Consider the following 103,257-nt stretch of genomic DNA (forward strand, 5'->3'; position numbering starts at 1 on the left):
AGACGCAAAAACGAAACTTAAGAACGGGAAGCATATAAATAGTGCACATAGAACATATCTACTGCTTCTTACACTTGCTTTCAATAAGAATGACAGATCTACAACACACTTTTCTATGTGAATTTGGTCAGGTCACCCAAAAAGTTACATAGTGCAGCTTTAATAGGCCAATATTTTTACACCTCAAATAGTGTCAAGGCTCTACACTAGCAAGCCCGTGTCTGTGATACTTATTGGATTACGTTACACACTTACACACTGTAACACTTAACTACGTGTTGTTATAACAGTGTAATTATTGTTTTACAGTAAGTACAGTGTTACAAGAATATTGTACATTTTTACACTGTATTGTTACACTGTATTTACAGCAGTAAAAAAATGAATAGACTTTACAGGTTTCCTATCCTGTGCCACCATTACTCTGTCACATTTAGTGATGTGACTGATCGGTAACACCTCTGTTGTCAAAGCACTGTCAGAGTAGAACAACCTCTATGGAACAGAGCCAAACAGCCTGCTAGCTGTAAGCACAGAGAAACACACTCACACACCTTTTCACTCAGTGATATGACAGAGATATAGGTGCAGGGCGTGCCGGGCCCGTGCCGTGCATAAATCGGAAATACCAGAACACATACACAAACAAAAGTGTCCCCAAACTACATTGTGGTGCTGGGGAATGCCCCTCTCAGTGGTCCATTACCCCCAAATATAACATCTCCAACAGCAATTTCTACTGAGATATTTTAGCGTATGACAAGGTTGCAGCTGGGATTGGTCAACTGCCCATTTTGACCTCTATTGTGAAAGTCATCAGGGAAGGATGAGGGATGATAAGGCGGTTACAGTCAGACATGGAATTCCTGGGTGATTATAGACTCCCCTAACAGACTCTCTGTCTTACAGCACACAGGGAGAAAACCCTCTCTGGGAAGTCCTCCAGCTGGAAAGGACTCTCAACACAGATGGGAGCCTGCCATGACCCATATGGAGAGGTTATACCACAAGCCCTGCGGCTGCAAGACAAAACTGTAGCCAGCCAGGTGAGATACACAAACACACCCGATCACACACACTTGCAACCTCTCTTCTTCTCTACATCTGTCTTTCACAAACATATGGAGACACTCACACATAGTCAGAGAGTCTTGGTTGAGAGTGAGTTTGCATCCAGTGGCTATATCAGTGTGAGAACATCAACATGATTTGGTGGTGCTGGTGAAGAAATGAACTCATCCACCCACCATGTGTACATCATCAACCATTGTATTCACTGCTGAATCCGGCTATTGACTGGGATGGTTACAGCAGAACACAAGTTTTAGAGGGTCGGTGCCAAAAGAGTCAGGTGTCTGGTGGGCCCTAACAAGCTCTTTTCAATTACCCCTATAGAGTGACGTCACTGGCTGTAACGAACCACTCCAAACGAGCTCTGCTACATTCACACCCCCTATCTAGCGCTTGTTAATTTATTCAAGGCCAGGAGCAGAATGTCAGTGTGCTACTACCCCCCTTCTCCTCAGTCCCCCGCGGAGAGAAACTGTGTCATAATGCCGGACTCCTTTTCTCATTCAAATCCCGCTTATTGTCTCTGTAAGCGACCGGCTCCGCTCTGAGCACACAGAACAACCGAGGCACTATACAGCGGCTGTAGAAAATGAGTCCACCGACACAGGGCTTTGGACGCTGGAGAGGCAGGCTGAGAGAAAGAGAGGCCTGTAGCCCTGACAGTAGTGGTATAAAGGGTGGTAACAGGGATGTCTGCTCTCATTTCCATCATGTAAACATGATTCACAGTCTTATTTGCAAAGCATCAAGTGTAAACACACAAACAAACAAACAAGTAGCACCTAGACACACTCCTGTCAGGATAACAAGGTGCATTGTCAGGAAAACAGTAGTCCATCACACTAAACTGTAAACATGTTGTTATTCTACAAAGAGTGTTATCTGCTATTATAAAGTTGATAATAACAGATCATATCAAGTAGTAATGGCAAAGATTTTTTATGGTAGAAGTTGACATTTCTATATATTCCTTTGATATTTCAAAATCGACTTGATTGACACTCAACATGACCCATGGAAAATGTAGGCTACTTAAAAAATTACATAAATCAGAAATTAGATATCTAACAGTGTGTCAACATTAATTCATGGATTTGTTGCATTGAGATCACAACTTTTTTTCATGTAAATCTACTCTAGATTGGCTATTACAGATCGATTACAATGCTGAAAAAACTCAATATAACATTTATGTCTTAACGTGCTGTCATATTAATTAGATAATTTACTGTTTCTTTGAAATTATTTTCAAGTTTCATACTCTTGAAAGACAACAAGACTGGTCTCTCCCTAAATGTTGCTAATGACATACAAAAAACACTTTACCCGGTCCATTGACCGGTGGCTTGCGGACTATTTGTCTTGAGCGGAGTGTAACCCCTTACTGCAAGTGGAAAGAGGAGGAAAGGAGGGCGGAGTGATACCAAGTTGTTTCCCAGCGCAGACTTCAAGCTGAGAAGAAAAAAAGTTTTTCAAAAGTTCCAGGAGGAGACGCACAGCAGCCGTGTCCGAGCTGCCAATGCTAATCCGGGATAGGACCTATACCATTTATACACCGTTTTTATTTTTAGTTGATTAATGAACTTTTTGAAGATCCCAGACACTGCCTCTTGGAACTTTTATCTCTCGGTGAACTCAAAGGATGTATTACTGCTAAGTTAACACTTCAAAGAGAAGAGTTGGGACACATTTCCACCGAGATGGGGGGGAATTATAAAGTTTGGATATTTTTACCAATTTTATTCTTGGTCCATAATTGCGAAGGTAAGGACAATTAATTTATTTGACAGTCACATAAATTACAATGAATGTGTATGTGAGCTGTATTCTAAATTTGACTAGCAGACAAGTCTGGACATATTCTAGCTTTTTGCGGTTTTTTTCCCTTCACAAATTGTTAACGTTACATTTTGTCACCTGTGCGCTGCGCAATTTAAATGGCTTCAGATTGAAGCACATGCCAGACAACATGCTAGCTGATCTCTAGTCTAGGCTACAAAGATTTGTTTTAAGCATTTCATTTACAAAAGCATGGTTGGTTGTTAGTGCGGTTCAAAATTAGATTTCTAACAGGTTAATATAACACCTAAGAAGGCTATTATAACGGGTTAATAACTGGATAACAAGCCTACAGTAATAGGCTACCAACTTTGTAATTGCATAATGTTCTTTGTAGACTGGTAGTGAACAAGGAGGATTCTATCCTGGAATATGTTCCCACTAAAGTTATTCTAACTTCTAGCAGTGTTTGAGTGACAAAGCCCAATGTATTCAATGGAAGGAAGTTGGGAGGTGTTTTGCGGAGGTTGATATCAATGTTGCATCTTCTAGTTTGTGGTGAGATTTTTGTTTACAGATTGCATCCGATAACAGCAAAGAATCCGCTTGTCTCTGCGGGACTGGAATGCGTCTCTGTGGGTAACTTTGCGAGGCTGATCGCCACGGTGAGAACATAATGACAAGCGGTGGTGTGGAGCGCGGCTGGCAGCGCTGACCAAGCCCGCAACAACGGAACGCGGAATGGAACAATTGAAAGAAAGTTACTTCGGGCATTCGTCCACAAGTTGTAGGCTAGAAGCACGGTTTACTCACATAAAAACGGAATTCCATATGTATGTCTTGTAGGAGATAAGTATTTTCCCTATTTCATTGAAGTCTTATTATCCTCGTTCGTGGGGGTAACGTTATAGGGTGAGATTTGTTTGTGAGTGAAGGGGGGTGATGAGGCAAATTTACCCCTCCTGAACAAAGAGCTTTTAACAATTGAACTGTGTTGATGTGGGGGATGGGATGAGTGCTAGAATATAATTGAACATGATTTAAAAAAGGTAATCTGTCTATGTTGTGTAATAAGCTACCACATATGGCTCACAAACCTTTTGGATGGATGTTTGATAGGGTTGTGAGTTCCAGATCTGTTTGTGCGCGAAAATCCGTTGAACTAGGCCTACTGTTGAGAAAGTCACCGATAGGTCTATTTTGTTGACATCCAGTAAAATAAAAGTTTATGGTTGCAACATTTGATTGGTTGTATACAGGGAAGCTCATAGTTGAACTCTGAATTAATTAATTATCTTGCAATAACCCTGAACATGAATCAACTTGAGTCGGCTACATTACACTGTAATTAAACAAATGATGGAAACCATTCATTGGCTTATAGGCTTTGCCTACCCTCAACGAAACGGGTTGGCAGATATTCTTATAGTTATCCCATATAGTCAATAATTACCATATCAAACCTATTATTACTAAAACGATTTTGAATCTATGAAAAAGAAATGGAATCTTATCTCGTTTCTCTGTCTACACGGATCTCAGCATGCATCTGCATTCAGTCGCAGATAAAGCTATCAGCTCTTGCCAAGAAAGTCAACGTAACGTTCCCATGTAAGCGGGTGTGTCCATAAAGTGTCATTTTAACGAGTGGGAAAATGGAACTGTCTAGCCAAGAGCAACATGTTTGAAATCCAGCACATGGCTTACCGGTATGTTGGAATGATTGATTCTGAACAGCAGAAAAGTGTAATTTGATCATATATATATATTTTTTAAATGCCCACTTCTCCGCCCACAAATTATATAGGATGCTCTATCAAATGTCTGGATTAAATGAATATTTCAAAACTGCCCTGAGAAAAGGGCCTGATCACCATGGGCAGGACTCCCTTCATCTCTCCTTCCTCTCCACAGGATTCCGCTGCGTGGATAAATACAGACCTTGTGACAATGGAGGAACGTGCATAGACTCACCCTCGCGATGCATGTAAGTGCAACATCATGTTTTATGGATCACACATGTACGAATTCACTGCAGGCCTGCATTGTTCCAAATGGTCACATGATGAGGAGGAACTCTGAAAACAGGCCAGGCCCAGGCCCATGAGTAGACTATCACGATTAGTTGAGGAGTTATGGTGTAGAAACGGTTCAAGAAGCCATAGTTTAGTCATTTGTATCAGTATGCAGAACTGGTGTTATTTAGAGTTGGTTAGTAAATCATTGCATCGCAAACTACTGGAGCTGCACTGCGCTCACAATGGGCTGGAACTCAGCCAAGTGCTGGGTGGTTATCGCTACGTTGTGGACAATTGCACGTGTTTACGGTGAACATTTGACACGTTTAGTTAAATGTTTCAATCTGCAATCGAACCACTACTTGGGGTGTAATGTGTATAATGAACAATGCGTGGATACACACGAGACAGGTTGAATGGAGTGTTCCAGCCTGGACGTGTTTGGCTTGTGACACACCGTTCACTTGCAGTTACACCTGTTGAAGATGAAGAGCTTTGTGAAACATAAATCACAGTATTAAACTGGTTATAGCATGACTAAGCTGTTCCTTATATGCAATTCGATGGATTGTTTCGTAACCAGCAGAATTCCTTTTGAGAGTTTCCCACGGTTTCTATATCGGTGAAGCAACATGATTGTTATCATGAGAGAGCCAGGGGCTGCTGTTTTTACTTTCCCGCCTGATTTGGACATTTTCTGTGTGAGCTCTCACAGTCATTCACAGTGATTAGGGGTGTTTGTTTTTCCAGTAGGCGAGGGGGTACGTGGGAAACAGTAGTTAGGATAAATACAGTGTGATGATGGCGCGGGGCCGTTAGGGTTTTTACCATTGGGAAAACCAAAGCCTATAATACATTAGGGTTTGAAGTTGGACCAGAGCTGAGAATTGGATGGAACAATAATGCTGGTTCCTTTGGTTTTTACTTTTGTCTGATGAGATTGGCTGACAGGCAGCTTCCCTCCACTACAGTCGTTTTTAGGACTTGGTTGGTGACAAGACCCTCACCTTCATGCTACAGTTGGGCTAAAGGCTATTTGACGTCATCAAGCATCATTCCAATTCTCAGTAGAGTTTCTCAACCAGGCTGTATAGTAGCTCCCTATGTAGACTAGGGATGGACCAGTGATTCCACTAGACTAGTCTATACTATAGTTGCTGCTTGATTGGAACTTTCTACACTGCCACCTCATTTCATTACTTACATCCTAGTTCTGACCTGTCTGAGAACATGGCCATTGTAAAAGATCAGTCACAGACACCGCATAAAGGTATACAAGTGGCAGGCAGCGTCTGTGTAAACGCATGTGCCGCCAGTAACCACAAGCGACAATAAAGTTCTCAAATCATTACCTAAGGCAGGGAAAGCGCTGGGTAAATGTATAATTGTGTTAATAGCTCCTCAAACTGTTCTTTGTGAGATGAGCTCTCTTCTGTTTTCAAACTGGTTAGACTTTCTGGAGCAAAAGACTTCTCAGTGTCTTCACATAACTCTGCTACCAACTAGCCTATGTTTCTACCTTCTACTGGTCATTACTGTATTAATGTACATAGTTAAACCCTTGAACTTCGACCAAGCATATTCATTCATCTCCCAACTTTAATGGCGTCCATTAATGTGTAATCACCCCTCTGGGTCAGTGTCAACAGCGATGCATAGAAGAGATTTCCACTAGAAAATCTAAATGCCATACCACACAAAATGGTAACACGCCCACAGCAGGGCCATGACCAGGACAGGCAGCGTAGCCTCAGCCCGGCCAACGGGAGAGCAGATCGGAGTGGTCAAACCAGACCTAGTCCTAGACAGAGGCGACTGGAGGACCCACCTCACCCCAGCCCCATCCCCTGGGATCCCAGTGTAACTGGAGATCCACAACAGCAGAAAAGAGCCTTTCTTCTCCCAGATACCTGACTGTAACCGTGCACCATCAGGAGAGCTGAGAGCTTGGGAGAGGGTGAGAACAGGAAAGGGCACAGGAGAGTGAGGGAGGAATGGAGAGAGAGAAATAGCAGATAGAGATAAAAGTGGTAGCTTTAGGAAGAAATTGTAGAGAGCTGGTGAGACACGTGAGATTTTACCTGAAAATCATCGAGGGTAAACTAGCCATTAGCGCTCTGTTTGAAATCAACCTGTGGATTTCCCTACCTGATGTTTCAGAGCAGACGCTGTTGATCAGGTCCTTCTCTGAAGTTGTGCAACGTGGCTATTATTTTCCTCTGTTCTCAGGTGACAATAATATTCTTTATTTTCTTATTGTCATTGTTACTGTCCCAGATACCAATGTATCCTCTGTCTGGTTGGCAAACATAAAGACATGATACTAAACTCTACTTTAAGCATACCAGAACCATGAAGCTTTGCTCCCTCCCTGTTAGCCCTGTCTGCCTGGCCCCCTCATGGTTCACTGCTGTCTGTCTGGCCCCCTCATGGTTCACTGCTGTGTCCCTGTCTGTCTGGCCCCCTCATGGTTCACTGCTGTGTCCCTGTCTGTCTGGCCCCCTCATGGTTCACTGCTGTGGCCCTGTCTGTCTGGCCCCCTCATGGTTCACTGCTGTGGCCCTGTCTGTCTGGCCCCCTCATGGTTCACTGCTGTGTCCCTGTCTGTCTGGCCCCCTCATGGTTCACTGCTGTGTCCCTGTCTGTCTGGCCCCCTCATGGTTCACTGCTGTGGCCCTGTCTGCCTGGCCCCCTCATGGTTCACTGCTGTGGCCCTGTCTGTCTTGCCCCCTCATGGTTCACTGCTGTGGCCCTGTCTGTCTTGCCCCCTCATGGTTCACTGCTGTGGCCCTGTCTGTCTGGCCCCCTCATGGTTCACTGCTGTGGCCCTGTCTGTCTTGCCCCCTCATGGTTCACTGCTGTGGCCCTGTCTGTCTTGCCCCCTCATGGTTCACTGCTGTGGCCCTGTCTGCCTGGCCCCCTCATCAGGGGCGAAAATCTGATATCAACTTTGGAGGGGACAATTACATTACATTTTCTCAAGAGTAATTCCTGAGGGGGACACCAAAAGTAGTGCTGTAACACATAGCCTACATTTTAATATGGTAAATGTATATTGAGGAACCAAAGAAATAAGGTGTTTGCCGTACTCCTAACTACCGGTACCCAAAACTACACAACTAATCACAACAGCAATACCATTGCCTTTAACAAATCTTAGTTCAGTCAGCAGTTTAAGTTGAGAGTGGGGGTATCCATGGCATTTTCCAATTATGTTCCTATTTTACAAGTCATAAAAATTGAGAACCTTTCATAATGTTGCCAAAGACTCAACAAACTTACCTGAGACTCCCTGTCTCTGCCAGTCTGTCCCTGCATATCTGTCCCCAACTCTGCTGTCTGTGTGCCATCTGTTGCCTGCTCTGCCTAATGACATCATTGTGAAACATTTCCATTAGAATTTCATTTCTTTCTTATGAACATTTTATCAACTAGTCTTTGAGATATTAGGCTACTAGGGTTTTTACTTTGCGTTTTGGTGTACTGAAAAATACTCTGATGTCCGTCTTTTATTTTTCTGCCATTTTTCTACCTGGCTGGCTGGCTGGCTACACACACAGTGTGTAGGTTATTTACAGTAGGAGATGGGCTTCTATCATCTTATCTTTTATCATTCTATTTGGGCTTCGATCTAAAAGGTAGCTAGCAAATGTGAAACGGATTAAAATGACAAGAGTTGACAGCTGTATGAGTTCACCATTTACACAACATATGCTGCAACCTTTTGTAATTTTAATAGTTTGTTTCATATTGGCTGGCTTCCAACAATAGCTGAATTTGAAAAGCTAGCGAGCATCAATTCCGTTTCAGTGGTGTTTGCTATAATCTTTGCTACCCGGGTTAAATAAAGGTGAAATAAAATAAATAAATTGCGACAATTTAGCTTTTGTAACGAGACCATTAAATATATTTAAGACAATGGTAGAAGAGAGTGTAGTTCTGTTCAGTTTGGACTTCAGTTTATCGCTAACCTTATCACAGGGACTTTGAAGCACTAATTTACATCATCTGCATGCTGATCTTGGAATAAATTGACGATAGCAAAGATTCCATCTTTGACGAGGCCACATAAATGGAATAGGTACTAGCTAGCTTAATAGTTAATATTTGCGCGCTAGCTCTGCATATTCAGCTAGTGTGTGTGCGCGATTGACTGGATTAACCTCACGTCAGTTACGTTCATTGAGTGCCTTTCAGACAGTAGATACGACCCCTCTGTTACCTTGCCAACTAAGGAACTGGCAGTGGATCAAACCATTGTGAGGCAAAGGGTGGGGGGGTCGCAATCTTTTGAAACTTAAAAACGCGCTATTAAGTGTCTATAATCAGCACAATTGCTTTCATTGCCTATTATTAATATTATTTAAATTACATAGTTATGTTTCAGTGATATATTGGGGGGGACAAGTCATATTTTCCCCAGGATGGGGGGGTCGTGTCCCCCCCGTCCCCCCCGGGATTTCCGCCCCTGCCCCTCATGGTTCACTTCTGTGTCCCTGTCTAAGGTGAACGAGCAGGGTCTCAGACATGTGTAGTGGATAGCAGATTACAGGAGCAATCCTTCTGGAACCTGTTCCACCGTCTCACTGAGCCAGCATGACGGGTCACTTCTGATAGGTGCAGGGGCTGGCTGGTCTGGCCTGGGAGGGACTACTATGCTGATGCACCTGTAACACACACTACAGCGATCCAAGTGATTTGTTCTTCTCTGAATCATGATAACAGTATATTGGATCTAGTGCTTTGGCTTCAGGGCATGATACTCCCTGTTGTGTCATATTATGAGTCTTAGCTATTCTTTTCTCTTCTCTTGATGCACCTGCTAACATCAACATCCTGGTTGGTTGGGGAAAGTACAAAACATACACAAATCATTGGACAGAACGTTGTTGTCCTCTCTGTCCCTCATTCTCTCTCTGAATCCCATAATTGAACACAAGGCCAAGGGAGCACAAAGCCCAGAGACAGACAGACAGACAGACGGACGGACGTGTGGTGCACTTGATGGTGAAGAGGTTGAGTATCACAGAGAGTGGCCCTCTAGGTGAGCAGTCAGTTGAAGGGCCACGGGCCCCCTCTGCTCCGCCCTGCCCTGCCCCTGTATGTCTGTGTGTAGATGGAATGTGCAACGAGGGGCCGCTGGAGTGCTGGAGATAATTAGGCAGATTGAGAGGGTGTCATTCAGGGGGGGGTGTAGGGGACAGCTGGTGGATGTTGTGATGGTAATCCAGTGAAGTCAGATCTTTGACAAAGGGGGAGAAGCGGAGGGCCAGGTGCTGCCATTGAGCGGCCTGCTGGCCGCATGCTGGGAGAGACGGGCTCGTGCGTGGAGGAATGGAGCCGGCCGGCCGACCAGCCCACAGGCCTCCTCTTCTCTGAACATGCTCCCTTTCTCTCTCACTGCCATTGGGGATGAACGCTCTTTGTCTCTGTGTTTTTCCCCAGCTCCTCCGACGGTTTATCTATCCTCTGTGTGTTGTGTCTCTCAAAGCCCACAGTGGACCCCACCACAGATTGCACAATGGCTTCAGATCCTCTGTCAGGGATGGATGGATCTGAAAGATATGTTCTTCTCTCTCTCTCTCTCATCGCTCTCTCTCTCTCTCTCTCTCTCTCTTGCTGTCTGTCTGTGAGGCCAGGCGGATGGAGGGATGGAAACAGTGGCTCTGTGTGTTATTAATAGCTGTGATGTGACCTCAGTAGCAGAGTGAGGTCTATAAATTCTAAGTGTTGTGTTATAATGACCTCCATGGAAGCTCCCGGCCTCTTAGGACATGATGAACGAGGGACAGTTTTTCAGTTGATAGGGAACAGCCACTTCAGCCTGTGTGTGTGTGTGTGTGTGTGGTGTGTGTGTGTGGTGTGTGTGTGTGTGTGTGTGTGTGTGTGTGTGGTGTGTGTGTGGTGTGTGTGTGTGTGTGTGTGTGAGAGTCTCTGTGTAGTAAGGTCTCTGTGTCCTAGGAGCTCTGTGTAGTAGAGTCTCTGTGTCCTAGGGTCTCTGTGTAGTAGGGTCTCTGTGTAGTAGAGTTTCTGTGTAGTAGGGTCTCTGTGTAGTAGGGTCTCTGTGTAGTAGGGTCTCTGTGTTGTAGGGTCTCTGTGTATAGGGTCTCTGTGTAGTAGGGTCTCTGTGTTGTAGGGTCTCTGTGTAGTAGGGTCTCTGTGTAGTAGGGTCTCTGTGTAGTAGGGTCTCTGTGTGTAGGGTCTCTGTGTAGTAGGTCTCTGTGTAGTAGGGTCTCTGTGTAGTAGGGGTCTCTGTGTTGTAGGGTCTCTGTGTAGTAGGGTCTCTGTGTAGTAGGGTCTCTGTGTGTAGGGTCTCTGTGTAGTAGGGTCTCTGTGTAGTAGGGTCTCTGTGTAGTAGGGTCTCTGTGTAGTAGGGTCTCTGTGTAGTAGGGTCTCTGTGTAGTAGGGTCTCTGTGTAGTAGGGTCTCTGTGTTGTAGGGTCTCTGTGTAGTAGGGTCTCTGTGTAGTAGGGTCTCTGTGTTGTAGGGTCTCTGTGTAGTAGGGTCTCTGTGTAGTAGGGTCTCTGTGTTGTAGGGTCTCTGTGTAGTAGGGTCTCTGTGTAGTAGGGTCTCTGTGTTGTAGGGTCTCTGTGTAGTAGGGTCTCTGTGTTGTAGGGTCTCTGTGTAGTAGAGTCTCTGTGTAGTAGGGTCTCTGTGTAGTAGGGTCTCTGTGTTGTAGGGTCTCTGTGTAGTAGGGTCTCTGTGTAGTAGGGTCTCTGTGTTGTAGGGTCTCTGTGTAGTAGGGTCTCTGTGTAGTAGGGTCTCTGTGTAGTAGGGTCTCTGTGTTGTAGGGTCTCTGTGTAGTAGGGTCTCTGTGTAGTAGGGTCTCTGTGTAGTAGGGTCTCTGTGTAGTAGGGTCTCTGTGTAGTAGGGTTTTATGTGTTAATGTTTGCTTTATTTTCCATGAGGAAAGAAAGACCTGAGCAGAATTCTGAGTTTCCTCATGAAAATGCATCAGGTTCTGTTGAATGTGATTATTGTCATTTGGATCCAAACCAGATAGACCAGATAGACCATTTGATTATGATTTGGATGGGTAACTGGCGGTCACTCAAATAGCCCTGGTCAGCAAAAATTTTTTAGATTGTAAGTTAGTCTTGCGGCCAGCTATCTAAACGTGTAGTAATCACGGTCGAATTACCGACCAGGCCCCAATTGATTTTGTTAGTCAATCTCAGTCAGATATCCCCCCCCCCCCCATGACAGTTCAGCTTTTTGTGACTCCCACCCCCATTAAAGTTGCCCATCCCTGAGATGTAATCCTGTACAGTACCCCTGAATAGAGCCAATTCACCTTGAAAGAGAGATTTACACACACTCCCCACTCACTGGGCACAGATGTCATTTCAACAACAATTCTGATGTACATTTGGTTGAGTTGTCAACTAACATGAATTCAACATGAAATCAACACAAAATGATACCATGTCATTGGATTTAGGTACAAAAAAAATCATGAATTCACTTACGTTGATGACTTTATGCAAATCCAATCAGTTTTCCACGTTGATTAAACGTCATCACACTGATTTTGTTTTTTTGCAATGACGTGGAAACAATGTTGATTCAAAAACGGTGACAGGCGTAGCGATGCAGGCGGACAACACAGTTAGTTAGTACTGTTGGCTTTGCCCGGAGCACCTTGGGGATAGTAGTGTTTTCTCTGGCGTCGTCACGCTGGATTAGAGAGGAATGCCTAGTAAGATCCCTCCTTTCCTCTCCCCCTCTGCTGCTCCTCTCAGTGCATTGTCCTGCTCACCTCCAGCCCGTTCACCCCTCACCTCCAGCCCGTTCACCCCTCACCTCCAGCCCGTTCACCCCTCACCTCCAGCCCGTTCACCCCTCACCTCCAGCCCGTTCACCCCTCACCTCCAGCCCGTTCACCCCTCACCTCCAGCCCGTTCACCCCTCACCTCCAGCCCGTTCACCCCTCACCTCCAGCCCGTTCACCCCTCACCTCCAGCCCGTTCACCCCTCACCTCCAGCCCGTTCACCCCTCACCTCCAGCCCGTTCACCCCTCACCTCCAGCCCGTTCATCCTGCAGGCTTCTCAGGAATGCTTCAAACACCCTGACCACAGGCTCTCGTTTAAAACGGCATGTTTGGAATGACTGGTGGGATAGATAGACAATTAGGTTCTCTCACGCCAACATGCAGCGGGAGGGAACCACAGATCTCTCGTGTCTGGTTGACAGGCAGATTGAGCCATCTCCAATCCGTCATGTCAGGAGACCACTGACTCCATGGGTGAATCTCAATTGTCTTTCTTGATTCCTTGCATCCTCTTCCCTCACCTCCTCAAAACGCATCCATGAGTGAGGATCCATGGAATCAAGTAAACACAATTGAGATTCACTCCCAAGGAGTCAGTGGTCTCTTCCCGACTTGAAGGAACCTGTGGATTCAGCTTGTTGGACCTGTAGATAGGATTTGAGGTGGTTGCATATCTAAGGGAAGATGAAGTGTATTTATCTGAGACAGTGGTGGTTGGGTCTGAGCAGAGAGAGGAGGTCGCGGGTAGAAGGGGGTTTGCCCCCACTGCTCCTGGTTCATGGGGGCTGGAGGAGAACTGGGGGGCTGTGGTTCCCAGGCCCTATCAGAGGAAGTGGTGCCTTCTGACCCGCTGTCATACGCACATCCTGTCTGTGCAGCTTAAAGCAGCTTCCTCACTGCTCTCTGCCCTCCTCCTTGATCCCTCCATCCACACTGACCACAGTACCACCAACAGCGTCCCCTACGCAATCATGTTACTGCCACAACTCATCATCAGGGATTGTGGTACAACTTGCCTGCTTGTTTTTCTCATGTGAACTCTTCATGTTTTATATTTGGAATCTCTACTAAGAACAAACACTGACTCACACGCACACAGCACTCAGACACAGAGACACAGAGACAGAGACACACAGACACAGAGACAGACACAGAGACACATACACTCAACTGAGCTAGATAATCATTGTCAGACTGTCCATTATTGTGTGGCCCAAAGAGGAAGAAAATATGCAATGAAGTCCTTTATTATTAACTACATTATGCTTCAGTCCCTATATGTCTAAATCTCATGCTTAGATAGGGATAGTCCTTCCTCTGTCTCATCCCCTGCTTGTTTCTCTTTCTGCTGGGAGACTACGGCTTCTAAAGAGACATGTCATTGGAATAACTGAGGTTGAGCCCAGCCGATCGAGACTCCTCCCCATGTTCCCCTCCCTCTCCTCTCAGACCCAGACTAGCTGAGGAGAGGAAGGAATGGGTTCTTCCCTCAGATGACCAGAAGAAAGGCAAGCACATTTTTCCACAACACAGAAATGTGTTAATGTAGGCAGCGAGCAGCAGGGTGCATTATAGCTGCAATATCGAACTTTTTGGACGATCTGGGCGATCAGTTATAGATCTGTCGTTCTCATTGAAAGCAAGTCAAAGAAGCAGTAGATCTGTTCTATGTGTGCTCTTTCTATGCTTCCCACTCTTAAATTTAGTTTTACTTTCGATTTTGCACACCAGCTTCAAACAGCTGAAAATACAATAGTTTTGGTTATAGAAAAGACATTTCACAGAGGTTTAGATGGTACAATGATTCTCTACACTATACCTGCTTGTTTGGTCACATAAACTGAAATGTTGGCGAACTATTCGAATTTTAACAAGCAGGAAATGGTGGAGCGATTTCTGCATAGTGCACCTTTAAAGTAGATAGAAACCAGACATGGTTACAGAAAGATACAAGTCAAATCCCACGTTGTCGAGTGTTTGTTTTGGTGTTTATAAGATGTTAGAGGAGATAGAAGTGAGGACCTCATCCTTCATCTTAAACTTCTCCAGCGGTTTGTTGGTGAGAGTGCTTGAGATAATGGACATTCTTTGGCCCTTTTCCTAGTATTCTCCCCCAGGTTTCTTATCACTGTGGAAGATAGTCCCTGTCTTGTAAACATACCTCCAATGACTCTGATTATCACACAGCCTTTCTCCTGTAAAACGGTCCGCTCTGTGCTGGTCTGTTTGCTTTGGACTCCACATTCTAATCCATCAGCCTGTCTTCATAAAAGCTTTTGTTTGAATATATTGGAATCCATTCATTGCTCTCTCCCAAAGTCATTGTGAAATAAATGTTCACTGAGCAGTAGAATAGCCAACTATGATAAATGAACTTGGTCTTTGGATTGGAACAAATGCTGTCTCATCATCATTAGTCACATTTAGGCCTGGCTATACATTATTCCTGAATGAACTTGGAACCATCGCAGTGAGAAACAGGCCAGATATTGGAAGGGAAGTTCTGTCGTTTGATGACGGGGAATCATTTGTTGAGAAACTCTGTGAGGAAGTAGCCTTTTATGCTGGAAAAAGTCCCTGTTATTTTCTCAGGCTCTGCAGCAGTCTGGTTCAGTTTAGGTGGGGGGGTGGGGTTCTGTGGTGGAGCACACTGAAGAATGCTTTGGAAGACCTCAACCCTGGGATACATGTGATGTGGTTATGGACGTCTGCTTTGCTATTGAAACTATTTCAGGGAGGTTTTTTTTCCAGAAGAAAGGGTGTTGACATTTGAGGTATTTCTTAAGATATCAACTTTAGTGTTGCATTGTCTCCTAAAGAATCAGTGTCTTCGTTTCAGTTTAATGTGAGGTAAATGTGTGTGTTTACTGCATTACAGAGCCCTTATTTACACAATTGCAGCCATGTGTCACGCCAAGGTACAAAATTGCACCATGTCCATGCAGTCTTCTGACCAGAGAAACTAGGACTTACAAAGAGCATTGAGCCGAGCAAAGCCACAGGAGTTTGAAATTCACTGATATGTGTTCTTGTCCCCTCGAGGGTTAAGAGGGTTTAGTGACAGCTTTTTTCTGCTCAGATTCATATTTGCTTTTCTCTAAGAGGAGGTTAATTGTCTTAATGTTCACATGGTTAATATTCATGCCATCGGGGCGCTCCTCAAACCTCCCTCTGCTCATTTCAATACCTCCATTGTCTGTCGCCAAGCACCATTGTTCAATAAAACGTTGGACTTTAAACGGGGAAACTCTCGTACACACATCCTTTTATAGTTGATCATGGTCATTCTGTTTGATCATGTCACTAACTGAACTCTAAGTTACCTAAGAGATCATTGAATAGTTTGCTGACAACAAAATGAAGACACTCATTCAGAGGCTGTAGTGTAGTTAGTATGTGTTAATTATTCCATATCTGGCCATGTCTTATGACTTTAAATTCTTATTTCTTCTTATTTCATGTGGTGGCCCTGCTGTATGCTCTCCAGAACTTTACAAACTGTCTTCACAGAACCCTATGTCTCTCCCAAATGCCCCCCTCACCTCTCACCCTCTCCCCAACCATGGGTTACTGTTGCCAGGCTACAGCTGAGATCTGTTGGTCCGTGTAAACTCAGGCCTGAAAGACTGTCTGTTTGGGTCACTGCCCCTCCTCCCTCCACTCCGCTCCAACCCCCCCCCCCCTCACACAATGGAGTTCTGACTACTTTAGCTCTTTTATTTGGCCCACATAACTCTCCCCTACCCCCAACCTCTTGGCTCCTCTCTGAGAAAGAGGAGAGCAGGGAGAGAGAGAGGAGAGCAGGGAGAGAGAGAGGAGAGCAGGGAGAGAGAGAGGAGCAGGGAGAGAGAGAGGAGAGCAGGGAGAGAGAGAGGAGAGCAGGGAGAGAGGAGAGCAGAGAGGAGAGAGGATGAGAGAGAGGAGAGCAGGGAGAGAGAGAGAGGAGAGCAGGGAGAGAGAGAGGAGAGCAGGGAGAGAGAGAGGAGAGCAGGAGAGAGGAGAGCAGGGAGAGAGAGAGAGGAGAGCAGGGAGAGAGAGAGAGGAGAGCAGGGAGAGAGAGAGAGGAGAGCAGGGAGAGGAGAGCAGGGAGAGAGAGAGGAGAGCAGGGAGAGAGAGAGGAGAGCAGGGAGAGGAGAGCAGGGAGAGAGAGAGGAGAGCAGGGAGAGAGAGAGAGGAGAGCAGGAGAGAGGAGAGCAGGGAGAGAGAGAGGAGAGCAGGGAGAGAGAGAGGAGAGCAGGGAGAGAGAGAGGAGGGGGGTGTTGGGGGAGGAGGATCTCTTCTTGTTGGCAGTGTGGTGTCAGTATGGACTCTCACAAATAAATAAGAAATGGAGCTGCTGGTTCCTGGTGGTGGTGATGGTAGTGGTGGTGTTGGTGGTGGTGGTGGTGGGGGTGGTGGTGATGGTGGTGGTGGTGATGGTAGTGGTGGTAGTGGTGGTGGTGGTGGTGGTGGTAGTGGTGGTAGTGGTGGTGGTGATGGTAGTGGTGGTAGTGGTGGTGATGGTAGTGGTGGTGATGGTGGTGATGGTAGTGGTGATGGTAGTGGTGGTGGTGGTGGTAGTGGTGGTGGTAGTGGTGGTGGTGGTGGTGGTGGTGGTGATGGTGATGGTGGTGGTGGTGGTGGTAGTGGTGGTAGTGGTGGTGATGGTAGTAGTGGTGGTGGTGGTAGTGGTGGTGGTGATGGTGGTGGTGATGGTGGTGGTGGTGGGGATGGTGGTGGTAGTGGTGGTGGTGATGATGGTGGTGGTGGGGATGGTGGTGATGGTGGTGGTGGTGATGGTGGTGGTGATGGTGGTGGTGGTGATGGTGGTGATGGTGGTGGGAGTTTGGCTGACGGGGGCTGTGCTTTGCTGTGGGCAGAACACTGCCTCAGAGGGACTTTTGTTGGAGGTTACCAAATTCCCATACCTTCATAAATTCCTCCCAAAGCAAGCTCGCAAACAAGGGAAGGAAAAGACTTTCATGACAGTTCTCAGAAGTGTAGAGGTTGGAGATTCCTTCCTTCCTGCTGAAGGGGATGACAAGATGGTGGCCCTGCTGTGCTTTCTATCCTGTTATTGTTATTGTCCCTCTTCTTGTATGGGCTTTTGGTTGGTTCACAATACCTGTGGAATAGGTCGCTGTCTGAGTGGGGATCAGGCCATTCATCCATACTTGTTGCTCTGTAGTCCGTGACCGTAGTGTGTCGAACCGTGTCACAGATTACTGCGTGACGTCCACAGGTGAGTTGGCCTACGACCCCTGTGTCAGGCTGGGTGATGTATTGTGTCTGAGAGGGTGGGCTCTGGTTACCTTGCACAATGACACACAGAGCAGAAAAAGTGTCTCTGGGTTACTGTCACTCACACGGGCTGAACGGAGGTGTCCTGATTCACACACATAAATCACGTCTCCTTTATCTGGAGAGGAACACACGCTCAGCCTGAACACAGTCTGCTTTTCAACATGTAAAACATAGGAGTTACGGGTCTTTGCGGTAGGTCTGTCTGGGTCCCTTCATGTTGTTCAGAAGTCTCCCCCATAAAGTGTAGAACGTCGGAGGAGCTCAATCTCATTGTCACCTGTTTTGTAATTTCCCAGTGGATCCCGGCCCTGTGATGGGCTCAACATACTGCCTCCCTCCTCTTCCAGACACTATAGTGGTTGTAAGTTCCTGCCTGTGTTTGGGTGTGTTCTGTGGTGTTTCTTTGCATGTGTGCGCACATTATACCATGTGAATATTTGCATTGTTTTTGTTGTCGTTGGTGCCCTTTTGGTTGAAGGTGTAAAAAGTAACTCCATTGCATGTGCGTGTTTGTGAGGTAATGTTGTGTGTGTGTGTGTTGGTGTCCGTGCCTCGTCCACCAGCCAGGCAGAATAGCTCCATTGTTCTAGCAAGAGTAAAGTAAAGCCCTGGCAGCCTGAGTCTCTCTGACAGATGTGGACAGATGCATGGTGCTGGCTGGGGCTGAGTGGGGCTGCAGCTGGCGTTGACCCTCAGGTCTGTTGTGACGTGAGGAGATTACCCTGGCTTTTCTGGCCCCGGCCCCGGGCCCCGCTGCACCCCACAGACCTCCCCCTCGACTGGCTCTGGCGCACTCTCTTCCTCAAAGGTCAGGAGTCAGCCCTCGGTAAATCCCCCCCCCCCCCCCACACACCTGTTCTCCCCACATCCTACCACTTAACACTCCCTGGCTCTGGTCGAAGGTCCAACAGCTACTGCTCTGCTAGGCTACACTACAGCAGTCTCAGTGGACAAGGACTTTCACAACAGTGGTGGAATCCAGATGGCTGTAAAAGTCTGAACTGAACTCCCAGATTCTGATAAGGCTGCAGGACCAAACAGCGTCCTCCACAGCCACGAGACTGACAGAACCCTGGTCTAGTTATGTGTTCCCGGAGTAGCATGTTGACAATGGCCAAGGCCCTAGACAAAAGAATGTGTGTTTTGGCTGCTGGACTCTGTGTTTTTAAAGGAAAGCAAACAATCTCTCCACTGCATTCCCTCCTGCTCTACCGCTGCTCTACCACACACACACACACACACACACACACACACACCTAATTTATTCTCACAATCCAGTCATACTCTTTTAGCCTTGCTTCCTCTCAGTCAGTATTATCCACACATTATGCAGCTCTGTCCACAGTCGTCGGTTGAGAATCTCCTCTCTCCCTTAAACTTTTAACTGCCGTATCAACAGAATAGAAGTCAAAAAGATTTGAGTGTGACTGCCCTGGTCTCATTCACTGTGCCTCAGACAAACACACACACACACACACACACACACACACACACACACAGTCTAACATCCGCTAGTTTCTAGAAGTAGCTGTAAGTTATTCCCTGTCTGTCTGTCTGTCCAGGAGAGTTGTGAAGGCCTTTAGAACAGAACAACAGGCCGTAAAAGATGGCTGTTCTGCGGTTCTTTCTTCGGCGTTTTAAATGGCCACAGCACAGAATGGCCTCAGAAGAGTTTGAGTGTCAGTCTGTTGTTAGTTTTAAAACCTCCAAGCGGTTCCCCTTCCCCTCCTCAGTCCATCCAGACCTCTCTTTGTGGCGACGCAGCGCTGTCCGCGTTTCATTTTCTTCCTGGGTGACACCCTAGATTCCAGACATAGTTCATTTGCTTCTAAATAAACTCAGCCAAGCCATGACAAATAGCAAAGGGGACGAAGGCTTGGGAGGGAGGGGGTGGGGGGGAGGCGGGTGATTGGTTGGGTGTCAGGGCTTGCTCGTTCGTCTGTGAGGTTGCCAGGGCAACAGGGATATGGGATTCAGAGAGAGTGTTTTCAGAGCAGGGGACGAGGGATTACAGGAAATATGACATGACATTCTCTCTGGACCAGACCCCCCTCTATACCCCACCCATACCCTCCCAAAGACATTCTCTCTGGACCAGACCCCCTCTATACCCCACCCATACCCTCCCAAAGACATTCTCTCTGGACCAGACCCTCCTCTATACCCCACCATACCCTCCCAAGACATTCTCTCTGGACCAGACCCCTCTATACCCCACCCATACCCTCCCAAAGACATTCTCTCTGGACCAGACCCTCCTCTATACCCCACCCATACCCTCCCAAAGACATTCTCTCTGGACCAGAACCCCCTCTATACCCCCCATACCCTCCCAAAGACATTCTCTCTGGACCACCCCCTCTATACCCCACCCATACCCTCCCAAAGACATTCTCTCTGGACCAGACCCCCCTCTATACCCCACCCATACCCTCCCCAAAGACATGCGCTCTGGACGCAGACCCCCTCTATACCCCACCCATACCCTCCCAAGACATTCTCTCTGGACCAGACCCCCTCTATAACCCCACCCATACCCTCCCAAGACATTCTCTCTGGACCAGACCCCTCTATACCCCACCCATACCACCATCCCAAAGACATTCTCTCTGGACCAGACCCTCCTCTATACCCCACCCATACCCTCCCAAAGACATTCTCTCTGGACCAGACCCCTCTATACCCCACCCATACCCTCCCAAAGACATTCTCTCTGGACCAGACCCCCTCTATACCCCACCCATACCCTCCCAAAGACATTCTCTCTGGACCAGACCCCCTCTATACCCCACCCATACCCTCCCAAAGACATTCTCTCTGGACCAGACCCCCTCTATACCCCACCCATACCCTCCCAAAGACATTCTCTCTGGACCAGACCCCTCTATACCCCACCCATACCCTCCCAAAGACATTCTCTCTGGACCAGACCCCTCTATACCCCACCCATACCCTCCCAAAGACATTCTCTCTGGACCAGACCCTCTATACCCCACCCATACCCTCCCAAAGACATTCTCTCTGGACCAGACCCCCTCTATACCCCACCCATACCCTCCCAAAGACATTCTCTCTGGACCAGACCCCTCTATACCCCACCCATACCCTCCCAAAGACATTCTCTTTGGACCAGACCCCCTCTATACCCCACCCATACCCTCCCAAAGACATTCTCTCTGGACCAGACCCCTCTATACCCCACCCATACCCTCCCAAAGACATTCTCTCTGGACCAGACCCCTCTATACCCCACCCATACCCTCCCAAAGACATTCTCTCTGGACCAGACCCCTCTATACCCCACCCATACCCTCCCAAAGACATTCTCTCTGGACCAGACCCCTCTATACCCCACCCATACCCTCCCAAAGACATTCTCTCTGGACCAGACCCCCTCTATACCCCACCCATACCCTCCCAAAGACATTCTCTCTGGACCAGACCCCCCTATAACCCCACCCATACCCTCCCAAAGACATTCTCTCTGGACCCAGACCCCCCTCTATACCCCACCCATACCCTCCCAAAGACATTCTCTCTGGACCAGACCCCCTCTATACCCCACCCATACCCTCCCAAAGACATTCTCTCTGGACCAGACCCCCCCTATAACCCCCCCCAAACCCTCCCAAAAGACATTCTCTCTGGACCAGACCCCCCTCTATACCCCACCCATACCCCCCCAAAAGACATTCTCTCTGGACCAGACCCCCTCTATACCCCACCCATACCCTCCCAAAGACATTCTCTCTGGACCAGACCCCTCTATACCCCACCCATACCCTCCCAAAGACATTCTCTCTGGACCAGACCCCCTCTATACCCCACCCATACCCTTCCAAAGACATTCTCTCTGGACCAGACCCCCCTCTATACCCCACCCATACCCTCCCAAAGACATTCTCTCTGGACCAGACCCCCTCTATACCCCACCCATACCCTCCCAAAGACATTCTCTCTGGACCAGACCCCTCTATACCCCACCCATACCCTCCCAAAGACATTCTCTCTGGACCAGACCCCCTCTATACCCCACCCATACCCTCCCAAAGACATTCTCTCTGGACCAGACCCCCTCTATACCCCACCCATACCCTCCCAAAGACATTCTCTCTGGACCAGACCCCCTCATCACCCATACCCTCCCAAAGACATTCTCTCTGGACCAGACCCCCTCTATACCCCACCCATACCCTCCCAAAGACATTCTCTCTGGACCAGACCCCTCTATACACCCACCCATACCCTCCCAAAGACATTCTCTCTGGACCAGACCCCTCTATACCCCACCCATACCCTTCCAAAGACATTCTCTCTGGACCAGACCCCCCTCTATACCCCACCCATACCCTCCCAAAGACATTCTCTGGACCAGACCCCCTCTATACCCCACCCATACCCTTCCCAAAGGACATTCTCTCTGGACCAGACCCCCTCTATACCCCACCCATACCCTCCCAAAGACATTCTCTCTGGACCCAGACCCCCTCTATACCCCACCCCTACCCTCCCAAAGACATTCTCTCTGGACCAGACCCCCTCTATACCCCACCCATACCCTCTCAAAGACATTCTCTCTGGACCAGACCCCCCTCTATACCCCACCCATACCCTCCCAAAGACATTCTCTCTGGACCAGACCCCCTCTATACCCCACCCATACCCTCCCAAAGACATTCTCTCTGGACCAGACCTCCCTCTATACCCCACCCATACCCTCCCAAAGACATTCTCTCTGGACCAGACCCCCTCTATACCCCACCCATACCCTCCCAAAGACATTCTCTCTGGACCAGACCCCCCTCTATACCCCACCCATACCCTCCCAAAGACATTCTCTCTGGACCAGACCCCCTCTATACCCCACCCATACCCTCCCAAAGACATTCTCTCTGGACCAGACCCCCTCTATACCCCACCCATACCCTCCCAAAGACATTCTCTTTGGACCAGACCCCTCTATACCCCACCCATACCCTCCCAAAGACATTCTCTTTGGACCAGACCCCCTCTATACCCCACCCATACCCTCCCAAAGACATTCTCTCTGGACCAGACCCCCTCTATACCCCACCCATACCCTCCCAAAGACATTCTCTCTGGACCAGACCCCCCTCTATACCCCACCCATACCCTCCAAAGACATTCTCTCTGGACCAGACCCCCTCTATACCCCACCCATACCCTCCCAAAGACATTCTCTCTGGACCAGACCCCCTCTATACCCCACCCATACCCTCCCAAAGACATTCTCTCTGGACCAGACCCCCTCTATACCCCACCCATACCCTCCCAAAGACATTCTCTCTGGACCAGACCCCCTCTATACCCCACCCATACCCTCCCAAAGACATTCTCTCTGGACCAGACCCCCCTCTATACCCCACCCATACCCTCTCAAAGACATTCTCTTTGGACCAGACCCCCTCTATACCCCACCCATACCCTCCCAAAGACATTCTCTCTGGACCAGACCCCTCTATACCCCACCCATACCCTCCCAAAGACATTCTCTCTGGACCAGACCCCCTCTATACCCCACCCATACCCTCTCAAAGACATTCTCTCTGGACCAGACCCCCTCTATACCCCACCCATACCCTCTCAAAGACATTCTCTCTGGACCAGACCCCTCTATACCCCACCCATACCCTCCCAAAGACATTCTCTCCCCCACCCCCCGCCTTCCCTTCCCACAACCACCCACATCCCCCGGCCAGCTCCGCCCCCTCCTTTCCACAGCCTGACTGACATTATCATTACAATCAGACTGGTGACCTTTGACATCTGACCTCCCAGCGTGTGAGTGGGTTCATAGGGAAAGCCAGGCCTATGCTGCAGGAGCTTTGGGACACGGAGGAGTAGCCGTGGAAACTAAGTGAGCCAGCGGGACCTCTCCCCCCCTCCCCTCTTTCTCTCTCTCTCTCTCTCTCTCTCTCTCTCCTCTCTCTCTCTCTCTCTCTCTCTCTCTCTCTCTCTCTCTCTCCATATTGCTGCTCTAGCTCTTCCATGTAGAGGAGCATAACTCTCCCAGGCCCCAACACTGTCCCAACTGCCAAGAACCATTAGGTTCTTACTGTAATGGCAGTTTTGTTCAAAATGACCGGTTGTCTATTCAATCAGAGCGGCGTTCCTGAATAATATTGTAATTCTTCTCAGCATGTCATTGAAAGTGTAGAGGGGAAACAAATGGGACTTTCCTGGGTTTCTCTGGATTTTAGGTCTGGTGTGTGTGTGTGTCTCTACGGCTGCACATTCATGTGGGTGTGCCTGCCTCTCCATGCTGAGCCCTGTGGCTTCTCGGTCTCGCCATTGTCATGGCAGGTAGAAAGAAAGGCCACAGAACACTGAGCAGTCTTGTTTTTAGGAAGCGGAGCAGAGCAGCCAGTGGAACACAGTGTATTAGAGAGACAGAGAGCAGGCTGGCTCAGTATTCAGCACACAGGGCCTGGTAACCCACAAGAAGAGTGGCCCCTACGGGTCAGGAACAGCACCTCCTCTCCCTGCACTAGCCTCAGGCCCCCCAGTCAGAGAGCAGAGTCAGAAAAGCAGATTGAGGGAGGAGAGAGAGAGTAGGTCACAAAAGATGCACAAAAAGTAACAGAGATGATCTACCCCCTCCTGCAAACTAGAAGAGGAAAAGCCATTGTTGTTTTCTGCCAAGGGGTTATTTACAGTGAAAGAGGAGAGCGGCCCCGAGGGAGGGCCAGGGCCCAGCCATCACTGCCCTGTCATCAGCTTCAAACGACCTGTTTGAAGTGGGAGCCAATTCCCGTCCCTATCCCTTGGCCGGACCGGGGCTCCCTGTCCCTGGGTGGATGTAGGGTTATCTACCTATCACACTGGCCTCCCTCTCAAACAGACCCCAATAGGTGCTGCTTCGCCGAGCTCTCCCTCCCCTGGGGCCCCTGGAGTGGGCCACAGGAAACCTGTTGTTTACCTCACACTACCTGCACACTTTTAGTTCAGGCTTTAGTCGTCCATCAAGATGGTGTGATGCGTTACTGGAAAACAACAACTAGGAAGAGGTCCAGGAAGCAGAGACATTTATTTCTCACCTAGTCTTTACAATCGTTCCAAAGCAGCTCTCAGAGTCAGTGAAATGTTGTTTTAGTGGAATCCTGGTTCCTAATGTCTGCATCTCTCATAGGTCAGCTATGTCACAGGTGGTCTAAGCTGCTTGTTTTAACGTACGAGGGGAAAAGTGAGAGCTGAAGAGCGGAAAAGGAGTAATGGTGGAAGTAACTGGTAAGTGATGCTTTCCAGCTGGGAACCACAGAGGGAGAGGGAAATGGAGAGAGTGATGCTTTCCAGCTGGGAACAAGAGAGGGAGAGGGAAATGGAGAGAGTGATGCTTTCCAGCTGGGAACAACAGAGGGAGAGGGAAATGGAGAGAGTGATGCTTTCCAGCTGGGAACCACAGAGGGAGAGGGAAATGGAGAGAGTGATGCTTTCCAGCTGGGAACCACAGAGGGAGAGGGAAATGGAGAGAGTGATGCTTTCCAGCTGGGAACAACAGAGGGAGAGGGAAATGGAGAGAGTGATGCTTTCCAGCTGGGAACAACTGAGGGAGAGGGAAATGGAGAGGGTGATGCTTTCCAGCTGGGAACAACAGAGGGAGAGGGAAATGGAGAGAGTGATGCTTTCCAGCTGGGAACCACAGAGGGAGAGGGAAATGGAGAGAGTGATGCTTTCCAGCTGGGAACCACAGAGGGAGAGGGAAATGGAGAGAGTGATGCTTTCCAGCTGGGAACAACTGAGGGAGAGGGAAATGGAGAGGGTGATGCTTTCCAGCTGGGAACAACAGAGGGAGAGGGAAATGGAGAGAGTGATGCTTTCCAGCTGGGAACAACAGAGGGAGAGGGAAATGGAGAGAGTGATGCTTTCCAGCTGGGAACAACAGAGGGAGAGGGAAATGGAGAGAGTGATGCTTTCCAGCTGGGAACAACAGAGGGAGAGGGAAATGGAGAGAGTGATGCTTTCCAGCTGGGAACAAGAGAGGGAGAGGGAAATGGAGAGAGTGATGCTTTCCAGCTGGGAACAACAGAGGGAGAGGGAAATGGAGAGAGTGATGCTTTCCAGCTGGGAACCACAGAGGGAGAGGGAAATGGAGAGAGTGATGCTTTCCAGCTGGGAACAACAGAGGGAGAGGGAAATGGAGAGAGTGATGCTTTCCAGCTGGGAACAACAGAGGGAGAGGGAAATGGAGAGAGTGATGCTTTCCAGCTGGGAACAACAGAGGGAGAGGGAAATGGAGAGAGTGATGCTTTCCAGCTGGGAACCACAGAGGGAGAGGGAAATGGAGAGAGTGATGCTTTCCAGCTGGGAACAACAGAGGGAGAGGGAAATGGAGAGAGTGATGCTTTCCAGCTGGGAACCACAGAGGGAGAGGGAAATGGAGAGAGTGATGCTTTCCAGCTGGGAACCACAGAGGGAGAGGGAAATGGAGAGAGTGATGCTTTCCAGCTGGGAACAAGAGAGGGAGAGAGAAATGGAGAGAGTGAAGCTTTCCAGCTGGGAACAACTGAGGGAGAGGGAAATGGAGAGGGTGATGCTTTCCAGCTGGGAACAACAGAGGGAGAGGAAAATGGAGAGAGTGATGCTTTCCAGCTGGGAACAACAGAGGGAGAGGGAAATTGAGAAGAGTGCATGTCTTGTATTTTACAGACAAGAGAGAAAGACAATGACTGATGGTTTACATCTGTTTCCGAATTAGAAATAGTGTGTGTAATGTGTGTGTGTGTGTGTGTGTGTGTGTGTAATGTGTGTGTGTGTGTGTGTAATGTGTGTGTGCGTGTGTGTGTGTGTGTGTGTGTGTGTAATGTGTGTGTGCGTGCGTGTGTGTGTGTGTCTGTGTGTGTGTGTGTGTGTGTGTGTGTGTGTGTGTGTGTAATGTGTAATGTGTGTGTGTGTGTGTGTGTGTGCGTGTGCGTGTGCGTGTGTGTGTGTGTGTGTAATGTGTGTGTGTGCGTGTGCGTGTGTGTAATGTGTGTGTGTGTGTGTGTGTGTGTGTAATGTGTGTGTGTGTGTGTGTAATGTGTGTGTGTGTGTGTGTGTGTGTGTGTGTGTGTGTGTGTGTGTGTGTGTGTGTGTGTGTGTGTGTGTGTGTGTGTGTGTGTGTGCTTGCAGTATAAATATTCTGACTGAATGGAACCCACCCAGTCCAGGGCCAAGGGGACTGACTCCTTCCAGGGTCTGAGGCAGAGTCAGGGGCGTCTGCCAAGGTGTCTGTCAGGGGGTGGAGCAGGAGCATGATGGGAGCTGGGAACGGGGTTGCCTGCCTGGCTTTTGGCTGGAAAATCACACTGATGTAGTTGTAGTTAGTTTCACATCTCTCCCAACTGCCTCAGCTCTGAGGCCTGCTGCTCTGCTGCCAGTCTGTCTGTCAGTCTAACCTAGGGTCTAACGTGCTGTGTTCCGTATTTCTGTCCAGATGTCGGCCGGGGTACATCGGGCCTCTGTGCCAAAGCCTGGACCCCTGCCACCGGTCGCCATGCCTCAACGGAGCCGCCTGCAAGAGCCAGGTGGCCAACGGAATGCCACAGTTCACCTGTGTGTGCCAGAGAGGGTTCAGAGGTACGTCTGTCTGTCTGTCTGTCTGTCCGTGTGGATCAGTGTTTACTGAGAGAGGGGTGTGGGAAAGAGCTGATCTGTGCACATTTATGTACAGTATGCAAGTACATTTATGAGAGGCAGTTGAAGGCTCATGCATGCTTATAACAAGTTATAAAGCATATATTAGGTTTAGGTGTTAACTAAAATGTTCATAATGAGACATTGCATCCCTTATCTATCTACAGGTCAAGACTGCTCCCTCATAGACGCCTGTGCCACCAGCCCCTGTGCCAATGGCGCCCGCTGTGCCAGTTGGAATAACCACTATAACTGTTCCTGCCCGCCCGGGTTCCAGGGGAAAAACTGCCGCAACGATATCGACGAGTGCCGCAAGTCTGGCGTCTGTCTCAACGCAGGCCTCTGCATGAACACCCATGGTTCCTTCCGCTGCCAGTGCCCACCTGGGTACAGCGGGCGCACCTGCGAGGTGTCCTCCCTGCCCTGCGCCCCCTCCCAGTGCATCAACGGGGGCACCTGCCGCCCGACCGGAGATCACACCTACGACTGTGCTTGCCTGCCAGGTAAACTGATTGGCTCATAAACTGGCCCACACACACACACACACACACACACACACACACACACACACACACACACAGCCTCAACACAGACCCCAGAGCCCCTCCAGTCACTATAAACCCCAGGTCTTTCTCAGGGGTCCCCAGGCAGGCTCTCTGACGTAGCTGCTAGTGCTGTCTGGTGGGATGTGGATCTACTCCCCTGTCTTTCCCAGTTTCCCATGCCTCTCTCTCTCTCTCTCTCTCTCTCTCTCTCTCTCTCTCCCTCTGGCTGCTATTAATAGCTTGTTGACGGGATGGGGGGACAAACGAGGGTTGGGAGAGGAGAGTGGGCCGCTGCTCTACTCCAAACTGCTCCCTTCAGGAGGAATTTACTTCATGGCCCTTCTGGCTTCCCTCCTGGGAGCTGACAGGAAATGTCTCTGGGCCGGAGAGGAAGTCATTGAAACTGTGAGAGATTATAAAACAAGCAAACATGGCAGGGAGTAGTGGACCTCTGTAGCACAACGCTGTGTGTCAGCCCGGTGGTGTCAGGGCTCTCGCTGGTGCTCTGCTGCTGCCTACTGTGGGAAACACCACGCCATGAGAACATGTAAACACTTTTACTGCCCCTCTCTGCCCTTCACCTCCACGGCTGTGGGAAGCACAGGGGAATGTTTAGGAAGACCATATGAATGGAAGTGGGGGGCATTGGATGTGTTAGTGAACACTTAACTCTAATGGGAGTGCCTGTTATCCCTGAGACCTAGCTTCTTGGCTCACCTCTCCCTCTCTCTCTCTCTCTCTCTCTCTCTCTCTCTCTCTCTCTCTCTTTCTCTCTTTCTCTCTTTCCCCCTTCTCCGCTCTCTCTCTCTTTCTCTGTCAGGGTTCGAGGGACACAACTGTGAGACGAACGTGGACGACTGCCCAGGGCATAGGTGTATGAATGGGGGCCTGTGTGTGGATGGAGTCAACACCTATAATTGCCAGTGCCCACCTGAGTGGACAGGTCAGTACTGTGCAGAGGATGTCAATGAGTGCCTTATGCAGCCCAACGCCTGCCATAACGGAGGCACCTGCTTCAACACCATCGGGGGGCACACCTGCGTGTGCGTCAACGGCTGGACGGGAGACGACTGCAGCGAGAACATCGACGACTGTGCCACCGCCGTGTGCTTCAACGGCGCCACCTGCCACGACCGCGTGGCTTCCTTCTTCTGCGAATGCCCCGTGGGGAAAACCGGTGAGTCCGCTGGTCCGCTGTTTCTCTGTGTCCTAGTTAGGGTTGTGAACTTTCCCCAAATTACCTGGTTTTCCTGAAATCCCGGTCTGGAAAACCATGGAAGTTTCCAGAATTTTGCAGTCCTAGTCCCATGTTAGTTAGGGTCTTGTTTGTTTACTCACAGGAGGACAGTGTTCCTGACATGGCTCTGTTTGTCCCTGTGTCCCCTCCCTCAGGTCTGCTGTGTCACCTGGACGACGCATGCGTCAGCAACCCGTGTAACGAGGGCGCCGTGTGTGACACCAACCCCCTGAACGGGCGCGCCATCTGCACCTGTCCCGCCGGCTTCGTGGGCGGAGCCTGCAACCAGGACATGGACGAGTGTTCCATTGGTAAGATGGCATATTATTTAGCACCGCCCTCTGCTTTGTGTTGGTCCTATCTCACCTGGCCCCGCCCTATATGTACTGTGTGTGAGCGGGTGCACTGACCCCTGTTCCCTCTGCCTGCAGGTGCCAACCCCTGTGAACACTTTGGGAAGTGTGTGAACACGGAGGGGTCCTTCCAGTGCCAGTGTGGTCGAGGCTACGCCGGCCCCCGCTGTGAGATCGACATCAACGAGTGTCTGTCCATGCCCTGCCAGAACGATGCCACCTGTCTGGACCGCATCGGAGAGTTCACCTGCATCTGCATGCCAGGTAGGACCCCACCTCGACCACCTGGAGACACCTCACAGCACAGAACTACAGCCAGGGAACTACAGCTACTGAACTACAGCCAGGGAACTACAGAGAAATACAGCTAGGGAACTACAGCTACTGAACTACAGCCAGGGAACTACAGAGAAATACAGCTAGGGAACTACAGCTACTGAACTACAGCCAGAGAACTACAGAGAAGTACAGCTAGGGACCTACAGGGAACTACAGGGAACTACAGCTAGGGAACTACAGGGAATTACAGCTACTGAACTACAGCCAGGGAACTACAGAGAAATACAGCTAGGGAACTACAGGGAATTACAGCTACTGAACTACAGCCAGGGAACTACAGGGAACTACAGCTAGGGAACTACAGGGAATTACAGCTTCTGAACTACAGCCAGAGAACTACAGAGAAATACACCTAGGGAACTACAGGGAACTACAGCTACTGAACTACAGCCAGAGAACTACAGAGAAGTACAGCTAGGGAACTACAGGGAACTACAGCCAGAGAAATACAGCTAGGGAACTACAGGGAATTACAGCTACTGAACTACAGCCAGAGAACTACAGAGAAATACAGCTAGGGAACTACAGGGAACTACAGGGAATTACAGCTACTGAACTACAGCCAGGGAACTACAGGGAACTACAGCTATGACACTACAGCCATGGAACTACAGCCAAGGAACTACAGCCAGGGAATTACAGCCAGGGAACTACAGCCAGGGAACTACAGCCAGGGAACTACAGCTATGGAACTTCAGCCAGGGAATTACAGCCAAGGAACTACAGCCAGGGAACTACAGCTATGACACTACAGCCATGGAACTACAGCCAAGGAACTACAGCCAGGGAATTACAGCCAGGGAACTACAGCCAGGGAACTACAGCCAGGGAACTACAGCTATGGAACTTCAGCCAGGGAACTACAGCCAAGGAACTACAGCCAGGGAACTACAGCTATGACACTACAGCCAGGGAACTACAGCCAAGGAACTACAGCCAGGGAACTACAGCTATGGAACTACAGCCAGGGAACTACAGCCAAGGAACTACAGCCAGGGAATTACAGCCAGGGAACTACAGCCAGGGAACTACAGCCAAGGAACTACAGCCAGGGAACTACAGCTATGGAACTTCAGCCAGGGAACTACAGCCCAGTCCGGTCTCATCTCATCTCTCACTGCTCTCCCATCCCTCTTGTTTACAATAGACCCTCTGAGCCCCAGACACTCTGGAGATGATGGATTTACACTTGACTTTCCCAGAGTAGCAGTAGCCACAGCTCTAACCCTCCACCAACCCTCAGCACTAGATCTTATTATGTAACACGTTCTCACAGCTGCTGCTGGTGGTGGTGGGCTAGATAACCTTGCCACCCACCGGTGGTCCCAGTAAGACAGCCAGCCAGTGTGTTAGTTAGAACGGTACAGAGTCAAGGCTCCCGACCCTCCTTCACAAACACATTGAAACTCTCACGCACGGCACCGTCCTCAGTCCATGCATCCTGGCTGGGGGTTTGGTTTGGGGGACTATGCAAATTAGGGATGGGAGTCGTGGTCTATAGGGCTGGATGGTGAGAGAGAGAGGGAGAGAGAGGGAGAGAGAGAAGCGAGGCGAGGGGGAGGAGTGTGCTGTGAATAATAATGAGCGGTGGTGTGGTGGGAATGGAGCAGAACAATAGGGCCCCTCTGTGCTCCACTTTGCACCCCTCATACACACAGAGAGAAGAGAAGGGAGAGAGGCTTTTTCCCAGAGCTTCTACCCTCCCCCTTCCCCTCCACCTCCCCGTTCATTTTCCACAGACAGCCCCCTTCCTCTCTCTCCACCCTCCTCATCATCGGCTAGCCTGCTGGAGCGCCATGTGGAGTGGGCCGATTCTTCCTGATTCCACGCCGCCTCTGTCTCTTCTGAGCCAGTCCACACTCAGCGTCAGCTCAATCTCAATGGAGGGGACACTGCAACACTCTATAGCACGATTCCACTGCATATAGGACAGTTGTTAAGGGGAAAGATGACCCGGGGACTGGGAGGGGGAACCACGGTGGGGTTTGGTGATCCAGGTCACAGCCTTAGCCCAGGCAGCACTTCAATTAGGTGTATTTGTGATGGTTTCCCATCCAGGGAGTAAAAGCTAACGTTCCCCCTGTGGTTTGGGACTTTGCCATGAGCAGTGTTGATTGAAAACCTTCTGTGGCCCCCCGAGACTGAGACTGTGAGAACTCTTTCCACTGCTAGAACTCCTCTAGATAGACAGGGAAACAATATAGTCATGTCTCCTGGAAATAGAAGGCCCACATGAATCGTTTTTCACTTCCAATTTTTGTATTTTATGAATAACTATGATCTTTGATATTTGTTTTAATAATGTATATGCAGGGGGGTGTTCTTTAATAATGACGTTGAGTGTCCTGTTTGAAAATCCAATAAATATGTTAATATATATATATGCGTATTTACTTTCCAGGCTACATGGGGACCTATTGTGAGGTGGATGTGGATGAGTGTGAGAGCAACCCTTGTGTGAACGACGGAATCTGCCGCGACATGGTCAACGGCTTCACATGCACCTGCCAGCCAGGTAAGACCCGATTCACGTCTCAGCCTCTCTGAGCTGTTGAGATACAGCAAAGAGCCTCTCCAGCCTGTCATGAAGGAAAATAGCTGACCTGTGCCGGTGTCGGTCGGCGTGAGATGTAGAGTTAAATGTCCCTGTGAATCAGTGCTCCTCTTGCTCGTTTTCTCTGAGTTTAGAGCAACCGAGCCCAGTCATAAAAGCCATGCAGGCCCCAGAGGCAGCCTGCCTATCCTTTCCACTGAACAAAGACACTATTGTGACCCCCCCCACAACCCCTCCCCCTTCCTCTCCCCATCTATGGTGGAATGTGGAAGGGACAGCAGTCCTACTAATGAGATTCTTATTCAGGTTGGCAATTTACATCTGGGGCAGACATCCCCCCTCACCCCCCATCTAGCTATTGAGCCTGTGTAGCTGATGCAAGCAGGGAGGGGGGGGGGGTCCCTGAGAGAGAAAACAATCCCACTGTCTCTCCCCCTCTAACCTCTTGCCCCAAGCAGCAACACAGACACACAGAGACACAGACCAGGTCCATCCTCCTCACACTGTTAATCACCACTAGGTATTCCTGAACCTCCTGCACCAAGCAGCAACACAGACACACAGAGACACAGACCAGGTCCATCCTCCTCACACTGTTAATCACCACTAGGTATTCCTGAACCTCCTGCACCAAGCAGCAACACAGACACACAGAGACACAGACCAGGTCCATCCTCCTCACACTGTTAATCACCACTAGGTATTCCTGAACCTCCTGCACCAAGCAGCAACACAGACACACAGAGACACAGACCAGGTCCATCCTCCTCACACTGTTAATCACCACTAGGTATTCCTGAACCTCCTGCACCAAGCAGCAACACAGACACACAGAGACACAGACCAGGTCCATCCTCCTCACACTGTTAATCACCACTAGGTATTCCTGAACCTCCTGCACCAAGCAGCAACACAGACACACAGAGACACAGACCAGGTCCATCCTCCTCACACTGTTAATCACCACTAGGTATTCCTGAACCTCCTGCACCAAGCAGCAACACAGACACACAGAGACACAGACCAGGTCCATCCTCCTCACACTGTTAATCACCACTAGGTATTCCTGAACCTCCTGCACCAAGCAGCAACACAGACACACAGAGACACAGACCAGGTCCATCCTCCTCACACTGTTAATCACCACTAGGTATTCCTGAACCGACCGCACCAATTGACTCCTCCAAGGGCCTCTTCCCCATTGATTTCTATTGCTTTGCCAGCCGAACCTTTTCTCAGACATGGAATGCAAGTTCATTTAAAGCCTACTTTGGTGCTGCCATCTCAACAAATTGAGAACGAGCTGTTTCAGACACTGTAGAAGAACGTGTACAATATGAAATGACCAAGGCATCAGCCATACTCACTATTCTGGTTTGACATTTACGTCAATGTCGGGGCAAGAAATCCATTTAAATGGTAAGCATGTGGGAGATAAAATCTTGCTCGGTTAAGCGATTGGTAGACGTGTTGGAAGTTGGAGCCATGATTTGACATTAGCAGACATTCCAGAACACAACATAGCCCTTTAGAGTCCAGACATTCCAGAACACAACATAGCCCTTTAGAGTCCAGACATTCCAGAACACAACATAGCCCTTTAGAGTCCAGACATTCTCAAATTCACCAGACATCCCAGAATGCATGATAGTCCAGACGTAACAGAACACTGCAGATTGTAGACATTGCAGAACCTAACCCTCTCCAGAACCATGTTTAGGTCCTATACTGTGGATCACAGTAGACATTTCAAGTCCATGGATCACCCTGTCCAGACACTTCAGAACCTTACCATCCCACTGTACAGACGTCCCCCACCTAGCCTAACCTGGAGACCTCTGGCTGACCTCTGGCTGACCTCACCGTGGACCCGTCTACTGGAGCTTTTCTCTGACCCCTCACCTCTGTATTTGCCTGTCCCAGGGTTTACTGGCACCATGTGTCAGATCGACATTGATGAGTGCGCCAGCACGCCCTGCCAGAACGGAGCCAAGTGTTACGACCGGCCCAATGGATACGAGTGCCGCTGTGCTGAAGGTAAGGAGCAATAATAATGTACATTTCTTTATGTCCATGTGTGTGTTCTGTGTTTGTGTGTGTCAGTGTGTACAGTGAGGGAAAAAAGTATTTGATCCCTTGCTGATTTTGTACGTTTTCCCACAGACAAAGAATCTTGTCCCTGACATCCTTGGAGAGCTCTTTGGTCTTGGCCATGGTGGAGAGTTTGGAATCTGATTGATTGATTGCTTCTGTGGACAGGTGTCTTTTATACAGGTAACAAGATGAGATTAGGAGCACTCCCTTTAAGAGTGTGCTCCTAATCTCAGCTCGTTACCTGTATAAAAGACACCTGGGAGCCAGAAATCTTTCTGATTGAGAGGGGGTCAAATACTTATTTCCCTCATTAAAATGCAAATCAATTTATAACATTTTTGACATGCGTTTTTCTGGATTTTTTTGTTGTTATTCTGTCTCTCACTGTTCAAATAAACCTACCATTAAAATTATAGACTGATCATTTCTTTGTCAGTGGGAAAACGTACAAAATCAGCAGGGGATCAAATACTTTTCCCCCCTCACTGTACATGCATGAGTGGTCCTAGACTGACAGTCAGCCCCTACAGCAGGCAAGTCTGTCCCCTCACCTCTATAGGGGTTATAGATGGTGATGGTCTCAGTGAGAGTGAGTCTGTCCCCTCACCTCTATAGGGGTTATAGATGGTGATGGTCTCAGTGAGAGTGAGTATGTCCCCTCACCTCTATAGGGGTTATAGATGGTGATGGTCTCAGTGAGAGTGAGTCTGTCCCCTCACCTCTATAGGGGTTATAGATGGTGATGGTCTCAGTGAGAGTGAGTATGTCCCCTCACCTCTATAGGGGTTATTGATGGTGATGGGGTTGAGACTGGGCTGGGGTTGAGACTGGGCTGGAGTTGAGACTGGGCTGGTGTTGAGACTGGGCTGGGGTTGAGACTGGACTTGGATTGAGACTGGGCTGGGGTTGAGACTGGGCCGGGGTTGAGACTGGGCTGGGGTTGAGACTGGGCTGGGGTTGAGACTGGACTTGGATTGAGACTGGACTTGGATTGAGACTGGGCTGGGGTTGAGACTGGGCTGGGGTTGAGACTGGGCTGGAGTCGAGTCTGGGCTGGTGTTGAGACTGGGCTGGGGTTGAGACTGGGCTGGGGTTGAGACTGGGCTGGGGTTGAGACTGGGCTGGAGTCGAGTCTGGGCTGGTGTTGAGACTGGGCTGGGGTTGAGACTGGGCTGGGGTTGAGACTGGGCTGGAGTTGAGACTGGGCTGGTGTTGAGACTGGGCTGGGGTTGAGACTGGGCTGGTGTTGAGACTGGGCTGGGGTTGAGACTGGGCTGAGGCCCCTAATCCCCCTCTTCTCCCCAGCCGGTCCCTCGGACCCCAGGATCACACACAGAGTCTCCCAGGGCCAGCAGCTGCTGGGGGGCCGGGGGGTTAGGGCTGGTCATCCCCCCGACATCTGTTCCTCTGTACCCCACAAAACATACCCCCACGCACCCCAACACGCTGCACTGGCCTTCTGGTATATCTTAGCTCACTCAAGGTCATTCCCATTCATATTAACATCTATGTGTAAGACTGTGAACAGCTCAGCTACAGTGTTTTTAGCTGTTTCTTGAGAAGGTGTGTTTGTGTTAGTAGGTCTAGTGTGTGTGTGTGTTTGTCGGAGGCTGTGTGTATGTGTGTGTGTTTGTCGGAGGTTGTGTGTATGTGTGTGTGTTTGTCGGAGGTTGTGTGTATGTGTGTGTGTTTGTCGGAGGCTGTGTGTATGTGTGTGTGTTTGTCGGAGGTTGTGTGTATGTGTGTGTGTTTGTCGGAGGTTGTGTGTATGTGTGTGTGTTTATCGGAGGTTGTGTGTATGTGTGTGTATGGGGGAGCCTGTTGCATTGTTTAGCGGGGACCAGCTGCTTGGTATTCCCTGTGTCCCCCCCTCCTCTGTTGTTGAGTGAAGTGGCCCTGTTAGACGTGGCGCGGCCCATTGTCCCCGGTGGGAACAAAGCCAGGCCTGTGAGCCTTGTCAAGGGCCCTACTCCTTCTACACCGTAAGGCCCTGTCCCCTGGCCCACAGCACCACGAGGCCTACCTAGCACCCGGCACAGCAGCGCTCAACTCTCTCTGCACCACCACCCGCCTCTGCTCTGCACTCTAACCAACCAACTAACACTGCTCAGTCTCACACACACACACACCACCGTCGGCATGGAAACCACGGGGCCCAGAACTCCAAACTGTAGAAGCTTTCATAGAGAGAGAAAGAGTGGGAAATAGGGGGAGGAAATAGAAAGGGATAAAGAGGGAAGTGGAGATGGAGAGAAGTGAATGGGAGAGGGGAAATGGTAGGAGGGGTTTGGATGAGGAGAGGTGGCTGGGTGGCAGGCAGATTTAAAGACAAATAACTGTCTAAAAGATGAAGAGTGAGACGTAAAGAAACCCCAAGAGGCCTGTTGTAATTCCTGTTGTCTCTTCCCCAAGGGTACGAGGGCACACTGTGTTGTAATTCCTGTTGTCTCTTCCCCAAGGGTACGAGGGCACACTGTGCGAGAGCAACACCAACAACTGCCAGCCCGACCCCTGCCACCACGGCACCTGCCTGGACGGCATCGCCAGCTACACGTGTAACTGCGAGGCGGGCTACACGGGCTACCGCTGCGAGAACCAGCTGAACGAGTGCCACAGTAACCCCTGCCAGAATGGGGGCAAGTGTGTGGACCTGGTCAACAAGTACATCTGCCAGTGTCAGCACGGCACCTCAGGTGAGAGAGCAGTACCAACAGAGATTCAGAACACTAAATATCTTCTACTTTATTCTGGTTATGGACACAGAATATCTGCTGGGGTCTGTGTCTTAGTACTGCTGTTTGATTGGTGTTCTCTCTCTTGTACACGCAGGTACCAACTGTGAGATTAATTTTGATGACTGTGCCAGCAAACCATGTGACTATGGCATCTGCAAGGACGGCATCAACCGCTACGACTGCGTGTGCAAACCAGGCTTCACCGGCCCGCTGTGCAACGTGGAGATGGACGAGTGCTCGTCCGGACCCTGCAGGAACGGGGGGACGTGTGTGGACGAGGAGAACGGCTTCCACTGCCAGTGTCCCGAGGGCTTCCAGCCTCCCTACTGTTACTCCCAGGTGGACGAGTGTGGCAGCAACCCCTGTGTGCACGGCGCCTGCAGAGACGACATCAACGGCTACCGCTGTGATTGTGAGCCCGGCTGGGTGGGGAAGAACTGTGACCTAGACCGTAATGACTGTCTGCCCAGCCCCTGTCAGAACGCTGGCACCTGCATTGATCAGCTGAACGGATTCACCTGCAAGTGTCGCCAGGGCTTCAGAGGTCGGCCTGCTGTCCTACCCCAAACCTTATCTCTATCCCTAACCCTATCTCTATCCCTAACCCTATCTCTATCCCCAACCCTTATCTCTATCCCTAACCCTATCTCTATCCCAAACCCTATCTCTATCCCCAACCCTATCTCTATCCCTAACCCTATCTCTATCCCTAACCCTATCCCAAACCCTATCTCTATCCCAAACCCTATCTCTATCCCCAAACCTTATCTCTATCCCTAACCCTATCTCTATCCCTAACCATATCTCTATCCCAAACCCTATCTCTATCCCCAACCCTATCTCTATCCCTAACTCTATCTCTATCCCTAACCCTATCTCTATCCCCAACCCTATCTCTATCCCTAACCCTATCTCTATCCCTAACTCTATCTCTATCCCTAACCCTATCTCTATCCCTAACCCTATCTCTATCCCTAACCCTATCTCTATCCCCAACCCTATCTCTATCCCAAACCCTATCTCTATCCCAAACCCTATCTCTATCCCTAACCCTATCTCTATCCCTAACCCTATCTCTATCCCTAACTCTATCCCTAACCCTATCTCTATCCCAAACCCTATCTCTATCCCTAACCCTATCTCTATCCCAAACCCTATCTCTATCCCTAACCTTGTCTCTATACCTAACCCCAACTTTATCCCTAACCCTGTCTCTATACCTAACCCCAACTTTATCCCTAACCCCATCTCTATCCCTAACCCTATCTCTATCCCAAACCCTATCTCTATCCCTAACCTTGTCTCTATACCTAACCCCAACTTTATCCCGAACCCTGACTCTACCCCAAACCCTATCTCTATCCCTAACCCTGACTCTACCCCAAACCCTATCTCTACCCCTAACCCTGACTCTATACCTAACCCTATCTCTATCCCTAACCCTGACTCTATACCTAACCCTATCTCTATCCCTAACCCTGACTCTATACCTAACCCTATCTCTATCCCTAACCCTGACTCTATACCTAACCCTATCTCTATCCCTAACCATGACTCTAGACACACAGAGGCACTACAAACATACACCAGGCACCCGTTATGTATACACTCTCACAGTATAAAAACACATGGTAGATAAACACCAATCACGGTTTGAAGATAAACTTGGAGATGCATGTATGCACCAAAACATTTGAACATCTACAGACCGTGTAAACATCTGTACGTTGTTCTCATGCCAACTCAGGCCTTGTTTGGTTTGGTTTCCAGATCATCCATAAAGGGTCTCATCTAATACACTGGCTCATAACGCCCCCTAGTGTATATCTAAAAGAACTGCAGAGAGTGAGACAGTTTACTAGTTTACTTTGTAAGGTTTATCCCCATGTTAAATGAACCTACTCAATGACTCTACTCTGTATCGTAATCTAACACATCTCCCTTGTGTCGCTCTGTCCTGCGTTGCCTAGGTAACCTGTGCCAGGTAAACATCAACGAGTGTTCGTCAAGTCCGTGTCTGAACCAGGGCACGTGTGTGGACGGCGTGGCCAGTTTCACCTGTCTGTGTGAGCTGCCCTACAGCGGGCCCACCTGTGCCGACGTGCTCACCCCCTGCTCCCCCAACCCCTGTGCCAACCATGCCCTGTGCACCAACACACCTGACTACCTGGGCTACCAGTGCAACTGCCAGCAAGGATGGCAAGGTCAGCTGTGCAACATTGACGTGAACGAGTGCATCGCCAACCCGTGTAAGAACCGTGGTACCTGCACCAACACGCTGGGAGGGTTCGTGTGCTCCTGCCGCGGCGGCTTCACCGGGCCCAACTGTGAGACGGACATCAACGACTGTGCCCCTAGTGAGTGACCAATGAGAGACGAGCAATATTATATTACTGTACTTCATTATCCATAGGACCACAGTCTCTGCTGCTGGTGTACAATACTGGTCTCCAATTCTGCTTCTACTTCCTCCAACTCCAGTTTATCACATTATCCATAGAACTATAGTACTGTATAGACATCATATCATCCTCCTCTCCCTCCCTCTATCCCTAACCCCTCTCTCTCTCTCCGTCTTCCTGCAGACCCGTGTCTGAGTGGGGGTTCCTGTACGGACGGTGTGAACTCGTTCCGCTGCAGCTGTCTGCCAGGCTTCACGGGGCCTCGCTGTGCAGTGGAGGTGAACGAGTGTCAGAGCGCCCCCTGTAAGAATGGAGGCACCTGCACAGACTACGTCAACAGCTACACCTGCACCTGCAGACCTGGCTTCACTGGCATTAACTGTGAGACCAACATCCCAGACTGCACTGAAAGGTGAGTCTCATAGTCCGCTGTGTTTGTGTGCGTGCACGTGTGCCCTTTGTGACCTTTGAAACAGTGCGTGTTCTGATGTGTGCAGAATGGATCAGCAGTGATGATTTAACTATCTTTTACCCTACACCCACAGCTCATGCTTCAACGGAGGTACCTGTACAGACAAGATCAACGGCTACTCCTGTACCTGTCGCTCAGGCTTCACAGGCTCCCACTGCCAGTATGAGGTGAATGAGTGTGACTCCCAGCCCTGCCTCAACGGAGGGGTCTGCCAGGATGCTCTGGAGTCCTTCCGCTGCTCCTGCCCCAAGGGATACACAGGCAACCGCTGCCAGGTACACACACACAGCATATACTATACTATTATATACTATTATATTCTATACAATCTTTTCTATTCTATACTGTTCTATACTATTCTATACTATTTTATACTATTCTGTTCTATACTATTCTATACTATTATATTCTATACTATTTTTGCTATACAATACTATTTTATTATATACTATTCTTTTCTATAGTATTATATTCTACATGATACTATTATATTCTATACTATTCTATACTATTCTTTTCTATACTATTCTTTTCTATACTATACTATTATATTCTATACTTTTCTATTCTATACTATTCTTTTCTATACTATACTATTCTATACTATACTATTTTTTGCTATACACTACTATTCTATTCTATACTATTATTTTCTATACTATACTATTATATTCTATACTTTTCTATTCTATACTATTCTTTTCTATTCTATACTATACTATTATATTCTATACTATACAATTTTTTGCTATACACTACTATTCTATACTATTCTATTCTATACTAATCCAGAAAGCATTAATACAAACACATGTTCAGATACTGTGGTGTTAAGCTGGTTCTCTTCTCTGTCTCTCCAGATGTCAGTGGACTGGTGCAGACGCTCGTCTCCCTGTCAGAACGGAGGGCGCTGTCGTCAGAAGAATGCCTCCTTCTCCTGTGAGTGTCTGGGAGGCTGGTCTGGACGCTACTGTGACATCCCTGGGGTTTCCTGTGAGGTTGCCGCACTCAAGAGAGGTACGGACGCATGCTCTGTTCTTGTTGTGTGTGTGTGTGTGTGTGTGTGTGTGTGTGTGTGTGTGTGTGTGTGTGTGTGTGTGTGTGTGTGTGTGTGTGTGTGTGTGTGTGTGTGTGTGTGTGTGTGTTTACTGTAAGTGTTTAGCGCAGCAGGGGTAAAACTCATTTTGCCCCAGGGGGCCGCATTCGGTCTTCAACGAGGTCCCGAGGGTCGCACACAAACATCTTTATATTTCCTCTCCATCAAAGTTAGCAAAGAATTGTCCTCGATCCATAGTTGTGGGATTTTCCGATGCTCCCTGACTGTCTAGCTTCATTTTGGTGATTATTAGCGAGCTGGAAACTGTATGAATGTAGGTCCATTATCATTACTACACTGTTTCCATTTGGTTTTAGTCTTTTGAAAGTATATTGAGTTCGTACATATATATTTTGTTTTACTCAAACCACCCACAGGCCCTATGTTTGACACCCCTGGTTTAGTGCATGTATGCAGTATGTGTTTGTATTTATGCCGTGGTATAACCGTCCCCGGCCTCTTGTCTGCTCCCAGGCCTCCAGACAGATGAGCTGTGTCATCACGGAGGTCACTGTGTCAACACAGGCAACACCCACTACTGTAAGTGTCCCACAGACTACACAGACAGCTACTGTGAGAGCCAGGTGGACCACTGTGAGGACAAACACTGTCGCAACGGCGCCACCTGCAGGGGCTACGTGGGAGGATACCAGTGTGACGTGAGTCGGATTAGTCAAGTCAGAATTCTGTATAAACTGCAGTTTGTCTAATAACTCTGAAGTGAATGTCTTAATGTTGCTGTAATATGGTTCTAGATATGATGTTAATGGTATGTGTCTATGGCCCTACAGTGTATGCCGGGCTACACCGGAGAGAACTGTGAGATGGAGGTCAACGAGTGCCAGTCTCACCCGTGTCAGAACGGTGGCACCTGCATTGACCTGGTGGGACACTACATCTGCTCCTGCCCACCTGGCACATTGGGTATGTCCTCCTCATGTCCTCTTCTGTCCTCACCCATGTCCTCGTTTGTACTCACAACATGTCCTCTTCCATACTCACAACATGTCCTCTTCCATATCCACATGTCCTCTTCCATATCCACATGTCCTCTTCCATACTCACAACGTGTCCTCTTCCATACCCACATGTCTTCTTCCGTACTCACAACATGTCCTCTTCCATACTCACAACATGTCCTCTTCCATACTCACAACATGTCCTCTTCCATACTCACAACATGTCCTCTTCCATATCCACATGTCCTCTTCCATACTCACAACGTGTCCTCTTCCATACTCACATGTCTTCTTCCGTACTCACAACATGTCCTCTTCCATACTCACAACATGTCCTCTTCCATACTCACAACATGTCCTCTTCCATACTCACAACATGTCCTCTTCCATAATCACCACATGTCCTCTTCCATACTCACCACATGTCCTCTTCCATACTCACCACATGTCCTCTTCCATACTCACATGTCCTCTTCCATACTCACAACATGTCCTCTTCCATACTCACAACATGTCCTCTTCCATGCTCACAACATGTCCTATTCCATGCTCACAACATGTCCTCTTCCATGCTCACAACATGTCCTCTTCCATGCTCACAACATGTCCTCTTCCATGCTCACAACATGTCCTCTTCCATGCTCACGTCCACTTCCATACTCACAACATGTCCTCTTCCATGCTCGCATGTCCTCTTCCATACTCACATGTCCTCTTCCATACTCACAACGTGTCCTCTTCCATACTCACAACGTGTCCTCTTCCATACTCACATGTCCTCTTCCATACTCACAACATGTCCTCTTCCATACTCACAACATGTCCTCTTCTATACTCACAACGTGTCCTCTTCCATACTCACAACATGTCCTCTTCCATACTCACAACATGTCCTCTTCTATACTCACAACGTGTCCTCTTCCATACTCACAACATGTCCTCTTCCATACTCACAACATGTCCTCTTCCATGCTCACAACGTGTCCTCTTCCATACTCACAACATGTCCTCTTCCATGCTCACAACGTGTCCTCTTCCATACTCACAACGTGTCCTCTTCCATACTCACAACATGTCCTCTTCCATACTCACAACGTGTCCTCTTCCATACTCACAACATGTCCTCTTCCATACTCACAACATGTCCTCTTCCATACTCACAACGTGTCCTCTTCCATACTCACAACATGTCCTCTTCCATACTCACAACGTGTCCTCTTCCATACTGACAACATGTCCTCTTCCATACTCACAACGTGTCCTCTTCCATACTCACAACATGTCCTCTTCTATACTCACAACGTGTCCTCTTCCATACTCACAACGTGTCCTCTTCCATACTCACAACATGTCCTCTTCCATACTCACAACTTGTCCTCTTCCATGCTCACCACATGTCCTCTTCCATACTCACAACGTGTCCTCTTCCATACTCACAACATGTCCTCTTCCATACTCACAACGTGTCCTCTTCCATACTCACAACATGTCCTCTTCCATACTCACAACGTGTCCTCTTCCATACTCACACCATGTCCTCTTCCATACTCACAACGTGTCCTCTTCCATACTCACAACGTGTCCTCTTCCATACTCACAACGTGTCCTCTTCCATACTCACAACGTGTCCTCTTCCATACTCACAACGTGTCCTCTTCCATACTCACAACATGTCCTCTTCCATACTCACAACATGTCCTCTTCCATACTCACAACATGTCCTCTTCCATATCCACATGTCCTCTTCCATATCCACATGTCCTCTTCCATACTCACAACGTGTCCTCTTCCATACTCACATGTCTTCTTCCGTACTCACAACATGTCCTCTTCCAAACTCACAACATGTCCTCTTCCATACTCACAACATGTCCTCTTCCATACTCACAACATGTCCTCTTCCATGCTCACAACATGTCCTCTTCCATACTCACCACATGTCCTCTTCCATACTCACCACATGTCCTCTTCCATACTCACATGTCCTCTTCCATACTCACAACATGTCCTCTTCCATACTCACCACATGTCCTCTTCCATACTCACCACATGTCCTCTTCCATACTCACATGTCCTCTTCCATACTCACAACATGTCCTCTTCCATACTCACAACATGTCCTCTTCCATGCTCACAACATGTCCTATTCCATGCTCACAACATGTCCTCTTCCATGCTCACAACATGTCCTCTTCCATGCTCACAACATGTCCTCTTCCATGCTCACAACATGTCCTCTTCCATACTCACCACATGTCCTCTTCCATACTCACCACATGTCCTCTTCCATACTCACATGTCCTCTTCCATACTCACAACATGTCCTCTTCCATACTCACAACATGTCCTCTTCCATGCTCACAACATGTCCTATTCCATGCTCACAACATGTCCTCTTCCATGCTCACAACATGTCCTCTTCCATGCTCACAACATGTCCTCTTCCATGCTCACAACATGTCCTCTTCCATGCTCACGTCCACTTCCATACTCACAACATGTCCTCTTCCATGCTCGCATGTCCTCTTCCATACTCACATGTCCTCTTCCATACTCACAACATGTCCTCTTCCATACTCACAACGTGTCCTCTTCCATACTCACATGTCCTCTTCCATACTCACAACATGTCCTCTTCCATACTCACCACATGTCCTCTTCCATACTCACATGTCCTCTTCCATACTCACAACATGTCCTCTTCCATACTCACAACATGTCCTCTTCCATACTCACCACATGTCCTCTTCCATACTCACATGTCCTCTTCCATACTCACAACATGTCCTCTTCCATACTCACAACGTTTCCTCTTCCATACTCACAACATGTCCTCTTCCATGCTCACAACATGTCCTCTTCCATACTCACAACATGTCCTCTTCCATGCTCACAACATGTCCTCTTCCATGCTCACAACATGTCCTCTTCCATACTCACAACGTGTCCTCTTCCATACTCACTAGTCCTCTTCCATACTCACAACATGTCCTCTTCCATACTCACCACATGTCCTCTTCCATACTCACATGTCCTCTTCCATACTCACAACATGTCCTCTTCCATACTCACAACATGTCCTCTTCCATACTCACCACATGTCCTCTTCCATACTCACATGTCCTCTTCCATACTCACAACATGTCCTCTTCCATACTCACAACGTGTCCTCTTCCATACTCACAACATGTCCTCTTCCATGCTCACAACATGTCCTCTTCCATACTCACAACATGTCCTCTTCCATGCTCACAACATGTCCTCTTCCATGCTCACAACATGTCCTCTTCCATGCTCACAACATGTCCTCTTCCATACTCACAACATGTCCTCTTCCATACTCACAACATGTCCTCTTCCATGCTCACAACATGTCCTCTTCCATACTCACAACATGTCCTCTTCCATACTCACATGTCCTCTTCCATACTCACAACATGTCCTCTTCCATACTCACAACGTGTCCTCTTCCATACTCACAACATGTCCTCTTCCATACTCACAACGTGTCCTCTTCCATACTGACAACATGTCCTCTTCCATACTCACAACGTGTCCTCTTCCATACTCACAACATGTCCTCTTCTATACTCACAACGTGTCCTCTTCCATACTCACAACGTGTCCTCTTCCATACTCACAACGTGTCCTCTTCCATACTCACAACGTGTCCTCTTCCATACTCACAACGTGTCCTCTTCCATACTCACAACATGTCCTCTTCCATACTCACAACGTGTCCTCTTCCATACTAACACCATGTCCTCTTCCATACTCACAACGTGTCCTCTTCCATACTCACAACGTGTCCTCTTCCATACTCACAACGTGTCCTCTTCCATGCTCACAACGTGTCCTCTTCCATACTCACAACATGTCCTCTTCCATACTCACATGTCCTCTTCCATACTCACAACATGTCCTCTTCCATACTCACAACGTGTCCTCTTCCATACTCACAACATGTCCTCTTCCATACTCACAACGTGTCCTCTTCCATACTGACAACATTTCCTCTTCCATACTCACAACGTGTCCTCTTCCATACTCACAACATGTCCTCTTCTATACTCACAACGTGTCCTCTTCCATACTCACAACGTGTCCTCTTCCATACTCACAACGTGTCCTCTTCCATACTCACAACTTGTCCTCTTCCATGCTCACCACATGTCCTCTTCCATACTCACAACGTGTCCTCTTCCATACTCACAACATGTCCTCTTCCATACTCACAACGTGTCCTCTTCCATACTCACAACATGTCCTCTTCCATACTCACAACGTGTCCTCTTCCATACTAACACCATGTCCTCTTCCATACTCACAACGTGTCCTCTTCCATACTCACAACATGTCCTCTTCCATACTCACAACGTGTCCTCTTCCATGCTCACAACGTGTCCTCTTCCATACTCACAACATGTCCTCTTCTATACTCACAACGTGTCCTCTTCCATACTCACAACATGTCCTCTTCCATACTCACAACATGTCCTCTTCCATACTCACAACGTGTCCTCTTCCATACTCACAACATGTCCTCTTCCATGCTCACAACGTGTCCTCTTCCATACTCACAACGTGTCCTCTTCCATACTCACAACATGTCCTCTTCCATACGCACAACGTGTCCTCTTCCATACTCACAACATGTCCTCTTCCATACTCACAACATGTCCTCTTCCATACTCACAACGTGTCCTCTTCCATACTCACAACATGTCCTCTTCCATACTCACAACGTGTCCTCTTCCATACTGACAACATGTCCTCTTCCATACTCACAACGTGTCCTCTTCCATACTCACAACATGTCCTCTTCTATACTCACAACGTGTCCTCTTCCATACTCACAACGTGTCCTCTTCCATACTCACAACGTGTCCTCTTCCATACTCACAACTTGTCCTCTTCCATACTCACCACATGTCCTCTTCCATACTCACAACGTGTCCTCTTCCATACTCACAACATGTCCTCTTCCATACTCACAACGTGTCCTCTTCCATACTCACAACATGTCCTCTTCCATACTCACAACGTGTCCTCTTCCATACTCACACCGTGTCCTCTTCCATACTCACAACGTGTCCTCTTCCATACTCACAACGTGTCCTCTTCCATACTCACAACGTGTCCTCTTCCATACTCACAACATGTCCTCTTCCATACTCACAACGTGTCCTCTTCCATACTGACAACATGTCCTCTTCCATACTCACAACGTGTCCTCTTCCATACTCACAACATGTCCTCTTCTATACTCACAACGTGTCCTCTTCCATACTCACAACGTGTCCTCTTCCATACTCACAACGTGTCCTCTTCCATACTCACAACTTGTCCTCTTCCATACTCACCACATGTCCTCTTCCATACTCACAACGTGTCCTCTTCCATACTCACAACATGTCCTCTTCCATACTCACAACGTGTCCTCTTCCATACTCACAACATGTCCTCTTCCATACTCACAACGTGTCCTCTTCCATACTCACACCGTGTCCTCTTCCATACTCACAACGTGTCCTCTTCCATACTCACAACGTGTCCTCTTCCATACTCACAGCGTGTCCTCTTCCATACTCACAACGTGTCCTCTTCCATACTCACAACGTGTCCTCTTCCATACTCACAACATGTCCTCTTCCATACTCACAACATGTCCTCTTCCATACTCACAACATGTCCTCTTCCATACTCACAACGTGTCCTCTTCCATGCTCACAACATGTCCTCTTCCATACTCACAACATGTCCTCTTCCATACTCACAACATGTCCTCTTCCATACTCACAACATGTACTGTTATTTCTTTGTGAAGTGAATAAAGAGGAGAGTCTTATAGTGAGTATAGTTACATGCACACAATAATACGAGTATTGTGGATAGATTAACATATTACTTAGTTTAAAACATTTACATGCTTTGCAAGAAGAACGATTTCCCTAATAATCCTGTTTACATGGACACATTTGAAATCAGGCTGCCTGATAGAACTTTGATGAATGCAGAAAATGCCCAATCAAAATAAACTGTCTACCACAGCGGCCATGTTATTTTTGGGGTGCCTATTTGATAGACTTCCCATTCTGAGTTTGGACATGTAAAGTTTGTATGTGAAAGCTACTTCTGAGATTCATACTTTCAGTTTTTCCGAACTCACTTCACTTGCTCATAAGGGAGACTGCTAGTACTGCCTGGTACCTGTACAGATCAAATACACTGCTGGTGCTGCCTGGTACCTGTACAGATCAAATACACTGCTGGTGCTGCCTGGTACCTGTACAGATCAAATACACTGCTGGTGCTGCCTGGTACCTGTACAGATCAAATACACTGCTGGTGCTGCCTGGTACCTGTACAGATCAAATACACTGCTGGTGCTGCCTGGTACCTGTACAGATCAAATACACTGCTGGTGCTGCCTGGTACCTGTACAGATCAAATACACTGCTGGTGCTGCCTGGTACCTGTACAGATCAAATACACTGCTGGTGCTGCCTGGTACCTGTACAGATCAAATACACTGCTGGTGCTGCCTGGTACATGTACAGATCAAATACACTGCTGGTGCTGCCTGGTACATGTACAGATCAAATACACTGCTGGTGCTGCCTGGTACATGTACAGATCAAATACACTGCTGGTGCTGCCTGGTACATGTTCAGATCAAATACACTGCTGGTGCTGCCTGGTACATGTACAGATCAAATACACTGCTGGTGCTGCCTGGTACATGTTCAGATCAAATACACTGCTGGTGCTGCCTGGTACATGTACAGATAAAATACACTGCTGGTGCTGCCTGGTACATGTACAGATCAAATACACTGCTGGTGCTGCCTGGTACATGTACAGATCAAATACACTGCTGGTGCTGCCTGGTACCTGTACAGATCAAATACACTGCTGGTGCTGCCTGGTACCTGTACAGATCAAATACACTGCTGGTGCTGCCTGGTACATGTACAGATCAAATACACTGCTGGTGCTGCCTGGTACATGTACAGATCAAATGCACTGCTGGTGCTGCCTGGTACATGTACAGATCAAATACACTGCTGGTGCTGCCTGGTACATGTACAGATCAAATACACTGCTGGAAGTCAGATTAAGCCGTTGACATGTCCTAATAATTAGAAAAGATTGCTCAGAAATCGGCGTATGCTAACTACCATTAGAACCTTACGCTGATTAAGATAAGCAGAGTAAGGTGTTTACATGACTAATGCCATGCTCTGCCTTCTGCCATAATCAGTTTGATATTTCATGACATGTGCATGTAAACGTACTCAATATTGATAGCTGTCCATCTCTCCTACAGGTGTTCTGTGTGAGATCAACGAGGATGACTGTGCTCTTCCTCTGAGGCTGCGCGGGAGTCCTCCTAAGTGTCTGAACAATGGTACCTGTGTGGACAGGGTGGGGGGCTACCGCTGCAACTGTCCCCCTGGCTTCACTGGAGAGAGGTGTGAGGGGGACATCAACGAGTGTCACTCCAACCCCTGCAGCCTCGCCAACAGTCTGGACTGCATCCAGCTCCCCAACGACTACCAGTGTGTCTGCAAGCCCAGCTTCACAGGTAAGGAGGGTGCGCGTGTGTGTATAGTCGTATTGTTGTGTAATAAATGTGTGTGTTTGTATCTGTTTGCGCCACTCTAACGTGTGTGTGTGTGTGTGTTATCGTGTGCAGGTCGGCGGTGCCAGAGCAGGTTCAGTGTGTGCGAGTCTCAGCCCTGTCAGAACGGAGGGGCCTGTTCTGTCTCCAGCAGCTCAGCCCTTGGATACGTCTGTACCTGTCATCTGGTAAGTATCAACATGTCACTGTCGCACACCTTTACCCAGTGTCTCGTCCTCCTGTGGAAACAGCTGGTATTACTACAACCATCTCTATCTCCCTGAACTTCCCTGCTCACATAGCATAACCTAGAACCATATGTCAAAGAGCCCTGGATTTATTACAACGCTAACATCCTGTAGTTGACCACATCTGTTTGTTACCCACACTGACGTAGTAAGTGATTGTTCTCCCTCCTCAGGGCTATGCTGGGAACAACTGTGAGAGGAGCATGTCATGTCGGGAGTTATCTTGCTATAATGGAGGTAGTTGTGCTCTGACCACGCGGGGCGCCCGCTGTACCTGCCTGACAGGCTACGCCGGGCCCCAGTGCCAGCACCGTAGTAACGAGGGCTGCTCCTCCCAGCCGTGCCGCAACGGAGGCCTCTGCACCGAGGAGACCAGCTTCCCCTTCTTCCTCTGCCAGTGTGCCCAAGGCTGGACGGGCAAGCGCTGCGAGCAGGGCAGCACCAGGCTGGTAGAGACCCTTCTGCCGCCCGCCTGCCCCCTGGCCGACTGCCATGGCAAGGCCAACGACGGTGTCTGCGACAAGGAGTGCAACACATTCCCCTGCCGCTGGGACGGGGGCGACTGCTCGCTGGCGGTGAACCCGTGGGCGCGCTGCACCGACCCGCTCTGCTGGCGTGTCTTCAACAACAGCCAGTGTGACGAGTCGTGCAACAACGCCGACTGCCTCTACGACAACTTTGACTGCAAGAACAAGGAGAAAATCTGCAAGTAAGTACTCCACCGCCAGCATTCTGTTCTGAACTCTCATTCTTTCACCTTACCCTCTATATGAAACCCTCTAAGCTGATCTCTGTAACTCTCTCGGTCTCCACCAGTCCCATCTACGAGGCGTACTGCATCGACCACTACGCTGACGGCCGCTGTGACCAAGGCTGTAACTCAGAGGAGTGTGGCTGGGACGGTCTGGACTGTGCAGGGAAGGTTCCAAAGAACCTGGCTGACGGGGTGCTGGTCCTGGTGGTCCTGCTTCCCCCGGACGAACTCGTGAATACGGCCCCTGCCTTCCTGCAGAAGCTCAGCGCCATCCTGAGAACCACCCTGCGCTTCCGCCTGGACCACAACGGAGAGCCCATGATCCGACCCTACACCCGCCGAGAGGCGCGCCTCAAACGAGAGCTGCAGCCCCACCAGGAGGTCATTGGGTCCATAGTGTACCTGGAGATAGACAACCGTCTGTGTTCCCAGCGGTCTGACGACTGTTTCCCGTCGGCAGACAGCGCAGCAGACTACCTGGGAGCCCTGTCAGCCGTGGAGATGCTCCGCTTCCCCTACCCCATCAAGGAAGTCCGCGGTGAGCAGAAACCCTCTGACACTATACCAGGATACAGCATCTAAACATAACATTACAAACATTTATATATATGTCATTTCTCCATCGAATACTGTAACCACAGCTTGTATACTAAAGTCCTTGTTATATCATGTAGGTGAGAAGATCCAAGACCCTGTGGACATGCCAGAGTGGGGCAAGCTGATGCTGGTGGGCGTGGCAGCCCTGTTCCTATTGGTCATCCTGGTGGTGGGCGTGCTGATTGGCCGCAGGAAGAGAGAACACAGCACCCTGTGGTTCCCCGAGGGCTTCTTCCCCAAGAAGGAACCCAGCAGCAACAAGAACCGCAGGGAACCCTTAGGCCAGGACGCACTGGGCATGAAGTGAGTAGTCACTCTGTTGTCTCCTCAGTACACTTCCAGATCAATGTATCTGCTCCACTATGGTATTGTGACTGTGTGTTACCTGTCTCTCTGCAGATACATGCCCAAGACGGTGGAGGAGTCTCTGCTTGGCGACCACAGTGACTCGTGGATCGACACAGACTGCCCCGAGGCCAAGAGACTGAAGGTTGAGGAGCCCAGCCTCCTGTCAGAAAGTGAAGACACTGTAGACTGTAGACAGTGGACCCAGCACCACCTAGCGGCTGCAGACATCCGCATGCCCCCCTCCATGGCCCTCACCCCGCCCCAGGGAGAGTTCGACCAGGACTGCATGGACGTCAACGTCCGAGGACCTGGTCAGTATTGAAATGAATCACATGGGAGCGTTGTTGTGTCATGTGCAGTGTTGTATGTGTCTGGACTGGAATCCTTAAGGCTGTAGTATATCCTTAAAAACCGCTCCTCCTGATTCATATTCCCAGTGTTTATGGTTAGTTGCTACGTTTGATCTCTTTGATCTGTTCCTGTCCGTTGTGTTTTGATTGACACATTGACTGACCCTTCGCCTCTCCCGACCTTCTCCCCTCCAGACGGTTTCACCCCTCTGATGCTGGCGTCGTTCTGCGGAGGCGGTCTGGAGCCCGAGCTCCCCGAGGAGGAGGAGTCAGAGGAGTGTTCCGCCAACATCATCTCTGACCTCATCTACCAGGGCGCCACATTGGCCGCCCAGACGGACCGCACCGGAGAGACCGCCCTTCACCTGGCTGCCCGCTACGCCCGCGCTGACGCCGCCAAGCGGCTGTTGGACGCTGGGGCCGACGCCAACGCGCAGGACAACACAGGGCGCACGCCGCTACACGCCGCCGTGGCCGCCGACGCCCAGGGGGTCTTCCAGGTAAACAGTTATATCTTCATACTTACTCAATGTATTCCTCTGTCTTTCTATACGCAGTATTACACATGTAAGACTTGACTTTGCTACTTCTTACGGTTGCCCACTTGCTGAGTAGACTGCTGGGTCATCTGCCAGACTGACCTGTTATTTCTCCCTGTCTGACCTGGTTAGATTCTGATCCGAACCCGGGCTACAGACCTGGACTCTCGTATGTACGATGGCTCCACCGCCCTGATCCTGGCTGCCCGCCTGGCCGTAGAGGGCATGGTGGAGGAACTCATCACCTGCCACGCAGACATCAACGCTGTCGACGAACTGGGTACGTGATTGGCTAAACTAGTGTGTGAGTGTGTGTGTTGAAGAGAGAGTTGATGCAGTTGAATGGTGATGCTGTGTTTCGTGGTAAGAGGCAGGATGAGTAAGAACAGGGTGTGTTCCTCCCATCCCAGGTAAATCTGCTCTGCACTGGGCAGCTGCTGTCAACAACGTGGAGGCCACCATGGCCCTGCTGAAGAACGGAGCCAACAAAGACATGCAGGACCTCAAGGTACACACAGCTCTCCACCTATATCTACAACTGTCATCCACCCACAGTCATACAGTCATATATAGAGAGATATTGAGGAGCCAAAATGTCTAACTATCCCTCTCTCTGTATATTAGGAGGAGACGCCACTCTTCCTGGCGGCGCGTGAGGGTAGTTGTGAGGCGGTCAAGATCCTCCTGGCCCACTTCGCCAACAGGGAGATAACCGACCATATGGACCGTCTGCCTCGGGACATCGCCCAGGAGAGAATGCACCATGACATCGTTCAGCTGCTGGATGAGTACAACACAGTGAGGAGCCCCCAGGGCCACGGTGGGGCCCCACACCACCTGGCCGGGGGACACACCCTGTCCCCCCTCATGTGCCCCCCCAGCGCCTTCATGCCCGGCCTGAAGAACACCCCCCAGGGGAAGAAGAGTCGCCGCCCCGGGGCCAAGGGTTCAGGTCTGGGAGGGCAGCATGCCCAGAACCTCAAGGATTCAGCTAAGGCCCGCAACAAGAAGCTGACCCTGGACATGCAGAGCGCCCTGCTGGAGAGCTCTGTCACCCTGTCCCCCGTCGACTCCCTGGACTCCCCCCGCGGAGGGGCCAACAACGCCGGCTACATCACCAACCCCTGCTCCCCGGTCGCCATGCCCTCCTCGGGGCTCTTCCACTCCTCCATGTCGGTGCCCAGCACTCCCATGGTGCACAGCAGCATGATGGACGGCTCTGGCCCCTTCGCTGTGTCTCTGGCCCAGCTCAACGACCTGGGAGATGGAGGCATGTCCATGCAGGGCCGCGTGTCCATGGCCAGCAAGGTCAACCAGGGCCCCCACGGCTACGTGCTCAACGCCGGCCAGCTGGGGCTTAACATGGGCCTGGTGAGCCCTGTCAGCGTGCCCTTCGACTGGCACAGCCGCATGCCCTCCTCCTCCCAGTGCGGGGGACAGGTGGTGAACCTGGTCCACAGCAGCCAGGCGGGCATGCACCCTCAGAGCCCCATGCAGCAGAACAGCCTCATGATGCAGCAGCACCAGCAGCACCAGCAGCACCTGTACCGCAGCGCCCAGCAGGCCATGCTGCAGCCCACGCCTGTCATCGCCAGCACGCCCATCTCCCACAGCCCCGTCAAGCTGCCCTCCATCGCAGAGCAGCAGCAGCAGCTTCACAACCACTCCATGGCCAGCCAGCAGAGCCTCCGCATGGGCACCTCCTCCCCACCCACACCCCAGACAACACAGCCCCCTCCAGCCTTCTTCCAGCAGCAGCAGCAGCCTCCTCAGCCCCAGCCAGCTCCTCAGCCCACCTCTCCACAGGCCTCCCAGGCCCCTCCTCCCCAGGCCAGTGGCAGCACTGCAGGCTTGGAGGACTACCCCACCCCGCCCTCCCAGCACAGCTACTCCGCCCTGGATGCCACCCCCAAGCATTACCTCCGCCTGTCCAGCGAGCATCCCTACCTGACCCCCTCCCCAGAGTCGCCCGAGCCCTGGTCCAGCCCTTCCCCCCACTGTGTGTCTGATTGGTCAGACTCCACCCCCAGCCCGGCGGTGGCCGGTCCTGCCCAAACCCAGATTTCCCATGTCCAGGAGTCCAACGGCAAGATGCAGGTGTTTGCATGAACCCCCAAGGCACCTGGTTAACACCTGGTTAACACCTGGTTAACACCTGGTTAACAGAGACCTGCCTGGGGGAGAGGAGAGAGGAGACGACTGGCTGTAAAGGCCTGTGTGTCTGGAGTTTATGCGTCAGCCTGGATCCAGGTTTTCCATTGGATTTGGATTGACTGTGTTTTATCACGAGGACCGTCTGCTAGTGTTGTTTGCAGAGAAAGAGTAAAGGGAAATGTGTGTTGTCTGGATATAAAAGAACAGACAATTTAATGAAGTAAGACTTATTCTGTCACAGATGGACTTGTTTTTTTATTATTATAAAAAGTATATGAAGAAATGAAGTCTTTCATTTCAAAGACTTAGGGATGCTCTCCTGAAAAACTAACAAACTTTTAAAAAAGTAGATAAAAGAAAGAAAAAAGCAACAATGTTGAAGGGAATTCCTTTATTTTTATTTATTGTTTTTTTGTGTTTCTCAGAGCTGCCTTTTCAGGTGTTTTCTCAGCCTCTTTCTGTCCTGTCCTCTCACAGTGTTTCACACTCACCTGTTACATGGAACATGTCTTGGGCTCACCTGAGGCCAGTGGTGTTACAAGGAAGATGACTAGTGATTCAGTCACTCTCCACCCACCACCACCACCACCAGTGTCTAACACTCTGTAGGCAGATCAACATGGGCTTCAGACAGGAAGAGGAAGAGGTCTCGCCTCTCTTGACTGATGTTATTTATTTAGGCCAACAGGTAAAACGATACGATTGGCTTGGGAACAAATATGTACTCTTTTAAGTTGGCTGTCATTAGTGATATTATGTTCTGATTTGATGAACTAGGAAAAAAAGAACTGATTTACATTCCGTAGAAGTATTATGTGTAAGAATGTAGAATGATGGGCGTCTCTGAAGCACTTGACGGGACCGAGCGTTGGGAGGGAGGGTGATCGTGAGGTGGGGTTCTGACACGGCAACGAGGCACTCTGCTTATCCACACACAGAGCCAGGAAGGCTCTAAGCATTCATTACAGTACTTCATTGGCCAGTGTTCAGTCAGACAGACAACTCAACAAAAACATTGATGTGTTAAAGTTTCAACGTCACATTGACTTAAGCCACGTTCTCCCCCAGGCCGTCTGCGTGTCAGCCCCAGGCACGGCTCGAGTCATCCTAGTCATTAGTCTCATTGGTCCTGGTATAAAGGGTTTGCGCCCCCAGTCTGCCATCACTACTTCAGTCATGCAGCTTGTTTTCACTCATTCTGAACATTCATTCAGATGAAGGCATTATTATGCCAATTCTAAATCAGCCTGTCACTGCCCTTTAGTTTTGGTTTTTACTCAGTTATGTGTGTTTTTTTATATACTGTATATGTGTTGACACCATGGTTACCTTTTGGAACATCTCCTCGGTGTACTAAGCTATGTTTATCAGCTGCTATTCTTTTACCACTAACCTGCAAACATTCCTGCATGTTGCCTGGCAGTGTGATAGAATGTTTTTGACTGCTTCTATTCTATTCTTTGACCCCTGGTCCTGTTTTTGTGTAGCCTGAGTCCCACATCTATTTGTGCTCTCTTTCCGACTCCGTTGCTGTCATTGTTGTGCGTGCAAGACCGCACACCTAGATCTGGGACTCAGGCTAGCTGTCGCGTTGGCCAATAGAAGCACATTCTCTTGCGGTTCCATTGGTAATTGAGGTGTTGGTATGTTCTCCTGCGGTTCAGTTACGGATAAGTCTGTGGACTGATTCCAACTCTGGTGCGCTCCAGTCGTGGTCAGTCAGTCGTCAGTCAGTCGGCCAGTGTGAGGGCGTGGCTGGTGAGTTGGGACTGTTAGTGCTCTGTCTCTCCTCAGGGAGGTGCTGTTCTACAGCATGAAGAGCGTCGTTAGCAGCTCGCACCCCACTAGCCACAGAGAGGACATTTACATAGGACTTGTTAGAAGACGTGGAAGGAGAGAACACTACTATGTAGTGCTGCACCCCCCTACTGTAGCCCTTTACTATGGAGGTCACTCCCCAGAGATCCAACTAGCCCTCACAACCAGACCACTGCTGCTCCCTGGACAGGATACTTACTACTGGGAGAGCCAATCAGATCCTCCCCTGTTCGATTTCATTACTGGTCCAAGCCTGTTGACTATAACCAGCTACTACAGTACAGTCAGACCTGGGAGGTTTCTGGGTTGAACTGATACTAGGTTCAGATTCCACTTCAGGGTTCATTTAGTGAAGTGTTTATTTGTTGTCCTTTGATTTCCTTTCCTGGCGACATTACTATGCTCTGTCTGTACATTTCAGATATCCCAACTTCTGTCTGTAAATAATGCTTGTCCTGGGTAGATCTACTTGTTTATGATGCATCTTGTGTTTCTAAAAATGATTATGTACTAAAAAGGACAAAAAGAAAATGTACTTCCTTTTAGGATTATTGTGAAAATTGAGGATGTGACTGATATTTTATTGGTCTTGTATTATTAGAAGTCATAGATATTTTCTATCATTATTATTAATTCCTATACTTGTTTAAAAGTAGTTTAAAAATCATTGTACATAAAAAAACGTTCCACAGTGTTTCTTTCTACAGACAAAAGTTGTAAAATAAGTCACTTCTAATAAAAACTGTAGGGAACTACATTTCTGTGTATCTTTTTGCATTCATCATATTTTCACACATTTATATTTGACTTATAATAATGTACTAATTATTATGTATTGCATGTGAATAGAGCAAATAGTTTCAAATGTAGAATATGATGTTGATTGCCGTTTTAGTGGATGGTTAAAGGCATCGTTACAGCCTTCCTGACACCTAGAGGTACTGTCTCCCTGGGTTTAGAAAAGCCTTAGCATTTCTGGGTCAGTGGTATTGACAGTACTTCTTGAGCATGTTGTTACAGCGCTGAGAGTTGTGAGTTCGTGCCCATGTCGGGTGGAATTTCCACTCTGTCACATTTGTAGTGGATTTCCACTCTGTCACAATTGTAGTGGATTTCCACTCTGTCACAATTACACAAAAGTAAATGGGTCTACAAGGAGGGACAGGCACGTTCTTTAAATGGTATAAAACTGAACTTCCAAAGACCTTGCTATTCATCATTTTCCTCCATTTCAACGTTAGTCTCGGAGCAAGGAAGGATCACAACTTTGGACAACTTCCCTAAGGTAATTCTATCCTATCAGAGAAATAATGAAGGTGAGATTGGTTACCTTGAATAGGGGGTGGGGATTACTATTCTATAATAATGTCTAAGTTAAAGTTGACATTTATTGCAGGCTTTGGATGTGCTCATTCTACTACTCCCAGTGGCAGTCAATACTCTACCATATGATATCATGCCAGTGGATTGTGTTGATGTGTACAGAAGGAGCTTTGGACACAGTGGAGTGTTCACCATCTACCCTGCAGGAACAACCTCCCCCATCCAGGTCTACTGTGACATGGGCTGTGAGGACCAACCTGGGGGGGGGAATGGACAGTGTGTACAGTGACTAGACCTTTTGTTTATAGTCTTTTGAGCTTCAAAGTTTGTTTCACGACCACTACCTCAGGGCTCAATCCATGTTGTTGTTTGCACAATTAGCATTTGAAGTAGAGAATGTTATCAACCCGGAGAGATGGATAAAAATTCCCCTTGTGTGGAACATCTTAAAATGCCCCTCTATTCCAGGTGATCCAGAAGAGAAAGGATGGGACAGTGAACTTTTACCGTGGATGGGACCAATACAGGAGTGGATTTGGGCAGCCATCTGGAGAGTACTGGTTAGGTAAGAGCATGACGCACTGGACACATTTGAAATGTCTATGCTGAGATACGAAATGTATTAAATGTCTGTTCATGTGTATTATTACTATCTTTAGTACTCACCTCGTGTTATGTTCTCCACCAGCACCTTGTGCTCTCCCTCAGGCCTAGAAAACATCCATCCCCTCACTCAGGAAGAAGTATGAGTTGAGAGTGGACCTGGAGGACTTTGAAGGGGCTAAAGTCCACGTCCAGTACTCCTCCTCTGTCGACTCTGAGCATGAAGAATACAAGCTGCATTTAAGTGGCTTCAAAGATGGAGGTGCCGGTGAGTCTAAAGAACACTTCAATTTCTCCTCCTTTCCCGTGAAATAACAGTATTACAAATCTGAAAGGACTACTTGGTCGATACAGTATGAAGAAAGTTATACTGTAAATGGACATGTGGAACAATCCCTTCTGCATTTCAGGAACATCTATGGATGAACACAATGGGTTCTCCACCTTCGACAAAGACCAGGACACTCACGTTTCAAACTGTGCTAAATCCTATCTAGGAGGATGGTGGTATGGAGAATGCCAGTGTCAATCCCAACGGGGTATATCTGTGGGGCGACTCAATCTATGGTATTGGTATCAACTGGGTGTATTGGAAAGGTTATAAATACTCTTTAAAAGCCATTGAAATGAAGATAAGGCCTGTGTAATAAGTGCAGAACCTCTCATACTTTGCATTCAAATATTACCTATCAAATTATGAAAATATTTTGAAAGCCACTGAAGTTTAAAGCTAATAAAAAACAATTAAAACGTTTTGCCTCGTTTTATTGAAGTGTTGCCAGTCTTACCATAAACCTTCAATACACTGTTAAAATACAGTAGTAACACTAATATCCTCTAAAAGCTGAAGGAACAGAAGGAGTCCAGATTGGTCTGAGACACACTGAGCCCTTAGTCCGTATGGCTAGGTTACTGGGTTTGATTAGAGGCCCACAAACATCAGTCCTTAACTTGTTAAAGTCTCATCTTTGTTGAGCACAGTCATTGATAGTTTAAGGAGTGGTTATGAATGTTCATAAGGAAGGGTTCTGGTCTGAGGTGTGGGTCTTTTACTAAGGATCTATCAGGAAGGTCTCAACAGTACTCTTTTGTTGTGTCTATACACCAACATGACTAGCAGAGAATAGAAGGGGGCTTGTCCACTGCAGACTGGAGAGTCACTCAATGACTCACGCCTTCTGCTCTCTCTATCCTCCTATCTCTCCTCACCAGGTTATTCACTCTGTCTCTCCAACCTTCTGCTCTCTCTATCCTCCTATCTCTCCTCACCAGGTTATTAACTCTGTCTCTCCAACCTTCTGCTCTCTCTATCCTCCTATCTCTCCTCACCAGGTTATTCACTCTGTCTCTCCAACCTTCTGCTCTCTCTATCCTCCTATCTCTCCTCACCAGGTTATTCACTCTGTCTCTCCAACCTTCTGCTCTCTCTATCCTCCTATCTCTCCTCACTAGGATATTAACTCTGTCTCTCCAACCTTCTGCTCTCTCTATCCTCCTATCTCTCCTCACCAGGTTATTCACTCTGTCTCTCCAACCTTCTGCTCTCTCTATCCTCCTATCTCTCCTCACCAGGTTATTCACTCTGTCTCTCCAACCTTCTGCTCTCTCTATCCTCCTATCTCTCCTCACCAGGTTATTCACTCTGTCTCTCCAACCTTCTGCTCTCTCTATCCTCCTATCTCTCCTCACCAGGTTATTCACTCTGTCTCTCCAACCTTCTGCTCTCTCTATCCTCCTATCTCTCCTCACTAGGATATTCACTGTCTCTCCAACCTTCATCTCTCTCTATCCACCTATCTCTCCTCACTAGGTTATTCACTCTGTCTCTCCAACCTTCTGCTCTCTCTATCCTCCTATCTCTCCTCACTAGGTTATTCACTCTGTCTCTCCAACCTTCTGCTCTCTCTATCCTCCTATCTCTCCTCACCAGGTTATTCACTCTGTCTCTCCAACCTTCTGCTCTCTCTATCCTCCTATCTCTCCTCACTAGGTTATTCACTCTGTCTCTCCAACCTTCATCTCTCTCTATCCACCTATCTCTCCTCACTAGGTTATTCACTCTGTCTCTCCAACCTTCTGCTCTCTCTATCCTCCTATCTCTCCTCACTAGGTTATTCACTCTGTCTCTCCAACCTTCTGCTCTCTCTATCCTCCTATCTCTCCTCACCAGGTTATTCACTCTGTCTCTCCAACCTTCTGCTCTCTCTATCCTCCTATCTCTCCTCACCAGGTTATTCACTCTGTCTCTCCAACCTTCTGCTCTCTCTATCCTCCTATCTCTCCTCACTAGGTTATTCACTCTGTCTCTCCAACCTTCTGCTCAATTGGAGCTCTTGCCCGTCCTCTTCTGCAACATGCGCAGCAGCCCCAGACTGGCAGTGAATAGACTGTCGTGCTTGAATAGCAGCTTATAAAAGGTGTCCAGGGGTAGACGACCGGTAGGGTCTGCGTGCTTCAGGGCAGTCATGGGCATGTACACCCGGTTGGTCTGGTGGCGAAACGGAGGCTCCTTCGCTGTGATCAGTTGAAGTGTTTGCTGCAAGAGAGTAGAGTAGAGCGATTAGTATATTCTGTTTCCCATTTAGCCACCAAAGGATGACATGTTGAGACTGCATACCAGATAATACTAGGATAGTAGTCACAAAATATAAGATAGTGACATAAGAGTGTTACCTCTGCTATTTCCTCGGGTGTCTGTGCGAGAGAGTTGAACACCTTCCTAGAGTAGGGCAGGTAGATCTCACGGAAGATCCTAGCAGTCTCCTCGTCTGCCCCCGCGAGGTCCATCTTCTCAGCGTCGTCGTACACCTTCCTCTCAAACTCTGTCCCCACCGGACCAGGCTCCACTAGAGTCATCCTCAGAGTGGAAGGACAGATGGACAGAGCAGGGAGAGGGACAGATGGACAGAGCAGGAGGAAGGACAGATGGACAGAGCAGGGAGAGGGACAGATGGACAGAGCAGGAGGAAGGACAGATGGACAGAGCAGGGAGAAGGACAGATGGACAGAGCAGGGAGAAGGACAGATGTACAGAGCAGGGAGAAGGACAGAGCAGGAGAGGGACAGATGGACAGAGCAGGGAGAAGGACAGATGGACAGAGCAGGGAGAGGGACAGATGGACAGAGCAGGGAGAGGGACAGATGGACAGAGCAGGGAGAAGGACAGAGCAGGGAGAAGGACAGAGCAGGGAGAAGGACAGAGCAGGGAGAAGGACAGAGCAGGGAGAGGGACAGATGGACAGAGCAGGGAGAGGGATAGATGGACAGAGCAGGGAGAGGGACAGATGGACAGAGCAGGGAGAAGGACAGAAGGACAGAGCAGGGAGAGGGACAGATGGACAGAGCAGGGAGAGGGATAGATGGACAGAGCAGGGAGAGGGACAGATGGACAGAGCAGGGAGAAGGACAGATGGACAGAGCAGGGAGAAGGACAGATGGACAGAGCAGGGAGAGGGACAGATGGACAGAGCAGGGAGAAAGACAGATGGACAGAGCAGGGAGAAGGACAGATGGACAGAGCAGGGAGAAGGACAGATGGACAGAGCAGGGAGAAGGACAGAGCAGGGAGAGGGACAGATGGACATAGCAGGGAGAGGGACAGATGGACAGAGCAGGGAGAAGGACAGATGGACAGAGCAGGGAGAAGGACAGAGCAGGGAGAGGGACAGATGGACATAGCAGGGAGAGGGACAGATGGACAGAGCAGGGAGAGATAAAGGACCACTGTTTTAACTGAGGGAATCTTCCTGCTTACACATGCATGTGCGATCAGCTATTCCCTATCTCAGGCTAATCATCTACATCAAAACATAACTTGCGGGTTCACTGTTGTGGCATTAGGGCAAAGTCATATTATTGCAGAGTGTTGGTTTAGCTACTGCTGCATGACTCATGTGAAGGGATGTGGATGGATCTCCTTTAATGTAGACTCACTTCACACTGAACTTCATGGCTTGTACTGCTAGACTCTCACAGAACCCCTCCACAGCAAACTTTGAAGCAGAGTAGACATCATTGAAGAGTAGCCCTACCAATACAAATACAATCCATTCATTCATTTTAATGTAAGATTCTATAGGGATACGTTTAGGAAGTAAACACCTTATTTATTTCTGAAGCTGCATTTATGTAGTGACTACTCACCCTGAATGCCCATGATGCTGCTCATCACCACAATATGTCCGCTTCGACGTCGCTTCATATCAGGCAGGACCTCCTTCACCAGCCGCACCAAGCCAAAGAAGTTGGTGTCGAAGAGCCCCTGCATGTCAGACACACTATGGCACTCCAACGGCCCAATCATGCCTACACCTGCATTACTCACTGAGGGTGACAGATAACACCATGTCACACCCTGTTCCCTCATTATGGATGACAACATGTTATCACTGATGGTGTACTGTGTACACTACAAGTCAGTTTATATTGGCGTGTGCTTTTTATTGTCACGTGCACTAGTACCGTGAAATGCCAACAATGCAGTAATCAATATCAGAAGTACTATAACATTTAAAAAAGTCAAGTAGAACAAAAATGTACAAGAAATAGAAATAAGAAGAACACAAGAAAGTAAGTAGACTGTATACAGGGTCAGTTCCAGGGTCAGTTCCAGGGTCAGTAGACTGTATACAGGGTCAGTTCCAGGGTCAGTAGACTGTATACAGGGTCAGTTCCAGGGTCAGTAGACTGTATACAGGGTCAGTTCCAGGGTCAGTAGACTGTATACAGGGTCAGTTCCAGGGTCAGTAGGCTGTATACAGGGTCAGTTCCAGGGTCAGTAGGCTGTATACAGGGTCAGTTCCAGGGTCAGTAGGGTGTATACAGGGTCAGTTCCAGGGTCAGTAGGCTGTATACAGGGTCAGTTCCAGGGTCAGTAGGCTGTATACAGGGTCAGTTCCAGGATCAGTAGACTGTATACAGGGTCAGTTCCAGGGTCAGTAGGCTGTATACAGGGTCAGTTCCAGGGTCAGTAGGCTGTATACAGGGTCAGTTCCAGGGTCAGTAGGCTGTATACAGGGTCAGTTCCAGGGTCAGTAGACTGTATACAGGGTCAGTTCCAGGGTCAGTAGGCTGTATACAGGGTCAGTTCCAGGGTCAGTAGGCTGTATACAGGGTCAGTTCCAGGGTCAGTAGACTGTATACAGGGTCAGTTCCAGGGTCAGTAGACTGTATACAGGGTCAGTTCCAGGGTCAGTAGGCTGTATACAGGGTCAGTTCCAGGGTCAGTAGACTGTATACAGGGTCAGTTCCAGGGTCAGTAGGCTGTATACAGGGTCAGTTCCAGGGTCAGTAGACTGTATACAGGGTCAGTTCCAGGGTCAGTAGGCTGTATACAGGGTCAGTTCCAGGGTCAGTAGACTGTATACAGGGTCAGTTCCAGGGTCAGTAGACTGTATACAGGGTCAGTTCCAGGGTCAGTAGACTGTATACAGGGTCAGTTCCAGGGTCAGTAGGCTGTATACAGGGTCAGTTCCAGGGTCAGTAGACTGTATACAGGGTCAGTTCCAGGGTCAGTAGACTGTATACAGGGTCAGTTCCAGGGTCAGTAGGCTGTATACAGGGTCAGTTCCAGGGATCAGTAGGCTGTATACAGGGTCAGTTCCAGGGATCAGTAGGACTGTATACAGGGTCAGTTCCAGGGTCAGTAGACTGTATACAGGGTCAGTTCCAGGGTCAGTAGGCTGTATACAGGGTCAGTTCCAGGGTCAGTAGGCTGTATACAGGGTCAGTTCCAGGGTCAGTAGGCTGTATACAGGGTCAGTTCCAGGGTCAGTTCCAGGGTCAGTAGGCTGTATACAGGGTCAGTTCCAGGGTCAGTAGGCTGTATACAGGGTCAGTTCCAGGGTCAGTAGGCTGTATACAGGGTCAGTTCCAGGGTCAGTAGGCTGTATACAGGGTCAGTTCCAGGGTCAGTAGGACTGTATACAGGGTCAGTTCCAGGGTCAGTAGGCTGTATACAGGGTCAGTTCCAGGGTCAGTAGGCTGTATACATGGGTCAGTTCCAGGGTCAGTAGGCTGTATACTGGGTCAGTTCCAGGGTCAGTAGGCTGTATACAGGGTCAGTTCCAGGGTCAGTAGGCTGTATACAGGGTCAGTTCCAGGGTCAGTAGGCTGTATACAGGGTCAGTTCCAGGGTCAGTAGGCTGTATACAGGGTCAGTTCCAGGGTCAGTAGGCTGTATACAGGGTCAGTTCCAGGGTCAGTAGGCTGTATACAGGGTCAGTTCCAGGGTCAGTAGGCTGTATACAGGGTCAGTTCCAGGGTCAGTAGGCTGTATACAGGGTCAGTTCCAGGGTCAGTAGACTGTATACAGGGTCAGTTCCAGGGTCAGTAGACTGTATACAGGGTCAGTTCCAGGGTCAGTAGGCTGTATACAGGGTCAGTTCCAGGGTCAGTAGGCTGTATACAGGGTCAGTTCCAGGGTCAGTAGGCTGTATACAGGGTCAGTTCCAGGGTCAGTAGACTGTATACAGGGTCAGTTCCAGGGTCAGTAGGCTGTATACAGGGTCAGTTCCAGGGTCAGTAGGCTGTATACAGGGTCAGTTCCAGGGTCAGTAGGCTGTATACAGGGTCAGTTCCAGGGTCAATAGGCTGTATACAGGGTCAGTTCCAGGGTCAGTTCCAGGGTCAGTAGACTGTATACAGGGTCAGTTCCAGGGTCAGTAGGCTGTATACAGGGTCAGTTCCAGGGTCAGTAGGCTGTATACAGGGTCAGTTCCAGGGTCAGTAGACTGTATACAGGGTCAGTTCCAGGGTCAGTAGGCTGTATACAGGGTCAGTTCCAGGGTCAGTAGGCTGTATACAGGGTCAGTTCCAGGATCAGTAGGCTGTATACAGGGTCAGTTCCAGGGTCAGTAGGCTGTATACAGGGTCAGTTCCAGGGTCAGTAGGCTGTATACAGGGTCAGTTCCAGGGTCAGTAGGCTGTATACAGGGTCAGTTCCAGGGTCAGTAGGCTGTATACAGGGTCAGTTCCAGGGTCAGTAGACTGTATACAGGGTCAGTTCCAGGATCAGTAGACTGTATACAGGGTCTGTTCCAGGGTCAGTAGGCTGTATACAGGGTCAGTTCCAGGGTCAGTAGGCTGTATACAGGGTCAGTTCCAGGGTCAGTAGGCTGTATACAGGGTCAGTTCCAGGGTCAGTAGACTGTATACAGGGTCAGTTCCAGGATCAGTAGACTGTATACAGGGTCAGTTCCAGGGTCAGTAGGCTGTATACAGGGTCAGTTCCAGGGTCAGTAGACTGTATACAGGGTCAGTTCAGGGTCAGTAGGCTGTATACAGGGTCAGTTCCAGGGTCAGTAGGCTAGGTCAGTTCCAGGGTCAGTAGACTGTATACAGGGTCAGTTCCAGGGTCAGTAGGCTGTATACAGGGTCAGTTCCAGGGTCAGTAGGCTGTATACAGGGTCAGTTCCAGGGTCAGTAGGCTGTATACAGGGTCAGTTCCAGGGTCAGTAGGCTGTATACAGGGTCAGTTCCAGGGTCAGTAGGCTGTATACAGGGTCAGTTCCAGGGTCAGTAGGCTGTATACAGGGTCAGTTCCAGGGTCAGTAGGCTGTATACAGGGTCAGTTCCAGGGTCAGTAGGCTGTATACAGGTCAGTTCCAGGGTCAGTAGACTGTATACAGGGTCAGTTCCAGGGTCAGTAGGCTGTATACAGGGTCAGTTCCAGGGTCAGTAGGCTGTATACAGGGTCAGTTCCAGGGTCAGTAGGCTGTATACAGGGTCAGTTCCAGGGTCAGTAGGCTGTATACAGGGTCAGTTCCAGGGTCAGTAGACTGTATACAGGGTCAGTTCCAGGGTCAGTAGACTGTATACTGGGTCAGTTCCAGGGTCAGTAGACTGTATACAGGGTCAGTTCCAGGGTCAGTAGGCTGTATACAGGGTCAGTTCCAGGGTCAGTAGGCTGTATACAGGGTCAGTTCCAGGGTCAGTAGACTGTATACAGGGTCAGTTCCAGGGTCAGTAGGCTGTATACAGGGTCAGTTCCAGGGTCAGTAGACTGTATACAGGGTCAGTTCCAGGGTCAGTAGACTGTATACAGGGTCAGTTCCAGGGTCAGTAGACTGTACACAGGGTCAGTTCCAGGGTCAGTAGGCTGTATACAGGGTCAGTTCCAGGGTCAGTAGACTGTATACAGGGTCAGTTCCAGGGTCAGTAGGCTGTATACAGGGTCAGTTCCTGGGTCAGTAGGCTGTATACAGGGTCAGTTCCAGGGTCAGTAGGCTCTATACAGGGTCAGTTCCAGGGTCAGTAGACTGTACACAGGGTCAGTTCCAGGGTCAGTAGGCTGTATACAGCGTCAGTTCCAGGGTCAGTAGACTGTATACAGCGTCAGTTCCAGGGTCAGTAGACTGTATACAGGGTCAGTTCCAGGGTCAGTAAGCTGTATACAGGGTCAGTTCCAGGGTCAGTAGACTGTATACAGGGTCAGTTCCAGGGTCAGTAGACTGTATACAGGGTCAGTTCCAGGGTCAGTAGACTGTATACAGGGTCAGTTCCAGGGTCAGTAGACTGTATACAGGGTCAGTTCCAGGGTCAGTAGACTGTATACAGGGTCAGTTCCAGGGTCAGTTCCAGGGTCAGTAGACTGTATACAGGGTCAGTTCCAGGGTCAGTAGGCTGTATACAGGGTCAGTTCCAGGGTCAGTAGACTGTATACAGGGTCAGTTCCAGGGTCAGTTCCAGGGTCAGTAGACTGTATACAGGGTCAGTTCCAGGGTCAGTAGGCTGTATACAGGGTCAGTTCCAGGATCAGTAGGCTGTATACAGGGTCAGTTCCAGGGTCAGTAGGCTGTATACAGGGTCAGTTCCAGGGTCAGTAGGCTGTATACAGGGTCAGTTCCAGGGTCAGTAGGCTGTATACAGGGTCAGTTCCAGGGTCAGTAGGCTGTATACAGGGTCAGTTCCAGGGTCAGTAGACTGTATACAGGGTCAGTTCCAGGATCAGTAGACTGTATACAGGGTCAGTTCCAGGGTCAGTAGGCTGTATACAGGGTCAGTTCCAGGGTCAGTAGGCTGTATACAGGGTCAGTTCCAGGGTCAGTAGGCTGTATACAGGGTCAGTTCCAGGGTCAGTAGACTGTATACAGGGTCAGTTCCAGGGTCAGTAGGCTGTATACAGGGTCAGTTCCAGGGTCAGTAGGCTGTATACAGGGTCAGTTCCAGGGTCAGTAGGCTGTATACAGGGTCAGTTCCAGGGTCAGTAGACTGTATACAGGGTCAGTTCCAGGGTCAGTAGACTGTATACTGGGTCAGTTCCAGGGTCAGTAGACTGTATACAGGGTCAGTTCCAGGGTCAGTAGGCTGTATACAGGGTCAGTTCCAGGGTCAGTAGGCTGTATACAGGGTCAGTTCCAGGGTCAGTAGACTGTATACAGGGTCAGTTCCAGGGTCAGTAGGCTGTATACAGGGTCAGTTCCAGGGTCAGTAGACTGTATACAGGGTCAGTTCCAGGGTCAGTAGACTGTATACAGGGTCAGTTCCAGGGTCAGTAGGCTGTATACAGGGTCAGTTCCAGGGTCAGTAGGCTGTATACAGGGTCAGTTCCAGGGTCAGTAGACTGTATACAGGGTCAGTTCCAGGGTCAGTAGGCTGTATACAGGGTCAGTTCCTGGGTCAGTAGGCTGTATACAGGGTCAGTTCCAGGGTCAGTAGGCTCTATACAGGGTCAGTTCCAGGGTCAGTAGACTGTACACAGGGTCAGTTCCAGGGTCAGTAGGCTGTATACAGCGTCAGTTCCAGGGTCAGTAGACTGTATACAGCGTCAGTTCCAGGGTCAGTAGACTGTATACAGGGTCAGTTCCAGGGTCAGTAAGCTGTATACAGGGTCAGTTCCAGGGTCAGTAGACTGTATACAGGGTCAGTTCCAGGGTCAGTAGACTGTATACAGGGTCAGTTCCAGGGTCAGTAGACTGTATACAGGGTCAGTTCCAGGGTCAGTAGACTGTATACAGGGTCAGTTCCAGGGTCAGTAGACTGTATACAGGGTCAGTTCCAGGGTCAGTTCCAGGGTCAGTAGACTGTATACAGGGTCAGTTCCAGGGTCAGTAGGCTGTATACAGGGTCAGTTCCAGGGTCAGTAGGCTGTATACAGGGTCAGTTCCAGGGTCAGTAGGCTGTATACAGGGTCAGATCCAGGGTCAGTAGGGTGTATACAGGGTCAGTTCCAGGGTCAGTAGACTGTATACAGGGTCAGTTCCAGGGTCAGTAGGCTGTATACAGGGTCAGTTCCAGGGTCAGTAGGCTGTACACAGGGTCAGTTCCAGGGTCAGTAGGCTGTATACAGGGTCAGTTCCAGGGTCAGTAGGCTGTATACAGGGTCAGTTCCAGGGTCAGTAGACTGTATACAGGGTCAGTTCCAGGGTCAGTAGGCTGTATACAGGGTCAGTTCCAGGGTCAGTAGGCTGTATACTGGGTCAGTTCCAGGGTCAGTAGGCTGTATACAGGGTCAGTTCCAGGGTCAGTAGGCTGTATACAGGGTCAGTTCCAGGGTCAGTAGACTGTATACAGGGTCAGTTCCAGGGTCAGTAGGCTGTATACAGGGTCAGTTCCAGGGTCAGTAGGCTGTATACAGGGTCAGTTCCAGGGTCAGTAGGCTGTATACAGGGTCAGTTCCAGGGTCAGTAGGCTGTATACAGGGTCAGTTCCAGGGTCAGTAGGCTGTATACAGGGTCAGTTCCAGGGTCAGTAGGCTGTATACAGGGTCAGTTCCAGGGTCAGTAGACTGTATACAGGGTCAGTTCCAGGGTCAGTAGACTGTATACAGGGTCAGTTCCAGGGTCAGTAGGCTGTATACAGGGTCAGTTCCAGGGTCAGTAGGCTGTATACAGGGTCAGTTCCAGGGTCAGTAGGCTGTATACAGGGTCAGTTCCAGGGTCAGTAGACTGTATACAGGGTCAGTTCCAGGGTCAGTAGGCTGTATACAGGGTCAGTTCCAGGGTCAGTAGGCTGTATACAGGGTCAGTTCCAGGGTCAGTAGGCTGTATACAGGGTCAGTTCCAGGGTCAATAGGCTGTATACAGGGTCAGTTCCAGGGTCAGTTCCAGGGTCAGTAGACTGTATACAGGGTCAGTTCCAGGGTCAGTAGGCTGTATACAGGGTCAGTTCCAGGGTCAGTAGGCTGTATACAGGGTCAGTTCCAGGGTCAGTAGACTGTATACAGGGTCAGTTCCAGGGTCAGTAGGCTGTATACAGGGTCAGTTCCAGGGTCAGTAGGCTGTATACAGGGTCAGTTCCAGGATCAGTAGGCTGTATACAGGGTCAGTTCCAGGGTCAGTAGGCTGTATACAGGGTCAGTTCCAGGGTCAGTAGGCTGTATACAGGGTCAGTTCCAGGGTCAGTAGGCTGTATACAGGGTCAGTTCCAGGGTCAGTAGGCTGTATACAGGGTCAGTTCCAGGGTCAGTAGACTGTATACAGGGTCAGTTCCAGGATCAGTAGACTGTATACAGGGTCTGTTCCAGGGTCAGTAGGCTGTATACAGGGTCAGTTCCAGGGTCAGTAGGCTGTATACAGGGTCAGTTCCAGGGTCAGTAGACTGTATACAGGGTCAGTTCCAGGATCAGTAGACTGTATACAGGGTCAGTTCCAGGGTCAGTAGGCTGTATACAGGGTCAGTTCCAGGGTCAGTAGACTGTATACAGGGTCAGTTCCAGGGTCAGTAGGCTGTATACAGGGTCAGTTCCAGGGTCAGTAGGCTGTATACAGGGTCAGTTCCAGGGTCAGTAGACTGTATACAGGGTCAGTTCCAGGGTCAGTAGGCTGTATACAGGGTCAGTTCCAGGGTCAGTAGGCTGTATACAGGGTCAGTTCCAGGGTCAGTAGGCTGTATACAGGGTCAGTTCCAGGGTCAGTAGGCTGTATACAGGGTCAGTTCCAGGGTCAGTAGGCTGTATACAGGGTCAGTTCCAGGGTCAGTAGGCTGTATACAGGGTCAGTTCCAGGGTCAGTAGACTGTATACAGGGTCAGTTCCAGGATCAGTAGACTGTATACAGGGTCAGTTCCAGGGTCAGTAGGCTGTATACAGGGTCAGTTCCAGGGTCAGTAGACTGTATACAGGGTCAGTTCCAGGGTCAGTAGGCTGTATACAGGGTCAGTTCCAGGGTCAGTAGGCTGTATACAGGGTCAGTTCCAGGGTCAGTAGACTGTATACAGGGTCAGTTCCAGGGTCAGTAGGCTGTATACAGGGTCAGTTCCAGGGTCAGTAGGCTGTATACAGGGTCAGTTCCAGGGTCAGTAGGCTGTATACAGGGTCAGTTCCAGGGTCAGTAGGCTGTATACAGGGTCAGTTCCAGGGTCAGTAGGCTGTATACAGGGTCAGTTCCAGGGTCAGTAGGCTGTATACAGGGTCAGTTCCAGGGTCAGTAGGCTGTATACAGGGTCAGTTCCAGGGTCAGTAGACTGTATACAGGGTCAGTTCCAGGGTCAGTAGGCTGTATACAGGGTCAGTTCCAGGGTCAGTAGGCTGTATACAGGGTCAGTTCCAGGGTCAGTAGGCTGTATACAGGGTCAGTTCCAGGGTCAGTAGGCTGTATACAGGGTCAGTTCCAGGGTCAGTAGACTGTATACAGGGTCAGTTCCAGGGTCAGTAGACTGTATACTGGGTCAGTTCCAGGGTCAGTAGACTGTATACAGGGTCAGTTCCAGGGTCAGTAGGCTGTATACAGGGTCAGTTCCAGGGTCAGTAGGCTGTATACAGGGTCAGTTCCAGGGTCAGTAGACTGTATACAGGGTCAGTTCCAGGGTCAGTAGGCTGTATACAGGGTCAGTTCCAGGGTCAGTAGACTGTATACAGGGTCAGTTCCAGGGTCAGTAGACTGTATACAGGGTCAGTTCCAGGGTCAGTAGACTGTACACAGGGTCAGTTCCAGGGTCAGTAGGCTGTATACAGGGTCAGTTCCAGGGTCAGTAGACTGTACACAGGGTCAGTTCCAGGGTCAGTAGGCTGTATACAGGGTCAGTTCCTGGGTCAGTAGGCTGTATACAGGGTCAGTTCCAGGGTCAGTAGGCTCTATACAGGGTCAGTTCCAGGGTCAGTAGACTGTACACAGGGTCAGTTCCAGGGTCAGTAGGCTGTATACAGCGTCAGTTCCAGGGTCAGTAGACTGTATACAGCGTCAGTTCCAGGGTCAGTAGACTGTATACAGGGTCAGTTCCAGGGTCAGTAAGCTGTATACAGGGTCAGTTCCAGGGTCAGTAGACTGTATACAGGGTCAGTTCCAGGGTCAGTAGACTGTATACAGGGTCAGTTCCAGGGTCAGTAGACTGTATACAGGGTCAGTTCCAGGGTCAGTAGACTGTATACAGGGTCAGTTCCAGGGTCAGTAGACTGTATACAGGGTCAGTTCCAGGGTCAGTTCCAGGGTCAGTAGACTGTATACAGGGTCAGTTCCAGGGTCAGTAGGCTGTATACAGGGTCAGTTCCAGGGTCAGTAGGCTGTATACAGGGTCAGTTCCAGGGTCAGTAGGCTGTATACAGGGTCAGATCCAGGGTCAGTAGGGTGTATACAGGGTCAGTTCCAGGGTCAGTAGACTGTATACAGGGTCAGTTCCAGGGTCAGTAGGCTGTATACAGGGTCAGTTCCAGGGTCAGTAGGCTGTACACAGGGTCAGTTCCAGGGTCAGTAGGCTGTATACAGGGTCAGTTCCAGGGTCAGTAGGCTGTATACAGGGTCAGTTCCAGGGTCAGTAGACTGTATACAGGGTCAGTTCCAGGGTCAGTAGACTGTATACAGGGTCAGTTCCAGGGTCAGTAGGCTGTATACAGGGTCAGTTCCAGGGTCAGTAGGCTGTATACAGGGTCAGTTCCAGGGTCAGTAGGCTGTATACAGGGTCAGTTCCAGGGTCAGTAGGCTGTATACAGGGTCAGTTCCAGGGTCAGTAGGCTGTATACAGGGTCAGTTCCAGGGTCAGTAGGCTGTATACAGGGTCAGTTCCAGGGTCAGTAGACTGTATACAGGGTCAGTTCCAGGGTCAGTAGGCTGTATACAGGGTCAGTTCCAGGGTCAGTAGGCTGTATACAGGGTCAGTTCCAGGGTCAGTAGGCTGTATACAGGGTCAGTTCCAGGGTCAGTAGACTGTATACAGGGTCAGTTCCAGGGTCAGTAGGCTGTATACAGGGTCAGTTCCAGGGTCAGTAGGCTGTATACAGGGTCAGTTCCAGGGTCAGTAGGCTGTATACAGGGTCAGTTCCAGGGTCAATAGGCTGTATACAGGGTCAGTTCCAGGGTCAGTTCCAGGGTCAGTAGACTGTATACAGGGTCAGTTCCAGGGTCAGTAGGCTGTATACAGGGTCAGTTCCAGGGTCAGTAGGCTGTATACAGGGTCAGTTCCAGGGTCAGTAGGCTGTATACAGGGTCAGTTCCTGGGTCAGTAGGCTGTATACAGGGTCAGTTCCTGGCTCAGTGCCAAAACCATATTTACAATGTGCAGGGATATTGGAATGGTAGGGTTAGATATGTATAGGGGTAAGGTGACTAGGGGTAAGGTATCAGGACATTTGATAAACAGAGTAGCAGCAGCGTATATGATTATTGCATGTGAGTGTGTGTGTGTGTGTGTAGTCAGAATGAATGTGTGTGTGGGTGCGAGCGAGCATGCGTGGAAGCCTAATATTCACCGAGTACATCCACCCGTCGGTCTTCCAGGCTGTCCACACACTCTCTGATGGAGTCTTCACAGCAGGCATCCAGCTGTCTGATCTCCAGGGATCTGTTCAGGGTGTCCCCAGCCACTCTCTCCAGGGGTTCCCGCTTCTCTAGGTCCCTCATGGTGGCAACCACTGCCTCACACAGACACACTGCAACTTAACAACACTTGCATTGCATCTCAACTGATGGGGTTGAGCGTGTCAAACTGTCAATTTCATTTATGAAAACCACCATGTTTTACAATGAAGGGTTCAGTGCCTCTCTGACCTTTGAATCCCTTCTCCTTGGCCAGTCTTACAGCCACAGCCATCCCGATCCCAGAGGAACAGCCTGTCACCAGCACCCTCCTGGTCCCCATGGATACCTCACAGCAGCTACAGTTGCTCCTGATTGAAACGGGGTTCTCTGCAACTCTCCCAGAGTCCTTTGCAGTTGGAATGCATGGACCTTAGTGACCAGTCAACCTTGCGGTCACGGCCAGTGTGTGAAGCAGGTGCTTTGTTAGAAGATTAGAAGGCTAATCCTATGTGTCTATCCTGGGAACGCATTGGCTCCATAGACGGGTTGGCTGTTTAGCAACAAAACCGACACGTGCGCAACTATGGGGCAAAACTGACCGGGTTGGCTAAGATTGTTGACAACATGTAAACTATATTTCGTTCACAATATTTGTTGAAAACAACTCAATTTGCAGTTGTTGTCTCTCAAATACATCATTACAGTTGTTGGTTAGCTAGCTAGCGGATTTTAGCCATATTAGCATTGACATGAAATCAGTCAAAACACCTCAAAACAAGAGATGTTATCAAGAACAAGATTAAACGAGCCACTTTGGATTCCCCACATGGCAGTTTCTTGTCAGTTTTGCTAGCAATCTGGCCATCCAGAATCACAACAACACGTCACATGGAAGGGCGCCCATCGTTTTCGTGACGTTGTCAGCTAACCCATCTATGCTGTACAGCCTTACCGTCTGTGTCGCTGCTTGCCCCACTTCATTCAGATGTCAGTAGCCTGCTGATTACTTCATTTCACTCTAAAGGGTAAGGTTCATTATATGGATGGCTAGGTGGATTTCAGTAACAAAGCCTTCCCTCAGGCCCCTAAATTAATTTCAATCATGTAAGTATTTTTGCTGGGCTTTACAAATGCAAATGATTTAATGACAACGGGTCTGCACCTCTTTACAAATCGAAATACATTTATAATATACATCTTTAAATACATAGCCTACACACCAGCTACCCATGATGATACATTACATCTATTATATACTGGGTGGTTCAAGTCCTGAACGCTGATTGGCTGACAGCCGTGGTATATCAGCCATATACCATGGGTATGACAAAACATGTATTTTTACTGCTCTAATTACGTTGGTAAGCTGTTTATAATACCCATAAGGCACATCGGGGGTTTGTGGTATATGACCAATATACCACGGCTAAGGCCTCTATGCAAGCACGACGCAACCCCTTAGCCTCGGTATATTGGCCATATACCACACCCCCTCGTGCCTTATTGCTTAACTACAAACTAAGTGGTTCGAGCCCTGAATGCTGATTGGCTCACAGACGTGATATATCAGATGTATACCAGGGGTATGACAAAACATTTGTCTTAACTGCTGTAATTACGTTGGTAACCAGTTTGTAATAACAATAAGGCACCTCGGGTTGTGGTAAATTGCCAATGTACCACTGCTATGGGACGTGTCCAGGCACTCCGCGTTGCGTCGTGTTTAAGAACAGCCATATACCACACCCCCTCTGGCCTTATTGCTTAATTATAATGTAATAGTGAAAGTTATGCAAGTTCAGATCAGCCTAAAAGGCTGCAACACAAAGTTGAAGAAGTTGCCAGCTGCGTTGCTTGCAATGACTGTAAAAAAAGGTTGCTTGGTGCTGCTATCTGAAATGCCCCATGTGCCGGTTAATACAGCTACAGCAGCTTATAGCTACACCCATTATAAATGGCTATACTGTACCGGTATACTAACCTGTAGTGTGGGAAATAGTGCGCAGTTGCTACGGTGCAGGTATATATCCCACGTATATGTGTAATCTAATACAGATATATCTAGGTAAAGATTGCCAATTTAGAGCAACGTCTAAACATGTAGCTTATTCTAACCAACGCTAAAGCAAAGTGTACAGTCACATAACGACGACCGAACAGAGGCTAGCCCGATGACCTAACTGGGTCATGTCATTTTGCAAACTGTGGCTGCTCTAATGGGAGTTGTAGTTCTTCGTCGGCAATTTACATTAGGTTTTAAATCGTTGGTTAGGAGAGGGGGCTGGTGATTCCGTGATTCAGTTCGCTTAGGGGTGACAGAGTGGAGGGGACGGTGGGGGTTGTGCTACATTCGTTAAAAAGAGGGGATGGCATACAGAGTATTGGAGATACAGGAATTGGAATGTGTAGGAGGAATAGAAATACAGTTGAAGTCGGAAGTTTACATACACTTTGGTTGGAGTGATTAAAACTTGTTTTTCAACCACTCCACTTTTCTTTTTTTAACTATAGTTTTGGCAAGTCGGTTAGGACATCTACTTTGTGCATGACACAAGTCATTTTTCCAACAATTGTTCACAGACAGATTATTTAATTTATAATTCACTGTATCACAATTCCAGTGGGTCAGAAGTTTACATACACTAAGTTGACTGTGCCTTTAAACAGCTTGGAAATTTCCAGAAAAATGATGTCATGGCTTTAGAAGCTTCTGATAGGCTAATTGACATCATTTGAGTCAATTGGAGGTGTACCTGTGAATGTATTTCAAGGCCTACCTTCAAACTCACTGCCTCTTTGCTTGACATCATGGGAAAATCTAAAGAAATCAGTCAAGACCTCAGAAAGAAAATTCTAGACCTCCACAAGTCTGGTTCATCCTTGGGAGCAATTTCCAAATGCCTGAAGGTACCACGGTCGTCTGTACAAACAATAGTATGCAAGTATAAACACCATGGGACCACGCAGCCGTCATACCACTCAGGAAGGAGACAAGTTCTGTCTCTTAGAGATGAAAGTACTTTGTTGCGAAAAATGCAGATCACTCCCAGAACAACAGCAAGGACCTTGTGAAGATGCTGGAGGAAACAGGTACAAAAGTATCTATATCCACAGTAAAACGAGTCCTATATCGACATAACCTGAAAGGCCGCTCAGCAAGGAAGAAGGCACTGCTCCAAAACCGCCACAAAAAAGCAAGACTACGGTTTGCAACTGCACATGGGGACAAAGATCGTACTTTTTGAAGAAATGTCCTCTGGTCTGATTAAACAAAAATAGAACTGTTTGGCCATAATGACCATCATTATGTTTGGAGGAAAAAGGGGGAGGCTTGTAAGCTGAAGATCACCATCCCAACCGTGAAGCACGAGGGTGGCAGCATCATGTTGTGGGGGTGCTTTGCTGCAGGAGGGACTGGTGCACTTCACAAAATAGATGGCATCATGTGGGAGGAAAATTATGTGGATATATTGAAGCAACATCTCAAGACATCAGTCAGGAAGTTTGGCCGCAAATGCTTCTTCCAAATGGACAATGACCCCAAGCATACTTCGAAAGTTGTGGCAAAATGGCTTAAGGACAGCAAGTCAAGGTATTGGAGTGGCCATCCCAAAGCCCTAACCTCAATCTCATAGAAAATTTGTGGGCAGAACTGAAAAAGCGTGTGCGAGCAAGGAGGCTTACAGATCTGACTCAGTTACACCAGCTCTGTTAGTAGTAATAGGCCAAAATTCACCCAACTTATTGTGGGAAGCTTGTGGAAGGCTACCCAAAACGTTTGACCCAAGTTAAACAATTTAAAGCCAGTGCTACCAAATACTAATTGAGTGTATGTAAACTTCTGACCCACTGGGAATGTGATGAAAGAAATAAAAGCTGAAATAAATCATTCTCTCTACTATTATTCTGACAATTCACATTCTTAAAATAAAGTGGCGATCCTAACTGAACTAAGACAAGGAATTTTTACTAGGATTAAATGTCAGGAATTGTGGAAAACTGAGTTTAAATGTATTTGGCTAAGGTGTATGTAAGCTTCTGACTTCAACTCTATGTAGGAATAGTGGTAACATTGTAATAGTTAACTTCTATAACCCCTGCAAACCTCTCTTGTTAGCAAAGTTAAAGGGATTGATAGGACTTGTAGGGGTAGAAGCTAATATGGTGTGACTTTAATACCCATAATGAAGACGACAATGGGAGTACAGTTGAACAGTGTATGGATAACAGGGGATTAGTGTGTGTTAATGATGGGAGGGAGACGAGAATCAATGTGGTGAGTGGTAGAGAGTCATGCTCTGACTTGGCATTGGTATCTGCAGCGGTGGCAGGGAGGTGTGAATGAATGGGAAGTGATGAGAGAAACCACAGTCGGAAGTAATCATTTTCCGGTTAGGTGTGTGTGTGTGTGTGTGTGCGTGCATGTGCTGGAAGTGGTGTTGGAGGGCCAGTAGGAGGCACCCTTTCCTCTGGTCTAAAAAATATCCCAATGCCCCAGGGCAGTGACACTGCCCTGTGTAGGGTGCTGTCTTTCGGATGGGACGTTAAACGGGTGTCCTGACTCTCTGAGGTCATTAAAGATCCCATTGCACTTATCGTAAGAGTAGGGGTGTTAACCCCGGTGTCCTGGCTAAATTCCCAATCTGGCTCTCATACCATCATGGTCACCTAATCATCCCCAGCTTACAATTGGCTCATTCATTCCCCTCCTCTCCCTTGTAACTATTCCCCAGGTTGTTGCTGTAAATAAGAATGTATTCTCAGTCAATTTACCGGGTAAAATAAAAAAATAACATAAGGTGGTGCTTTGAGAAAGCTACCTGGAAGATGTTAGTACCTGTGTGAGCGTGTGGGACAAAAGTGATCAATGGAGGGATCTGTGAATGAGTGCACCGAGGCAGTAATGTCTGTAATTATATCAGCTGCCGATGTGACTGTTCCAGTGTGTATCATGAAGTATCAAAGGAAGAGAGCGATGGCCAGAAGAATGATTAAGACAGTGAAAGGGGAGGCATGGTGTGAATTTTGCTCCACTATTGGTATAGGGGCCAAAAATGGTGAGGTTTGGAAAATGTTTTAATAAATGATTGGGAAGGGTTAAACTGCTGAAATTCCAGTGTTGGTGGGAAACGTCACAGCTGTATCAAGTGAAGAAAAGGCAAATGGCCTAGGAGGTGTTTGCAGCGGTTCATAGATGTGCGCACCTGTGTGATGAGAGAAAGAGGAGATGTAGGGAAAAGTTAAAGGAGCATGGAAATGTCTTAGAGAGAAAAGGAGAGTCAGGAGAAGCTATGGATGTTTGAGATGCCAAGGGTGTTGGGAGGGCTGCGGGCAGACTGCTCCTGATAGGGTGTGTTAAGTGATGTTTAAGCATGCACCAGACAGCGTGTTGGAAGCAGTGTTAGGGTTGTATAATAAGGTGTGGAGGACTGGGGTGATACCTGCTGGGTGGAAACGTGAGCTGGTGTTGCCCTGTGTAAAACCAGGTAAAGATCCCGCTAGTGCGGGCAGTTATAGGCCTATTGCGCGCGCTGTCATCCAACATGTGTTAATTGATGGAAAGATCATAGTGAGTAGGATGATGTATTTCTTGGAAGTTAAGGGATTGATGAGCGTAGCACAGAGTGGTTCAGGAGAGGGCGGTCTGCCATGGATGCCCTGTTGACAGTTAGTACAGAGATAGCCAAGGCCCTGACAATTAAAGAGGTGATGAGTGCTGTGTATTTTGACATTGAGAAAGCTTATGATACCATGTGGAGGGAAGGGTTGTTGATCAAGTTGCGTGCGTTGGGCATTGAGGGACATCTGTATAACTGGATCGTGGACTTCCTGTTCGATTGAGTCATACGGGTGAGGGTGGGGTCAGAATTGTCAATGTGGTTTGAAGTGGACAATGGTACTCCTCAGAGAAGTGTGGTTAGTCTGGTGTTGTACACTCTGAGGATAGATTACATATTTAAGGAGAATTTAAAAACAGAAATAACTTATTTACATAAGTATTCAGACCCTTTGATATGAGACTCGAAATTGAGCTCAGGTGCATCCTGTTTCCACTGCTCATCCTTGAGATGTTTCGACAACTTGATTGGAGTCCACCTGTGGTAAATTCAATTGATTGGACATGATTTGTAAAGGCACACACCTGTCTAAATAAGGTCCCACAGTTGAAAGTGCATGTCAGAGCAAAAAACAATCCATGAGGTCGAAGGAATTGTCTGTAGAGCTCCAAGACAGGATTGTGTCGAGGCACAGATCTGGGGAAGGGTACCAAAATGTCTGCAGCATTGAAGGTCCTCAAGAACACAGTGCCCTGCACCATTCTTAAATGGAAGAAGTTTGGAATCACCAAAACTCTTCCTAGAGCTGGCCACCCGGCCAAACTGAGCAATCGGGGAGAAGGGCCTTGGTCAGGGAGGTCATTAAGAACCCGATGGTGACTCTGACAGAGCTCCAGATTTCTTCTGTGGAGATGGGAGAACCTTCCGGAAGGACAACCATCTCTGCAGCACTCCACCAATCAGGCCTTTATGGTAGTGGCCAGACGGAAGCCACTCCTCAGGAAAAGGCGCATGACAGCCCGCTTGGAGGCCTCTAATAGACTCTCAGACCATGAGAAACAAGATTCTCTGGTCTGATGAAACCAAGATTGAGCTCTTTGTCCTGAATATGAAGCATACGTCTGGAGGAAACCTTGCACCATCCCTATGGTGAAGCATGGTGGTGGCAGCATCATGCTGTGGGATGTTTTTCAGCCTCAGGGACGAGGAGACTAGTCAGGATCAAAGGGAAAGATGATTGGAGCAAAGTACAGAGAGATCCTTGATGAAAATCTGCTCCAGAGCGTTCAGGACCTCAGACTGGGGTGAAGGTTCACCTTCCAACAGGATAACGACCCTAAGTACACACCCAAGACAACGCAGGACTGGCTCCGGGACAAGTCTCTGAATGTCCTTGAGTGGCACAGCCAGATCCCAGACTTGAACCCGATTAAACATCTCTGGAGAGACCTAAAAATAGCTGTGCAGCGACGCTCCCCTTCCAACCTGACAGAGCTTGAGAGGATCTGCAGAGAAGAATGGGAGAAACTCCCCAAATACAGGTGAGCCCAGCTTGTAGCATCATACCCAAGAAGTCTCAAGGCTGTAATCGCTGCCAAAGGTGCTTCAACAAAGTACTGAGTAAAGGGTCTGAATACTTATGTAATTGTGATGTCAGTTTTTTATTTTTGATACATTTGCAAAAATGTTAAATAAACTGTTTTTGCTTTGTCATTATGGGGAATTGTGTGTAGATTGATGAGAAAAAAATAGCAATTTAATAATCAAATCAAATCAAATGTATTTATATAGCCCTTCTTACATCAGCTGATATCTCAAAGTGCTGTACAGAAACCCAGCCTAAAACCCCAAACAGCAAGCAATGCATGTGTAGAAGCAATACATTTTTGAATAAAGCTGTGACGTAACAAAATGTGGAAAAAGTTAAGGGGTCTGAATACTTTCTGAATGCACTGTGTATGGAACCCAAAGGGCTTCTGCCTGGAACCAAAAGGCTTCTACCTGGAACCTAAAATTGTTCCTCAAAGTGTTATCCTATGGGAACAGCCAAAGAACCCTTTTAGGTTCTAGAGAGCACTTTTTTTTCTAAGAGTGTAGGGTGTCTGAGTTTAAGTATTTAGGTATGTGATTTGATGAGAGTCTTACATGGAAGAGACATGTTGAGCATATTGAAATTAAGTGTAGGAAGGTGCTGAACCTCATGAGGGCAGTGGCAGGATATGATTGGGGGTCGAATAGACAAACACTGTTGTATTTGTACCAGGCGTTGATCAGGTCATCTGTGGATTATGGGGGCTTTGTATATTGATCGGCAGCCAAAATGGTACTATACTACAGCGCCTGGATAGTATAAAGTCAAGGACCCTGAAATTGTGTGTGGGTGCCTTCAGGACGACACCTGTTGAGGCATTGCAGGTGGATAGTGGCGATCTGCAACTGAGGATAAGGACTTGCATTAGCATACTGGACAATCGGGCAGAAGGTGGTAGAGTATGGACTGGGGGAGAGAGGGAGAGGGCCGGCAATTGCATTGGGGAACGCTCCTCCATGGCTGTTTCCTAAACCAAGTGTAGATGTGGACATGATTGAGGGCAGGAGAGAATTGGGTGACGTGAGATGGTGTGTAGAGTTTTTAATGATATATGCAGATAGTTCAAAGGATCCATTCAGTGGTAGGGTGGGGGCAGGGGTGTATATCCCAGATTTCAGTGTTAGTTTTCGTAAGCGGTTAACTGATTATGTGTCAGTGTATGCGGCCGAGTTGATGACCATGATTATAGGTTTGAGATGGGTGGAGGAGGTGAAACCACTCAGAGTGGTGATCTGCTCTGATTCGGCTGCAGTGTTGGGTAATGTGAAGATGGGCAGGTCGGATAGATTAGACTTGTTTAGTGGAGATGACGGTGCTGTTAATGGGATTGGAGAGGATGGGAGTTTGTGGTGAGCTTTTGCTGGGTTCCCGCCCATGTGGGTGTGGAGGGTAATGTGAAGGCCGATGTGGTGGCTAAGAGTGCTGTGAGGAGAGAAGGGGTAGATATTCAGGTCCCGCTGGGCCACAGGGAAGTCAAGTTCTTGATCTGGGCAAAAGGGTTTGATCTTTGGCAAAGGCAGTGGGATGCTAGTTATAAGGGGAGGAAAATTGTTTGCGTGTACCAGTCAGTAAATAAAGACGTGGGAGTATGGGATGTAGGAGAAAGGAACCTGTGTAGAGTAGACTATGGTTTGGGCACACAGGTTTGAATGACACGTTGTGGATGATAGGGAGACATGAAACAGGTCTGTGTGATGAGTGTTTAGTGAACGAAACAGTGGAGCATTTGTTGATATTTTGTGAACTGTATGACGTACAATACCAGTCAAAAGTTTGGACACACCTACTCATTACAGGGTTTTTCTTACATTGGAGAATAATAGACATCAAAGCGATGAAATAACACATATGGAATCATGTAGTAACCAAAAACAAATATTATATATATATTTTAAATTCTTCAAAGTAGCCACCCTTTGCCTTGAAGACAGCTTTGCACACGCTTGGCATTCTCTCAACCAGCTTCACCTGGAATGCCATTCCTGACAGTCTTGAAGGAGTTCCCACATATGCTGAGCACTTCTGTACAGCACTTTGAGATATCAGCTGATGTAAGAAGGGCTATATAAATACATTTGATTAGATTTAATTTAATTTGTTGGCTGTTTTTCCTTCACTCTTCGGTCCAACTCATCCCAAATCATCTCAATTGTGTTGAGGTCGGGTAATTGTGGAGGCCAGGTCATCTGATGCAGCACTCCATCACTCTCCTTCTTGGTCTAATAGCACTTACACAGCCTGGAGGTTTGTTGGGTCATTGTCCTGTTGAAAAACTAATGATAGTCCCACTAAGCGCAAACCAGATGGGATGGCGTATCATAGCAGAATACTGTGGTAGCCATGCTGGTCAAGTGTGTCTTGAATTCTAAATAAATCACAGACAGTGTCACAAGCAAATCACCCCCACACCATCACACCACCTCCTCCATGCTTCACGGTGGAAACCACACATGCAGAGATCATCCGTTCACCTACTCTGTGTCTCAGAAAGACACGGCAGTTGTAACCAAAAATCTCACATTTGGGCTCCTTAGACCAAATGACAGATTTCCACCTGTCTAATGTCCATTGCTCATATTTCTTGGCCCAAGCAAGTCTCTTCTTATTGGTGTCCTTTAGTAGTGGTTTCTGTGCAGCAAATCGACCATGAAGGCCTGATTCATGCAGTTTCCTCTGAACAGTTGATGTGGAGATGTGTCTGTTACTTGAACTCTGTGAAGCATTTATTTTGGCTGCAATTTCTGAGGCTAGTAACTCAAATGAACTTATCCTCTGTAGCAGAGGTAACTCTGGGTCTTCCTTTCCTATGGCGGTCCTCATGAGAAACAGTTTCATCATGGCACTTGGCGGTTTTTGCGACTGCACTTGAAGAAACTTTTCCGGATTGGCTGACCTTCATGTCTTAAAGTAATGATGGACTGTCATTTCTCTTTGCTTATTTGAGCTGTTCTTGCCATAATATGGACTTGGTCTTTTACCAAATAGGGCTATCTTCTGTATACCACCCTTATCTTGTCAAAACACAACTGATTGGCTCAAACACATTAAGAAGGAAAGACATTTTACAAATTAACTTTTAACTTTTAACTAACACCTTTTAATTGAAATGCATTCCAGTTGACTACATCATGAAGCTGGCTGAGAGAATGCCAAGTGTGCAAAGCTGTCATCAAGGCAATGGGTGGCTACTTTGAAGAATCTAAAATCTAAAATATATTTTGTTGTTTAACACTTTTTTGGTTAATACATGATTCCATATGTGTCATTTAATAGTTTTGATGTCTTCACTATTATTCTACAATGTAGAAAATAGTAAAAATAAAGAAAAACCCTTGACTGAGTAGGTTTGTATTAACATTTTGACTGGTAATGTAGATAGGGAGAGATTGTGTGAAATGTTTAGAGAGGCTGGACGGGGTTGGGGTTTGGGTGGTGTAGTGGGGGGAGTAAATGGGAGGGAAGTGGTATTTCACTTTCTTAGAGGAACAGGACTAAGGAAGATAATTACATTTTGGTAGGCTGTGACTGGCCTTACACTCCAGTACAGTAGGTGGTGGTGTATGCACCTTAAAAGTTGGATGCGATCCACCAATCCAATCCCAAAGAAGATGAAGCAGGGCTGGTTGGAACAGTTCACTTGAAAGGGGTTCTGAAGAGGAATCCTGGAGCAAGAACAGGAATATTGGGACAGGGACACAGAAATGTGGATTTCTGAGGAGGAAAGGAGGCGGAAAAAGAGGAAGAGGTGGTTGAAGAGAATGAGGAAAGCAGAGGTTGGATTTCAATCTGATGAAGATGGAGATAAAAATGGAGATGGGGTGTTGAAGATGATTGGTGTCAAACAGAGTGAGCCATGAGCCAGACTGCGTTCTAGAGGAGAAATTCAAGTGAATGAGGGCGAGTTAAGTGAGGTGGAAGGTGTGGTGAGAGCTTGACATCGTTGAACAAAATACAAAATAATCTAGTTCAATAGGAGTGACATTGTTGGAGAAAGTGGACCCTTGCCTTTTGGCAGATCCATTTGTGGTTTCAGGATGGGTGGGAAAGGAGTTGGGTGCAGTAGAATCCGTGAAGGTGACCTGAAGTGGACTTTTTCTTTTTGTTTATGTTTCTTCTGACGAGAGGGAGCAGGCGCTCTGTGTCACACAACTTGGGTCAAGATCTGTTTCGTGCTTTGCTCTTAGGAACAGGGCAACATTGAAAGGAGTGGGGAAGCATTAAGTGTGGAGGTGGAGCAATTGAAGTTGAAGATTCAGGGTGTTTGGGATGCCTGCCGTTTGGTGCGACACAGACCTGATGGGGAGCATGGTGAAACAGAGGAGTCACTGTCAGTCCTTTTGAGTTTTGAGCCTGAGTCTTTACCAGACAAAGTCATGTCAGGATATATCAGTTGTCCTGTTAGAGCTTTTGTGGTGAATCCACTGCTCTGTTTCAGGTACAACATTTATAGTCATATTGCAGCAGAGTGTAGGAGGGAGATTCCAAGATGTGAGAAGTGTGCAGGAGGGCATTGGACAGAGGATTGTGTAGTTTTGGTAAAGTTGTGTGTGTCAACTGTAGTGGTGCCCATGTTGCTGGGGATCGGAAGTGGCCAGAAGTACGAGAGCGGCAGGTTGAAGTGGCCAGAGAGTAGTGCAGAAGGTGTTGTATGCTGAGGCAGTGAAGAAAGTAGAGGCGGATGGGTCAAAGGTGAGGAATCCTGAGAGGATCCCAGTGAGTCGTAGATCTGTGTCAGCACAGAGGGAGAGGCCATAGTGTTTTGAGCTACAGGGAGGCTGCCTTCTTAGCGTTCATAGCAATGGTAATCAACTGTACCGCAGAAAGGGAACGTAAATCACAGAAAATAGATGTTGTGGTGGCAGCTGCAGAGAAGTATTTGGGTATATGATATTTGACTTCAGAAGAGTTACAGGGTGTGTTGAGTGGGGTGTCCCGTCCTCCCAGGCCGTTGGCATGGTGTAGGAGCAGATAGGGTCAAAGTAGTGGAATGGGGTAGTGGGTTTTTTAATGAGTGTAGCTGCCAGCTGGGTGTGAGATTTTTTTGATGTTTTTTAATGAAATAGTGGTATATAGTTGTAGGGTTGGTTGGTGGTGAAATGTTTATATACATATATATTACCCTTTTAATTTTTGTATAATGTGATTGAACATACACTGCTGCACAGTAGGTGGTGAAATGCACAAACAAAATGTGCAACGACATGATACCAAATAATAATAAGAAGAAGTAGCGGGGGCTGGTTGTGTGTTCATTGGTTGGTGTGTGTTTGTTTTTACGGTGTGTGGCGTGCGTGGGCGCGTGTTACGTATGACCAGTCTAATGATACGTTCAAAACAACTCGTAACTGGAATCCCGAAATCCGACTTCAGTGCGTTAAAACAAATGGGAACTAGCACAACAAAAGGGTCTCCGACTGGATTTTTTTTTTAATTGAACGGTCATCCAACTCGGAATTTCAACTCGTGAACTCGGGCCTCTCTCCAGAGCTCCGACTTTTCACCCTAAAGATCCCTGACGTAATGATCTGACATCGTATTGTTCCAAGTTCCCAGTGGTTTTGAACGCGCCATCTTATTAAAGGGAAAGTTGTTAACGTTAGTCAACACATTGCAACTGCAGCGCTACAAGGAAATATATCGATTGTTGCAAAATATGTTGCCATAGAACGACATATACAAGGGTAGAAAAAGCCTAGACGACAATAAAATGAGCTGTCTGCAAGATGAATTTGAGGTAGGCTACGGTTAACTTAGTTTTCATTTGGCCAGTAACACTGTTTAATATGGTCGATTTGTATGCGCCTTTCTTGTTTGAATTGTTGTCCTACGGATCCAATGTACAATTTGTGTTTTGGTCGATGTGAAACGTTGGATAAGAATTATGTTTGTTTTTTAAATCACATTTCTCATACGTTTAGCCTAAACCTAAATAACGTCATCAAACACTATAGAGTTATTACACTTTATAAGTAGGCCTGTGTGGTTAGAGAGGACAGGGCAAGAGCAGTGTGTTTCATTGTGCGTTGTGTTGTGATCTGTTTTTGAATAAACCTTGCCCTTAGGCTACATTTGCATTTATTGCAATGTTCTGTCGATCTTCCTGTTGAATGTGCCCGAGCTTATGTTTTATTTACAACATGATTGAGACCAGCCTGTTTATTTTAGATTCTTACGGTCCTTTTCTTATTTGTCTGTTAACTCAGCTGGAGAAAAGTGTCAGGCGGTTCAGGGAGACATTCCATGGAAAGATAGCGGTGGAAAAGGCAACCTTACTGATGAGGCGCTATGCCAACAACCACCAAATGGTCACCTGGGCAGTTATACTGAAGAAAGGCAACGGTAAAGAAATGGTTTACAGTAAATGCAAACCCCAGTCATACCACCATAGGAAACCCTATGGAGGGGTTTCCAAGACACCTGGTCCTGTACTAAAAAGCTTGTACCATGGGGATGCTCCGTTAAATGTGCCCCTTAGTCCAGGAACTAGGATTCATCTGTCCTGGAAACTATCCCTTAATGTGGCAATCTGCAGTTGCTGCATCCATTTGTTGGACTTATGCATTTATGATATGTACCTATTGATTCTTGAAGAATATAACTTATAAATGCCTCATGAGCTTAGTTCAACTGTCATACCCCATCAGAACACAAAATATAAGCTTGTTTTAGTCAATGTTTGTAAACAAAGTAAATGAAAAACAAACACTGTATAGCCTCAAAACATGGTTAAAACTATAATTTTGATATCATGGATGGTCAGTCCTTGCATCCATAGCTCTGCGTATACATTTAAAAGTGGCTACATTTCTCCAGCCCCGTCCCTACATTTCTTTACAGAAACAGGGGCCACTAACATCAAGGCGGTGACCCGATCCTGTAGGTTCATGCTCTACAACATTCGCAGAGTACGACCCTGCCTCACACAGGAAGCGGCGCAGGTCCTAGTCCAGGCACTTGTCATCTCCCGTCTGGATTACTGCAACTCGCTGTTGGCTGGGCTCCCTGCCTGTGCCATTAAACCCCTACAACTCATCCAGAACGCCGCAGCCCGTCTGGTGTTCAACCTTCCCAAGTTCTCTCACGTCACCCCGCTCCTCCGCTCTCTCCACTGGCTTCCAGTTGAAGCTCGCATCTGCTACAAGACCATGGTGCTTGCCTACGGAGGTGTGAGGGGAACGGCACCTCCGTACCTTCAGGCTCTGATCAGGCCCTACACCCAAACAAGGGCACTGCGTTCATCCACCTCTGGCCTGCTGGCCCTCCTACCTCTGCGGAAGCACAGTTCCCGCTCAGCCCAGTCAAAACTGTTCGCTGCTCTGGCACCCCAATGGTGGAACAAGCTCCCTCACGATGCCAGGACAGCGGAGTCAATCACCACCTTCCGTAGACACCTGAAACCCCACCTCTTTAAGGAATACCTGGGATAGGATAAAGTAATCCTTCTACCCCCCCCCTAAAAGATTTAGATGCACTATTGTAAAGTGGTTGTTCCACTGGATATCATAAGGTGAATGCACCAATTTGTAAGTCGCTCTGGATAAGAGCGTCTGCTAAATGACTTAAATGTAAATGAAGACTCTTTGTTATTGTTTCAGCTGCTGATTTCCTCTTTAACCTCTCTATTCAGACATGGTCTCTGGTGGTTTAACAACCATACCTATTTTATTTGCGTTAAAGGGTTGGCCATGTTGACAATCTAACCTCTGATTCTTCCTCTTTCTCTACTCTTGCCGTGCAGAGCTGGATGATGAGGACAGAAAATGCTTACAGACGGATCGGGCAGTCAAGGTCACATGAATAAATTCCATACTATTCTCTGTCGCTTTGTGTGTGTCTCTTTGGCTTAGGGGTGTATCCAGGCTGGTCTGTATTTCTTTGAAAATGTGGTCTTTGTGGTCATAAACATGATAGTTCAGTTGTACCCTGACCCTTGACCCACCTCTCTCTCTCTCTCTTTCAGAATGTGGTGCAGAGACTCACAGCTGAGGACAGGGAACCTCAGGTCCCTCCTGCACAGCAGGTACAACGCAGTCACAGTGTTAGTTAGTCCCTCTTTCATTAGGTTAAAGAGTCAATGTTCATCAGAAGACATCTGGATTTCAGGCATTTCAGTATAATGCAAAAATCTCTTTTGATTTTGAAGTTCTTTATTCCGTAACCATATTGTTAATGGGTATTAACACATTAGTAATAGATTTGTGAGCTATTATAACAACACTGTTCAAGGGCTGAAAGAGGGGATAAAACTCCTATCATATTACATTGGTCCTATATCCAATCTGATAATCAGGTTGGTAAATTGGTTGCCTTGACTATTTCTAATTCTATGACTTACATTTGTCTTCCCTACAGCCCCGAGGTAGCAGACAGCCTGAAGACGATAATGATATCAAGGTGAGTCGAGATTAAGGGTTAATGATATCAGGTCCGTCAAGAGATTAAGGGTTAAGTGGATGGCTAACTGAAAGGTGTGTGTGCGCGCATGAGTGCGTCCCTGCCTTTGTGTGTGTTGAGTCTTCAGGAGCTGGGAGAGCGTCTGCGGGTCCTGCCTCTCACTGAGAAGAACAAGAGAATGTTTGATAATGCCCAGCGCCACCTCACCCCCTCGGTCCTGCACTAGTTTGCCTGCCAGACCTGTGACAAGGACTGGTGGCGTCGGGTACCCCAGAGGAAGAGGGTAATGCTCTTCCATACATACCCACCTGGTATACACCGTGGTCTTCACACATTGGTACACTCTGTTTGATATGCATGCCAAACCCATGCACAATAGTTAAAACGTATGTCTCCCTGCCTGTGTCTGTAACTGTGTTCTTGTTACTTTGTCTTTGGATGTGTATTTCACATGGCCAGTTCATCAACTAACTGGGGCCTCCACTGACTGTCATCTCTCCGAGGTATCTCACTGTCACCTGTGCAAGAAGAAATATGACCCTGTCCCTTATGACAAAATGTGGGGTATTGGAGAGTTCTGCTGCACCAAATGCACACGCTCCTTCAGGTAAATGCTGGAGCTGTCCTGTACATGTGCGATTATGATAAATGATAAATGTGATTTAATCTCTATGCACTTGGTTTGATTTGTCCATCAGGGGCTTTGGGAGGATGGATTTGGGCTCCCCCTGCTACTCCTGCTGAACTCTGGTGATCCCAACAGAGATTCTCCCTCCACGCAAGGGAGGGGTAGGAGTAGGTGGACCCAGAAAACCTATCCCACACAGCTGCCTCGCTGAGGACTGTTACAACAGACAAGGTTAAACTACACACACACACACACACACACAGGATTGCTGTACAGCGCAATGTACTGTGGTTTGTAGAGTGTGTTACTACAAACAAGTACCACCAGATGGCGTCCTTTTACATGTCTGTCTGGCTGCTGGCTCCAGCCAACTAACTGGCCTTGTACTTCCATTCCAGAGCCCCATGTTCCTGGGACAGAGTGTGTCCACCCCCGCAGTCGCCAGAGGAACAGGAAGCCTCGCGTGGTCAATCCCAGCTCCATCCACATCAGCTCCGGCTCCACCGTCAACACCTGCCTGAGCCAAGGAAGCCTGGAGAACCTGTACGACCTCATCATGGATGACATCAGAGAGGAGAGTGAAGAGGACAACAGTAGTGGTAGCAGCAGCAGCTAGAGCATCACTGATGTTACCAGTGACCAACAGTCGTGAGCAGCTTCCATGCTTCCCCAATGGTGCTTCCAACGATCAGGATATGATCGCTTATCTTAGGTTCACATTCAGTGTAAGGATGGCATCTCATAGGGCTACTGACATAGTATTGGTTCTACTTTCATTTTAAAAACCATGAAAATACCACTCAATATTCACAACAGTCAGATGATATAAGTGAGATGACATAACTAGTTTTGTGTTTTGCTTTTGACTTTGTTCATGCTTATTGCCACGTGTTATTGCTTTGTTAATGTCTGAATGACAAGGGGAGATTGACCGCACTGGCTACTGCCCAAAATTCTGACTTTACTCTTGGTTACCTATTCAGGAGTTGGCCTTCTAGTAATGTGTGTGTTCAAATAGATTTGTCATATCAACTTGAACAAGAATATATTATAAAACACAAATAATGCATTTTGGTTTCCCCCCCCAAAAACACAAATAATGCATTATGAAATCTTAATATTATTAATTTTCAATACGACTCGGGTTCAAATCAAGTTGTATTTGTCACATGCACAGAATACAACAGATGTAGACCTTACAGTGAAATGCTTACTTACAAGCCCTCAACCAGCAATGCAGTTTTAAAAAAGTACGAAAATAAGAAAATATTCAAAGACGTAACACAATAAAATAATAATAACGAGGCTATATAGGGGTTCCCGGTACCGTGTCAATGTGCGGGGTACAGGTTCATTGAGGTAGTATGTACATGTAGATAGGGGTAAAGTGACTATGCATATATAATAAACAGCAAGTAGAAGCAGGGTAAAAAAGGGGGCCAATGCAAATAGTCCGGGTACCCATTTGATTAGGTGTTCAGGAGTCTTATGGCTTGGGGATAGAAGCTGTTAAGAAGCATTTTTGGTCCTAGACTTGGCGCTCCGGTACCGCTTGCCGTGTGGTAGCAGAGAGAACAGTCTATGATATGGGTGGCTGGATTCTTTCACAATTTTTAGGAGAAAAAGAATCAGACATGCCACCGTGGATTTTAAAATATCACTAAATAATTTAGAAGATACCTGTACACCAATAAAGCACAATTTATTCTGTTTGTTTAAGAATAACCTGAGAAAAACATTATAGTGGGGTTCAAAGTTATTGATAAAGATAAGCTTTATTGACTTTATAAACGAAATAATTCAAATACTGAGCTATATTGTATGCGGAAAGAAATTGGGAAATTTATTTCATACTAATAATACAATTCCTCAGAGAAAGAGATGTTGTTTAACAAGTAACACTTTTTTTTCTCTCAAAAAGGTAGTGGTCAAAATTGAAACCCCTAAAGATTGTTATAAATAAAATAGTCAAAGGTTTTGGATTTGGTCCCATGTTCCTAGCACACAATGATTACATCAAGCTTGTGACTACAAACTTTTTGGACGCATTTGCAGTTAATTTAAGTTGTGTTTCAGATAATTTTGTGCCCAATAGAAATGAACCGTAAATCATGAATTGTCTTTTTGGAATCGATTTTATTGTAAATAAGAATATAGTGTTTCTAAACACTTCTACATTAATGTGGGTGCTACCTTGATTGCAGATAATCCTTAATGAATAGTAAATAATGATGAGTGAGAAAGTTACAGAGGGACTAAACTCCTAGGTTTATCATTGGATGGTCAATTATCATACTGACTAAGTTGTTGTGAAGATGGTGAGGGGTATGTCCCATCTTGATTACTGTCCGGTAATATGGTCAAATGAAGCAAAGAAAAACCTAGCAAATCTGCAGCTGGTTGAAAACAGCAGCAAGCCTTGCCTTTACAGTGCATTCGAAAAATATTCAGACCCCTTGACTTTTTTGTTATGTTACAGCCTTATTCTAAAATTGATTCAATTGCTGTTTTTTCATCAATCTACATACAGTACCCCATAATTACAAAGCAAAAACAGGTTTAGACATTTTCTAATTTATATACAAAATTATTTTTTAAATGAAATATCACATTTACATAAGTATTCAGACCCTTTACTCAGTACTTTGTTGAAGCACCTTTTGGCAGCGATTACAGCCTCAATTCTTCTTGTGTATGACACTACAAGCTTGGCACACCTGTATTTGGGGAGTTTCTCCCATTCTTCTCTGCAGATCCTCTCAAGCTCTGTCAGGTTGGATGGGGAGTGTCGCTGCACAGCTATTTTCAGGTCTCTCCAGAGATGTTTAATCGGGTTCAAGTCTGGGATCTGGCTGTGCCACTCAAGGACATTCAGAGACTTGTCCTGGAGCCACTCCTGCGTTGTCTTGGGTGTGTGCTTAGGGTCGTTATCCTGTTGGAAGGTGAACCTTCACCCCAGTCTGAGGTCCTGAACGCTCTGGAGCAGATCTTCATCAAGGATCTCTCTGTACTTTGCGCCAATCATCTTTCCCTTTGATCCTGACTAGTCTCCTCGTCCCTGAGGCTGAAAAACATCCCACAGCATGATGCTGCCACCACCATGCTTCACCATAGGGATGGTGCAAGGTTTCCTCCAGACGTATGCTTCGTATTCAGGACAAAGAGCTCAATCTTGGTTTCATCAGACCAGAGAATCTTGTTTCTCATGGTCTGAGAGTCCTTTAGAGGCCTCCAAGCGGGCTGTCATGCTCCTTTTCCTGAGGAGTGGCTTCCGTCTGGCCACTCTAGCATATAAAAGCCTGATTGGTGAAGTGCTGCAGAGATGATTGACCTTCTGGAAGCTTCCCCGATCTCCACAGAGGAACTCTGGAGTGCTGTCAGAGTGACCATCGGGTTCTTGGTCACCTCCCTGACCAAGGCCCTTTCCCCCCGATTGCTCAGTTTGGCTGGGTGGCCAGCTCTGAGAAGAGTCTTGGTGGTTCTAAACTTCTTCCATTTAAAAAGGATGGAGGCCACTGTGTTCTTGGGGACCTTCAATGCTGCAGACATTTTGGTACCCTTCCCCAGATCTGTGCCCCGACACAATCCTGTCTTGGAGCTCCTCGGACAATTCCTTTGACCTCATGGATTGGTTTTGCTCTGACATGCACTGTTAACTGTGGTACCAGTCATGTCCAATCAATTGAATTTACCACAGGTGTACTCCAATCAAGTTGTTGAAACGTCTCAAGGGTGATCAATGGAAACAGGATGCACCTGAGCTCAATTTCATGTCTCATAGCAAAGCGTCTGAAAACTTATGTAAATAAGGTATTTCTGTTTTTTATTTCTAACAAACTTGCAACAATTTCTAAAAACCTGTTTTCGCTTTGTCATTATGGAGTAATGTGTGCAGATTGATAAGGATTTGTTTTTTTAAATCAATTTTAGAATAAGGCTATAACTTAACAAAATGTGGAAAAGGGGTCTGAAAACGTTCCGAATGCACAGTAACTGCATAACATCAACAACATGCATGCCAATCTTTCCTTGTTGAGGGTTACAGAGAGATTAAATACTTATCTTGTAGTTTATGAGAAATATAACTTTGATGAAAATTCCAGATTGTCTGCATAATCAAATACCATACAGCTCAGACACCCATACGTACACTACAAGTGTCACGGTTGTCGTGGGATGAAGCGGACCAAAGTGCAGCGTGATTATTGTTCCACATATTTTATTGAACTGTGAAACTATGCAATACATACAAAATAAACTGAATGAGCAAAAACATCAAACCGTGACAAAGCGTTAACATAAACTTACTCAAAATCAATCTCCCACAAATCCAGGTGGGAAAAACACCTACTTAAGTATGATCTCCAATTAGAGACAACGATGACCAGCTGCCTCTAATTGGAGATCATCCCAAACAAAACCCAACATAGAAATGCAAAACTAGAACATAACAACATAGAAAATCTAAACTAGAAAAAAACCTGTCACGCCCTGACCTACTCTACCATAGAAAATAACAGCTTTCTATGGTCAGGACGTGACAACAAGACAAGGGACTCGTCACAGTGTTATACAGAGCCATGATCGCATGGAACTCCCTTCTATCTCCAATTACGCAAGCAAACATCAAAATGACCTAAAAATGTTTTATAAAACAACATCTCATGGCACAATAGGAACTGTGAAATGACACACACTCTAACACGGTCTAACTCACTGCATCTCAGTGCTAGAGGTGTCATTACAGACACCCTGGTTAAATTCCATGCTGTATCACAACCGGCCGTGATTGGGAGTCCCATTTGGAGGCGCACAATTGGCCCAGCGTTGTTCGGGTTTGGCCGGTGTAGACCGTCATTGTAAATAAGAATTTGTTCTTAACTGACTTGCCTAGTTAAATAAAGGTAAAATTAAAAAAAAATATATATACACATTCTTTTGTTGTATTGTTTGTATATTGTTGTATTTTATATTTGTGTGACGGTTCTTGTATATCAGTGTATCAGTGTTTTGTTACTTGTCGCGTTCTATGTTTTTGTGTGGACCCCAGGAAGAGTAGCTGCTGCTTCCTTAGGGTGCTTTTTAGTTGTTCAGTTTGTGTCATTCTTTAGTTTTTTTTATATTATGTTTGTTGTGTAGTAAATATTTCAGCTTTTATTTTCGTAGGTTTTTAATATATATTTTTTCCTGTAAAGCACATTGCGTTGCATTCCATGTCTGAAATGTGCTGTATAAATAAAGCTTGATTTGATTGGTGGAACAGGAGAGATAACACTAGGGACTAATCATGCTCTCCCTCAGGAGCGTTGTAGTTGGCAGTGTGACATTCCAGACTGAAGGCAGAAGTGTTGAGAAGGAACTGACAGAAATTCTCAACTTAAGTGGCTTGAAGTCAATCTAACCGATGCATTCCTCGGTACCTGTAATAGAAATGACTGACATGTATCGCCCAGGTGGGATGACTTTTCAATGAGGTCCAATTCTAGGAACACTTTTTTACTCATGAATACCCTCAGTTATAAGATGTCGCATATACTGGGTAGGGTTGCGTAAACAATCCAAATTAGTAGGCTAATGACCAAATTAATTACAATAACTAATAAAGAAGCTTTCAAGTTGACGCCAGATGTTGAAAACTTGAAGACTGACAGGTTTTATTGCTCTTTGTGGATTGGTTGTCTGACAACGTCACAAAAATGATGTGGGCGCATTGATGTGTGTGTTATGATTCTGAAAGGTCAGATAGCTGGGAGAAAACTACTAAACGACATGGCTGCTATGTCTCCATCTAATTTGGCTGATCTCTTGAGCTGTGCTAGATATGATAAACACAACACAGCTATGTTATCAAAATGTTGTTTCAGTTATATGGCTGAAACAGGACTGTAAAACAACAAATAAAGATGACTAGACTAAACATTTATTTCAGTTTTTTATCTTCCAGAAATATGTAATTATCTCCTGATGACATCCACAATGTCCATTGATACTGACCCTTATGACTTCAATGGAGAATGATTTTCAAATGGGTCTGATTTTCAATGCAGCTTGATTACAGACATTTAAGCTTCTATCATGTCATTCTGGCAGGCTCTATGTAACCTCTCACCTGTATCAATCGTTCTACTTCAATGATACATTCATTTTATTACATACACTTTTTTTGTTTTTTAGCAATCAAATTAAAAAAGTGAATCCTGTCAAAGACACTAAGTTAACTTAACTTCCAAGCCAGCCTGATCTTCCTGGCACATATTCACACCTCTAAACATGAGAGAGGCAGCAACATGCCTGAGATTGACTGTCTACTCAGTGAGACCCGCCATTTCACTGAAACTACCTCTGTGGCCTGGGTAGGATTGAGCTGGATAAAGCAGCAATCTCATTTTACAGATTCATCCCTAGAGTTGACCCCAATGTCCAAAAAGACAATGAGGATATTAGGGACCTTTGTGACTGGCTGGGATATTGAATGTAAAACACATGGCTATGTGCTGACTGAACCGCTCTTGTCACGCACATCCAATAGCACCTGTACTTCCGCCTGGAATTGGTCCATCTGTCATTAGAGGGATGATATAACCAACATGTGTGTAACATGTTATTTGTTCTTTCTTGTGGTGTATATCCAGCCTGTATTTTAATGTATGTATTGTACAATTGAAGTCAAAAGTTTACATACACCTTAGCTAACCACATTTAAACTCAGTTTTCACAATTCCTGACATTTAATCCTAGTAGAAATTCCCTGTCTTAGGTCAGTTAGGATCACCACTTTATTTTAAGAATGTGAACTGTCAGAATATTTATTTCAGCTTTTATTTTTTTCATCACATTCCCAGTGAGTCAGAAGTTTACATACACTCAATTAGTATTTGGTAGCATTGCCTTTAAATTGTTTAGCTTGGGTCAAACGTTTCGGGTAGCCTTCCACAAGCTTCCCACAATAAGTTGGGTGAATTTTGGCCCATTCCTCTGACAGAGCTGGTGTCACTGAGTCAGGTTTGTAGGCCTCCTTGCTCACACACGCTTTTTCAGTTCAGCCCACACATTTTCTATAGGATTGAGGTCAGGGATTTGTGATGGCCACTCTAATACCTTGACTTTGTTGTCCTTAAGCCATTTTGCCACAACTTTGGAAGTATGCTTGGGGTCATTGTCCATTTGGAAGACCCATTTGCGACCAAGCTTTAACTTCCTGACTGATGTCTTGAGATGTTGTTTCAATATATCCACATAATTTTCCTGCCTCATGATGGCATCTATTTTGTGAAGTGCACCAGGCCCTCCTGCAGCAAAGCACCCCCACAACATGATGCTGCCACCCCCGTGCTTCACGGGTGGGATGGTGTTCTTCGGCTTGCAAGCCTCCCCCTTTTTCCTCCAAACATAACGATGGTCATTATGGCCAAACAGTTCTATGTTTGTTTCATCAGACCAGAGGACATTTCTCCAAAAAGTATGATCTTTGTCCCCATGTGCAGTTGCAAACCGTAGTCTGTCTTTTATATGGCGGTTTTGGAGCAGTGGCTTCTTCCATGCTTAGCAGCCTTTCAGGTTATGTTGATATAGGACTTGTTTTACTGTGGATATAGATACTTTTGCACCTGTTTCCTCCAGCATCTTCACAGGGTCCTTTGCTGTTGTTCTGGGATTGATTTGCACTTTTTGCACCAAAGTACGTTCATCTCTAGGAGACAGAACGCGTCTCATTCCTGAGTGGTATGACGGCTGCGTGGTCCCATGGTCTTTATACTTGCGTACTATTGTTTGTACAGATGAACGTGGTACCTTCAGGCATTTCGAAATTGCTCCCAAGGATGAACCAGACTTGTGGTGGTCTACAATTTTGTTTCTGAAGTCTTGGCTGATTTCTTTTGATTTTCCCATGATGTCAAGCAAAGAGGCACTGAGTTTGAAGGTAGGCCTTGAAATACATCCACAGGTACACCTCCAATTGACTCAAATGATGTCAATTAGCCTATCAGAAGCTTCTAAAGCCATGACATCATTTTCTGGAATTTTCCAAGCTGTTTAAAGGCACAGTCAATTTAGTGTATGTAAACTTCTGACCCACTGGAATTGTGATACAGCGAATTATAAGTGAAATAATCTGTCTGTAAACAATTGTTGGAAAAATTACTTGTGTCATGCACGAAGTAGATGTCCTAACCGACTTGCCAAAACTAAAGTTTGTTAACAAGAAATTTGTAGAGTGGTTGAAAAACAAGTTTTAATGACTCCAACCTAAGTGTATGTAAACTTCCGACTTCAACTGTTTGTGTGTATTAACATAGACCTTAGCCTATGCCTGCTATGTGATGCATGCCATAAAACACATGGAAGCTGTAAGCCTACATGCTACTTGCAGATCTGCCACCAGAGGTGTCATGCCCATAAGGGTCACATGGTAACGTGCCCCCTCAGATGTCCTGGGAAAAAAGAAAAAAATAACATTACATTTTTTTGTTTAATTTGTTGTTATTGTTTCTCTGTAATACTACTAGACACCTGCAGATGTAGGATGTTAATTTGAGGCAGTTTACTACAGCAGGAAAATAATCCTGCAGCAATAGGAAATGGGAATTATTATGTGGATTATAATTAATGCACATTTTTTGTAAGGGAAAATCAAGTCTGTTATTTCAGAGTGGAAGTGACAGACTTCAGAAACCGTTTTAAACCTCAAATACACTACAAGTTTACATTTCCTGCATTGCAGGAAACTTATCCTGCAACAGGGTGACCTAATTAAGTTTTTGGAATCAAACCATGTCGATTGCATCCCTACTTTATATCAGCATCGAACATGTCACCCTCCCTAGGAGCGGGGGTGACCTCGACAATTTATTGTTAAAATGAGAGGCTGCCTGGATCTTTAATTTAAAGACCCTTGTTCCCTTCGGTCTTAACGTAGACTTTGATCTGAAGCCATTCTTGTGATTATTGTGATTTTGCTATTGTAAATGTTTGTAGGCCTATGTTGCCAAATTGTATCTATGATTGTATGCTATCCATTCATGTTTTTGGTATGTTATTTTTATATCTGAGAATTAACCAATGATATCAGGCCACACCCAGCCATGATTACAGACACCTGTGTGTGTCCTTTGACACTATATAAACTAGTCACCCCGCAGTGTTTGTCATTATACCGTGATGAAGACAGCTTGTCTGTCAAAATGTTGGTTATTAGGTAATTACATTTTTGCATCTGAGCTCCTAGAGTGTGCGGCTCTCGTTTAATATTTCAAGTGATCAAATTAAGATCCTACATCTGTAGCAATTTTATGAAGTTGGCTTTAGCTAGTCCAGATATGTTCCAAATCGCCCAACCTCATAACCAGCTACCAAGACATTTCAGGCTATCAAGTTAGAGTAACTTGTCTAACTATCTTAGCTGGTATGCCTGCTGGCAAGGTTGGTGGACTAGAAAAGCAAGCAATTACTAAATGTACTGAAGAAGACTCATTCCTTTCAATATTTTACTCAGATTTTAGTAGAAATGCAGAGTAGCATATTTAGTTTCTTAAATAAAAAAACACCCGTCAGTAGGATTCAGACAGCTCAAGAGGTATGATTAGATATGCAGAAAAATAACCATGTTGTCTTTACCTATAATTAAGCATAATGCTTATGGCTCTAGATTGCAGAAAAAAACTGTTTCAGATGTTTGAAAAATGCTAAATTCTCTAAATTGGCAAATATCTGAATTATTGGTGATAATGAACAACGCAATGTCATACATTCCTAATTAATGACATAATTGCGTTCCGGATTTAATTTGTAAATTAGCTATTGTGATTTTATATTTATAGCCCCACCAGCCATCCTCGCATACTTTGTGCCCCCTCAGGTTTTTGGGTTGCATGACGCCCCTGTCTGACACAGAGATAGAAAGAGTGAAATTACCGAATAAGAACTGTTAAGATCTAAGAAACCTTTTTCAGTACATATTGTAGCGACCCGCACAGACAGCTGTGGGTTATGTGTTAGGCTATTAGTGGGTTGTGTCTTCCTTACCAATGTTCGCGGGGTCATGCCAATCAACCTGCTATCTGCCAATCACGGGAATGCCTGGAATGTTCTGATACCGGGTAGCCTGGTGGTTGGCGGAGTGGCGTGGAGGGGGGTTGGGCAGGGGGATGGAGCATTGGAAGTTAAGACCGGGTTTAGCCATTGTTCTCTCTCTTACGTCTGTGTTTCACAAGAGAAGGCCACGGTTGGTTTGTAGGGTACCTTTCATTCATTTGGCGTGGGCTACGGCCAAATAGTAGCCTGTGTTAAGTTGAGTTAATAAACCGTCCATTCGTTAACTCCATCCTCTGTCTGGACAATTGTTCCTTTATGATCTAGTCAGGTCATTACAATATATTCATTAGAGAGGGTTTGATTTGTCCAACATTGATTCCATTAGCCTTTTTTCACCAAGTCAACTGCAATATACACTGCTCAAAAAAATAAAGGGAACACTTAAACAACACAATGTAACTCCAAGTCAATCACACTTCTGTGAAATCAAACTGTCCACTTAGGAAGCAACACTGATTGACAATACATTTCACATGCTGTTGTGCAAATGGAATAGACAACAGGTGGAAATTATAGGCAATTAGCAAGACACCCCCAATAAAGGAGTGGTTCTGCAGGTGGGGACCACAGACCACTTCTCAGTTCCTATGCTTCCTGGCTGATGTTTTGGTCACTTTTGAATGCTGGCGGTGCTTTCACTCTAGTGGTAGCATGAGACGGAGTCTACAACCCACACAAGTGGCTCAGGTAGTGCAGCTCATCCAGGATGGCACATCAATGCGAGCTGTGGCAAGAAGGTTTGCTGTGTCTGTCAGCGTAGTGTCCAGAGCATGGAGGCGCTACCAGGAGACAGGCCAGTACATCAGGAGACGTGGAGGAGGCCGAAGGAGGGCAACAACCCAGTAGCAGGACCGCTACCTCCACCTTTGTGCAAGGAGGAGCAGGAGGAGCACTGCCAGAGCCCTGCAAAATGACCTCCAGCAGGCCACAAATGTGCATGTGTCTGCTCAAACGGTCAGAAACAGACTCCATGAGGGTGGTATGAGGGCCCGACGTCCACAGGGGGGGGGGGGTTGTGCTTACAGCCCAACACCGTGCAGGACGTTTGGCATTTGCCAGAGTACACCAAGATTGGCAAATTCGCCACTGGCGCCCTGTGCTCTTCACAGATGAAAGCAGGTTCACACTGAGCACGTGACAGACGTGACAGAGTCTGGAGACGCCATGGAGAACGTTCTGCTGCCTGCAACATCCTCCAGCATGACCGGTTTGGCGGTGGGTCAGTCATGGTGTGGGGTGGCATTTCTTTGGGGGGCCGCACAGCCCTCCATGTGCTCGCCAGAGGTAGCCTGACTGCCATTAGGTACCGAGATGAGATCCTCAGACCCCTTGTGAGACCATATGCTGGTGCAGTTGGCCCTGGGTTCCTCCTAATGCAAGACAATGCTAGACCTCATGTGGCTGGAGTGTGTCAGCAGTTCCTGCAAGAGGAAGGCATTGATCCTATGGACTGGCCCGCCCGTTCCCCAGACCTGAATCCAATTGAGCACATCTGGGACATCATGTCTCGCTCCATCCACCAACGCCACGCTGCACCACAGACTGTCCAAGAGTTGGCGGATGCTTTAGTCCAGGTCTGGGAGGAGATCCCTCAGACCATCCGCCACCTCATCAGGAGCATGCCCAGGCGTTGTAGGGAGGTCATACAGGCACGTGGAGGCCACACACACTACTGAGCCTCATTTTGACTTGTTTTAAGGACATTACATCAAAGTTGGATCAGCCTGTAGTGTGGTTTTCCACTTTAATTTTGAGTGTGACTCCAAATCCAGACCTCCATGGGTTGATAAATTGGATTTCCATTGATTATTTTTGTGTGATTTTGTTGTCAGCACATTCAACTATGTAAAGAAAAAAGTATTTAATAAGATTATTTCTTTCATTCAGATCTAGGATGTGTTGTTTAAGCGTTCCCTTTATTTTTTTGAGCAGTATATATTTCTTCAATAAGTCATTGCTTATTGTCCTAACTCAATAGTACTCACCTCTGGGTGTTCTGCCCTTATTGGACGATCATTTATCCAGAGGTAAACAATTCGACCACACAATGTAAAACAAATGGGTTGAGAAAAACAACACATGCATCATGAGAAAAAGGTCAGATGGCTTTAGACAATCGTGAGTTTGCTCACCAGTTGCGCACAAAGTTATGGCAAAAACATTGGAATATAAATTGACCACAGCGTTACCGATTGACAGGCACACGAGAGAGACCACACTAAAAAGCCTGTTACAACTTTGGCTTTGCTTAATAGATATCTGTTTGTTTCAAACAGAAGAAACACCTGCAGCCTATCATCTATTCCCTCAAATTTACCGAGATGACAGTGTTAAAGTTAGTGGTTTTGATAATTGTAGTGTTTGCGCAGGTTTACTGTGCCCTGGGAACCCCAACCAGCGACGATGGAGATATTTGGTCGATTGAGAACTGGCAGGTAAAACGCTGTCCCTCTTCTGAAGTGTATAGATCTAGTGGTTGACCTCACCAAGAGGTCCAAATCGCAGCAGGTTCAACAACTCGTGGAGAAAAGCTCAATTCAATTTTCATATCTTTTGATTTGGTCTGTTCTTTGGGGGGGTCATAGTAAAATGAGCTTGTAGGCTATAATTTATAGAAATGATAGAAATGTGAATGAATTCAACATTTAATTTCCAGATTTAGGAGTCCCTCAACAGATTCAAAGTAGGTGTTTCAAATTTGAAAGCATTTTAAATCAAATTATTAATTGGCCTGCTTTGGACTATAGCCAATATTATTGTAATGAAACAGGCAGGGAGCAGGTCTCGAACCCTCGACCTTCTAAGCCCGAAGTCCAGCGCGCTATCGACTGTGCCGCAAAAGCATGCTCATGCGGCAGAGTCAATATCCGCGTTTATAAACCCAGGGTCGTTACATTATGTACTTCTCAAATAAAACTGTGTGTGTGTGTGTGTGTGTGTGTGTGTGTGTGTGTGTGTGTGTGTGTGTGTGTGTGTGTGTGTGTGTGTGTGTGTGTGTGTGTGTGTGTGTGTGTGTGTGTGTGTGTGTGTGTGTGTGTGTGTGTGTGTGTTTTTTTAATCAGGAAATAAAGATTTTTTTTTTGGACTCATGGGTCGAAGGTCCCCAAGTGGAGGTAGAGTCAAGCACCTTACCAGATGATAAATATGTTAGCTATCATTCTTCAGAGCAATTTCAATCTAATGTATTTATTCCATATTTGTTTTTTCAGTCACAAGAGGAATGGAACAAGCCCTAGTATTACTAGAGATGAGATATAACGTGATTGTTCAAAGTTACTGGAATAGTCAATCTTGCTCAAATTATTAATCTGGGTCAAAGCAATCCAATACATGCAACAAAGTTGAATTGATGTAGCATAAGTAAGGAATGTGTAATAAGGGTAAATAATTATTTGACCCATATGTTTAAAAACTGGGGCAGGGATTTGCTGCAACTAATTGACATTTTATGTCTTCCTTAACTGTATCTTTCTGTATTCCCCTTTGCAATACAAGCTGCTTGTCATGTTCAATCAAGTATTTTTTTGTTGTCGCATAATATTAGATGGCTTGTTATGCATACAAACAGGTATATTTGTCTTTACTGAACTTCAAGATTCATTAATATTGAAAAATAATTAGCTTT

The 103,257-nt window shown here is 47.4% G+C and overlaps 2 protein-coding genes and 2 pseudogenes across 5 annotated transcripts; 3 read left to right on the forward strand and 1 right to left on the reverse strand.

Moving 5' to 3' along the window:
• Positions 1-2,535: 2,535 nt before the first annotated feature.
• On the forward strand, positions 2,536-57,531 carry LOC115171254 (neurogenic locus notch homolog protein 2). 2 transcript variants are annotated; one of them, XM_029727886.1, is made up of 27 exons: positions 2,536-2,835; positions 4,765-4,837; positions 27,357-27,499; positions 27,724-28,059; positions 28,922-29,278; positions 29,494-29,649; positions 29,770-29,955; positions 32,432-32,545; positions 34,508-34,621; positions 37,138-37,371; positions 37,508-37,957; positions 39,384-39,770; positions 39,999-40,227; positions 40,361-40,562; positions 41,148-41,304; positions 41,858-42,042; positions 42,175-42,307; positions 49,673-49,930; positions 50,042-50,154; positions 50,388-50,923; positions 51,031-51,506; positions 51,643-51,868; positions 51,965-52,224; positions 52,459-52,763; positions 52,935-53,082; positions 53,213-53,310; positions 53,427-57,531. In XM_029727886.1, exons 1-27 carry the CDS (start codon positions 2,772-2,774, stop codon positions 54,909-54,911), a joined length of 7,425 nt encoding a protein of 2,474 aa, XP_029583746.1. In that variant the 5' UTR covers positions 2,536-2,771; the 3' UTR covers positions 54,912-57,531. The 2 variants fall into 2 exon arrangements, with proteins under 2 accessions (XP_029583746.1, XP_029583747.1); XM_029727887.1 differs by lacking the exon at positions 2,536-2,835 and adding an exon at positions 3,299-4,559.
• A 465-nt stretch (positions 57,532-57,996) lies between these two features.
• On the forward strand, positions 57,997-59,454 carry LOC115171255 (microfibril-associated glycoprotein 4-like; annotated as a pseudogene).
• A 1,200-nt stretch (positions 59,455-60,654) lies between these two features.
• Positions 60,655-75,526, reverse strand: LOC115171256 (retinol dehydrogenase 8). 3 transcript variants are annotated; one of them, XM_029727890.1, is made up of 8 exons: positions 73,619-75,325; positions 73,321-73,482; positions 62,844-63,023; positions 62,634-62,727; positions 61,374-61,557; positions 61,014-61,236; positions 60,734-60,773; positions 60,655-60,673 (listed from the first exon to the last, which is right to left on the reverse strand). In XM_029727890.1, the coding sequence occupies exons 1-6, from the start codon at positions 73,707-73,709 to the stop codon at positions 61,021-61,023; spliced, it is 927 nt and encodes a 308-aa protein (XP_029583750.1). In that variant the 5' UTR covers positions 73,710-75,325; the 3' UTR covers positions 60,655-60,673; positions 60,734-60,773; positions 61,014-61,020. The 3 variants fall into 3 exon arrangements, with proteins under 3 accessions (XP_029583750.1, XP_029583749.1, XP_029583748.1); XM_029727889.1 differs by lacking the exons at positions 60,655-60,673; positions 60,734-60,773 and adding an exon at positions 75,351-75,526 and having other exon boundaries at positions 60,937-61,236; positions 73,619-73,775; XM_029727888.1 differs by lacking the exons at positions 60,655-60,673; positions 60,734-60,773 and adding an exon at positions 75,351-75,526 and having other exon boundaries at positions 60,937-61,236; positions 73,619-73,815.
• A 10,317-nt stretch (positions 75,527-85,843) lies between these two features.
• Positions 85,844-91,905, forward strand: LOC115171257 (repressor of yield of DENV protein homolog; annotated as a pseudogene).
• Positions 91,906-103,257: the final 11,352 nt, after the last annotated feature.

This window comes from Salmo trutta, chromosome 32 (assembly GCF_901001165.1).
Source record: "Salmo trutta chromosome 32, fSalTru1.1, whole genome shotgun sequence".
Taxonomy (NCBI): Eukaryota; Metazoa; Chordata; class Actinopteri; order Salmoniformes; family Salmonidae; genus Salmo; species Salmo trutta.

Excerpts from the sequence above, each read along its gene's own strand:
- LOC115171254 (XM_029727886.1), top strand. The coding sequence starts at position 2,772 with ATGGGGGGGAATTATAAAGTTTGGATATTTTTACCAATTTTATTCTTG. Across the intron at positions 28,060-28,921 it reads CGACTGTGCTTGCCTGCCAG|GGTTCGAGGGACACAACTGT; the intron begins GTAAACTGATTG and ends TTTCTCTGTCAG. Across the intron at positions 50,924-51,030 it reads AACAAGGAGAAAATCTGCAA|TCCCATCTACGAGGCGTACT; the intron begins GTAAGTACTCCA and ends GGTCTCCACCAG.
- LOC115171256 (XM_029727890.1), bottom strand. The coding sequence starts at position 73,709 with ATGGGGACCAGGAGGGTGCTGGTGACAGGCTGTTCCTCTGGGATCGGG. Across the intron at positions 73,483-73,618 it reads CAAGGAGAAGGGATTCAAAG|TGGTTGCCACCATGAGGGAC; the intron begins GTCAGAGAGGCA and ends TGTGTGAGGCAG. Across the intron at positions 61,237-61,373 it reads CACCCGAGGAAATAGCAGAG|CAAACACTTCAACTGATCAC; the intron begins GTAACACTCTTA and ends ACTCTCTTGCAG.